We start from the raw sequence: 140,912 nt of genomic DNA, 5'->3' as shown, positions 1-140,912 counted from the left end.
TGACTGATAACTAGACATTGATGGAATAAATACCTAAATTATACAAATTTGTCACTACTCAGTTGTGATAAATGCCTCAGAGCAAAAGGACAGGGAGCTAGGAGAATAGCCCAAGGGGCTAATTTAGATTGGGAGGGAAGTTGGGAATGTCTTCAATACTTTGCATTGGAGCTGAGTGAAGGGGAGGTAGAAGTTAGCTGGTGAAGAACGGAGGGTGTAAGGGCTTCCTTGCTGGCTCAGTGGTAAAGAATCTGCCTGCCAATGCAGGAGACATGGATTTGATCCCTGGTCCAGGAAGATCCCACGTGCTGTGGAGCAACAAGTAAGCCCGTGAGCCACAACTACTGAGCCTGTGCTCTAGAACCTGGGGGCTGCAATTCCTGAGCCCATGTGCTGCGAGAGTAGCCCTCACTCGCTGAAAGTAGAGAAAAAGCCCACGTAGCAAGGAAGATCCAGCACAGCCAAAAATAAATAAATAAATAAAATCATTTTAAAAACACAGAATGGAGGGTGTAGCCTTCAAGGGAGAGACATTGAGTAGAAGGCCTGGAGGTGGGCTAATGTGAAAAGGGCCCGAGACCCGTGAGCAAGGGAGAGTGGCCAGAGCGGAGATGGGAAAGGCCAACAGAGGCCAACAGGCATGCTGGTTTGGACTTTATTCTAAAAGCCCCAGGGAGTCATAAAGGCCTTTGGTTCAATTTACACTTTAAGATGCCTCTTCCACTCGTATCACAGAGATGGTCACCACAGAGCTCATACATTGTTGGGGGAAAGAGACAAATAAATCTCCTCAGCAAAATAAAATACTCAATACAAGTCCCAGAAGAGTTCTTGCTTTGGGTAATTTCTATTTTAAAAAATAAATGATTTATTTATTTGTTTGTTTGTTTTATTTTTGGTTGTGCTGGGTGTTCGTCGCTGCCCAGGCTTTCTCTGGCTGTGGCGAGTGGTGATCTCTCTCTGGTTGCGGTGTGCAGGCTTCCCCCTGTGGCTGCCCCCTTGCTGCAGAACATGGGCTCTAGGGCGCACAGGCTTCAGCAGGCATGGCACGAGGACTCAGTAGTCCAAGGACTCCCCTGGGCTCCAGAGCACAGGCTCAAGAGCTGTGGCACAGGGGCTTAGCTGCTCTGAGGCATGTGGGATCCTCCTGGACCAGGGATCAAACCGGTGACTCCTGGATTGGCAGGCAGACTCTTCATCACTGAGCCACCGGGGACGCCCTGGGTAATTTCTGAGTAGAGTTTTGCAGGATGAATAGGGGTTTACTGTGAGAGTAGGAAGGCAGACCAGGCAGAGGGAACAGCACATATAAAGACTTGGAGTTTTTAAAGGGTATGGCAGGTTTCCGAACTGTAAAATAGGTTTAGTGTAGAGGATGTGAACTGGTCAAAACCAGCCCATGGATGTTCTTTGTTTTAAGAAACACATTGATTGCCAAGATCTAAACATTTAATGATTTTGTATAAAAATCTAGATTCCTGGTTTTTCTACAAAAATCAGAAAATCTGGTAACTCTGGGCCTTCATTCCCACAAGGCGTGATGAAAATGCGTTTTCCAATTTCCCACAGTCCCCACCAGTCCTTTGCCTCCCAACACGGTGGTGAAGGCCCCATTACCATGTTACCATCTTATTCACAGCACTGGCTGCCTTCCCTAGAGCAAGACTAGCCATACTCGTGTCTCCATGTAAAAACGGAGGGCTTCCCTGGTGGTTCAGTGGCTAAGAGTCCGCCTGCCAATGCAGGGGACACAGGTTCGATCCCTTGTCTGGGAAGATTCCACATGCCATGGGGCAACTGAGTACGTGAGCCATGACTAATGAAGCCTGCATGCCTAGAGCCTGTGCTCTGCAACCAGAGAAGCCACTGCAACGCGAAGCCTGCACACAGCAATTAGAGAACGTAACAAAGACCCAGCACAGCCTAAATAAACATACAAATTTAAAAGGGAAGATTTTTTAAAATCCAGGAGAACTACATGTTTCTCAGGAAATGACAACCCACTCCAGTATTCTGGCCCGGAGTATTCCTCGGACAGAGGAGCCTGGAGGGCTACAGTCCCTAGGGTCACAAAGAATCAGACACCACTGAGCAACTAGCACATGTGCTTCTCACCCTCAACTGGCTTTATCCTTTGTCTTTCCTGCCTAGTGGCTTCTGCAGATGTTTGAGTTTGCCATACCTGATGTAGCATTGGGACATAAAGCTGGGTCACAGTGGCTTTATGTGCCAGCTCAGAAGTGTGGATTTTGTCCTTTAGGCTATGGGGAACAATTGAGAAATTTTTATTCAGTTATTCAACTAATAGTTTGTAGCACAAGCTATTGATGCCCAATTCACATCCCTCTGGCCTCACCATTTCGACAGGCTCCTGCTGTGGTCCAGCTGCCGCTGTCGGCAGCAGCTTTTGGCCGGAGGGCTCTCTCCAAAGCTTTTGAAGACTTCTCTGCCCTGAGCACGGCAGGCTGAAAGCGCCAGGCGGGGATCTCCCTACCCCAGGAGTGCCTCTCCATAGGATGGGAGTAGGCGGTCAAATGGACCACCGCGCTCCGCTCCGGGCAGTGTCCTTCACTACCTCCCGGAGGGCTCTGTCACAGCGGTAACTGGCTTGAGGACACACCCATCACCAGCTCCTTCCTTCCTTTCTCCCCGACGGATGTTTCCTGGGGTCACCGCCTAGATAAACTACTTGCCTCTGAACCACTATCTTAGACTCTGCTCTGAGAAATCTGGATTAAAACCTGGTTATTAAGCAGGTGTTCTGTGCTGGAGAACAAAGAGGACAGTTTCTGTTCTTGGGGACCTTACATTGCAGCTGCAGATGAGATAGCCACAAATAAGGAAATGAGTGTTAGCTAGCCAGCTAGCTATCATCTAGCTATCTTTATGTATGTATGTGTATATATAAAATTTTATATATAGGCAAAATTTTAGGTGTCTATATGGAAAGAGAATTAAAATACAATAGGATGTGGTGGGCTTTTTGTATTTTTTTTTTTTAAGGAGTACCATGTGGCTCATGCGATTTTAGTTCCCTGACCTAGATCAAACCTAGGCCATCGGCGGTGAGAGCACAGGGTCCTAATCACTGAACTACCAACAAATTCCTGGGTGTGGGGTTTTGCTTTTTTAAAAAATATTCATTTGTCTCTTTGTCTGCATCAGGCCTCAGTTGCAGTGCTCAGGATCTTTCATTGTGGCGCACAGGCTCTCTAGCTGGGGTGTACCTTCTTAGTACTGTGGAGCACGGGCTTAACTGCTCCGAGGCATGAGGAATCTTAGTTCCCTAACCGGGGATTGAACCCCCATCCCCTGCATTGAAAGACATTCTTAAACACTGGATCACCAGGAAAGTCCTGGTGGGTTTTTTGGAGTTTTTGTATTTTTTTTAATTTATTTGTTTTAATTGAGGGATAATTACAATATTGTGTTGGTTTCTGCCATACATCAACATGAATCAACCATAGACATACATTATGTCCCCTCCCTCTTGAGTCTCCCTCTCACCTCCTACCTCCCACCCCTCTAGGTTGTCACAGAGCCCCAGTTTGAGTTCCCTGAGTCACACAGCAAATTCCTACTGGCGATCTATTTTGCATATGTTAGTGTATATGCTTCCATGCTACTCTCTTCATTCATCCCACTCTTTCCTTCCTACCCTACCCCCTTGTCCAGAAGTCTGTTCTCTACGTCTGTGTCTAAAATATGTCCCCCTACTTCCATTTCACCCATGAGTGAAGGTAGTCAGAGGTATAAACTTCTAGTTATAATATAAATAAGGCCCAAGGATAGAGTGTGCAACGTGGTGACCATAGTCAGCAATCACATACCGTATATCTGCAAGTTGCTGAGAGTAGATTCTAGAAGTTTCCCCTCACACATAAACACAAAATTGTAACTTGTGTGGTAATGGATGTTAACTAAGTTACTGTTGTGATCATTTTGTAGAATATACATATATCAAATCATTAAGTTGTACATATCAGTCAGTTCAGTCACTCGGTCGTGTCCGACCCTTTTCGACCCTATGGACTGCAGCACACCAGGCTTCCCTGTCCATCACCAACTCCCGGGGCTTGCTCAAACTCATGCCATTGAGTCGGTGATGCCACCCAGCCATCTCAACCTCTGTCATCCCCTTCTCCTCCTGTCTTCAGTCTTTCCCAGCATCAGGGTCTTTTCCAATGAGTTGGTTCTTTGAATCAGGTGACCAAAGTATTGGAGTTTCAGCTTCAACATCAGTTCTTCCAATAAATATTCAGGACTGGTTTCCTTTAGGATTGACTGGTTGGATCTCCTTGCAGTCCAAGGGACTCTCAAGAGTCTTCTCCAACACCACAGTTCAAAAGCATCAATTCTTCAGTGCTGAGCTTTCTTTATGGTCCAACTCTCACATCCATACATGGCTACTGGAAAAAAGTTGTATGTACACCCGAAGCTATTATAATGTTATATGTCAATTATATATTAATTAAAAAACAGTTAAAACAAATAAGTAAATAAAATATACCCACAAATTCTCTGATACTCTTCCTTTCAAAAACTGGAGCCCCTGGGAATTCCCTGTTGGGCCAGTGGTTAGGACTTGGCATTTTCACTGCCATGGGCCTGGGTTCAACTTCTGGGAGGAGAACTAAGATTCTTCAAGTCACAGGGAGAAGCCAAAATGACAAAACAACAACAGGACTTCCTTGATGGTCTAGTGGTTAAGAATCTGCATGCCATTGCAGGGGACATGGGTTCAATCCCTGGTCCAGGAAGATCCCATATGCCAATAGGCAACTAAGCCTGTGTGCCACAAATACTGAATGCCTGTGAGCTTAGATCCTGTGCTCAGAAACAAGAGGAGCCACTGCTGTGAGAAGCCCGCTCACCTCAATGAAGAACAGCCACAGCAACTAAAGAGAGCCTGAGCACAGCCATGAAGACTCGGAGCAGTCAAAAATTAACTAATTAATCAAACAAATAAACCAATGAAACCTCATCCAAGCCCTCCAATCCCGTCTTGAGTATTGGCTGGACTGAGTGACCATCTTCTAATGAATAGAGTGACACGTGACAGTTTCAGCCTCTCTCTTGGATCACTAGGGAAAGCCACTGGCCATGCTGTGATGACACTCAAGCAGCCCTTTGGAGATGCCCACATGGTGAGGAACGGAGGCCTCCTACCAACAGCCATGTGGGTGTGCCATCTTGGAAAAGGACCCTCCAACTTCACTCCAGCCTTCAGATGACTAGTCCCCACCACATCCTGACAGCAACCTCATGAGAAACCCGGAGCTAAGTCACTCTCACATCCCTGGTCCTCAGAGACTGTGAGATAATAACTGTTTGTTTTAAGCTGCTATGTTTGGCGGTAATTCATCCCTGTAGTATTAGACAGTGATGTGTGAATTTGATGGAGGGACACATACATACGGTCCAGACCAAAGCACCTGCCTAGAAGCAGATCCTGAATGGGGACTCAGACACCTGTAATTCTGTGGGGGAAGGACTCTCAGGAGAGAGAGAGAGAGGGTGAGAGAGGCAGGAAGGATGTGGTCCAGCTCCATGGGGTGGAGGGACAGCCTGGTGTGAACTGCCCCATAGAGTTGGTTCAACTTGAGGCAAGGGCACTGGCCCTTAGCACCCCTCAGTCAGACAGCCAGTGGTGGTGGTGTGGGTTGCACCGCATCTCTAGAGAAGGGGGCTTTCACAAGCACAAGATAGTCCCCATAAAAGGGCCGGGTGACAGCCATTCGCAGCCAGCACCAAAGCAGGAAGGAGAGGGGTGTGCTGACCCAGAAAAGGGAATCTAGTTTGGGTGGGGACACCAGCAATGTCTCCGGAAATGGCTGTCAGCCATTTATAGCCAGCAGAGGGAGTGAGCAGCTTAGCCCCATCATTTATCTCATTTTCATTTATCAAATACTTATCTCTCATCTTTTAGCATGCCAGGCACCGATCTAAGATCTGTACACATTTAAATCTTCACAGCAACTTACAAAACAAGCACTGTTTTCACCACCACTCAAGACCGCAGTCTCAGGGACCCTCTCCTCACCACCTGGGGCCCACTGAGCCCCCCCACTCCCACCGCTGCCAGTCACCCCCATCCATCTTGCGGCCCAGAGCCCCCAGCTCTCACCACCCACCTCCGCCTGGCAAATCCTCCTTCCCGCTCTTAATTGATTCTTAATCTGCAGCCTTGGGGCAGCGCTGCTGAGAAGGCAGGTGGAAATCATTTCCTTCAGTGCCAGCCGGCGCTAAGGGCATCTGAGGGGGAGCCCCCACCCCCCGTTTCTCGCAGTGCTGGGCCCACAGCCCCTGCCAAGCCGGGTCCTGCTTATTCTCTGTTCACTCACTTACTCTCCTGACCCAGGGGCTTTGAGGGAGGATGTGGCAAGAAGAATCCTGTCCCCCCCAACTTTTCCCCCCTCCCCCCATCCCCACACCAAGCAAGGACCAGAGTTTTCTGGGGGTACTGTGTTTGGGCACCATCCAAGACCCTCCTGTCCCCCCAACCCAGAGGGGCTCACAGGGGTCAATTCTGCCCCTCTGGGGACAACTTGGCCATGTCTGGAGCCCTATTTGGTTGTCACAACTCAAGGAGGAGGGTGTTGCTACCCCACAGCTAGTGGGTGGAGGCCAAGATGCTGCTAAACACGTTCCAGGGCAAGGGATCCCAGCAAAGAATGATCTGGTCCCAACTGTCAGCAGTTCCCAGAGTGAGACTCTACTCCCAGACTCAGGGTGCAGCCTTCCCACTGGGGCACAGCCGGGTGGAGGGCCAACACTACACCAGCGACATTTCAAAAGCCCCCCTGATGCTGCTAATGTGCAGCCAAGAACCACGTGGGGAGGGTTGGTTTTCAGGCCTCTCTCCCTCTTTCCTCTACAGGGCTCTCAAGTCTGTTAGCAAAGGGCCAGGAAGAATCTGTGTGGAGAAACAGCCCCACACAGATGCTGGCCTGGGCCAGGGTCTCCTTCCACCTCCCTGGTCCCCAGACTTCCTTGGGTACAGGGGTCTGGCCTCCTGACCCTCCTGAGGTGCATGGAGGTGGCAGACAGGGGAGACAAACTCTAAGTGTGAAGTGTGGGTGCTGAAATTATAAGACGGGAATAGAGGCTGAGGGGACGGAGGAACTAAGCCCCAAGGAGAAAGGGATGGATGTGATGAGAGAGGGGTGGAAATGGAGTGAGCCCTGTGGGTCTGTCCAGGGAGGCCCAGGCCCAGTGTCCATGTGCGTCCAGGGCAAGCAGATCACCTTGCCCCTCAAACACACACACTCCACCACCACCCAGTCACGTGCTCACACCTTCACACCCCCTCCTTCAAGTTCCCATACAGCCCCACACACTTACACATTGCACCCTCAATGACACACCCTCCCACACCTCAAATTCTCATAAGTCACACATGACCAGTGATACACTCACACACATCCACACACACACACTCACACAGATTCACTCACAGCCACACACATTCACACACACAAACCCTCACACACTCACACAGGTTCATCTCCTCACACCCTCACAAGCTCATAGTCACTCTCACAGTTATTTACTCACATTCACACAGACACATGCTCATGTAAATTCTCACACACATAATCACCCTCTCAAATTCTCATACACTGTCACACGTCCACACACATCTTCACACATACTCACACACATTCCCATACACACTCTCACACCTCGAATTCTCACACAGATTCTTATTTACTCACACACATTCACACACACATACTCTTACACAATCCCACTCACACAGTCCTCTTATGTCAACTTCACACACAGACACACACGCATGCACGCACGCACAATTGTATGGTTCGTGTCTGTCTCCAGGACATCAACCCAATGCAAGCAGAATGTTCACTTATTTATTTTTGGCTGCACTGGTTCTTTGTTGCTGCAAATAGTCTTCCTCTAGTTGTGGCGAGCTGGGGCTACTCTTTGCTGCGGTGTGCAGGCTTCTCGCTGCAGTTATTTCTCTTGTTGCGGGGCACAGGCTCTAGGCATGCAAGCTTCATAGTTGCGGTGCATCGGCTTAGTTGCCACGTAGCATGCGGGATCTTCCCAGATCAGGAATCGAACCTGTTGTCCCCCGCATTGGCAGGTGGACTCCTATCCACTGCGCCACCAGCAAAACCCCAGACAGGGATTTATCTTGTTCAGTCTAGTCCCCAGAACTGGGTCAGATACACAGGAAGTGCTCAGCCAAATATGCAAAAGCTCACACACCCTCAAATTCTCACACCTCCTGTTCATGCAACCACCCGCAGTCACAGCAGTTGCACACACTCACACATCCTCACAGGCTTGTGTGTATACACACACACACACACACACACACACAGGCTCTACAAACACTTGTGGTTTCCCCTGCCTGAGCCCCCCTCCCCTCCACCAAAGCCACCCTAAGACTCTGTAAATGTCACCGGCTGTGATGCTCTGGCCCAGGCAGGCTGGGGGGAGGCCAGGGTGGGAGGCGAATAGTGAGCTGAGTCCTGATGCCCTCAGCTCCCCACCAGACCCCTCTGCTTAAGGACTGGGCAGATTTAGAGAGAGAGAGAGAGCCACCTTTCTGTAACCAGAACTGGCCAATCCCGGTACCTCACGGGCCTCAGGCTATGGCTGGAAGAAGGATCAGCCCCATGGGCTGGAGGGCGTCGGGCCACGAAGAGGACGACTGAGCTCCTTTGTCATTGTTCCTTCCCGGATTCACTTTGCATATTTGATTGAGCGTCTCCTCTGTCTGACCCTGCGCTGTGCTCTGGGGGCACCCGGGTGAACAAGATAAAAATCCCTGCCTGACTGGGGCCGACGTCCCGGAGAGGTAGACACTAAACAAACACGTGTGTGTGTGAGGTCGCGATAAGGCATATTAGAGGAAAATAAAGCTGGAATGGACCGTGGTGGAGGGAAGGCCAGATCTGTAGGCTGAGATTTGAGTGAGGAGGGCCAGGGAGGAGCAGAGGAAGCGGCACAGGCAAAGGCCAAGAGGAGGGGGTCCAAGTGGCCAGCAGGGAAACCCACCTGTCTGGAGCTGAGGAGGCAGAAGGCAGAAGCCACCTGCTTCGGGATGGGTAGGGGACCCACTGCTGGGGGTCAGCGTTTAATTCCAAGCGATCTGGGTCTGTGGAGGGCTTTAGGGTTCTAGCTGGGTTTTTATGGCCTGTGGCTGCTGTAACAAATGACCACAAACTATGTGGTTTACAACAACGGAAATGTATCCTCTCACAGTTCTGAAAGGCGGAAGTCCAAGTTCAAGGTGTGGGCAGGGCCATGCTCCCTCTGAAGGTTCCAGGGGAGGGTCCTTCCTGGCCTCTTTCAGCTTCCAGTGGCTGCAGATGCCTTCGGTTCGTGGCCCCATCCTTCAAGTCCCTGTCTGGGCCTCACACGGCCTCCTCTCTGTGTCTCTCTACGTCCAAATACTCCTCTCATTTCTCTAAATACACCTGTCACTGGAATTAGGGCCCATTGCTCAAGAATGGATCATCTCTAGATCCTTGGCTGATTTTATCTGCAAAAACCCTGTTTCTGGGACTTCCCTGGCAATCCAGTGGTTAAGAATCTGCCTTCCAGGGACTTCCCTGGTGGTCCAGTGGCTAAGACTCCACTCTCCCAATGCAGAGGGCACAGGTTCAATCCCTGGTCAGGGAACTAGATCCCACATGCTGCACAGTTAAGAGTTCCCATGCTACAACTAAAGATCCTGCATGCCAGAACTAAGACCTGGCACAGCCAAATAAATGAATAAAAACATTTTAAATAACAAAACAAAAAAAGAATCTGCCTTTCACTGCAGGGAACGTGGGTTCAATCCCTCGTCAGGGAACTAAGTTCCCCTACGTGGTGGAGCAACTAAGCCTGAGCACAGCAACTACTGAGCCTCCTGGCTGAACGAAGACCAAAGGCAGCCAAAAAAAAAGACCCTATTTCCAAATAAAACCACATTTGTTTCTTTTTTTTTATTTTAAAATTTTATTTATTTATTTTGGGCTGTACTGGATCTTCGTTGCTGTGTGGGCTTTTCTCTAATTGTGGTGAGCAGGGACTACTCTCTAGTTGTGTGCAGGCTTCTCATGGCGGGAGCTTCTTGTTGCAGAGCACAGGTTCTAGGCGCTTGGGCTTCTGTAGCTTCGGCTCCTGGGCTCTAGAGCACAGGTTCAGTAGCTGTGACGTACCGGCTTCGCTGTTCTGCGGCATGTGGGATCTTCCTGGATCAGGGATCGAACCTGAGTCTCTGGCATTGGCAGGTGGATTCTTTACCATTGAGCCAACAAGGAAGCCCCCAAATAAGGTCGCATTCTGAGGTTCCTTTTGGACGGGAATTTGGGCAGGAGAGAAACCAGATTCAATCTGATACCCTGGAGTTTAACAGTGGGGTCCCTCGGCCTCTCAGGCTAGATGCACCCCTGGGTGATCTCCCTCTCTGACAATCTCCTTTCCTTTTGCACCCAATCTGGCCTCCGCCCCACCCTTGGGACTCCTGTCCCCTGAGGCCCCAACTCAAACCACTTCCAGCCTGGTGGGATCCAGCACCTTGATCTTTCTTCCTTTCGGCCCTGATGCCTTCCGAGTGGGTTACACTCCATCCCTTGGCCCCCTGGGCATTTCCACCCCATTCTCCACTCCCAGAGACTTTGCTGGAAAACAGCTAATTATGTCTGTACCCTGAAGCCAGTCTCCTGGGGCTAGGCTGGCACTGGGTGACTGTGCCCTGCGTCCACGGCTGGCGGCCTGCGAGCCAACACATAGAGATTTCTATATGTTTTTAATTCCACAGCAATACTTTGATTAGAGAGCTGATGTGTTGTGTACGACCTCAGGGACCTCATTATTTTTCTAACTCAAATAAATACAGCGTTTGGAAGGCCGGGAGGGGCAGAGTGGGGGGAGGAGGAAAGGAAAGGCGCAGGAAACCTCATCTATAAAAAGAATTCAGGCCTTAATGAGCTTTTAAAACTTGCCAGCACCCCCTCCCCCCTCACTGATCTATAAACAGGAGATCTGGCTTCAGCTGCGAGATTTTGGGGGTTCAGGGTGGGCACAGCCAGAGAAGGGGGCTCAGCTGGGCTTCTAAGATTTTGGAGGATTCCCAGCTGCTGGGAAGATGGGAGCAGTCGGGTCAAAGCTCAGCAGGAATTGCCACCATTTGGGTGCCCAGATTGATAACAGTGGATCTGAGAAAGACCCAGAATTCCCTAATTCAGGAATTCTCTGGTGGTCCAGTGGTTAAGACTCCATGCTCTCACTGCCAAGGGCTGGGGTTCAATCTGTGGTCAGGGAACTAAGATTCTGCAAGTCAAAGGGTATAAGGAAAAAAAAACCCTAAACATACAATTCTCTGATCCCCTAGGCCGTCTTGAGAGGCCCACACTGTCATGAGGAGGAACAGTGGAGAGGTGGTATTGCCTTATCCTTGTGTGTCTGGGAATCCTTCTGCAAAGCCTCCTCCCGGAGAGGCTGGGATGAGCAGATTGGTAACAGGCTGGGAAAGGCAAGGAAGCCAGTATCATAGAGTGTGTACTTGATGCTCTCCCTAAACTACTCTCATTCACAAATCATCCTTGAGTCTGCCCAGTGGTTGTTGGAAAAAGGGGGCTACCACCAGTTTAAGGAGCCCCTTTAGTGGCTATGATGTTGGTGATGGAGTAAGGCAATGACCACGTAGCTTGCAAAAGAGCAGAGTGACCCTCTCATCACTGCCATGTTCGTCCATTCAAATAGGAGCAAAGAGCCTTCCCAGAACAGGCAGCAAAGCCAATTTCGAGTGAAGATGAGTTCTTTGGGCAGAAATGGGCTTGGACCTGACAAATTTCTGTGTGATGAATATTCCAGGGAGCAGGACAGACTCAGGGCATCTGGGTAAGGGCTTTAAGAAGGACCCAGGATGGGGAGAGGGTGGAAGGGCTAAAAGGAAAGATTCAGGGCATGCAAAGTCATGTGTGGTACCCAAGTGGCTGATGGAGGAGGGGTGGGTGCTGGAAGATGCGAGACTGAGAGGTGGGGGAGCTACATAAAGGGCAAAGATAGTGCTTAGTCACTCAATCCTGTCTGACTCTTTGCTACCCCATAGACTGTAGCCCACTAGGCTCCTCTGCCATGAGGATTCTCCAGGCAATAAATACTGGAGTGGGTTGCCATGCCCTCCTCCAGGGGATCTTCCCAACCCAGGGATCCAACCCAGGTATCCCGCACTGCGGGCAGATTTTTACCATCTGAGCCACCGGGGAAGCCCAAGAATACTGGAATGGGTAGCCTATCCCTTCTCCAGGAGATCTTCCCAATCCAGGAATCAAACCAGGGTCTCCTGCATTGCAGGTGGATTCTTTACCAGCTGAGCTACCAGAGAAGCCTAAAGAGGGCAGAGAAGGGTGCCCAATCTAAAACAGCAGCCCCTGGGACCTCCCTGGTGGTCCAATGGTTAAGACTCCAGGCTCCTAACACAGAAGGCACAGGTTCCATCCCTGGTCAGGGGATACGATCCTGCATGCTACATGGGCAGGAAAAAAAACAACAACACAGCAGCTCCTGTCCCTCACTTTCTCTCTACCCATCATAGTTGAATTCATGTCCTTTCTTCTGTCACTCTCTGACATGATACTTATGTGTCATCTGCTCCCTTCACCAGGCTGGCCTCCTACCTTGCCCCACATGAGAGTAAGGGGTTTTGCCTGTCTTGAAAGGTGGGTGGGAAGGTATTAGCTAGGGCAGTTGTCCTCAGGATGTAAGCAATGGTGTACTAGTAAACCAGTTGGGATTTATAATGTTTGCCAATTTCCAGGATGTAGATTTTCCCACCTCTGTCAATTTCAAGCTGTGAAAGTGCTGTCTCTGAGGAGAAGAAGGAGGTGCTATTCACTTCAGTTTAGTCACTCAGTCATGTCCAACTCTTTGTGAACCCATGGACTGCACCATGCCAGGCTTCCCTGTCCATCACCAACTCCCGGAGCTTGCTCAAACTCATGTCCATCGAGTTGGTGATGCCATCCAGCCATCTCATCCTCTGTCGTCTCCTTCTCCTCCCGCCTTCAATTTTTCCCAGCATCAGGATCTTTTCCAATGAGTTGGTTCTTTGCATCAGGTGGCCAACGTATTGGAGCTTCAGCTTCAGCATCAGTCCTTCCAATGAATATTCAGGACTGATTTCTTTTAGGATGAGTAGTTTGATCGCCTTGCAGTCCAGGGGCCTCTCAAGAGTCTTCTCACACCACAGTTCAAAAGCATCAATTCTTTGGCACTCAGCTTTCTGAGTCCAACTCTCACATCCATACATGACTACTGGAAAAACCATAGCTTTGACTAGATGGACCTGACTGTTTATTACCCCCCCAAATTCACATGTTGAGAGATTTCCCTGGCAGTCCAGCGGTTAAGACTTCACCTTTCAATGCAGGGGGTGTGAGTTCAATCCCTGGTTGGGGAATTAAGGTCCCAACAGGATGTGGTCAAAAACTGAAAAAAAAAAACCAACAACAATATTTCACATATTGAAATCTTAATCCCCAAGTTGATCATATTTGGAGGTAAGATCTTTGGGAAGGTATGGGGCCATGAGGGCAGAGTTCCCATGAATGGGATTAGTGCCCTTATCAAAGAGATCCAGAGAGTTATCCCTTCCACCATGTAAGGACACAGTAAGAAAATGCCATTTATGAAACAGAAGAGAGCTCTCACCAGACATGAATCTGCCCGGGTCTTGATCTTGGACTTTCAGCCTCCAGAATTGTAGGAAATCAGTTTTTATTGTTTATAAGCCACCCAGTCTATGGCATTTTGTTATAACAGCCCCAGTGGACTCAGACAGGAAGTATGAGGGGGTCGCTAGGTGGGCATAAGCTACAGTGTGCTTGTAAACCAGCTGGGGGGAAGGCACATGCCTTATAGTGTTTGCCCATGGCCAAACTTGGCAGATTTCAAGCTGTGAATATGATATCCCTGAGCCACGAGCTGGGAAAAGACAGACGCAAATGTCTCTTGTGAGCCAGTTTGATCCAACCGGGCTACATCACTGGGTGTCATCTCCTGCCCTGGAATTAGCCCTTTTGCAATTTTGGCTCAAGGAAAAGGAGGAAGGTGAAGCAGGTACCCTGCCTTCCTTCCATCCCAGGGCCATTGCACTCACTGTTCCCTGGCCTGGCATGATTTTTCTCCAAATAGTAACTGAGTCCTCCCTACCATAACTTCCCCAGAGTCAAAGGTGTGTTTTTCCTGTGATCATGTACAGATGTGAGAGTTGCACCATAATGAAAGCTGAGTGCTTTCGAATTGTGGTGCTAGAGAAGACTCTTGAGAGTCCCTTGGACTGCAAGGAGGTCAAACCAGTCAATGCTAAGGGAAATCAACCCTGAATATTCATTGGAACGACTGATGCTGAAACTGAAACGCCAATACTTTGGCCACCTGATGCAAAGAACTGACTCATTGGAGCAGCCCCTGATGCTGGGAAAGATTGAAGGCAAAAGGAGAAGGAGGCGACAGAAGATGTGATAGTTAGATAGCATCACCAAGAAGGGAATGGCAACCTATTCTAGTATTCTTGCTGGGAAAATCCCATGGATGGAGGAGCCTGGCGGGCTACAGTCAATAGGGTCGCAAAGAGTCAGACACGACTGAGTGACTTCACTTCACTTCACTTCACCAACTCAGCGGACATGAATTTGAGCGATTCCGGGAGATAGTGGAGAACTGAGGAGCCTGGCGTGCTGCAGTCTGTGGGGTCACAAAGAGTTAGACATGACTTAATGACTGAACAACAACTTCACTCTGAGCAAACCCCATCCCATCCTCCTGACAGCCCTGCCCTCTAAGCAGTCCAGTACCTTCTGAGCCCCCTGCGGTGGCTAACCATGCAGATGTCATTACTGCCACATCTGTATTTGATGAGTGGGATCTCTGAGACACTGGGAGGTAAAGCACTGAGCTGGAGGCACAGAACCAGAGAGTAATAGACTGGCTGCTGAATCTGTTCACGCAACCATTGGGCTTTATTACTGCCCAGCTTAATCTCCTCTGCAGTACCTTGTGGGCATGTTTTCCTGCTTTGTCTGCTAGAGGCCAGTGTGAGCACCAGCTCTGCTCTCTGAGCATGGCCAAGTCACTTCCTCTTTCTGAGCCTGATTTCCCTTCTGCAAAATGGGTATATAATAGAACTTACCCCCGACGTGGTCTCATGAACCTTCATGAAGGGAATACTTGAGTGGTTTCCCTGGTAGTCCAGTGGTTAAGAATCCTCCCTGCAATGCACCAGGGGACATCGCTTCAATCCCTGGTCCAGGAAGATCCCACATGAGCAACTAAGATCCCACAGAGCAACTAAGCCCATCCACCACAACCACTAAACCAGCACTCTAGAACCCTCGAGCTGAATCCACTGAAGCCTGCACAGCTAGAGCCTGTGGGCTGCAACCAGAGAAGTCACTGCAGTGAGAAGCCTGCACACCACATTGAAGAATAGCCCCCACGTGCTGCAACTAGAGGAAGCCTGCGTGCAGCAGCAAAGGCCTGTGCACGCATGCGTGCTTAGTCCCTCAGTTGTGTCCGACTCTTTGCAACCCCATGGACTGTAGCCCGCCAGGCTCCTCTGTCCATAGGATTTTCCAGGCAAGAATACTGGAGTGGGTTGCCATTCTCTTCTCCAGGGGATCATCCTGATCCAGGAATTAAATCTAGATCTCCTGCTTTGCAGGCAGATTCTTTACCGTCTGAGCCACCAAAGAAGCCAACGAAGACCCACCACAGTCAATAAATAAATAAACAAATCTTTTTTAAAAAAGAGGAAGAATACTTGGCTCATGGACTTCTAAAGCAGGGTTTCTGGACTTTGGCAATACCGATGTTTAGCAGCATTCCCAACCTCTACCCGCTAGAAGTTGGTAGCACCCACCCCCTAAGTGGGGCTTCCCAGGGGGCACTCATAGTAAAGAAAGAAAGTGAAGTTGCTCAGTTGTGTCCAACGCTTTGCAAACCCCATGGACTGCAGCCCACCAGGCTCCCCCGTTCATGTGATTTTCCAGGCAAGAGTTCTGGAGTGTGTTGCCCTTTCCTTCTCCAAGGGATCTTCCTGACCCAGAGATTAAACCCAGGTCTCCCGCATTGCAAGCAGACGCTTTACTGTCTGAGCCACCAGGGAAGCTGCAGCATAGTAAAGAACCCGCTTCCCAATGCAGGAAATGTAAAAGACGCAGGTTCGATGCCTGGGTCGGGAAGCAGGGCATGACAACCCACTTCAGTATTCCTGCCTGGAGAATCCCGTGGACAGAGTAGACTGGCAGGCTACAGTCCATAGGGTCACACAGAGTCGGACATGACTGAAGCAACTTAGCATGCATACACACACACAGGTACACCCTAAGTGTGACAACCAAAAATGTTTCCAGATATTGCCAAATGCCTCCTGGTGTCAGGCATGGGCAGAATCCCCTCTGGTTGAGAAACTCTGTTCTAGGTCAGCGATTTCTTCACCCTGTCTGCATATTAGATTCACCTAAGAGTCTGAACTCTTGCCTGGAAAATCCCATAGATGGAGCTGGTAGGCTGTAGTCCATGGGGTCGTACAGAGTTGGACACGACTGAAGCGACTTAGCAGCAGCAAGAGTCTGAAAGCTTCCTAAAGCCAGCCGCACCTAATTGCCTTACAGTCTCCGAGGGTGAGGTCACAGGTCAACATTGTTCATTCTGTTTGTTTGGGTTTTTTGTTGATGTTGCTTTAATTATTTTTTTTATTTTTGGCTGCATCAGGTCTCAGTTGTGGCAGGAGGGATATTTTGTGGACTCACTCAGGCTTCTCTCTGGTCTCGGCATGTGGGTTTTGTAGCTGCCAGTTGTGCTGGCTTCGTTGCCCCTCAGCATGTGGGGTCTTAGTTCCACAAGCAGGGATCAAACTTGTGGCCTCTGCATTGGAGGTCAGACACTTAACCAATGGACCACCTGGGGAGTCCCATGAGCATTGTTAAACTCCACAGGTGAACCCAGTGGGCGTCTAAGGTTGAGACCAGCAGCAGGAGACAGGTGATGCACCCAAAATGGGCCATGGAGGAGGTCTCAGTGAAGGTGTGGGCCACATCCAGGGAAATCAACAGGAGGTGGTGATGTACCCAGGGCTGCCAGGAGCTGGGAGCTGTTGTTACCCTGTCTTAGGCTCAGGCTGCTATAACACAGAGCAGATTGCTTAAGTGACAGACATTTATTTTCTCAGTTCTGGAGGCTGAAAGTCCAAGATCAAGGTGCCAGCATGGTTGGTTTCTTTTTCTTTCTTTCTTTTTTTCAATATTTTTTAACTTATTTATCTGGCTGTGTCAGGCTTTCAAACTGTGGTGCTAGAGAAGACTTTTAAGAGTCCCTTGGACTGCGAAGAGATCAAACCAGTCAATCCTAAAGGAAATCAACTCTGAATATTCATTGGAAGAACTGATGCTGAAGCTGAAGCTCCAATACTTTGGCCACCTGATGCGAAGAACTGACTCATTGGAAAAGACCCTGATGCTGGGAAAGATTGAAGGCAGGAGGAGAAGGGGATGAGATGGTAGGATGGCATCACCAACTCAGTGGACATGAGTTTGAGCAAGTTCTGGGAGATAGTGAAGGGCAGGGGAGCCTGGTGGGCTACAGTCCATGGGGTCACAGAGTTAGAAACTGAGTTACTGAACAACAAAGGTCTTGGTTGTGGCTTATGGATCTTCATTTGCAATATGCACAGTCTTTAGTTGCGGCATGGGGATCTTGTTCCCTGACCAGAGGTTGAACCCAGGCCCCCTGCATTGGGCATGCAGAATCTTAGCCACTGGACCACCAGCGAAGTCCCAGGGCTGGTTTCTGATGAGGCCTCTCTTCCTGGCTTGCAGACAGCTGCATTCTCACTGTGTCCTCGTGTGGCCTTTCCTCTGTGTGTGCGTTGAGAGAGAAAGGTCTCTGCAGCCTCTTCTTCTTATAAGGACACCAGTCATATCAGATCATCAGGCTTCACCCTTGTGACCTCGAGTAATCTTGCCTGGAAAATTCCATGGACAGAGGAGGGGGAGGTGCCTGGTGGGCTATATAGTCCATGGTGTCCCAAAGAGTTGAACATGACTGAGTGACTAAACAACAACTATGACCTTATTTAACCTTTTTTTTTTTTTTTGCCACACTGCACAACTTGTGGGATCTGTTTCCTGATCAGGGATTGAACCCAGGGCCTTGGCAGTGAAAGCACCAAATCCTTAGACCACCAGGAAACTCCCTCCTTTAAAATTATGCTGCTGTTGTTGTTTTTAGGTGCCAAGTCATGTCCAACTCTTCACAATCCCATGAACTGTAGCCCGCCAGGCTCCTCTGTCCATGGGATTTCCCAGGTGGAGTGGATAACCATTTCCTTTACCAGGGCTTCTTCCTGACCCAGGGATGAAACCCGCGCTTCCAGCAAGGACAGGCAGATTCTTTACCACTGAGCCACTGGGGAAACCCTTATTTAACTTCAATTACCTCCTTAAAGGCTCTGTCTCCTCATCCAGTCACAGTGGGGGGATAGGGCTCCAACATATTAATTTGGGAGGGACATAATCCAGTCCATAAGAAGATAAATGGAGGAGTATCCAGCATGGAGCCAGACTCTGAGCTCCCAGAGATTTCGGTGCTGGGCTTGCAGCCACTCTGTGAATCTGGGCTGTTGATAAAGAGCAGGAAGACTGAGTGGGGCTCACTGGGCCCTGCAGTGGCTGATGCATCCACAGATGGGGCATGAGGGGAGGCTGTCAAAGCCCCCTCCAAAGTGTGATCCATGCAGGACAGTGTCCCCAGAGCTGATGACCCCACACATGCACACACACACGGGTTCTCAGACCCCTCTGCTCATCAAGGCTGGTCGGAGGCAGCTGCAGAGCGGACAAAACATGGGGCCCAAGCCAAGGTCTCCAGCTTTCCAAGTTCACATTCAGTAGACATAGATGGATGCTTTCTGGTTCTATATTTGGGCAGGAAGGGGATTTCCCATCCCTAAAACATTCCAGAGAACCTGGGAAGACATAAAAGGCATGCAGAGCTGATGGGAGGCAGGAAAGACACACACACTGCTCAGCTCAACAGAGGGAGGAGGGGAGACCCAGGACCCCAACCTGTGACACCTGACTATAAAACTTGAAGCTGGAAACCAAGCCCCACCCCCAGGGGGACAGAATGTATAAGTGTATCTGTGTGTGTGTGTGCACGCTCAGTTGTGTCCAACACTTTGCAACCCCATGGACGCTAGCCCGCCAGGCTCCTCTGTCCATGGAATTTTCCAGGCAAGAATACTGGAGTGGGTTGTCATTTCCTTCTCCAGCAGACCTTCCTGACCCAGGGATTGCACCTGGGTCTCCTGCATCTCCTGCATTGGCAGGCAGGTTGTTTACCCGGCACCACCTGGGAAGCCTGTGTGTATGCGTGTTAAGATACATGTAACATAGCATGTACCAGGTTTTTTGGCCGTGTTGCAAAGCATGTGGGATCTTAGTTCCCCAACCATGGAATCCTCCCACACCCCCTACATTAGAAGCATGGAGTCTTAATCACTGAACCACCAGGGAAGTCCTACACTTCCCATTTTTAATCTTAACTGTTTTTAAGCATACAGTTCAGTGGTATGAAGTACATTCACACTCTGGTACAACCATCACCACCATCCATCCCCATAAGTCTTTTTATCTTGTAAATCTGAAATTGTACACCCATTAAATAATAAATCCCCACTCCCTCTTTCCCAGACCTTGGCAACCAGCACTCTACCGTCTGTCTTTCTGATGTTGACTAATCAAAGATCCTCACCTAAGTGGAATCATACAATATTTGTGTGGCTGGATTATCCCTGAGCATAATGTCCTCAAGTTTTATCCATGTTGTAGCATACTGCAAAGCTTCCTTTTTAAGGCCAAATAAAATCTCATTGTATGAATACATCACATTTGGTATATTTATCCATTCATCACTTGATGGCACTTGGGTTGCTTTCATGGTTTAGCTACTACGGTTTCCCTAGTGGCTCAGATGGTAAAGAATCTGCCTGCAACGTAGGAGACCCAGGTTAGATCCCTGGGTCAGGAAGATCCCCTCATCCCCTGGAGAAAGGAATGGCTGCCCACTCCAGTATTCTTGCCTGATAAATTCCATAGACAGAGAAGCCTGGTGGGCTACAGTCCATGGGGTCACAAAGAGTCAGATATGACTGATGGGTTAACACTTTTACTATGAATAATGCTGCTAGGAACATGTGTACACAAATATCTCTTTGGGCTGCTTTCTATTCTTCTGGGTATACACCCAGAAGTGGGTTTGCTGGGTCAGTAGTAAGTATGTCTTTAGATCCAGCAAGACCTACTATGTGCCCAGCAGTATTCGAGGACTGGAGATGCAGCAATGAACAAAACAAATAGAGGCCCTTGTCCTCCCAGAGTCCATGTTCCAACAGAGAGGGAGGCAATGAATTAGTTAAATAAAATAGAAGGTGATGGGACTTCCCTGGCAGTCCAGTGGCTAAGACTCCATGCTTCCAATTCAGGGAGCCCAGGTTCATTTCCTGGTCAGGGAACTGGATCCCACATGCTGCAACTAAGAACTCATATGTGGAAACTAAAGATCTCGCATGCTGCAACAAAGATCAAAGATCCTGCGTGCCACAACTAAGACTCAGTACAGCCAAATAAGTAAATAAATATTTTTAAAAATACAGAAGGTGATACGTTCTGGAAGGAAAGTAAAGCAGAAAAGAGGAATGAGGAGTGCCAGGAATGGGTTACGATTTTAATCAGGTGGCCAGGGAAGATCTCATGGAGAAGTTGACTTTTGAGCAAAGAGTTGAAGGAGGTGAGAGAGCCATTTAAGTTATATAGTGCTACATAACAAATAGTGGAGGTGATGGAATTCCAGTTGAGCTATTTCAAATCCTGAAAGATGATGCTGTGAAAGTGCTGCACTCAATATGCCAGCAAATTTGGAAAACTCAGCAGTGGCCACAGGACTGGAAAAGGTCAGTTTTCATTCCAATCCCAAAGAAAGGCAATGCCAAAGAATGCTCAAACTACCGCACAACTGTACTCATCTCACACGCTAGTAAAGTAATGCTCAAAATTCTCCAAGCCAGGCTTCAGCAATACGTGAACCGTGAACTTCCAGATATTCAAGCTGGTTTTAGAATAGGCAGAAGAACCAGAGATCAAATTGCCAACATCCGCTGGATCATTGAGAAAGGGAGAGAGTTCCAGAAAAACATCTATTTCTGCTTTATTTACTATGCCAAAGCCTTTGACTGTGTGGATCACAATAAACTGTGGAAAATTCTGAAAGAGATGGGAATACCAGACCACCTGACCTGCCTCTTGAGAAACCTATATGCAGGTCAGGAAGGAACAGTTAGAACTGGACATGGAACAACAGACTTATTCCAAATAGGAAAAGGAGTACATCAAGGCTGTATATTGTCACCCTGCTTATTTAACTTATATGCAGAGTACATCATGAGAAATGTTGTGCTGGATGAAGCACAAGCTAGAATCAAGATTCTAATAACCTCAGATATGCAGATGACACCACCCTTATGGCAGAAAGTGAAGAAGAACTAAAGAGCCTCTTGATGAAAGTGAAAGCGGAGAGTGAAAGAGTTGGCTTAAAGCTCAACATTCAGAAAACTAAGATCATGGCATCTGGTCCCATCACTTCATGGGAAATAGTTGGGGAAACAGTGGAAACAGTGGCTGACTTTATTTTTCTGGGCTCCAAAATCACTGCAGATGGTGACTGCAGCCATGAAATTAAAAAACGCTTACTCCTTGGAAGAAAAGTTATGACCAACCTAGACAACATATTAAAAAGTAGAGACATTACTTGATCATTACAACAAAGGTCAATACAACAAAGGTCCGTCTAGTCAAGGCTACGGTTTTTCCTGTGGTCATGTATGGATGTGAGAGTTGGACTATAAAGAAAGCTGAGTGCCGAAGAATTGATGCTTTTGAACTGTGGTGTTGGAGAAGACTCTTGAGAGTCCCTTGCACTGCAAGGAAATCCAACCAGCCCATCCTAAAGGAGATCAGTCCTGGGTGTTCATTGGAGGGACTGATGTTGAAGCTGAATCTCCAATACTTTGGCTACTTGAAGTGGAGAGCTGACTCATTTGAAAAGACACTGATGGTGGGAAAGATTGAAGGCAGGAGGAAGAGGGGAGGATAGAGGATGAGCTGGCTGGATGGCATCACCCACACAATGGACATGGGTTTGGGTGGACTCTGGGAGTTGGTGATGGACAGGGAGGCCTGGCGTGCTGCGGCTCATGGGGTGGCAAAGTGTCAGACACGACTGAGTGACTGAACTGAACTGATCTGATCTGAACAAATCACTCCAAAATCTAACGGCTCTGGACAACATAGGACTTCCCTCGTGGTCCAGGGGTTACGAATCTGCCTGCCAATGCAGGGGATGTGGTTTCAATCCCTGGGTCAGGAAGATTCCACATCCTGCCAGACAACTAAGCTGAGTGCCACAACTGCTGAGCCCATGGGCCCTAGAGCCCGTGCCCTGCAACAAGAGAAGCCACCACAATGAGAAGTCTGTGCACTGCTACTTAGTAGCCTCCGACCACTGCAGCGAGAGAAAACCTGTATGTAGCGACAAAGACTCAGTGCAACCAAAAAAAAAAAAAAATACTGCATTCAAGCATTTAAAAATAAACAACAACAACAACAACATGGATGACTGTGATTTGGGAGTCGGGAATCTGGGTACCACTTAGATGGTCCTCTGGCTCATGAGGCTGCAGTCAAGGCAGCCACTGATGTTATATGGTCATCTCAAGGTTCAAATGGGGAAAAGCACACACAAGACTGTTGGCAGAGTTCAATTCCTCACCAGTGATTGGTTGAAGGCTACTCTCCATCCAGCAGATCTCTCCATAGGATGGCACACATCCTGGTTATTGGTTTCATCAGAGAGAGAGAAGAGTGCTAGCAAGAGGGGGAGTCAGCCTTAAAACCTAATCATGGATGTAACACTCCGTCACTTTGGCCATCTTCTACTGATTAGAAGTGAGCAGTTCAGTAGACACTAAAGATGAAAAAAATTATGGAAGGGCAGGGACCATGGAAGACCATCTCATTGACACTGCCTACTATAGGATTCATGTGGATATCTGGGAATAATATACAAGGCAGAAGGAACAGCATGTGCAGAAGTCCTGAGGCAGGAACAAGCTTGGACTGTGGTTGGGAGAAAAAGGACAATGTGCCTGGAGCAGGGACTAAGTAAGGGGAAAGGACCCAGCATGAAGGCAGAGAGGCCAGCAGCCATCCTGAGGGCCATGAGAAGAAATCGGAAATTTTTTTCTGAAAGCATTGAGAAACCACCAGCCAATTCCAAGGCAAGACATGGGTCATCTAATTCATAGTTTGAGGCGATTCCTATGATACTTGTGGAAGTAATATGGTACCTGGGATTTGCTTTAAAGTACTCCCTTAATTAGCAGATGCAAATTGGTATACAGAAACTGGATAAACAACAAGGTCTTACTGTGTAGCACAGGGAACTATATTCAATATCCAGTGGTAAACCAAACTGGAAAAGAAAATGAAAAAGAATGTATACATATATGTATAAACTGAATCACTTAGCTATACAGCGGTAATTAACACAACATTGTAAATCAGCTGCACTTCAGTTTTAAAAAAGAGATTTTAAAAGACTCCCTTAAAAACACATTGGGGTGGGGGGTGAGAGATGAAACAAGATGGGCAAAATGTGGATTATCATAAAAGTCAGGGACAGGACCATATGGGCTCTTCATACTCTTCTCTCTACTTTAGCACATGTGTGAAATTTTTCTATAATAAAAAGGGAAATATTAACAACAGACCATGTATCAGGTTTCTGAGGGGTCAACAAACTGTGGGAGGGTGGGGGGAGAAGCAGAGGTTTGAGACAGAGGTGACTGCAATGGTCCAAGCTACAAGCCATCAACACGTTGGCCAATATTAGAGGCTGATGATACCGAGTGTTGATAAGACGGGGAGGAACTGGAACGCTCATCCTCAGCCAGCGTGTCAGAGCAGATGCCAGGTTTGTTTTTGTTTGTTTATAAAGTTACACAGTTACCATCCAGCCCAGAAATTCAATTCTTAGGTATTTACCCAACAGAAGTGAAAACATACGTTGGTGTAAAGATCTGTTGGCAAATGTTCACAGCAGCTTTTTTTGTTATTGCCAAAAAACTGGAAACAACCCAAATGTCTAGGACAAGAGAATGGATAAACAAATTGAGGTCTGGGGACTTTCCTGGTGCTCCAGGGACCAAGACTCTGAGATCCCAGTACAGGGGGTGTGGGTTCCCTGATTGAGGAACTAGATCCCACATGCCACAACTGAGAGTTTGCATGCCACAACTAAAAAGATACTGCATGTTGCAACTAAGAGCTGGTGCAGCCAAATAAATAAATACAAAGTAAAATGTAAGAAAAACAAAACCAAATTGAGGTCCATTCATAGCATGGAATGTCATTGTTGTTTAGTTGTTAAGTTGTGAATGATTCTTTTGGGACCCCATGGACTATAGCCCGCCAGATTCCTCTGTCCATGGGATTTCCCAGGGAAGAATACTGGAGTGCATTGCCACTTCCCCCTCCAGGGGATCTTCCCAACCCAAGAATGGAACCCATGTCTCCTGCATTGCAAGTGGATTCTTTACCACCAAGCCACCTGGGAAGCCCACCATGGAATACCCTGCTGCAATAAAAAGGAACAAACTACTTATAATTTGTAAGGGAAGTGGATAAAGATCTCAGGATGTTAGATACTGAGGAGAAGCAACCAGACAAAAGAGGCCTCCCCGTGTGGTTCCATTTGTATGAAATTCTCCAAAAGGCTAGGTTAACTCATGTTGACAGAAAGGAGAATAGTGATTAGGACTGTGGATGAGGGGGATGTGAAAATTGTGGGACCATCTGGATGAGAATGTTCCATACTTCCATGCAGTGGGGGCCCAGGGGCCAGAGGCACGAGAGATGCAGGTCATCCGACCTTACAGGATGTACATAATCTCTCGATAAAGGGCAGGGGGTAGGAGGGGAGGGAGGGGTGGGTGGGGAATAATTGCAACCCTGGTGTGATAACAATGGGGTGAGAAGCAAATGGGATTTCCTACTCAGTTCCAAGGCAAGGCCTGCAAGCCTTGCTGGTGGGCAGGATCTGGGGCCCTTGAGGAGATGGGGAAGCCCAGGCTTCCCTTCCCCCACCTTACCCCCCCTTCCCGGGTGGGATGCGCTGGCGGGTCTAAAAGCTTCTCTGCAGAGGCCCAGGCGGTCGATAGCAGACACCCCGGCTCCTTCCCGCCTGCCTGGCAGCCCAACCCCTTCCCGCCAGCCCAGCTCCGGGGAAGGGACCTGGGCTGGGGTGGAGCCTGCTCCGCCCAGCCCCACGTCTGACTCAGGTCCCCCTCCTCACACGCCCCTCCTCCTCTAGCCCCAGAAGTCCCAGCCACGGTGACTTGATCTCGTCCAGTTACTGGAGAGGGTCACCCAGGCAGCCACCCTTGCGGGCTGCACTGCAATGAGCCTGCCTGCGCCCCTACGCCTAATCCCCGCTCCACTCACTAGAGGCACAGAGAGCCCGGGTGGCCCCGTGAAAGGTGAAAGGTAAGGTCTTCCTTATGGGAGCCGCCAATCAATCTTGACGTAGACCCACCTATTTTATGTCATTCAGGCTCCTGTTCTTTCCTTCGCGCATGCATGCATTCATTCATTCAACAAGTACTGACTGAGTGTCTAAGAACTCTAAAGATCAAAACCAGCATCACCTCCTCTCCTGGAGCCCACAACGGGAATCAGTTCAGTTGCTCAGTCGTGTCCAACTCTTTGCGACCCGACGGACTGCAGCATGCCAGGCTTCCCCGTCCATCATCAACTCCCGGAGCTTGCCGGAATAGCAAATGATGAAGCCACAAATGAGGAGGACACATAGGTAATTTAAAATTTTCCAGTAGCCACATTCTTTAAAAAGTCAACAAGAAATAGATGAAATGAATTGTCATCATATATCTTATTTAACCCAATACAGCCAAAATATTATTCCAACATATAATCAATATTAAAATCATGAGGTATTTTACATCCTTTCCCCAGTACTAAGTACTTTGAAATCCTGTACGTTTTCAGTTATAGCATACCTCAATTTGAAATGGTTTTGTTTGTTCGTTTGCTTTTGCTGTTCCTCACTGGCATTCTTGGTTCCCCAACCAAAAAGTGAACCCGAGCCCTGGCGGTGAAAGTGCCGAATCCTAACCAGGGACCTCCATGGAATTCCCAGGGACTTTTTTTTTTAAAAATACAATTGATGTACACTATTATATAACTTAAAGGTGTACAGTATAGTGAAGGGCTTCCCTGGTGGCTCAGCTGGTAAAGAATCCACCTGCAATGCAGGAGATCCTGGTTTAATTCCTGGGTCGGGAAGATCCCCTGGAGAAGGCTAGCCACTCCAGGATTCTTACCTGGAGAATCTCATGGAGTATAGTCACAAAGAGTTGGACACGACTGAGCGATTAAGCACAGTAAAGCACAGTATGGTGATTCTCAATTTGTAAAGGTTACACTCCTTTATAGTTATTATAAAATGTTGGCTATATTCCATTTGTTGTACAATATATCCTTGTGAATTATTTCCTGCGTAATAGTTTGTACCTCTTAATCCTTTACCCCTGTATTGCCCCTCCCCTTCCCTTTTCCCACTGATAATTTGTAGTTTGTTCTCTATATCTGTGAATTTTTTTTTTAGGTATATTCACTAGTTTGTTGTATTTTTTGATCCCACGTATAAGTGATATCATACAGTATTTGTCTTTCTCTGACACATTTCACTTAGCCTAATACCCTTCAAGTCCACCCATGTCCAAATAGCAAGATTTCATTCTTTTTATGGCTGAGTAGTATTCCGTGGTGTATAAGGCTCAGTGAAACAATCCTCCTGCCAATGAAGGAGACGCGGGTTTGATCCCTGGGTCAGGAAGATCCCCTGGAGGAGGAAATGGCAACCCACTTCAGTATTGCTGCCTGGGAAATCCCACGAACAGAGGAGCCTGGCAGGCTACAGTCCATGGGGTCACAAAGAGTAAGACACGACTTGGCACCCGAACAACAATGTATGTGTATACCACATCTTCTTTATCCGTTCACCTGTTGATGCGCACTTAGGTTGTATCAGTCATTTTCAAAGGCTGAGGAAGCATATGTGGCTAATGGTGACCATGTGGGCTGATGTAGCACGAGAGGATGGTGGGGACCAGGCGAAAGGGATAAGGGGACCCTGGGAGCACAGGGAGTCGTGCAGGTTTCACTCAAGTGAGACGAGGACCCCAGGAAGATTTTGAACAGGACAGGTACTTGATTTGTTACAAGATCGCTTTGGGTGCTGTGCTAAAATGAATGGGGAGGACGCAGGGTCTTACCTTGAAATGCATTACAAAGTGAGGTAGATAGTCTTCAGTAGATGGATGGGCAAATAAATTATGGTGCATCCACAACATGGAATATTATTCAGTGCTAGAAAGAAATGAGCTAGCAAGCCATGAAGAGACATCGAGAAAACGTAAATGCATATTACTAAGTAACATAAGGCAATATGTGATGACTACAAACATTATAATTCCAACTCTATGACTTTCTGGGAGAAGCAAAACTATGGAGACAGTAAAAAGATGAGGGGCAGGGAGGAACGAGTAGGTGGAGCACGGGGAATTTTTAGGGCAAGGAAACGATTCTGCATGAGACTGTAATGGTGGATTCACATTATTATACATTTGTCCAAACCCACAGAATGTATAGCACCGAGAGGTGGTTCATCAGTTGTAACAATTGCACCATGCTGGTGGGGATGCTGAAAGTAGAGCAGGCTATGCATGCTGGGGACGGGGGCGGGAAGTATATGAGAAACCTCTGTACCTTCCCCACAATGTTGCTGTGAACCTAAAATCCCTCTAAAAAAATAAATTATTAATTAGAAAAAAAAAAATTCACAGAGGTGGTTGAAGTCAGAAAGACAAATAGCGTATGGTATCACTTATATATGGAATCTAAATCATGACGCAAGTGAAATTATTTATAAAAACAGAAACAGACTCCCAGACATAGAAAACAAATTTGTGGTTACCAAAGTGGAAAGGGGGTGGGGGGTAGATGAATTAGGAGTTTGAAATTAACAGATACAAACTACTGTGTACAAAACAGATAAGCAACAATATGTATACCTACTGCATAGCGCAGGGAACTATATTCAATGTTCTGTAACAAACTGAAATGGAAAAGAAAAAAAGGTGGGTGGATAGATGGATAGAAAGACAGACCATGACAAATGGAGCCAGATGTCCCTTGTAGACTCTAGGTGGTGGGTATGTATTCACTGGACAAGTCTTTCAAGTTGTCTTTACATTTGACAACATTTAAGCTAAAATATAGAAAAATTGATGTTATTTGTTTCCTATGGCTGCTATGACAAATGACCACAAACTGGGGCGACTTAAACAACAGGAGTTTGTTCTCTCATAGAACTAGAGTTTGTATCCTGAAACTAAAGATCCCACGTGACCCAACTACGAGCTGGGGCAGCGAAATAAATAGTTTTTAAAAAGAACCCACTGCATAGAGAAAGGACAAACAGTACTTCATAAACTTTTCCTGTCAGTTCTGAATCTGGGTAGATGACATTGCAAAGTGACAAATTAATTCCTTGACCCCTGATCAAAAAAGCCACCTTCCTAGGGGGCGCTAGTATAAAGAACCCTTCTGTCAATGCAGGAGATGTAAGAGAGGTTTAATCCCTGGGTGGGGGAGATTCCCTGGAGAAGGAAATAGCAACCCATTCCGGTATTCTTGCCTGGAGAAGCCCACGGACAGAAGAGTCTGCTGCCAACAGTCCATAGGGTCACACAGAGCTGGACATGACTGAAGTGACTTAGCACAGCACACACAACATGTGATACCTGTTTTCTTGTTCAGTGAATATATTGCAGTGGTCATGTGGTGCCAATAAATATAGGTTTGATCATTTTCATTTTCTACCATGTACTGGGTTGACCAAAAACTTCATTTGGGTTTTCCCATAACATCATCAGTTCAGTTCAGTCACTCAGTCGTGTCCGACTCTTTGCGACCCCATGAATTACAGCATGCCAGGCCTCCCTGTCCATCACCAACTTCCGGAGTTCACTCAGACTCATGTCCATAGAGTCGGTGATGCCATCCAGCCATCTCATCCTCTGTCGTCCCCTTCTCCTCCTGCCCCCAATCCCTCCCAGCATCAATGAGTCAACTCTTCACATGAGGTGGCCAAAGTATTGGAGTTTCAGCTTCAGCATCAGTCCTTCCAATGAACACCCAAGACTGATCTCCTTTAGGATTGACTGTTTTGATCTCCTTGCAGTCCAAAGGACTCTCAAGAGTCTTCTCCAACACCACAGTTCAAAAGCATCAATTCTTTGGTACTCAGCTTTCTTCATAGTCCAACTCTCACATCCATACATGACCTCTGGAAAAACCATAGCCTTGACTAGACGGACCTTTGTTGGCAAAGTAATATCTCTGCTTTTCAAGATACTATCTAGGTTGGTCATAACTTTCCTTCTAAGGAGTAAGCCTCTTTTAATTTCATGGCTGCAATCACCATCTGCAGTGATTTTGGAGCCCAAAAAAATAAAGTCTGACACTGTTTCCACTGTTTTCCCATCTATTTCCCATGAAGTGATGGGACCAGATGCCATGATCTTAGTTTTCTGAATGTTGAGCTTTAAGCCAACTTTTTCACTCTCCTCATTCACTTTTATCAAGAGGCTTTTTAGTTCCTCTTCACTTTCTGCCATAAGGGTGGTGTCATCTGCATATCTGAGGTTATTGATATTTCTCCCAGCAATCTTGATTCCAGCTTGTGCTTCTTCCAGCCCAGCATTTCTCATGATGTATTCTGCATATAAGTTAAATAAGCAGGGTGACAATATACAGCCTTGATGTACTCCTTTTCCTATTTGGAATAAGTCTGTTGTTCCATGTCCAGTTCTAACTGTTCCTTCCTGACCTGCATATAGGTTTCTCAAGAGGCAGGTCAGGTGGTCTGGTATTCCCATCTCTTTCAGAATTTTCCACAGTTTATTGTGATCCACACAGTCAAAGGCTTTGGCATAGTAAATAAAGCAGAAAAAGATGTTTTTCTGGAACTCTCTCCCTTTTTCGATGATCCAGCGGATGTTGGCAATTTGATCTCTGGTTCTTCTGCCTTTTCCAAAACCAGCTTGAATATCTGGAAGTTCACGGTTCACGTATTGCTGAAGCCTGGCTTGGAGAATTTTGAGCATTACTTTACTAGCATGTGAGATGAGTGCAATTGTGTGGTAGTTTGAGCATTTTTTGGCATTGCCTTTCTTTGGGATTGGAATGAAAACTGACCTTTTCCAGTCCTGTGGCCACTGCTGAGTTTTCCAAATTTGCTGGCATATTGAGTGCAGCACTTTCACAGCATCATCTTTCAGGATTTGAAATAGCTCAACTGGAATTCCATCACCTCCACTAGCTTTATTCATAGTGATGCTTTCTAAGGCCCACTTGACCTCACATTCCAGGATGTCTGGCTCTAGGTGAGTGATCATACCATTGTGATTATCTGGGTCGTGAAGCTCTTTTTTGTACAGTTCTTCTGTGTATTCTTGCCACCTCTTCTTAATATCTTCTGCTTCTGTTAAGTCCATACCATTTCTGTCCTTTATCAAGCCTATCTTTGCATGAAATGTCCCCTTGGTATCTCTAATTTTCTTGAAGAGATCTCTAGTCTTTCCCATTCCCATACATTATAGAAAATCTCAAATTTTTTGGCCAACCCAATATGTGGGCAACTTTCTAGGCACAGACTCTTCCACAGTTTAATAGCTTTGCTTAAAGGTTTTGCAATAATGATAATAATAGCAAGCACCTATCATGTGCTTAGTAGGAGAATTTTGCACACATTACCTCATGGAATCTTCATGATATGCTCTGTGACATCAAGTCATTTGCCTGAGGTCACATAGCTTGTAGGTTGAGGAACCAGGAATGGAACAATGGCCATCTGACTCTGGGGCACTTAACCACTCTGCATTCCTCTTTATGGATCTTGGCATATCCCTAGACATGGACTTCCTGGGTCAGAGAGTTTTACAGACTTAAATGTTTACCACAAATATCTGCACTGGCCTCCAGTGTATCACTTTACACTCCCGTGAGAGTGCACCAGTGTGTCTTCTCAAAATTTCACACATGCTGGTAAGCTTGACAAGTAAAAGAGATCCTTTAACTGATAAATGATCAGGTGACACATCTTTACAGAGGTTTATTGAATTTTTTTCATTCCTTTGTGAGCCCTATGCCAATATCATATCTGGGACATTTGTCTTTTTCTTATTGAACCATAAGGATTCTTTATATATTAAGGCTGTTAATGCTTTGTCTGCCATACATGTGGTCAAAAACCTAATTTCCCTTGACCTGGGATGATTTTGAAAAGCCACACAAGTCTGTTTGTATTGCACTTCTGGCCTCAATAAATGTTTCTGTTTTTACTTTATTTATTTTTGGCTGTGCTGGGTCTTCATTGCTACTCGGTCTTTACTTGTGGTAAATAAGGGCTACTCTCTAGTTGCAGTGAGCAGAACCTACTCTCTAGTTGCCATGCAGGGGCTTCTCATTGCGGTGGCCTCTCCTGTTGCAGAGCACAGGCTTCAGGGCTCCCAGACTCCAGAGCACAGGCTCAACAGCTGTGGCGCATGAGGGGCCTAGCTGCTACGTGGCATGTATGAGCCTCTTGGATCAAGGATCGAACCCGTGTCTCCTGCACTGGCAGGGGGATTCTTCACCACTGAGCCACCAGCGAAGCTCCAAGGTTTCTTTCCAACAAGACCTCATAAAAGGCAGTACTCTACTGGTGATGTCTTCAGAAGCAAAAGTGGGGACCAGTGAGATCTTACAAACCTCAGTCTTTATTCAGACCAACATTTGAAAAACCTCTTGGCTTTTTTCGTGGCAAGAAAGTTCAGGCCTCGGAGTCAGGACCCCCAGCTTTTTGTCCAGATTCTACAGTGCAATTTTCAGCTTCTGCTTCTTCCGAGTTTGGAAAGTAGGAACATCAAAGTGTTAGTCCCTGAATCATGTCTGACTCTTTGTGACCCCATGGACTGTAGCCCACCAGTCTCCACTGTCGATGGAATTCTCCAGGCAAATATACTGGAGTGGGTTGCCATTTCCTTCTCCAAGGGATCTTCCCGACCCAGGGATCAAATCCGTGCCTCCTGCATTGCAGGCAAATGGAGAAGGCAACAGCACCCCACTCCAGCACTCTTGACTGGAAAATCCCATGGATGGAGGAGCCTGGTAGGCTGCAGTCCATGGGGTCGCTAAGAGTCAGACACGACTGAGCGACTTCACTTTCACTTTTCACTTTCATGTATTGGAGAAGGAAATGGCAACCCACTCCAGTGTTCTTGCCTGGAGAATCCCAGGGATGCGGGAGCCTGGTGGGCTGCCAGAGTGGGGTCGCACAGAGTCGGACACGACTGAAGTGACGCAGCAGCAGCAGCAGCAGCAGCAGCAGCAGCAGCAGCAGTTTTACCCTCTGGGCTCCCAGTGATTGGTAAATCCAGCCACACCCACCTCTCCACCAAGCCACGCCCATTGAACACAAAGTCTCCCTCTTCAGCCGCGTCCATCTCCTCTAGTAGAGTCGAAGCAGCAGATAAACAGAAATGGGTGCTAGGTCTGCGACCCCATGGAATATAGCCCACCAGGCTCCTCTGTCCATGGGATTCTCCAGGCAAGAATACTGGAGTGGGTGTCCATGCCCTCCTCCAGGGGATCTTCCCCACCCAGGGTTTGAATCCACATCTCTTAAGTCTCCTGTACTGGGAGTCAGCTTCTTTACCACTAGCACCACCTGGGAAGCCCCAAAATAGAAATGGCTGTCCCTCAAACATAGTTACGGAAAAACTGTACAAGGAAGGAGGCAGGCAGGACGGGTCCCTTGACCCTGATGGCAGTCAATCCCTTGGCGCCCCCAGCAAACATCTGGTTAAGGAAGAAAGAATGGCCTTGGCTGCTTGAACCGACCACTCTTCAGTATATTCTTATATGTGCCTCTTTTGTTTTGTTTTGATTTTTTTTAATATTTATTTGGCTGCACCAGGTCTTAGCTGCATCAGGTCTTAGCTGCATCATGCGGGTCTGTCATTGTGGCATACCCTGCGGAGTGTGGGATCCTAGTTACCTGACCAGGGATCAAACCCGCCTCCCCTTCCTTGCAAGACAGGTTCTTAAACACTGGACCACCAGGGAAGTCCCTTTCTGTGCCTCAGTATTGCCATCTGTAAAATGGAGAGAATTTTAAGGATCCTATGAGTCGGCATCTGTAAAGGGATTGGAACGGTGCATGGCACGTAGTAGGTCTTCAATAAACAACATCACTGTTTCTCAGTTCCACTGTGTTACCACTGAGGATAGTGTTAAAGTGTTAGTCGCTCAGTCGTGTCCGACTCTTTGTGACTCCATGGACTGGAGCCCTCCAGGCTCCTCTGTCCGTGGAATTTTCCAGGCAAGAATACTGGAGTGCGTTGCTATTTCCTTCTCCAGAGGATATTCCCGACCCAGGGATCGAACCCTGGTCTCTGGCGCTGCAGGGAGATTCTTTACTGTCTAGCCACCAGGGAAGCCCACCACTGAGGATAAGGGGCTAGATGGAAAAGCAGGGCCCAGGGCACCTGGAACCAGCCCCGGGGGCAGGTAGGGCTCTGCATGGTGTCTTTATCTGGTGTCACCTGGGAGGACCCTCTGGGAGTGGGGATGGGGTCCCAACTACACCCCTCCGCAGCCCCGAGCCCCCTCATCCACATCTCTGTCTTCAGAGGCCCAGAAAGGGCCCCCTGGGAAAGTGGCACCGTGGGGACTACAGTGCTGCCCAGCACAATTACCGTTTTCATCCTCATTAAACCACATTTTCATTCTAATTAGAGTTTCACCGCCTCCCAGAGAGAAGGGCCGATTACTTTTCACATCATTACCAGCCTCTCCCTCCCTCCCTTCCCACCCTGCCCAGGTGCCTATTCCACACCAGCTTCTCTCCCTCACCCTTTCCCCTCTCTCTCCATCTCCACGGACTAGACAGAATCACAGAACATTTATTAGTCACCAATGGGATGCCAGGAGTTGGTGATGGACAAGGAAGCCTGGCATGCTGCAGTCCGTGGGGTTGCAAGAGTCAGACATGACTGAGCGACTGCACTGAACTGATGGGAGGCCGAGCTCGGAGTCAGTAACTTACACCCACAGCATCCTTGACTTCGGTTTGCTCTACCTCATTGCACTCTCCCCCCTTTTAAATTGTAGTTATTTATCTTTGGCTGTGCTGGGTCTTCATTGCTGCGCCTGGGCTTTCTCTGGTTGTGTCGAGTCGGGGCTACTCTCTAATTGCAGTGCAGGCTTCTCATTGCAGTGGCTTCTCTTGTTGCAGAGCATGGGCCCTAGGGCGCAGGCTCGGTAGTTGTGGCGCATGGGTTTAGTGGCTCCATGGCATGTGGAATCTTCCCGGACCAGTGATCAAACCTGTGTCCCCTGCGTTGGCAGGCAAGTTCTTAAACACTGGACCATCAGGGAAGTCCTCATTGCCCCTCTTCTCTCCAGCTCATACCCCTCCAAGCATGCCCTGACATTTACTTGTTCTGTTTATTGTTTCTCTCTGTTCCCTTGGAACATCAGCGCCCATCTGTATCCCCAACGGACTCCACTTCTGGGCACACTGACCCCACAGCTTCCGACAACCCACCCCCGGCTGCTGCACTATTGCCAGGCTGGGCAGAAGGTGATGGAGAGCAAGCACACTGCTGGACCAGTCCCTGCCCAGTGATGGGGGAAGAGTGGGGGGCAAATACCCCAGCTCCCACGGCCCCGGGTGGGGAAACTCTGAGAGGTGTGTTCTACTTGGTGTCTCAGCATTTCCTGGCAGGACTGAGCGGAAGTTGCCCGCAGTGGAGATTCGGTTGCGAAGACACTTTCATCCAATGCCTTCCCTCCCTTATTCGGCCTCTCCCCTAACCTTGGTTCCTGGGGTCACCTTCCAGATCAACCACAACCTGGATCTCCCAGCCTCCTTAGGATCCAGGGAAACCAGATCCCTGAGAGAATCACTTCAGTCCTCAGCACCCAGGGGATGGGTGAAGAAAGCTTCGGCAGCTCTCCCTGACACAGAAGCTCTGTTTCCACTAGAATGTGGCATCACTAGGCTGTTTTAGTTTAGTTTAGTTTGCTTTGGTTTTGTTTTTGGTATGGGCTTCCCTAGTGGCACAGTGGTAGAGAATCCACCTGCCAATGCAGGAGATGCAGGTTCAATCCTTGGGTCGGGAAGATTCCCTGGAGGAGGAAATGACAACCCACTCCAGAATTCTTGCCTGGAAGAATCCCCATGGACAGAGGAGCCTGGTGGGCTACAGTCCATGGGGTCGCAAAAGAGTCAAACATGACTTAGTGACTCAACAACAACTTGGAGCATCTTGGGACGGGCAGCCCTTTCCCACCCCAGACTTAGAGCACCCATACCAGGGACCCAAGTCAACCTCTAGGTGTCTCAGAGCTTGGGCATCCACAGGCACCACCCTCACCCCACAAGGGGTAATTAATTAATGCTAAGTAATATCTGTGTTCACAGAGCCATCCAGGCCTCTGGGCCTGGAGCATCCAAGGAAGAGAAGTATGAGAAAGCTGGCACCTTTTCTAGAAATGGGGATTATTCAGCCTGCCAAGGGCAGGCAGGCAGGGAAGGGTTCATGGTGACCAGCAGGGAAACAGAGACGCAGGTGAAGAGCAAGCAGCCCTGGACAGCTTCAGAAGGGATTTGCCATTTGTTTTGTTTTCTCTTTTATTTTTTGTCTGCATCCCGTGGTACATGGGATCTTAGTTCCCCCACCAGGAATCAAACCCGCACACCCCTGCATTGGAAGGCAGAGTCTTAACCATTGGACCACCGAGGAAGTCCCTTCATTTGAAAGAACACAACCAGCCTTGGCAAGAGGCCAAGAGCCTCTGGCTTCATGTGAGCTCTGGGTCCCATCTCTTGAGCTTCAGTTTTCTCATCTGTGCATGCGTGCTAAGTCACTTCAGTCATGTTCGATTGTTTGTGACCCCATGGACTATAGCCCACCAGGCTTCTCTGTCCATGGGATTCTCCCAGCAAGAACACTGGAGTGGGTTGCCATTTCCTTCTCCATTTATCATCTGTAAATGGGGCCAATAGTCTTTTTTCCTTCTACATGCAAGGAGTATGCATGTTGGACTTCTCTGGTGGTAAAGTGAATGAGAATCTGCCTGCCAATGCAGAGGACACAGGTTCGATCCCTAGTCCAGGAATATTCTACGTGCTCCAGAGCAACGAAGCTCCTGCGAGCCACAACTATTGAAGCCCAACCGCCTACAGCCTGTGCTTTAGACTAAAAGAAGCCACAGTAACAAGAAGCTAACCAAGGGCAAGGAAGAGTAGCCTCCACTTGTTGCAACCAGAGAAAGCCTGTGCCACAGCAAGGAAGACAATGCAGCCAAAAATAAATAAATTAATTTAAAAAAGGAGATTTTATGCCTGTAAAATGGTTTGCCTGCAAACTTCCTTTCCTTGGATGCCTAGGGAGAGGATTTCTGCAGCCACGTGCCTCAGTTTCCCCTCTTCTGCACACAAAGAGCAGGGAAGATTCCCCTCTGCTGCCCCTCCCTTTAGAAGGCTCCCAGGGTAGGGTCCCACTTCACCTAAGACTCAGAAAGATCGCTTCCAATCGGCCTTAAATTAATATCGCCATCACAAACGTGGCGACGATATGGTTCCCTGGCCCCTGATTAAAAACAGAAGTCTCCCCCACGTTCGCGGAGATGGAGCAGAAGGGAAAACAAAGACGTCGCACACTCGCCGCCAGATAAATACAGACGCAAACACATGCACGGCAGATAAACACACACTGGCACACCAAATATACACACAGCCGGCTGCCGAACTCGGGGTGGGCTGGCACAGCCCGGCTCCAGTCAGCCCGCAGCCCACACCCTCCCCCAGGAACGGCCACACGGGAAGGTAAAGAAACCCCACCCCCCACCCCCACGCAGATGCTGCCAAGCCTGGCCCACTTCCAGGCCCCTGACCAGTGCAGTGCTTGTGGCCAGGAGCCAGACGTGCGCCGATGCGCGCCCCCAGCAACCAGGCCTTAGTCCAAGCGGGAAGGGAGCTAGCGGATAAATACCTCTGCTCCCTCTCCTCGCAGCTACATGGTCCATGGGCCTCCAGGCGCCCCTGGAGCATCTGCAAGGCCTGTCTCCCCACCCCTCCGCGCTCTATCCACCCCCTCAAGTTTTTCCCCTCATCTCCTGTCTTCATCTGTTCTGGCTGCTCTAACAAAAATACCTAGACTGGGTGGCTTGTAACAGCAGAAATTTCCTTCTCACAGTTTTCGAAACTGGATGACCGAGATTATGGTGGAGTTCTGGTGAGAGCTCCCTTTGAGGTTCAAACAAGGCCAACTTCATGCTCTGTCCTCCCGTGGCAGAAAGAGGAAGAGGGTCCTCTCTGGGTGCCTTTTAAAAAACTTTTTATTTTGTATTGGTGTCTAGCCGATGAACAATATTTTGATAGTTTCAGGTGGACAGCAAAGGGACTCAGTCATGCATATACATGTCTCCATTCTCCCCCAAACTCCCCTCCCATCCAGGCTGCCCCATAACACTGAGCAGAGTTCCATGTGCTATACGATAGGTCTTTGTTGGTTATCCATTTTAAATATAGCAGTGTGCTCATGTCCATTCTGAGTCCCTTTTATATGATGGCTCCACCCTCATGACTTAATCTCTCCCAAAGGCCACACCTCCTAATACCATCACATTCAGTGTTAGGATTTCAACATAGAAATTTGGCAGAAAGACAAGCATCCATTTTATCTCCCAAACAAGCCCTGTGCCTTCCCCCTCTTGTGTCACAGTCTGCTTTTGAGGGAAGCCAGCCCAAGGCACTCACAGAGAAGCAGAAATGCACATCTGTACACTGACTGGGTGGGTACCTACCAGAAGGGTATACAGCTGTAGGTCTCAATGGGGGTGGTTGCGCCCCTCAGGGGATGTTCAGCAGAGCCTGCAGACATTTTCGGTTGTCACAACTGAGGAGGTGCTACTGGCATCTAGTGGGTCAAGGCACATGAAGCCGCTTACCCTACAGTGCATGGGACAGCCCCTCCCCCACAGCGAAGCAGGATCCAGCCCCTGTGTCAAGAGTGCTGAGATTGAGAAATTCTAGTCCATGGGAACCCAACTGCCTTGCATACCTTAGCATCCACGTAGAACTGACCTCCATGTAGAAGCAGCTGAATGCACACATATCCAATGCAGACAGCACTGGGGTTCACAGGCAGCCTCAGACCACAGAGATGCACTAGGCACCAGGCCCTCATAGTAGGCAAATAGCAGGAACATTCAAGAATGATGAGTTAGGCAACAGGACGCACAGGTCCCCTGTGCATCGCCAAAGGGGACCTGCACAGTCTGGACGCAGCCCACGTGCCAAGCACTGCTCTGAGAGCTTTTCATGGGAATAATCCACTGGACACTCACAGCCATCTGGGGAGATAGGTCAGTGACCATTTAAGCTGGGACTTCCCTGATGTTCAGTGTTTAAGAATCCATCTTCCAGTGCAGGGGACTCAGGTTCAATCCCTGGTCAGGGAACTAAGATCTCACATGCCACAGGGCAACCAAGCTGATGCACTGCGATGAAGACACAGCTCAGCAAAAAAAAAAAAAGAAAGTAAAATAACCCCCCCCCCCGACACACACACAAAAACAACACAAAACCCTGACAATTAAGCCCATTTTACAGGTGAGGATACTGAGGTCCTGAGAGAGGAGTTTATGCCCGGGGCCCCAGCTAGAAATATAGGGGCCCCCGGTGGTATGTGTAGGCACCTGTGAGGACAGAAAACAAGGTGGGAGGGAACCTTCCCCATCACCATCTGGGGCTTGAGATGAGGTTCAGGGAAGATTTCGACTTTCTAAAGGGATTCCTGTATCCCTGTGGGTAACTAACAAATCCATTCTTTAATTTTTTTTTTTTGACCATCTGATGCTGGAGTTTGGACACATGACTGAGCGACTTCACTTTCACTTTTCACTTTCCTGCATTGGAGAAGGAAACAGCAACCGACTCCAGTGTTCTTGCCTGGAGAATCCCAGGGACAGGGGAGCCTGGTGGGTTGCCGTCCGTGGGGTCGCACAGAGTCGGACACGACTAAAGCAACTTAGCAGCAGCAGCAGGGCTCTAACCTCAGCCTCACCATTTTCCAACTCTGTGAACCTGGGCCTCCTGGAGCCTCAGTTTTTCCTTCTGTAAAGTGGGGATCCCTCCATTCAGTATTCAACAAGTAGGCTCTGAGGACCCACCAAGGCCAAGCACGGAACCCAGATCCAGTTTATAAAGGGTTAAGACAGGACATGCGCAGAGCAAGCACTTCCCCTACCCTCAAGGTACCCTTCCTCAGGCATGAGGCTGCTTAACTCGTTATGCGTGAGCAAGAGCAAACGTGGGGCGGAGCCCTCAGCTCCTCTCAGCCCCACCGTCCCCGTGCCTCCGACACCCCCAGAAGTTGAGACCCCTGGTGGCGTCCAAATTGCGGCCAGGGGCTGACCCCAGGAAGATAGGGGCGGGGATTAAATCAGCAGGTGCCTCTTCAGCCACCAAAAGCTCAGGTTTTCCCACCTGTGCTTCCCGCCGCTAAAAGTGCGCGGAGCGAGCGCCACCTGTGGGCCACCGAAGGGAGGTGCGTCCGACTACCCGGAAAGTGGGTCGCCCCTCCCATCTCTCCCCACCCAGGACTTGTGGGGTGGGAGGCCGCTCAACAGTTTTGGATGCAGCCCCTGCCGTCCGTCTACAAAATTCTCCTCCACGTTCCGCTTTTCCCAGCCGCTGTTTCCACATTGTAATCTTGTCGCCCATTTACTTCCCATCACCAGCAGTTATCAGCACTTACCTGTACCGGACTCTGTTCTGGGTTCAGAGGACACAGAAGGAACATAATAGGTAAAACTCCCTGCTATTCTGAAACATTCGGTCTGGGGGAACACAGATGAGGAAGGGGAGAGCCACCCAGGAGCCCATTCCTGGTTGGGATGAGTGTTCTGAAGGTGAAAGTGAACAGAAGGATGTAAGAGGACAGGAAGCTTGCTCTGAACAAGCGGAGTAGCGGGGGCTCTCGGAGGCGGCAACGTTTGCACTGAGGCCTGAGAGGGATATGGGCTTCTCAGGTGGCTGGCGCTAGTGGTAAAGAACCCACCTGCCAACGCGGGAGACATAAGAGACCTGGTTTCAATCCCTGGGTCTTGAAGATCCCCTGGAGGAGGGCATGACAACCCAGTTGAGTATTCTCATGGACAGAGGAGTCTGGCAGGCTACAGCTCATAGGGTCCCAAAGAGTCAGACAGGACCAAAGCAACTAAGCACGCACTGAGAGGGATAAAGCCCCAGCCACCCCAAGACCGGGGCAAGGCATCTGTGGAGGACATAGCTGGTGCAAAGGTCCTGGGGCAGAGAGAAAGGAGCTTGAGGTACTGGACAAGAAAGGATCAGGGTGGCCAGAGCTGAGCAGTGGAGGGAGAGGTCTGGTGGGATGTCAGATACTCTTTTGGAGACAAATCCCACCCTACACTCCCTATCCCATAGGTCTCCCTGCTTCCGTGCCCCTCCTTGAGGTGTCGTCTCCTAAGAGCTGGAGAAGAAAAGAATAAACCTCAGACTGAGCTGAAAGCCCTCTATCACCACTCAGCTCCACGTAGATACCATCCTCCCAACCCACCATGAACACCTGTGAGCAAGTGCCCCTCCACCTCCCCACACACACCAGAGAAAAAACCCCAGACCATGTGACCTGCCTCTCTCTCCCAGGCGTTTGCCTCTGAGGATAATGACTCCAGTTATACCACCAAAGGGCATGTGTAGTGGAGAGGAATGGGACTCTACGCGGGGACCTAGAGTTGGCCTCGGAAAGCTTGCTGAGGGGGACTTCCCTGGTGGTCCAGTGGCTAAGACTCCGTGCTTCCAATGCAGGGGTCCTGAGTTCAATCACTATCAGGGAACCAAGATCCTGCAAGCTGCAATGATCAAAGTTCCTGCATGCCACATCTAAGACCCAAGACAGCTTAAATTCATAATTATTTTTAAAAAGAAGTCTCCTTGGTGGATGCCGGGGGCTAGATAGATGGGGCAGGGGCAAAGCAGGGGGTCTCTGTGGACCTGCGTGTCCCAGGGGTCATTGTGCACCAGTTGCCCCACACCAGGAACTCTGCATCTCTGCTCCTCGTCTCCTGGCCACCTCCCTGGGAGACCCGGAGAGCACACAGTCAGCCTGACTCCTGAGGCCAATGCCTCTTGGCTGTGGTGAGCGGGCATCTCCTGTCCTCACTGAGCCCCCTAAGACTGCCCCCATCCTCCCTGTGGCCAGCCCGTGTCCATGGGGTCCTCACCCACTTTGATTTGGGATCTCTGCTTCGCTCCCCTTGGCCAGAGAGAAAAACCCTTAAGGGTTATTGCCAGCCCCACACCCCAGGCCCCTTGCCCAGCCTTATCTCCCTGACTTCATGCCCCACAAAAGCAAAGTCTCCTTGTGTAGCCTGACAACCCCAAAAGGAAAATGCCTGGGTTCCATGGGCGCTGGTCCCTGCATCCCTGCTTTGGGATGGGATGGGATGGGGTGGTGCTGAGGGAGGCTGGGAGGCTGTGAGTACCCCTCAACCCTGCCAGGGAAAGAGAGCCCTGCCCCCAGTCCCAGCTGGCCTCAGCACTGGGGATTGTCTGCCTCTTGGGGAGGGGAGCGGAGCCTCTTGGAGCTCCTAATTACGGTTTCAGAGGCACAGACTTAATTACTGCCTTGCGAAGGGTTAATTACCCCTAATCGGTTGGGAATCAGGCAATTCTCATGCCTTCGGAGAATCCAAATATTTCCCCTCCCAGAAGCCCCCCCTCTACTTCGAATCTTCTCAATTTCGTTGCATGGAGATGCGGGGCAGGCTGGGCAGATCAGAGCGGTGGGACAGGGAGGGTCTGAAACCACCAGTCTGCTGGCAGAGAATCCACTTTCTGGGCAAAAAAGAGACCCAGTGGGCCCAGAGGGGGCTCCATCAGTGGGGGCTCACTCAGCACCTGGGGCCGCTCTGTTCCTCCCAGAGCCCTCTGCTGGGCTCGGGAGATGAAGAACTGCCCCCCTCCCTGCTTTTCTCCTGATGCCCTCCCAGGCCCCTAGACACACCCACTGCTTCCCACTTCAGGCCCTGGCAGGTCCCTCTACCTGGCTTCCTTTCCCCCGCCCCCCACCATGATGCTGTGTCTGGGAAGTTCTGACCCCAAAATGTCATCTCTTCCAGGAAACCCTCCCTGACCCCTGTCTCCCCAGGCACCGCTCCTTTCCCTGGAGTTCTCCAGGCTAGCATGCTTTACTCCTCTGAGAAACTGCCTTGTTTATACGCAGGCTGGGTGACCCGGGGCTCCGTTTCCTCATCTGTAAAGTAGGGATGACGTCAGCAGTCCCATCAGAGTCTTGGACCATGACTGTGGTGACCCCCAGGGCTCAGGGTGATTTGGGACATCCTTCTGCAGGGTCCCAGGAGATGAAGATTCTGAGCAATGCTCAAGGGTAGTGAGTTGAGGGCAGGCGAAGTGAAGTTCGGGTGAGCAGTTAGAAGAAGTTAGGAAGGAGGCAGACCTGAGAACGATGATCAGGCTGTTTTCACCTGTTTTACAGGTGGGGAAACTGGTGCTTAAGGAGGTGGAAGTTACCCAGGGCACAAAGCCCTCTAGTGGGAGAGCTGGATTTCAGACCCACATTTGGCAGAGTCCCATAGGGATTTCCCTGGTGGTTCAGATGGTAAAGAATCTGCCTGTAATGAGAGAGACCCAGGTTCGATCCCTGGATCAGGAACATCCCCTGGATAAGGGAATAGCTACCCACTCCAGTATTCTTGCCTGGAGAATTCCATTAACCGAGGAGCCTGGTGGAGTACAGACAGTCTGTGGGGTTGCAAAGAACTGGACACGGCTGAGTGACTAACACACAGGCACTGAATTAGGGAGGGGTGAGGCTGGGGAGGCGGTGATGGGAGGAGGGGTGTTAGGAGGGAAGGTAAAAAGTGCAGTTTGACTCAGTTGTGTCAGCTGCGTTGCGGGAGGGGTGGCAAGAATGATGGTTTAGACCAGAATGGGGTAAGGATTAAATTAGGGATAGGAGGGAAGAAGGGAAAAAGGGAAGGAGGGAGAAAGAAAGAGATGGAGGGAGAGAGAGAAAGATGAAGAAGGGAAGGGACAAAAAAGAGAAAAAAGGAAGTGGAGAGGAAAGGAATGGAAAGAGGGAGCAGGGAGAAGGAACTGGTCAGAACTATTTCAGTGGCAAGTGAAAATTCAAACCCAGATTGACTTAAGGACAAAAAATATTAATAATTTAATGGTTCATACAGCTGAAAAGTCTAAGGTATGTTGGCTTCAGGCACAACTGGATCCAGGGGCTTAAGCAAAGTAATGTTCCCCTCTCAAATGTGTGTGTGTGTGTTAGTTGCTCAGTCATGTCCAACTCTTTGCGACCCCATGGACCCTGTCCATGGAATTCTCCAGGCAAGTATACTGGAGTGGGTTGCCGTTGCCTTCTCCAGAGGATCTTCCCAAACCAGGGACTGAACACCGGTCTCCCACATTGCAGGCAGATTCTTAACTGTCTGAGCCACCAGGGAAGCCCTTCTCTCAAATGAGCTGTCCTTTAGTGAGCTTCACACTCAGACAGCCATTTTCCATGGGGTTTAAATGGCCTCACAATCCCTGGTTTATATCTTATCAGCCCTGAAACTCTAGGGAAGACAGCTACTTACAATAGCTCTGGCAAAAGTCCTGGGGCTGCCTGTCCTTGGACAGACTGGGATCCGTGTCATTTAGGAATCAATCACAGTAGCCAGAAAAAAGTGGAGTGTGTCCACGAACCAGGTCTGATCTTGTGCTCGCTCCTGGTGATGGGGGTGGGCCTGGCCCCACCAGGCCTAAGTGGACAAAGCGTGAATAAGAAAGAGACAACGTACTCAATGAATTTATTGAGCACCTACTGTATGCCTGGTTGTGCTTTAGGTGCTGGAAATATACCAGAAACACCCCTCGCGCTCATGGAGTTACTACTCCAGGTAAAGACGTGAATTATAATGACAGTAGAAGGTGTGGTACAGAGGGACTTCCCTGGTGGTCCAGTGGTTAAGAATCCACTTCCAAGGCAGAGGACGTGGGTTTGATCTCTGGTCGGGCAACTAAAATCCCACATGCCACAGCTAGAGAGCCCGTGCACCACAACAAAGACCCAACACAGCCAAAATAATAAATTCCCGAGTCTGGTCAGGTCCCGCCTCTCCTCTGCTCAGAACCCTCTGTGGACCCCATCACACTCAGGCCAAAATCCAAAGTCCTAGTGGCCCACAAGGCCCTGAACAATTGGCCCCAATGCCTCCCACCCTCCTCCTCACGCATTTCCTCCAGCCACACAGGCCTCCTCACTGTTCCTCACCCGACTGGTAGTGCTCCAGGGGCTAAGACTCCCCGTTCCCAATGCAAGGGGCTGGGGTTTGATCCCTGGTCAGGGAGCTAGGTCCCAAGTGCCCCAGCTAAGGATTCACATGCCTCCACTAAAATCTGGTGCAGGCAAATAAATAAATAAATAAATATTAAAAAATAAAAAGAACTCAGTTCCCTTTCCTCAAATGTCTCTATCCTTTCCCCCTGCTTTAATTTTCTCTATACCACACCTTATTTTTCTTTATTAAACTATACACTAATGTATAGTTAGTATACACCAGATTTTATTTGAGGCATGTGAATCCTTAGTTGGGGCACTTGGGACCTAGTTCCCTGGTCAGGGATCAAACCCCAGCCCCTTGCATTGGGAACGGGGAGTCTTAGCCACTGGAGCACCAGAGAAGTCCTAAGGAGCTGAGATCTTTTTAAACAGGAGATGGTATGTGAACAAAGACTTGAAGCAAAAGGAGTAAAAATATTTGGGAAAGGCAGAAGGAACGGCCTGTGCAAAGGCCCTGAGGCTGGACTGTGTCTGGGTGTGTTTGAGGAACGGTGAGGAGGCCTGTGTGGCTGGAGGAAATGTGTGAGGAGGAGGGTAGGAGGCATTGGGGCCAATTGTTCAGGGCCTTGTGGGCCACGAGGACTTTGGATTTTGGCCTGAGTGCGATGGGGTCCACAGAGGGTTCTGAACAGAGGAGAGATGGGACCTGACCAGACTCACGGAAAGAATAGATGGTCAGACCCACAAAGCAGCTGTCATAGACACACACAGAGAGGCTGGGTCTCTACCCACTGTGATCCCCACTAATCTGCCCACTACCATCCTCTCCCCGTGTTTCCCTGAGGTTCTGAAACAGGAGGGAAGAAGGCAAGGCAGAACGCTGAAAAGAACGATGTAGCCCAAGACCTCAACATAAACCGACTGGAACCAAATGGGTCCAAGATGGCAGACAAGTGGACTTCCACTAGACCTTAAACTTCAGTATATGCTCATTGTAACACATCAGCAAGCTAAGTGACACACCCACAGGTGCCATGGCACTTCCAAGGCTGACCTTCAAAGACCCAAGAGTTGGGGGTGGCCCAATTCTTGGAAGTCGCCACCCCTTCCTCAAAATAGATGAATAATCCTCCCGCCAGGTGCCTATAGTAAAGAATCTGCCTGCCGAGAGACTCGGGTTCAATCCCTGAGTCAGGAAGATTCCCTGGGGGAGGAAATGGCAACCCACTCCAGTATTCTTGCCTGGGAAATCTCATGGACAGAGGAGCCTGGCGAGCTAAAGTTCATGGGGTTTAAAAAAGTCAGACATGACTGAACAGCTGAGTGCACAGTCTTCCCACTCATTAGCCTGTGAAATTACCACATTTCGAGGCTGCACTTGCCCTCTGTGACATTCCACATTCTGTGGAGCATGTTTCATTCTAAATAAATCAACTTCTTACCTATCACTTTGTCTCTCACTGAATTCTTTCTACAATGAGACATCAAGAACCTGAGTTCCATTAGGTCCCAAAACCAGCTGTGTGATCTCAACTGAAAGACTGTGGATTTTGGCCAGGTTTGAGCCCCGGCCATGTGGGTTCAGGTCCCAATCAGAGGTGACTGGTTTCAGTTGGGTTTGTGACCTTCTCCCATGACCCACAGGGGGAGGTACGGGTGGGGTGAAGGGCTGGGAGGACAATATAATACCTCGGGCTTCTCATTCCCGGAAGCCCCCAGCCCCACCCTGATCCAGGGCACTTGGGCAAGGCTTCTGGGAAAGTGTTTGCTTTCTGCCTTCTGCAGGTTGGTGGGAACAGGAGTGGCTCGGGGAACAAGGGCACATGACCTAGCTTGACTGGAGCAGGGCAAGAGGGAAGGAAGCTGATCACTGAGAAGCCAACATAACCCAGGAAGTCCTACGGACACAGGGTCTGCCCCCTCGGAGAAGGCACAGGGGTCCGGAGGTTATTTCAGGCTTTGCTGGCACCAGGCTCTGTTTGGATCTCAAGCCAGGGGCTGTAGGAAGGTGGCAAGCCCTGTGGTGTGGCTCGAGTAGAGCTGTTGATGGAAGGGCTGATAAGGACCCTTGAGCTGGATTTCAGCCCTGAGAGGTTGGGCAACATCCTGTTTGGGCATCCTGTCTATGGTTTTCTCTCCTGCAGTCCTGCCCTGACCCTGGTGGGAGAATTACAGACAAGCAAGCAGGAGCCAAGTACCCACTCAACCAGAAACCAAAATAACCCCCATTTGAATTGTCCAAAGAATAGGATATACACATGCAAAAGGAAGAGGAAGGAGAAGAAGAGTGGATGGGGGGAAGCTCTTACACTCTATTTCCTGTTCTACACAAAAAGTCATTCTAAATAGACCAGAGCATGCATGTGCGCTCCGTCATGTCCAACTCTTTGCGACCCCATGGACCGTAGCCCGCCAGGCTCCTCTATGCAGGGGATTTTTCAGGCAAGAATACTGGAATGGGTTGCCATTTCCTCTCTAGGGCATCTTCCCACCCAGGGATCAAACCCAGGTCTCCTGCATCTCCTGCATTGTCAGGCAGGTTCTTTACCACTGAGCCACCTGAGAAGTAAACCATAGACCTAAATATAAAACCTAAAACTCTAGGGAATTCCTTGGAGATCTAGTAGGTTAGGATGTTCAGTGCTTTCACTGCTGGGCCTGATTGGGGAACTAAGATCCCACAAGCCGCACAGTGCAACCAGAACAAACAAACAAAAATTTTAAAAAATCCAAAAGAAAACAAAAACAAAAATTCCCCTTAAACTATAAAAGTTCTGGGAGAAAATAAACGGGGCAATCTTTGTGACCTTGGCTTAGGCAAAAAAATTTTAGCGCTATTTCTCCAAAAGCATGTTTTGTAAAAGAAAATATGAATAACTTGGACCTCATTTAAGTGAAATGTTTGGAAAATGAAAAGACAAGTCACAGACCAGGAGGAAGTATGTGCAAATCACATATGTGATAAAAGACTTGTATCCATAATATGTAAAAAGCTCTCAAAACTCAATAATAAGTCTCAATGTCCATTCATGTTTAAGGCTCTAAACAAGGTAAAAATAAACGAGATTTTCTAAACTCTGATATAAGTTACCTACCAAAACCTCACAGCAAATATCAAACTTGGTTGTGAAATAGTGAAAGATTTCCCTCTGAGATTAGAACAAGAAAAAATGGCCCCTATCACCACTCGTCTTCAACATTGCAATAGGGGACCTAGCCAAGGTAATAAAGAAAGAATATAGAAGATTTAAAGATTGAAAAGTGAAAGTGTCAGTTGTGTGTGATTCTTTGCAAAGCCAGGGACTGTAGCCTGCCAGGCTCCTCTGTCCACGGGATTCTCCAGATAAGAATACCGGAGTGGGTAGCCATTCTGTCCTCCAGGGGATCTTCTTGACCCAGGGATCGAACTTGGGTCTCCTGCATTAGCAGGCAGATTCTTTATCATCTGAGCCACCAGCGAAGTCCATAAAGATTGAAATGCAGTAACTAAAACCTTCACTGTTAGTGAATGACACTATTATGTACATTGCATATATAATAAAATCTACTGCTAGGGACTTCCCTGGTCCAGTTGCTAAGACTCTGCACTCCCAATGCAGGGGGTCCAGGTTCACTCCCTGGTCAGGGAACTAGATCCCACATGTCACCCTGGCACCGTGATTAGAGAAGCCTGCATGCTGCAACAGAGACTCAGCACAGCCCAAAAAAAGTAAAATAAAAATGCCTAAAAAAAAAAAATCTACTGCTAAACTAATAGAACAGTGACTTTAACAAAATCCCTGGATACAAGGTCAATTTTTTTAATAACTAATTTTTATTGGAATAAAGGTCAATACTTTAAAATAAATTCTATTTCTATATATCAGCAACAAGGTATTGAAAAATAACTTTTTAAAAAACTAAATAATAAGATACTGTACAACATGGGGAATAGAGGCAAGATTTTATAATAACTATAATGTAGTATAACCTTAAAATTATAAATCACTACATAGTATACCTCTAACAAATAATATTGTACAGAAACTATACTTCAATAAAAAACAAAAACAGGGAACTTCCCCGTGATCCAGTGATTAGAACTCAGCACTTTCACAGCTGCAGCTTGGGTTCAATCCCTGGTTGGAGAACTAAGATTCCACGAACTGTGGAGCATGGCCAAAAAACAAAAACCACAACAAAACCTCTCCATACACAAAAAAAGCTCAATAAAAGATTTAAAAACTCAATTAAGGAACTTCTCTGGTGGTTCAGTGGTTGGGACTCCAAGCTTCCAATGCAGAAGATGTGGGTTCAATTCCTGGTCAGGGAACTGGGATCCTACATGCGCTGCAGCACAGTCAGAAAAGAAAAAAAAAACAGAAGTTGCAGCTCCGGGAAACTACTGGATGGTGACTAAGAGTAAAAAGGAGAAGAGGGCGACAGAGGATAAGATGGCTGGGTGACATCACTGATGCAATGAACATGAACTTGGGCAAACTCTAGGAGATGGTGAGGGACAGGGAAGCCTGGCGTGCTGCAGTCATGGGCTCATGAAGAGTCAGACACGACTGGGCAACTGAACAACAACAGGTGCTCCAATGGCTAAGACTCCGTGCTCCCAATGCAGAGAGCCCCCGGTCCGATCCTTGGTCAGGGAACTAGATCCCACATCCTGCAACTAAGAGTTCACATGCCTCAACTAAAGATCTCGAGTGCTGCAGCTAAAATATGTTGCACGCCACAATAAAGGTAGAAGATCCTGTGTGCTGTGACCAAGACCTGGTGCAGCCAAATACATAAATGTTTTTTAAAACAATTTTTAATGGTTTTAAACAGACAATTCAGCAAAGAGGATATTTGGATGGCAAATAAAAATAGAAGATACTCAAGATCATTAGTGGTTAGAGAAGTGCAAATTAAAACCACCATGATGAGATACCACCACACACACCATTTGGGAAAGGTAAAATAAAAAAGACTGATAATGCCTAGTATTAGGATATGGAGGTACTGGAACCCTCCATTGCTTCTGGTGTTGAAGTAAAATAGTACCATCGCTTTGGAAAATCATCTGGCAGTGTCTTAAAAAGTTAAACATTTGTGTCCCATATGATCCAGAAATGAAAGCAGACTCTGCACAAAACTTGCATACGAGTCTCCAGAGCAGCCTTATCTGTAATAGCCCAACGGTGGCAATGACCGAAATGTCTATGAGCTTTTGGTAGGCACCTCGTGTCAGGGTTTAGAAGTTCCCGTCTATTTTTTACCTTGCTTAGAGTTTTAAATATGAGTGGATATTGAGACATTATTGAGTTTTGAGAGCTTTTTATATATTATGGATACAAGACTTTTATCAGATATACAGTCTGATAATGAATAAAAAGAATGTGGTAGATCCATACAATGGAATACTACTCGGCAATGAAAAAGAACAAAGAATTGATAAGCACACTGACATGGATGGATCCCCAACAATATTACCCCAAGTGACAGAAGCCAGATACAAAATACTACATTTTGTATGATTCCATTTTTGAGAAATTTCTAGAAGAGGCAAAGCTTAAAAGACTGAACACAGACCAGTGGTTGCCTAAACCAGGGGCAGTGGAGACAAGACTATAAAGGGGAATGAGAGAGGGGCCTTTCCTGGTGGTCCAGTGGCTAAGATTTTGCACTCCCAATGCACGGGGCCCAGGTTCAATCCCTGGTCTGGGAACTAAGATTTCACATGCTGCAACTAAGACCAGGCGTGTGGCCAAATAGATAAAATTTAAGAAAACAAAACAAAACAAACCCAAAAGGGAAGGAGAGAACTTTTGAACTGTCGAAAGTGTTCCCAAACACCAGATTGTGGTGGTGGTTGCATAACACCCTGAACTTACTAAAAATCACCTGACTGCAGATACCAGGTGAATTAAACAAAATATAAATTAGACTTCAAGAAAGTTAGGAAAAAAAATTGCCCCAACCATCTTCAGATGGGATTGTCATCATTCAGTCAGATCAACAAGTAGCTACTCTTCACACTGGGAGCACAGTGGGGAAGAAAACAAACCAAAAAAACAAAACAACCCTGCCTGTGTGAAACTGATGTTCTCACGAGGAGACAGGAAGCAAGATCAGAAATGAAAATCTACAGAGTTGTCAGATGCTGATGTGTTACGAAAAATTATGCGATTTTAAGTGGGGGGTCAGGGAAGGCTCTCTGAGGAGGTGATGTTTGAGGAAAGACCTGAAGGAGGTGAAGAGAAAGTCGTGCAGAAATCTAGGGTAGAAAGGTACTAGGCAGTGGGAATGGCAGGTGCAGAGGCCCTGTGGTGGGAGCATGCCAGGATCAGTGAAGAAACCAGTGGGGGGCAGAAGGAATAGCCAGGGGGAGAGTGGAGGAGGTGAGGGCAGGGAGGGGACAGGGCAGAGTGTGCAGAGCCTGGTGGTCCTGGGGAAGACTTTGGCTTTTGCTCTGAGTGAAGTGGGAGCCAGGCAGAGTTCTTGAGCAGGGGAGGGTGTCCTCTGGCCACTGTTGGGGGAGCAGCCTGTAGAGAGGTGAGAGTCTGAGTTGGAAGATCCAGGCAGAGGTGGTAGCACTGGTCCAAGTGGGAGATGACTGAGGCTGGGAAGGAGGTGAAAGGTGATTGAATTATGCATAATTGGGAGTTGGTGGTCAGCAACCCCTGGACCACTGGGTTTGCTGATGCAGGAGAGAGAGAGAGAAGGGGGAGAAGGGGAAAGGAGGAAGAAGGTGGAGGGGTGGCGGGGGGTGGGGGGGGGGGTGCGGTGCGTGGAGCAAGAAGAAGAAAAAAGAGAAGAAGATGAAAATAGCCCAGAGAGATATGGATGACTTCCAAAATTTTGACCTGAGCCTCTGGGCCACTAAGAAGAAAACTGAGGCTCAGAGAGGTAGGGGATGGGGCAGGTTGCACAAGGGTCCAGGGCGGACCTCATCCCCAGGTGAGGCTGATTTGAGAGCCCTGGGGGTGTGTGTATCACTGCGGGCAGAGCCAGGCACCTTCCCCTGCTTCCTCCCAGGTCCCCATCCTAGCACCCCTTCAGGCTCTACTCTCTTCATTTCAGTCTTCTTTCCAGAATTTCTCCTCCCTGGGGAATCCAGTCCGTGTGCTTCTGATTCCTTTGTCCTGAACTCATATGGTGTGAGCACCCCGCCCCGCCCACCGCCCCCCGAAAGCCTTATGTGGAAGAGTGTAGAGGCAGTGGCAGGGGAGGGGGCACATTCCTCCCGGGGAGTGGGGGATGGTCAGGGCTGTGTCCAGCAGCCCAGAGGCATCTCCCGGGCGTCCAGCAGTAAAGGAGGCATCTTCCCAGGCTGGGCCAGACCGACTGCCGCCCAGCACATGCTTTCTTTGGGGACTGGCCCACAGCCCTGGCTCCAATTGCCCAGATCTTCCCCCCATGCCTCCCACGTATTTCCTCCTAAGAGCCATGACTATGGGATTTGGTTCCCCCACCCTCTCTGTCTCTACGCAGCTCTGCCACTTCCTTATGCTGCCTCCCTGGTGGCCACAGTGGGCCTGGCTCCCCAAGCAGCCCCAAATAGCTGTGGCAGGGCCATTATGTGGCCAGAGCCACAAGGCAGGGATCACACCCTCCCCCATCTTCTGACCTCTGTGTTCTCTTCTCCTCCCCACCACTTGGGGATCTCTGGTCCCCTCCTCCCTCTCCATGTCAAAGGCTTTGGAGAGGTCGCTTTAATTCATTGCCCCTTTGCTGACCACTAAGCCGCCAAACTGAGCTCTTATAATGGGGGAGACAGACTGGCCGACGCTTAGAAGCTAATACTTGTAAAGAGGCCTTTCTGGCCATTATTAGATCAGCCCATCCATCTCCCGACAACTCTAAGAAGGAGCAAGATGGGTTCCTGTTCCCGTTTACATGCAGGGAGGAGATGTTGCTTGCCCAGGGTCACAGTGCCACAAAGTGGCTGAGCTGGGACGATCTCTTGACCACAAATGAGGTCTTGACCTTCCAGGAGCTCTCAGTCCAGGCGAGAGAGACAGGAAATAGCAAGTGAGCAAGAATATCCTTCAGTGACAAGGGTGATGAAGATCTCAAAGAGGACAGCTGGTTGGGGAATGGAGGCTTGGGTTGGAGATTCCCCCAAGACCACCCTCGGGGGAACTTCCCTGGTGGTCAAGTGGTTAAGAATCCACCTCTTGGGCTTCCCTGGTGGCTCAGTGGTAAAGAATCTGCCTGCCAGTTCAGGAGACACTGTTAATTGATTCCTGATCCAGGAGGATCTCATATGCTGCTGAACAACTAAGCCCATGTGCCACCACGATGGAGCTAACACTCTAGAGCCCAGGAGCCTCAACTACTGAGCCCAGGCGTCTTAGAGCCCCTGGAAGTGGAAGTGGAAGTGAAGTCGTTCAGTCGTGTCCCACTCTTTGGGACCCCATGGACTGTAGCCCACCAGGCTCCTCCGTCCATGGGATTCTCCAGGCAAGAATATTGGAGTGGGTTGCCATTTCCTTCTCCAAGGGATCTTCCCGACCCAGGGATCGAACCCAGGTCTCCTTCATTGCAGGCAGACGCTTTAACCTCTGAGCCACCAGGGAAGCCCCCTAGGGCCCCTGTTCCGCAGCAAAAGAAGCCACTGCAGTGAGAAGTCTGTGTGCCACAACTAGAGAAAGCCCGCACAGCAACGAAGACCTAGCACAGCCAAAAAATAAATAAATTTCTTTTCAAAAAGAATCCGCCTTGCAATGCAAGGGATGTGAGTTTGATCCCTGGTCAGGGAACTAAGATCCCACATGCCATGGAGCAACTAAGCCCCCGGGCCTTGACTAGAGAATTCACATGCTTCAACAAAAGATTCCGCATGACACAATGAAGATACTGTGTGTGGTAACTAAAACCCAATGCAGCCGAATAAATAAATATTAAACAAAAACACAAAACAGACCTCTCTTGGAGTAAGTGATTCAGGAGGACTCACAGAGCTCAGAAAAGTTGTTACACTCGAAGTTGCAGTTTATTGCAGGAAAAAAAGATCCAGATTAACATCAGCAAGAAACAGCGGTGCATGGGTCAGTGTCTCGAGAGACTAGACACAAGTTTCCAGTTGTCCCTTCTGGGTCATGCTGACAGCTCTCGGTTCTGCCAGTAAGGATGTGGGACAACATGCATGGAGTATTGCCAACCAGGGAAACTCACCCCAGCCTCGGTGTCAGATTCATTGGAAAAGACCGTGGAGCTGGGAAAGATTGAGGGCAGGAGGAGAAGAGGGTGACAGAGGATGAGATGGTTGGATGGCATCACTGACTCCATGGACATGAGTTTGAGCAAGCTCCGCGAGTTGATGATGAACAGGGAAGCCTGGCATGCTGCAGTCCATGGGTTCGCAAAGAGTCGGACACGACTGAGCAACGGAAAAACAAGCAACTGATTCTGCCAGAAGTTAGGAGGGGAACCAGGAATTATAGTGCTTGCCATGTTGGAAAAAATTATCACTGGCCTCTCCCAGTTGCAGAGCCTGAGACAAAGAGTTGAGTGCAGGTGCTTCGTTAGAAGGGGATCCTGGAGAGCATGAGTGGAGAAAAAGGGAAGTGAGATACGGAGGGGCGGACAGGAAATGCTGAAAGTCTGAATGAGCACATTTTTGCTCTGTACACCTGGGACTCAGTCCCTGTGGGGCATCTCTGACAGAGTGTGTAGAACACACACTTTAGTTATCCCATATGAGGGGTGAGGGAGCTGGTGTACCGATCCACCCAAAGTGATGAAGGATTATTCCCAGGCATGTTAACGTCCTCTCAGTCCAGACCCGTGGTCCATGGAGAAACCTGTGGAGAAAGCTCCCAGGCAGAGCATCCTGGGTGTTTATCAGGGCTGGGACTAGAGTAAGGTGAGTGAGGTGCACAGGTTGATTTTCCCCTCTTCCTCTTCTCTGGTGGCTTGCCTGGTGGCTCAGTGATAAAGAATCCACCTGCCAATGCAGGGGATTCTGGTTTGATCCCTGGGTTGGGAAGATCCCCTGGAGAAGGAAATGGCAACCCACTTCAGTATTCTTGCCTGGGAAATCCCACGGACAGAGGAGCCTGGTGCGCTATAGTCCATGGGATTGCAAAAGATTTAGACATGACTTAACAACTAACCAACAACGATAAGCTTCAATATGTCTTGGCGTATCACTTGGACAGATCCCATCTTCATTTAAAATTTTACCTTTTTATTCATCATAAATGTTTTGCATTCATTTCAATTATTCAGAACATTGCATTGAAGTAATATTCACCTTGGGACTTCCCTGGTGGTCCAGCGGTTAAGACTCCATGGAGAGGGCCTGGGTTTGATCCCTGGTTAATGCATGCTGCATGGTGCAGCCAAAAGAAAAAATGATAATAATAAAAATAAAGTTTTAAAAAATATTCATCTTGACAATAGAGTTCTTTGTCATCCCCTTACATTTTGCTATCTGTGGTGAAAGCCTCACTTCTCACCCTAGTTCCAGCCCTGGGGTTCATGGTCCAAGGCCATCAGCACACAGAGGAGATGACTCAAATGCCAGTCGCTGTGTCAGTCAGGGCAACCTCAGTTCTGCTGCAGTAACATGTGAGCCCCACATCTCAGGGATTTAAGACATCACAGATCTTGCTTCGCACTTGGCCACCATCTGGCACATTGCAGGCTTCCCATTGCAGAAGCAAAGGAAACACAGCAGGGCCAGCCCCAGCTCTTAAAGCTTCCACCATGAAATGACACGTGTCATAACTGCTCACTGTTCATTGGGCAAACCAAGTCATATGACTACATGAGTGGGCAGGGCAGCTCCTTCTTCCCTTCTACCTGGAAGTAGAGAAGCTGGAATGGTAGTGACAGACCCCAGTGGCCACTGTAGCAGCCCCAGGCGAGATTGAGGAGGAGCTGGGTGTTTGAATCTAGGTTGGAAGGTCCACATGGGAACAGAAACACATGAGGCTTCAGGATATAATTGGTATCGACTTCATAGGGGGTCCATCATCTGTCCAACAGCCTCATGGGCTGGCGGGTCCAGTCTTAGTCCCATCTTAACCTCCCACCCTGAGTTTTTAACTAATGTGACAAAATACACATAACAAAATTTACCATTTTAACCATCTTTGGTGACCAGTTCAGTGGCATGACGTACATTCACAGTGTTGTACAACCATGACCACTATCCATCTCCAGAAACCTTTGCCTCATCCCAAACTGATTTGGTCCCCATTAATAACTCCCTATTCTTCACTCCCCGAGCCCCTGGCACCCACCTTTCTTCTTTCTGCAAGATTTTGACTCTTCCATATTGCTATGTGCTTCTAGCTGCTTCAGGGAGTGTGGAATCCTCTTGGACCAGAGAGCGAACCCGTGGAATCATACAGTATTTGTCTTTTTGTGCTAGGCTTATTTCACTTGGCATAATGTCCTCAAGTTTCATCCAAACTGTACTATGTGTTTAAATATATTTCCTTTTTTAAAAAATTTTAAGTGTTAAAAACAAATAACATAAAATTTACCATTGTAACCATTTTGTGTACAGCTCAGCAGTGTTAAGTATTCATTCAGTGAATGTTAAGTAACCCTCACTGGGGTACAATCAGCCACTAGAACTTTTACATCTTGCAAAAGTGACACTCTGTACCCACTAAACAACTCCCCTCCTCCTGCCCTCAGCCCTCAGCAAGCAGTGACGTTCTTCTACAAATCTGACCACTTCATGTGAGTAGAATCATGGGATTTTTGTCCTTTTGTGACTAGCTTATTTCACTTAGTGTTATGTCTTCACCCGTGTATTATAATTTCCTTCCTCTTAAAAGCTGGATCATATTCCATTGCGTGGATGAAGCATGTTTTGTTTAAGCATTCGTCCACTTATAGAAACTGGGTTGCTTCCCCTTTGGGACTATTATGAATAACGCTGTTATGAAAATGGATGTACAGATATCTTTTTGAGACCTTGCTTTCAGTTTGGGGAAGTTATACACCCAGAAGTGGTATGCTAATTCTGTTTAATTTTTAAAGGAACTGCCATACTGTTTTCCACAGCATCTGTGCAATTTTACGTTCCCACTAATGGTACATGAGGGTTCCAATTTCCCCACATCCTTGCTAACACTTGTTATTTTCTGTTTTGATAGTAGTCATCCTAATGGGTGGGAGGTGGTATCTCACTGTGGTTTTGATTCACATTTCCTTGATGATTAGTGATCCTGAGCATCTTTTAATGGTCATTTACCCCACGAGAGATTTTCTTTTTTTTTGGTTGCACTGGGTCTTCATTGCTGTGCTTGGGCTTTCTCTAGTGGAGAGCGGAGGCTGCTCTCTAACTTCAGTGCGCCGGTTTCTCATGGTGGTGGCATCTCTTGTTTTGAAGCACAGGCTCTAGGCGTGGAGGCTTACGCAGCTGCAGCACGTGGGCTCAGTACTAGTAGCATACGGACTTAATTGCTCTGAGGCATGATCCTCCCCGACCAGGGATGGAACTGGTGTGCCCCGCATTGGCAGGTGGATTCTTATCCACTGTGCCACCAGGGAAGTCTCCCACCAGGGATTTTAATGAGTCAGTTTCAAAGAAAGCTCAGGGCATGGGTGCCAGTCTCCTTGTCAATGCCAGAGCTTCCGGGTCTCATGGGCATCAGGCAGCCTGTGGGGTGCCCAGGGCTGGCTCCTTGAGCCAGACAGAAATTAGGGGCAAGAGGCAGACATTGTGGTGGCATAGCCACAAAGGAAGTCCTGCTGAACTTTGTCACTTGGCACCCTGGAAATCCCAGGGACACCCTTGGCCCCAGACACGGGGATGCCAACAGGAAATTATCTCAGAAAAGTCATTTCTCCGACCACTCAGAAAAGTATGTTGTCTGCCCACAGGGGGCCCTCTGCCCCTCTCTCACCCTGTCTCAGAGTTGCATCACCTACAAGACACTTTTGGCCGAGGCAACATCACTCCTGCGCACGGGATCCAGGTCTGCTGCCCTACCCTCACCTCCTGCAGCATGGAGTTGATTGACAGCTCCCAAACACCATTCATTCCTCTCTCCATTGCCCACAGAGTCTTCCTTCAAGCAATTTTTCCTTTTTTTAATCCTTTTTAAAAGATATTTTTCAAATTAATTTTTGTTTGTTTGTTTATTTGGCAGCGTCGGCTCTTAGTTGTGGCGTGTGGGACCCAGTTTCCTGAACAGGGATGGAACCCAGGCCCCCTGCATTGGGAGCTCAGAGTCTTAGCCATTGGACCACCTTTTTTTAATTCTTGAGTGAATTTATCTTGAAAGGAAACTTTTGCTGTATAGAAGAAACTAACACAACATTGTAAGTCAACTATACTCCAATAAAAAATAATTTTAAAGAAAAAGAACCTTGATGCCACTGCCACTAAAGGAAAATAAGGCCATTTTCATAGTGGAGGACAGTAGAAAAAAGAACAACATTGGTAGGGACAGCGGAGAGGCCATATTAAATCAGCTAATGCCACTGCCTTCTTAAGACTCAGAGCTGGGAATAGGGTGAGGAGAGTGAGGCACTCAGGAGCAAAATTTAAAAGGCTGCTGGCTCTCAGAGCTAGGCCTCACTCCCAGGGGCCTGAGAGCCTTGACCTCATCCTACAGTCCAGCCATGAATCAAAGACTGTTTCCTTTCTTTAAAAAAAAAAAAAAAGACAATAAAAGAAAATGGAAAGAGGTTACTGAGGTGTTGAAAGATGTCAAAAACAGCTCATGCATCTCAAAATCAAAGAACCAAACAACTCAATCAAAAAATGGGTAGAAGATCAATAGACATTTCTCCAAAGAAGACGTAGAGACGGCCCACAGACATGAAAGGATGCTCAGCATCACTAATTAGGGAAATGCAAATCAAGACAGCAGTGAGGTACCACCTCATAATAGTCGGAATGGTCATCGCCATCCAAAGCATACAAACAATACATTCTGGAGAGGGTGTGGGGGAAACGGAGCCTTCCTACACTGTTGGTGGGAATGTAGAGTGGAGCAATCACTATAGAGAATAGAACGGAGGTGCCTCAAAAAGCTAAAAATAGAGTTACCATATGATACAGCTATCCCATTTCTGGGCATATACCTGGAGAAAACCATAATTCAAAAGGATACATGCACCCCAGTGTTTACTGCAGCATTATTTACAATAGCCAAGACATGGAACAACTCAAATATCCATTGACAGATGAATGAGTAAAGAAGATGTGGTGTTTAAATACAGACAGTGGACTATTACTTGGCCATAAAAAAAGAAATAGTGCTATTTGCAACAACAGGGATGGACCTAGAGATGATCACATTAAGAGAAATAAGCCAGACAGAGAAAAACAAATATCACGTGATATCACTTAATTAAAAATTATACAAATGAGCTTTTTTACAAAACAAAAACAGATCCACAGACATAGAAAAACAAAATTATAGTTACCTGAGGAGAAAGGGGGAGGCAGAGGGATAAATTAGGAGTTTGGGATTAACATATACACACTGCTGCTGCTGCTACTGCTGCTAAGTCTCGTCAGTCGTGTCCGACTCTGTGCGACCCCATAGATGGCAGCCCACCAGGCTCCCCTGTCCGTGGGATTCTCCAGGCAAGAACACTGGAGTGGGTTGCCATTTCCTTCTCCAATGCATGAAAGTGAAAAGTGAAAGTGAAGTCACTCAGTCGTGTCTGACTCTTTGTGACCCCACAGACTGTAGCCTACCAGGCTCCTCTGTCCATGGGATTTCCCAGGCAAGAGCACTGGAGTGGGGTGCCATTGCCTTCTCCGATATACACACTGCTGCTGCTGCTGCTAAGTCACTTCAGTCATGTCCAATGTTACTATATATAAAACTGGTAAACAACAAGCACCTACTGTATAGCACAGAGAACAATACTCACCATTTTATAAGAACCTACAATGGAAAAAAATCTGAAAAAGAATACATACATACGTATGTATGTATAACTGACTCACTTCACTGTATCCCTGAAACTAACACAATATTGTAAATCAAATACACTTCAATTTTTAAGAAAGAAAGGGGGAAAAGTGTCAAGATACAGCCACAATAAATTCAGACATACACCTTCATCCTGGCAGCCATTACTGAGCACAGCCATGGAGCACGCGCTCTGTGAGATACAGGGACATGGCCTTGACCGCAGCACGTGTGCTGGAGGGACGTGGACAGTGCATGATGGATACAACCCATGGAGGATTCTGGTGCCCCCAGGCCCTCAGAGATAAGGGGAACAGGAGAGCACCCACATGGGGCTAACTCTGTTCTCACTAGCTGGCCTCCACACTTGTTAGGTGTTAAAACGTAGTATTTTAAATGTCACCTCTGACTTTCTAGCGGCTGCACACAATCTCATCCCACGCTTTCTCTCTGGCCTTCTCTCCTGCTTCTCTCCCCACTGTTCACTCGGCTTCAGCCACACAGGCCTCCTTGCTCTTCCACACCAGCCTCAGGGCCTTTGCACAGGCTGTTCCCTCTGCCTGGAAGGTTCTTCCCCAGATCTCCCCATAGTTCCGCCCTCCTCACCTCCTTCAAGTCTCTTCTCAAATAACTTCTCTCAAGGGCCTTCCCTGACTGCCCTGTTCAGTTTAGCAACCTCCCCACCACCCATCTCCCTCTCTTTCATTGTTGTTCACTTGCTAAGTCATGTCAGACTCTTTGTGACCCCATGGACTGCAGCACACCAGGCTTCCCTGTCCTTCACCATCTCCCCAAGTTCCTCAAACTCATACTCACTGAGTCAGTGATGCCATCCAACCATCTCATCCTCTGTCACCCTCTTCTCCTCCCACCTTCAATCTTTCCCAGCATCAGGATCTTTTCCAATGAGTCGGTTCTTCACATCAGTTGGCCAAAGTATTGGAGTTTCAGCTTCAGCATCAGTCCTTCCAATGAATATTCAGGGTTGATTTCCTTTAGGATTGACTGGTTTGATCTCCTTGCTGTCCAAGGGATTCTTAAGAGTCTTCTCCAGTACCTACAGTTTGAAAGCATCAACTCTTTGGTGCTCAGCTTTCTTTATGGTCCAACTCTCACATCCGTACATGACTACTGGAAAAACTATAGCTTTGACTGTATGGACCTTTGTCAGGAAAGTAATGTCTCTGCTTTTTAATATGCTGTCTAGGTTGGTCATAGCCTTTCTTCCCAGGAGCAAGCATCTTTTAATTTCATGGCTGCGGTCACCATCCACAGTGATTTTGGAGCTCAAGAAAATAAAATCTGTCGCTATTTCCATTCCCCCCACCCCATCTATTTGCCATGAAGCGATGGGACCTCTTTCATTAACTTGCTTAATATTCCCATTCTTAACATTCTCTGCAATGTTCTTATTTATCATATTCACAGGGTTCACCTGCCATGAAATATCAGCCTCATAAGACAGACAGTCCAGCTTGTTCACATCTCCACCACCACCACGACCTGGCTCCCCAGTGTTAGAACAGTGACTGGCATGCTGTGTTTTCTTTTTAATTAATTAATTAATTATGTCTCGCCACTCGGCTTATGGAATCTTAGTTCCCTGACCAGGGATTGAACCCAGGCCCTCGGCACTGAAAGCATGGAGTCTTAACCACTGGACCACTGGGGAATTCCTGGCATGCTATGTTTGTTGAGTGAATGTATGACTGTCAAATACATAAAAGGAAGAAGACAATGCCTAACTCATCTCAGGGCAGTGGAAAGATGAAGTAAGGAGAGACCTATGAGCCCCAAAGGAAAGTGAAAGGAGAGATGACCACAGTTGGGTTGGGGGACACTGCTGTGACCCACTCAGAATTTTTTAAAATTGGAGTGAGATTCACATGATATAAAGTTAATTATTTGCAAACGATGCTGAAGCTGAAGCTCCAACACTTTGGCCACATGATGCGAAGAATCGACTCAATGGAAGAGACCCTGATGCTGGGGGAAACTGAGGACAAGTGAAGAAGGGGGCAAGAGAGGATGAGATGGTTGGACGGCATCACAGATTCAATGGACGTGAGTTTGAGCAAGTGAAGATAGTGAAGACAGTGAAGGACTGGGAAGCCTGGCTTGCTGCAGTCCATGGGGTCGCAGAGTCTGACATGACTTAGAGACTGAAGGACAACAACAATTTGCAAATGAATAACCCAGTGTCATGTAGTACATTCAACAATGCTGTTCGATCACCACCTCCAGTCGTGTTGTAGACATCTCAGAAATACATTCTCCTTTATGGCTGAATGATATTCCAGCACGCTGATGGACACTTCGTTTATCCATTCATCTGTCCATGGACACCTGGGTAGTTTCCACCTCTTGGCAGTTTCTAATCACATTGTTATGAATGTGGGTGTCCAAGTGTGTGTTGGAGTTTCTGCTTTCCATTTTTTTGTGTGTATCGACCTAAAAGAAGAATTGTTTGTTCATAACACAGCTCTATACTTAACTTTTTGAGGAACTGCCAGACTATTTTCCACAACTGTGGAAAGCAGACCCATAGGTGATAGAATGGGCTTCCCTGGTGGTTCAGTGGTAAAGAACTCTGCCAATCCTGGAAACGTGGGCTCGATCCCTGGGTTGGAAGATCCCCTGGAGATGGGAATGGCAACCCACTCTAGTACTCTTGCCTGGGAAATCCCATGGACAGAGGAGCCTGGCGGGCTACAGTCCATGGGGTCCCAAAGAGTCAGAGATGACTTAGCGACTAAGTCTGATAGAGTCCTGGAGATGGGTTTGTTTCTCCCAAAGCCCCTGGCCCAGAATACAGCACTTCTTTCTAGCACTGGTCATGATCATCAGCAGCACCATGGCCTGACTACCCAGGACCCTGGAAACCTGTCATGCGGGCGCCCAGATAGGGAAACTGAGGCTGGGGGAGAGATGGACGAGGGCCCTCAGCCTAAACCCCTTTCCTTCCCCTCCCCCGCCCCACATTCTGGGACCCCCTTGCAGAGCCCCTGGAAGGCTGGTGTCCACCCTCACTGGGCATTGTCAGCCCCCAGCTTGGGGCTCCCAGAGCCCTCGCAGAATGGGGAAGAAGCTGAGAGCTGAGAGCAAGAGGCAGAAACACCAGCAGGAGTTAAGCGGTGTTCCCAGCTCTAGACTGCAGAGCTTCCGCTTGGCGGCTACCAGTTCCCCTTCCCCGACCACCACCCCCCACCTCCAGCTGTGCCCCTTTCCCAGTTGGGTCTCCCCACCTCTGGCCACCTCTGGTCGTCTCTCTTTTCTTTGCTTCTTCTAACTGCTTCTCGTGAAATCCTTTAAATATTTTTCAATTTCATAAAACTGTTGATGGGGACGAGTTCACAGAAGTGATGAAATGTCATTCTCATGATCACGGGTCTATCCATGACCGGTTTTACTTTACTTTATTCATTAATTTAAAAAATTTTTTTGCTAGGTATACCCACAAACCCCCAATAAGAAGTAGGAGATGGCCCTGTTCCCTCCCTCCACCATTCCGAATTCTGTTTCTTACTCTCTCACTCCTCCTTTATTTTTTTTGTTTTCTTACACATCTGAAAACTTGTTTCATTTTCTGTCTGAGCTCTATGATGCGAGTGGTTTCTGTATAGGCTTTGGGGACTTCTTTTTTGCTCAAGATTCAGTTCAGCTCAGTTCAGTCGCTCAGTCGTGTCGACTCTTTGCGACCCCATGGACTGCAGCACACCAGGCCTCCCTGTCGATCACCAGCTCCCGGAGTTCACCCAAACCCATGTCCATCGAGTCTGTGATGCCATCCAACCATCTCATCCACTGTCGTCCCCTTCTCCTCCTACCTTCAATCTTCCCCAGCATCAGGGTCTTTTTAATGAGTCAACTCTTCGCATGAGGTGGCCAAAGTATTGGAGTTTCAGCTTCAGCATCAGTCCTTCCAGGGAATATTCAGGACTGATTTCCTTTAGGATTGACTGGTTAGATTTCCTTGCAATCCAAGGGACTCTCAAGAGTCTTCTCCAACACCACGGTTCAAAAGCATCAATTTTTTGGCGCTCAGCTTTCTTTATAGTCCAACTCTCACATCCATACATGACCACTGGAAAAACCATAGCCCTAACTAGACGGACCTTTGTTGGCAAAGTAATGTCTCTGCTTTTTAATATGCATTCGACATTGGTGACAGCTTTTCTTCCGAGCTGAAGATTCGGCTAGGATCAAATCATCCAGTCATAGGCTTTAAATATATTACAGTTTTGTCAGTCATACCTCAATAAAGCTGGGGTGGGGGCAGAGATTAAAGATTCTACTATGAAATCTGCCCAGCTGCAAGTTAAGATCTACACTGCACTCAGATCCCTGGAGAGGGGCATGGCAACCCACTCCAGTATTCTTGCCTGGAGAATCCCCATGGACAGAGGAGCGTGGCGGGATACAGTCCACGGGACAGCAAAGAGTCAGACACGACTGAGCAACTAAGCGCAGCACACACAGCATGGCACACTGCACTCAATTTTTAAGAAGGAAAGAATGTGTTGCCAAGACCCAGCCACTGGCAGCAACCCTTCTGGGGCTCTTTGTCACAGCTGTGTAATATTCCACTGTTTTTCCAGTTGCTGCCGAGTAAGCATTAATGTTCCATTACAGTATTTTATTTCTTTTATTTATTTATTTATTTATTTTGGTCACTCTGCGAGGCATATGGGATTTCAGTTCCCTGATTGGGGATCGAAATGGTGCCTCCTGCTGTGGAATCTCTTAAAAGCCATTGTGATAATGGGCTGCCTTTAACGAACCACTGGCGTTGTTCAAGCAGCTCACCCCTCTGTTCCTTCTTCTTCCCCAAATCTTGGGGATTGCTGGCTGCTGGGGGTAGGGGGGTGACATAGGAGACACTTTGGGGTCTAGCTACCCTGAAGAGCGCTCCTGGATCCATGGCCAACCCCTGCCCTGATGTCCCTGCAGCTGCTTATAAATCAGCTATTTATAGCCCCACCTCCCCCAGCCCACGTCACCAGCCCCTGCCACCCTGGGGCCACCAGTGAGCTCAGTGCTAATGGGGAAGGGGAAGAGGTTGCTAAGCTCTGGGGTTTGTTTGGGGTTTGAATGTGCCCCTGCAGTTTCCTGTAGACATTCATTTCCTAGAAGCTGAGAACACTGAAGCAACAGCTCAACCCACTTTTTGGTTTGGGGTGAGAGAGGAGGTGGAACAGGGCTCTGGGAACCCCATACCCGCTCCTGAGCCCCTGATGGGCCTCTCTGAGGCATCACAGCCCCTCGCTTCACCCCTCTTTGGCTTGGAGCTCCTCCACCACATCTCTCTCTGACCCCCACTCAAATGGGACACAACAGAGACCCCTGAGACCCCGCCCCCATACCCCAGTCCTAGGAGACTGAGAGGCCTGGGCAGTCCTGGGGGTCCAGGCTAAAAAGGCACACGTGCCGTGGCCCCCCCGCCCAACTCTGCCCCAGGGCCGTGGCCCCAAATAGCTCAGCTTCTATATTTAGGGGTTTGCTTAGCAGTGCCAGGGAACTATAAATACAGCCCAGCTCAGCTGCTAGCTCCCAACACCATGGGCTAGGCCGGGTGGGGGCCAGGGGTTAGGAAGATGCCAGCTGGGGCTGGCTAGGGTCTGTGCCAGGAATCCCTGGTCAGGTGGATTCTGGAGGGCTGGCCTCAAGGGAACCCAGGTGTCCAGCCTGCAGGAGGAGACAATGGACCCATCGTTGGGCCTTTCTTTCCCCTGGGTCGAGGGTCAGGGTTGGCCCTCAGCCTTCAGCCTCCCACCCCCTTCCCTTGCTCCCTGGGGTTTCCTGGTGCAGGGACAGCTGTCTGGCCTCACAATAGCTGTGCCGCCCTCCTGGAGCCGGCAGCTGGGCTCATCTGTGTGGGGGCTGGCCCGCCCCTTCCTCTGCCATTGTCTCCCTAACAGGGGGCTTCCTGTTATGCCCCTCTCCGCCCAAAGACCCCATCTGACCCCCTGCCTGAGCCCAGGCTTGCAAGTGTGGCTGGGCATGGGCTGGTGACGCCAAAAGCCAGGGGGCAGGATATTGGGGTCCCCCCTGCCTCCCCACCCCAGACAGTACCAAAGAGAAGGGAATCATCCTAACAGCTCCTGATGTACTCACTAACTGTATAACCTCAGCTGCTGCTGCTGCCTCTGTTTAGCCACTAAGTCGTGTCCGACTCTTTGCAACCCCATGGACTGTAGCTGGCCAGGCTCTTTTGTCCATGGGATTCTCCGGGCAAGAATACTGGAGTGGGTTTCCATACCCTCCCCCAGGGGATCTTCCCAACCCAGGATTGGAACCCTTATCTCCTGCGTTGATAGACAGGTTCTTTACCACTGAGCCACCTGGGAAGTCCCTACTGTCAGCTACATCCCTACAATTCACTCACTCCGTTATGATTCCCATCAGCCCTGCTGCGAGATTCCGACCATTTCATAGATGGGGAAACTGAGGCCCAGAATGGCCACATCACCCACCCGAGACCACACAGTTGAAAAGCGGAAGAGACTGGGTTTGCCCCGGACCTCCGATAGAAGATTGGGGTGCCCTGTGACTGTGCCCATCATTTTCCTCCTCTGTCTGTGGGATTTCCCAGGCAAGAATACTAGAGTAGGTTGTCATTTCCAACCCCAGGGGATCTTCCTGACCTAGGGATAGAACCCGCATCTCCTGCATTGGCAGGCAGGTTCTGTACCACTGAGCCCCACCTGGGAAGCCCAATGACGTGTTTCATGGCAGCTACAATACTAAAAATATAATATATTCAGCTATCATTCTGATTGGTTGACTAGTCCTGGATCAGTTACTTCCTAGCTGAGGAATCGCAGGCCAGTGGCCCGATCACACCCCACCCCACCTCACCCACATGCTGGTTTTCCAGCTGATCAACAGGGACCCATGTTCCCTCCTTGCCCCACACAGTTGTGGACCAGAGGTCATGAGATTGTCCAGGGGCACTGGGGCTGGGACTTCAGGGCAGAGGGTGGGGGAGAAACACCGGGACACCTCAGCAGGGGCCCGATCAGGAAGGCTGCAGGGGACTTCCTTCAGTGGAGCCCTGCTGGGTGCAGGCTCTGCTCTGTATCTTGTTTAGTTGTTAAGTTGACCCCATGGACTGTAACCCACCAGGCTCCTCTATCCATAGGATTTCCCAGGCAAGAATATTGGAGTGGGTTGCCATTTCTTTCTCGAGGGGATCTTCCCCACCCAGGGATCAAACCTGTATCTCCTGCATTGGCAGGTGGATTCTTTACCCTAGAAGCTCTGCTTCTGAAGAAAGGCAAATGAACCAAAGCTCTGCCCTCCAGGCTGACAGTCTAGTGGGGGGTGGGGGTGGAGGTCTGACAGTAGACAAATTAAGAAGGTAGATTTTATGATGGGGGGATGGTGAACTGTGACAGACTCAGAAAGCAGGGAGTATCCAGAGAATTATATTTATGACATGGAGGCCTGGGTGGAGGTTAGATCAGGGAATGTTTGGGCAAGGAGGGAGAGGAGACAGAGGTTATCTGGTTCTCTGGGTAAGAGTGCTCCAGGCAGAGACAACTGCCTGTGTAAAGGCCCTGCAGTCACTCCCAGTGTTTTCCAAAAGAAAAACTGTAGCCAAGTGAGAGTGGGAGGAGGTGAGGGCAGGGAGGTGGCCCAGCAGAGCAGGCAGGGTCTTATGGGCTGAAAGAGGACGTGCAGATTTACTCCGAGGAAAGAGGGAGCCATGGAGTGCTCTTGAGCAGAGGAGAGATGAGACCTGACTCAGGCATCCTTGGGCCTCTCGGAGGGGAAAGGAGTGGGGGTTGGTGGGGCAGAAGCTGGAACACAGACCCAGGAGATAACATGGCTGGACCAGGGTGGGGTCCAATAAGAAGGAGAAGTAGAAAGAGTCTGGGTCTATCTCAAGGCAGAGCTGTAGGACTTGCTGATTATGCCAGATTATGGAGGGGGTGGCGGGGGAGGAGCCAGGGTCGGGGTGGGGAGTGTAATGTCCCCCTTCATGCCTTCCCCAAGCCTTCTCTCTCATATCACTCAATCTGCTCTGTGAAGCCAGTAGACAGGCATTATAGTCCCATTCTCCAGAAAGGAAAATTGAGTCCTGAGCTGGTTACACCTACTCCAAGGGCCCAAGACACAGCCCTGGGTTGGGGGGAGGGCAGTGGCTCCCTAGGCTGCAACCCCCACCCCCACCCACCCCCAGCTTTTGTAAGCACCAGCTGTCAGACCTGTTGGGGAGGGGAGGATGTCCAGCCCTGGCGTTTCCAGTTTTAAGGGAAAAAAGCCAAAAATCCACTTTGGGCCTGGTCTGGCCCTCTCCCCTCCCAGTCTCCTCTCATATCCACTCCCCTCCCCCTGAGGAAACTGAGGTCCAGAAAGGCCCCAGTTTCCCTGATGGGGCCCCCTTCCCATACCCTGTCCAGATCAAAAGGACAGCAAGGGCAGGAATGGGTTAAGTTTACAACTTGGGGCGCTCCACCACCCCTGGGATAATGTTTGTCTGTCTTTGGCCGAGGGTGACCTTTTTTTTCCATGACTACAATCCTACCCTTTTAGACTATTATGCACTTAATGTTTTATTTAATTGTCTATGCTACTGCATTCTTGAATCCATTCCTTTAAAAGAATCTTTTATTTTGATGTCCTAATTAAAAAACCCTTCTCATTGCCTCAGATAGTCTGTAAGCTTAACAAATATATAATAACACAAGGAACATAAAGCTATGGATTCTAGCTGGAAAAACTTCAGGGCTACCAGGGTGTTAAGGACACATTAGCACCCAACTGAGACTTTCTGCTGGAGCTTGGGCTCCTTGCAGACACTTGGGGACCCTGCTGCCTGCCTGTGGATCTCTGTTTAGCTACTTGTAAATTGTGCCTCAACTTTCCTCTTCTGCAAAATGGGGATCATAGCAACATCTGCCTCAAAGGTATTTTGAGGAGTCAGTGAATTAAAATAGATAACTCTAGTTGAATCTTCTAGAGGGCTTCCATGATGGCTCGGACGGTAAAGAACCTTCCTGCAATGCAGGAGACCTGGGTTCAATCCCTGGGTCGGGAAGATCCCCTGGAGAAGGGAATGGGCACTCCAGCATTCTTGCCTGGAGAATTCCATGGACAGAGGAGCCTGGCGGGCTATAGCTACACAACTGAGCGACTAACACTTTCTTTCACTTTCTCTAGGTGAATCTGGCCTGGCTCAGATTAAGTGCTTTACAAATAATAGTGTGGTTTTTTTGTTTGTTTGTTTTAAATGATGAGATGGTTTCAGAGACAAGTCAGTCACATGATTAATTAGAAAAGGAAACAACTCTCCTATGATATGATTTCTCTATTGATTAACGCAGTGTCCATGAATCCCTGAAATATGTTTCCCACCAGGTGAAACGCTGGCCCAGAAAAGGCCAGCTCCTGGACCTCGGACCTCCACGGCCCTGGGGCCCCGCAGTTCCGCTTTCTTGGCGCCAGCCAGCCTGGCTTCCACGAAGGGCTCCTTTGTGCCCCACCCCCCGCACAGCTCTCATGTGGACTCTGGCCTCTCTGGGCCTCAGTTTCCTCATCTGGAAAACAAAAGAGGAAGTTTCTGTTAGCGCGGGAAACTGGCGTTGGAGATTCAGCAAGACAAGGCAGCCAACACAGGGTGGTCCCCGCAACGTGGGAGCCCCGAGTTATTTCTGAACGCGGCCCCTCCCCAGCCTACACGCCTCCGGCCAAACAAGGCAAGCAGGTCCTGGCAAGACTCTTCCCCGTCCCCTAGCCCCTGGGATCCGCCAGCCGTTTTACACAGGGGCCACAAAGTGCAGACACCCAAAGGGCAGGTTGTACCTTAAAGTGTGTGTGTGCGCGCCCGCGGGTGCGGCGCCCCTGGGTCTGTGTTTTCGCTCCACTTTCCTGTTGGTTTCCAGTTGCCCCGCCAGTTCCGGGGAGGGCCCTGGGCCCGCGGCTGCTCCCCCGCCCCCCTTTATAAAGGCCAGGCGGGCCTTGGGAAAGCTTGCACAGCTGCCCAGCTCGGCGGCAGAAACAGCCCTGCCCCATCTTCTGCTTCCCCTGCGGCAGCTCGGACCATGGGAGGCCCCCACGGCGGCCCCTTTCTTCTCTTTCACGGTGAGCGCTCTGGGGCCCTGAGGGGTCGGGGCAAGCGGCCAGGGAGCCCCCGGCAGCACCATGTGGTGCCCCCGCGCCCTCTTTTCCCTGGAGAAATGCGAGGTGCAGCTGGCAGCTATGGGGCCAGCCTGGAAGGGAGTCACATGGCCGGGCGTGGGGGCGGGTGCTGAGGGGGCCTGGGGCCAGGGGCCAGGCACCCCTACACGGTGGCAGGATCCCCCGGCATTTTCTAGAGCCTGTCCCTGTCTCCCAGAGAAATCTCTGAGCTTTCTGAACTGCTCCCAAAGTGGGAGACAGGTTTGGGGAAGGAGGAGGGGCAAAAAGGAGCGCTGAGACCCTCTCTATCTCTGTCTCTCTCTCTCTCACACACACACAGGTGGCGGCTCTTAACACAGGTTGTAGGGAGATCCTAGGGGGCTGGAGGACTGGGGGGCGGGACCTCTTCACTGCCAGGTGGGGGTACCCCCAACATGTCCCACACTGTCTCAGTGGCAAAATCAGCCCCAGAGACCCTCGTTCTCGCTCCCCCGGATCCAGCTGGGATTCAGCTGCAGGTGGGTGGAAAAGGTTTTACCGGCGCTGGTGGCAGGTTTGAACTTTTGCTGTGACTTCCCCAGGGCCTCCCTTCCCGCCCCACCCAGGGTGGCTCTAACGGTTATCTGGGCAGCTGGTTGCCTAAGCAACCAAGCAACAAAGAGAATGAAGAAATGGCCCTTGGGGTACCAACCCGGGCTTCCCAGGTCGCCCTGGGACGGGATTCCCCGTGCTGGCCCAGGTTGGCAGGCATAAGCTCAGTGGCTCCCGGGCGGGGAAGCTAGAAAGAGGAGTCTGTGTGGGGCACACCTGATGGAGGGGAAAGCGGTGTGTCACTGGAGCTGAATCTCACTGCCTCTGAGCCTCACTTTGCACATCTGTAAAATGGGGTAAGACCGATCTTCACCTTATTGGGCTGTGTTAAGTGAGTTCCAAAGCAAACTATTCCTAGTTTACAGAAAGAATTAAGTAAACAATATTTTTATTGGCTCAGCGGTAAAGATTCCACCTGCGATGCAGGAGATGTGGGTTGGATCCCTGGGTCTGGAAGATTCCCTGCAGGAGGGCATGGTAACCCACTCCAGTACTCTTGCCTGGAGAATCCCATGGACAGAGGAGCCCGGTGGGCTGCAGTCTATAGGGTTCAGACACTACTGAAACGACTGAGCACACGCACGTTATTATTTCACTGGCTGGTCTGGGGGGAGACTGGAGGGTCTGAGGAGGAGCAAAGAGAGGCTGCCTGTCCTGCCCCCACCCTAGGAATGTAACCGCTCAGGGCTCGCCAGGGGGAATGCAAACCAGATGGGACTGGGCACAGATGACCAGCAGCGCCTCTCCCAGCTCCTGTTTGGGCGACCTCCAAGGACCCAGATGGAGAAATTGTGGCCTGGGAGCCTCTGTGGTGGGGGAGCAGAGCCCAACCCCGCCCTGGCGGAGGGCACGGGGCTCAGAAGAGCTGTCCCACCCCCATGCAGGGTCTGGGAAACTTGACCCCATTCCACCTTTTCTGTTTAAGTGTTGTCACTTTTTGTTTTTTATTTATTTTTGGCTCTGCTGGGTCCTCACTGCTGCGAGGACTTTTGTCTAGCTGCTGTCAGCCGGGGCTACTCTCTCGTCGCGGTGCACGGGCTTCTCATTGCAGTGGCTGCTCTTCGAGGCACGCGGGCTCAGTAATTGTACCTCCCGGGCTCTAGGGCACAAGCTCAGAGGTTGTGGCGCACTTAGTTGCTCCTCGTCATGTGGGATCTTCCCAGTTCAGGATCAAAACCATGTCTCCTGCACTGGCAGGTGTATTCTTTATCACTGAACCACCAGGAAAGCCCCAGTCCCACCTTTCCCAAGCTCCTCTGTTCACCAGATTCTTCCTGAGCCTTTTCTGGGCTCCAGGCCTCAATCTGTCCATCTGCAGAATGGACACAAACAGGGCAGTTGTGAGCAGGAAGTTGGGAAATGGGGGCAAATCAGCCCAGGCTGCATAATCCTGCTGCGGTGGGGAAGGGGAGGGGCGGTGCGGCAATAATTTTGGGTCTGTCCTGCAAAGAGGAACTGAGTCCCAGCAGAGGGGGGAGCTAGCCAAGCCCTGTGACCTGAGAGGAGGACGAGAGAAATCCTCAAACGAGGAAGGGGAAGGGCATCCCAACCTCAGTTTACCCTTGCTGAGAGGGCTTCTGGGAGGGACTCCATGCCCACCGCCAACCTAAGGGTATCAAGTTTGGACCTAGGGACTGAGTGGCCAGGGGACCCTCCAGTCTGCTGACCCCTCACAGCCCTTCAAGCCGGGCTCACAATGACAGACCCCAGAATTCCCCTGGAAGCTCGCTCCAGGGGCAACGAACTGTGTGTGAGTCATGCTTTCCCTTGGCCCAGGAAGTGACTCATTCCTGCCCTTCCTCCTGCCCTATCCGTCCGCCCACTGCCCTCTTCTGGGTCTCCCTGGATTGTTGGGGTCTGTGTTGCCTCCTACAGCATTCTCAGGTGGGCAGGGACTGGGGTGCCTCCCCCAAGCCCTCCATGCTTCCCCCTGCGGCTGAACTGTCCTCCCCCTCCCTCCCCCTTTGTTTCCATCCCCGCCTCCTAATTGTTTCCCTATCTCCCTCTCAGTCTCCACATCTCTGTGTTTCTTTGTCCAATCTCAGCCACGTCTGTTTCTCTCTTGCGGAGTTCCCTATTTCTCTGTCCATCTCTCTGTTGTTGCACAGTCACTAAGTCGTGTCCCACGCTTTGTGACCCCATGAACTATAGCACGCCAGGCTCCTCTGTCCTCTAGAGTCTCCCGGAGTTTGCTCAAATCTATGTTCATTGAGTTGGTGATGCTATCTTACCATCTCATCCTCTGTCACCCTCTTCTCCTGCACTCAGTCTGTCCCAACATCAGAGTCTTTTCCAATGAGTCGGCTCTTCCCCTCAAGTGGCCAAAGTTCCTGGAGCTTCAGTTTCAGTCCTTCCAATGAGTAGGCAAGGTTGACTTCCTTTAGGATTGACCATCTCTCTCTATCACTGCCTGAACTTCTGCCTTTGTGTTTCTCTCCATTTGTCTCTCCTCTTCTGTCTCCATCTCTCTCTTTCTCCCTCTCTCTCATCTCTATTTTTTCTCCATGTCTTCTTGTCTGTCTCTCTTTGGTGAATCGTAAGGAGATCCCCATCTCTAAAGGCCCTGATGACTTGAAGAGGCCCTGAGAATGGGGTGCCCCTGGGTGGTAAGTACAGCCAGAGAGGACCCCCTTCCAGCAACACCCCCAGTGTGAACCCACAGCATCTTCCTGTGCACTGGGGTGGGGGCAGGGGCAGCCCAGGGTTAAATGTCACCACTGGGTCCCAAGAAAGCCATCAGGACTGACCGACACGGGTGTGGGGTGGGTGAACCTGTGTCCCTGAGGAAGGGTATGGGAGCTGGAGGATCTTAGATTCAGTGTTGGGGGTGGAATCTGAGAAAACTGCCTGATCCAGCCCTCTCCTTACATAAAGAAACGTTATCCAGGGAACTGTACTCAACATTCTGTGATAACCTCTATGGGAAAAGAATCTGAAAAAGAATGAATATATGTACACGTATAACTGAATCACTTTGCTGTTCACCTGCAATTAACCCAACACTATAAATCAACTGTACTCCAATATGACTTAAAGAAAAGAAACGTTGATGACAGTACACTTTGGTGCACCAGGCGATATCTGCAGGCTTAATTCTCACAGTATTCTAGGAAATGGGTCCTGTCATCATCCCCACTCCACAGAAAGGGAAGCTGAGGCTCTGAGAGATGAGGTCGCCTGACCACAGTCTGAGACCTGGGGCTGCCTGGCTCCAGTCTGATTACTGAGCTGCTGCCCACACCGGTCCCCGGGAGCTGGGACCCCCTGGTGCTTGGAACTCTTCCTCATCCCTCAGTTTCTTTCTCTTTGGCTGTGCTTCGTCTGTGTTGCTGGGCACAGGCTTTCCCTAGTGGTGGCTCACGGGAACTGCTCTCTAGCTGTGGTTTGTGGGCTTCTCATGGTGGCGGCTTCTCTTGTGGAGCACAGGCTCTAGAGTTCTCGGGCTTCCGTAGTTGTGGCACATGGGCTCAGTTGCTGCGTGGCATATGGGTTCTTCCCAGACCAGGGATTGAACCCATGTCTCCAGCATTGGCAGGTGGATTCTTTATCACTGAGCTACGAGGGAAGCCTGCCATCCCTCAGTTTCTGAAACCCACCTCCAGGTGACAGGTGGCAGATCCCCTGGCCATGGGTGTTCATTCGCAGGCAGATGCCACGTACCCACTTTCTCCTTGAGCAACAGACAGAGACACAGAGCCCAAGCCTGGGAGGGGCTGAGAGCCCTCTCTTCCTCGTTTGCGTTACTCTGGGGACTGCATCTGCCCTTCCCTGCCGGTGGCCCCTCTGACGCCCCGCCCTCTCTGTTCCAGTGTTGTGCTTCTTGCTGACTCTGTCGGAAGTTGGATCCCAGAACAGCAAGGGTGAGTCTGCTGGGAGCAACGTGGTCCACAGCTGGAGCCTGGGGAAGGGGCCCTAGACTTCCACCCGCACCGCTCAGCCCAAGCAGGAGACAAACCCGTTACAGGGGGAAGGCCAGGGTCACGCCTCCCCAACACCCCGTCTCCTGGAGTTGATCCTGTCCCCGTCCCCAGCCCCTGGCTCTGCCCTCACCTTCTGACCAAGGTCTCCATCCCCACAGCCTGCGCTCTGCCGTGCCCTCCAAACTCCTCATGTGTCAATGGCACTGCCTGCCGCTGCGCTCCAGGATTCATTTCTTTTTCTGGGGAGATCTTCACCGACCCCTTGGAGAGTTGTGACGGTATGGCAGCTTGGGGGTGATGGTGTGACATGCAGAGATTGTGGGGTACAGTCCAGTGTTTCTGGGGGACATGGGTGTTGCTTGGGGGCCTCAGCCTTTGTCCTCAGGTCCATCATCAAGGACAGAAAAAAAGAGAAAGGAAAAGATATGGAGATGGACAGACGAGACATGAATACACATGGCTTCCTAAAGAGAGCACAGCTGGGTCTCCAGGAGTCTGGAGTCTGTGCCTCAGTTTGTCCTTTCAGGACTGAGGAGGGGGACACAGGGCTTCTACCCACACCCCAGTTCAGCACTTCCCACTGTGTCTCAATCCGGGGTGACAGCCAGAGGGCCAAGAAGAACAGAGCTGATTGCACAAGCTTTAGGAATGGCTTGCTCCAGCCACAGCCCAGTCTCAGCAGTATGGCCTAAGAGAGTCTAATTCTTTCTAAAAGTATACTGATTAAACTTGAGGCCCAAAGCTGGGGAGTCAGGTAGGGGTTGGGAATCTCTGCACTGACCAAACTCGTGTCTTTGGGAGGTGACCCCTTGCCCTGTTGTGTTCCAGACATCAACGAGTGTGGCCCACCCTCACCAGTGGACTGTGGAAGTTCAGCAGACTGCCAGAACACGGAAGGGGGCTACTACTGCACATGCAGCCCAGGCTATGAGCCTGTTTCTGGGGCAATGATCTTCCGGAATGAGAGTGAGAACACATGTCGAGGTAAGAATGAGACTGCGCTTCCCGCCTCTCATTCTTGAGGTTTGGGGCCTCAAATGCTGAGTCCTTCCTGCAGCATCCTGGTTACAGGTGTGGCACCCAGGTCTGCGTTAGGAAAGGTGTACCTATGCCTGTGCCACTTGCACGGAGAGGCGGGGTGGCATGATGAACCAGGGGCCCAGGTCCTGGCTTTGCCCCCTGATCGCTCTGTGTGTGACACTAGCCAGGATACTGATTCAGAAATCACTGTTTGGGACTTCCCTGGTGGTTCAGTGGTTAAGAATCCACCTTGCAATACACAGGACGTGGGTTCAATCCTTGGCCAGGGAACTAAGATCCCCTATGCTGCACAGCTCAGCCAAAAAAAAAAAAAAAGAGGAGTCATTAACATGTGAGATGTGATAATGTAATTGTGAGTTTATGCTTTAAACAAACAAACAAAAAGAGTGTCTTTTACAGATAACAACAAAAGTAGCTTTGCCTTTTACTAACTGTGTGATCTTGGACAAGTTACTTCACTGCCCTGTCCCTCAGTTTACCCATCTGTAAAAAGGGGGTGACAGTGGTGTTTACCTCATAGAGTTGCTGGGGTATAAATAATAATAATAAGAATAACAAGGCACAAAACAGTGAGGGCCGTTGGCATTTTAAATTATGGTCATCATGATCTAACTCACCCTCTCCAGGATGGGCATCCCTGGGGGCTGTGCCCCAGGGTGGGTGCTCAGGAGCAGCTGTCCTGTCCACTCCCTCACCAGGGACCCAGGAGGAGCCTGGCCTCCATACATCACTAGGCTTTGCCCCCTTTCCAGTGGGAGAAGATAGGCAGGGGAAGGGGCAGAGGAGACCAGCAGTGGGCAGACAGGACTCCAGAGAGGGCTCCATGAAGATGGTTAGACCTGAATACAGAGGATGGGGAGGGGAGGAAAGGGAAGGTGGGAGGTGAGAAGGGGCTGAGCCCAGGATCCAGAGGACTCTGAGGAGGGTCCTTTGACCCACTCTGCTGCACAGAGAAGAGCCCGCAACCTTGGTCCCAGCCCCTTCCCTCCTGCCCTGCAGATAGAGGGAGGCACAGCCTCACAGGGAAGAGGGGTCCTGCATCTGTGGGGTCTCTGCTGGTTCACAGGGTCCTCTGTGGGTGGATGTTGTGCTTGAAACATGTGGCCTGGCCAGAGCCTTCACACGAATAGGGAAAAGTTCCCTGTCATCCCATTGAACCGTGTGTTTGGGGAATGGAGTGTGAGCTGGTTTTCACCTGCCTCCTTGGCTGGATACCCTTGTGCAGTGACCAGCCTGCACAACAGTACGTGGTGGTCGTGGATCCCACTCAGTATCTGGACTGGGTGTGCCGCCCACCCACTGTTGTGAGTTCCTCTAGAGACAGGCATGAACAAGAGCGAGTTGGGAGAGGGACCTCCAAGGGCCTCAAGGAGGGTGCCAGGCAGAGAGCAGCCTACTGACTGGGACTAAAGCCTGCCGCCTGAAGACCTAGCTCTCTGGTGGGCTCAGCTGGACTGTCTGTGCAACCCCGTCTCAGCATTCCAGCCTTTGCTGCACCTAAGCACGTGTCATCCGTGTCCAGGCCGTGGGGTCTGCTATGGGCAGAAGACCGGGGCTGCTCCCTGGCTTCCTCATCCCACTTTCTCTGGCATCAGAGGGCCATCCTGTGCATCTACCTGGTCTCCCAGCCCTCTATGAACCCCAAGGCTCAGAACCTCTGCAGAGGGGCTCTTCTCAATGTTCAGAACATCCACCCCACTGCCATGGGGGTGACATTCAAGGTACTCAGTGCGGTCACAGCACCATGTGTCCCAGAACCGTATCTGTCCTCTTCGCCATTGTTAATGACTGCTGGAAGGACACCTGCCCCCACTGGGGCCTCTGACCCAGGGTGAGTCCACCCTGGGTTGTGGTGGACTCTGGGGACCTGTCTAGAAATGCTGAAGGAGGAGATTCAAGGAACAGTCCACTGTCCCCGGCTGGCCACGCCCCTGGCCCAGCAACCTGCCTGGAGAAGACGCCTTCTGTCACCCTGACCCTACATCTCAGCTTCTCAGCCTCCATCTATTTCCCCGCCCCACCCAAGGCTCCACCCTGACCCTCCCCAGTAATTGCGGTTCACAGACCTGAGGCAGTTCTGATGACCGAAGCCCGGGAGGATGTTGTGTCAGGGGTGTCCCAGGGTGACATCAACCCCCAACCCACTGCAAGAGTCAGTCGAACAAAGAGGCTTCCATCTGGACCAGATGATGAGACGTCGTCAAAGACCACTGCCCCTGGCCTGACCCTTTACTGAGGAGACCAATCCAGGCCCCACAGTGACCCAGACCATGTCGGGAGAGAAGGTGGAGGCTGAGCCCCACCCAGCAGGATGCACAGGCCTACGTCTCTAGTGGGAGGCCAAGTGCCAAGATAGCAGAAACACCTGCCACCCTTCACCCAAGGGCACCTGCTCCCTGCTCCAGCCATCCAGCCTTTGCTCATTGTGAACTTTGCTCAGATATGGATTCTTACCACTTCCTGCCAGTCTGGGGGAAGCCTTCATGGGAATCAGAAAAAGGTACCTTCGTAGCCCCAAGGCTGCCTGGCCAGACATCAGCCCCACTGTCGAACACGGCCTGGTGCCCACTGCCCGGGTGGCCCTGACCTTTTTCTGTCATCCTCATTTTCCATGCCACTGCCCCAAAACATTGTCATTGAGCAGCCTGACTCAGGGGTGGATCTTGGTCCATCTTCATGGAGCTGGAGCCTCAGAGTTAGCACGGACAGGAGAGTGCTGTCCTGCCGGAGTCAGCAGGATCTAAGGAGAACTCTGATGGCAGCACTCGCCCTGGGGGAGTCAGGACAAAGTCCATCACTAGAAGCCAAGATGGGCCCTGCTGAGGGAACACAGCTGTGCTTGGCTTCCAGGAAGACCCACCCAGTCCTTCGTCCAAATCCTCAGACTGGGACACAGGCAGCTGTGATGTTCCCATCCAAGCTGGGAGCTTCCCAGGGAGCCTAAGGGAGCCAGAGCTGGCAGACGGGTAGGACTTGGGCCACTTCTGGCCACATCTGGACAACAGAACATGTGGGCCACCATGCTCACCATAGGATGCCTCCGTGTGAATGAGGAAAGGCCCCCACTCACCAGGGGAGAGAGAGTGGGCCCTTCTGGATTCTTCTATACCAGAAAACGTGGCCAAACTCCATGCTCGAAGGCTGTCCACAGCAGCAGGTATCCATCACGCTGTCCTTCCCCTTGCAGACGTGGACGAATGTCAGCACAGACCCCGAGTCTGTAAAGGCCGCAGCGTCTGCATCAACACTGAAGGCAGCTACACCTGCCAGTGCCCACCTGGCTTGGAGTTCAGCCCAGAGGACCCGAGGCATTGCACAGGTAGAGACCCCAGGAAGAAAGAGTGAGGCAGGCCTGGAGCTGGGGAAGGAGCCGAGGCAGTTCCCAGAGCCCAAGCAGCAGAGAGAAGAGACTCGGGTTCCTGTGATGACAAGGGTCTGCCAGGGCCCTGCCTGCGGATCGCCTCCCCGAATGGTCCCACCACAGACCAGGGAGACAGCAGAGACTTCGGGCCCCAAACTTGGCTCTGTGAACATCTCCCAGACCTCACCCCTTCCACATCTGCCACATTCGAGCAGAGGAAGCTCTCACTTCCGGTTCCTAGAAGGGGAACCTTGGTCCAGGGCCCCAGAGGCAAGAATCCTTGGTCTGGAAGTCCAGCCCCTGTGACTCAGTTTCACTCCTAGTTTTTCTGCCTATAAACTGAGGACCATGGCCCCTACCACGCCCATCTTACAGGTGTTTTAAGAGTCAAGTTGCAGGTCACCAGGTGCTGACACGTGCAGTCACAGTGGGGTCCTTGGTACTGGGCAGTGAGAAGCGGAAGTGGCGGTGGCGCTGACCTTCTGGCTTTGTCCTCAGATGTGAATGAATGCACCTCAGGGAAAAAGCCATGCCACAGCTCCACCCACTGCCTCAACTCCGTGGGCAGCTATGAATGCCGCTGCCGCCCCGGCTGGAAGCCTATTGCTGGATCCCCCAATGGCCCAAACAACACTGTCTGTGAAGGTTCGGAGCTCAGATGCTACACTCTTGGAGTGTGTGTGCATGCTCAATTCGTCTTGTCCGACTCTTTGCGACCCCATGGACTATAGTCCATGGCATTATCCCAGCAAGAATACTGGAATGGGTTACCATTTGCTCTTCCAGGGGATCTTCCCGACCCAGGGATTAAACCCACATCTCCTGGGGCTCCTGAACTGGCAGACAGAGCCTTTACCACTGAGCCACCTAGGAAGCCCACACTCTTGGAGACCCACACTCAAAACATCCAATCACATATTCAGTGGCACCCGCACAAACCAAACAGAATGAATGCTGGAGGTGTCCTGCTATGCCAGGCACTAATTCTTGTTAATTAAATGTGATTAATGTGTTAATTAAATGTGAGATCTGGGGGGTCCTGGAGAAGGAGCTGGGGTACGAAGGGGAAGGCTCCCAGGGACTCTGGGCAGCAACTAATTGTTGTTCAGTTGCTAAGTCCTGTCGGACTCTTTGCCAACTCATGGACTGCAGCACGCCAGGCTTCTCTGTCCTTCACTATCACCCGGAGTTTGCTCAAACTCATGTCCATTGAGTAGGTGATGTCATCCTCTGTCGTCCGCTTCTCCTCTTGCCAGCATCAGGGTCTTTTCTAATCACGAGAAAAGATACTTCAGTATTTTCACAACTTGCCTATCTGTGGGGCTCATCTGCTGTGTGTCAGAACTCCGCACACTTCCCATAAATAACCTTAGTGTCCACCACTCGATGTGCGGACACCGGGTGGTGTCACCTCCTGGGGGACTAATATGGGAAAAAAGTGGGGCACAAGGAGGACAGGGGCCTCACAGGGCTGGGGCAGAGCCTGACCTCCTCCTTCTTGTCCCCAGATGTGGATGAGTGCAGCTCTGGGCAGCATCAGTGTCACAACTCCACCGTCTGCTTCAACACTGTGGGTTCATACACATGCCACTGCCGCGAAGGCTGGGAGCCTAAACATGGACTCAAGAATAAGCAAAAGGACACCATCTGTAAAGGTACCTGTCCTGCCCTGACCCCAGGCCCCGCCCACAGCAAACACAGACACTGCCACAGCTAATGAACTGCTGTCCTGTCCCCTGCAGAGATCTCCTTCCCCGCCTGGACTGCTCCCCCTGGAATCAAAAGCCGGGTAAGTGGCCCCAGTGGGGACCAGCGACAAAAAATCCCTCCAACCAGCTCACCCTGATCACTCATTTTCCCCGAAGCTCCCCCACCCAGGATGAAACTCTCTGACTTCCCCACCTTTCCCCTCTCTCCAGAGTCTCTCTGCCTTCTTTGAAAGAGTCCAGAAAATGAGCAGAGACTTCAAACCAGCCATGGCCAAGAAATCCATGCAGGTAAGGGCAGGACAGTGTGGGATGGCTGGAGGATGTTTCAGTGTGAATGGAGATGCCCAAGCAGAGGCCTCTGGTCAAACGCATACATCTGTATACAAAAGTCACGGATTGCTATTATTTAGTTGCTCAGTCCCTCTAGGCTCCTCTGTCCATGGAATTCTCTAGGCAAGAAGACTGGAGTTGGTTGCCATTTCCTTCTCCAGGGGATCTTCCTGACCCAAGCTGTGTCTTCTGCATTGGCAGGTGGATTCTTTACCACTGATCCACCAGGGAAGCCCACACACACACACACACACACACACACACACACACACACAAACACACATGTTTGAGAGGAATATAATGTCAATGAAATGGAGCAGTTGAGAATTCACCTTTGGAGCAAGGCCACAGAGTTCAAATACCCCTCATCCCACCCACTGCCAGTTCTTGCTGTGTGACCTCAGGCAAGTGACTCCCCCTCTCTGAACCTCAGTTCAGTTGGGAAAGCTTTAAATGAACTGATAGGAGTGAGTCTCAAAGAAAAGTGCCTGGCATACAATATAAATACTATATGTCATATGTGCTTGGCCTGGTAGAAATATTGAGCCTCTAAAAAGATTATAATAATAAACTTTTTAAAAGAGAAATATGTGAGCCCTTTATGTCATTTGGATTTTTCCAATAGCTGCATTTTTAAAATATAAAGGTTAAGAATAAATTTAAAGAGTAGAAGTATAAATGCTGGAGAGGGTGTGGAGAAAAGGGAACCCTCTTGCACTGTTGGTGGGAATGTAAATTGATCCAGCCACTATGGAAGATGGTATGGAGATTCCTTAAAAAACTAGGAATAAAACCACCATATGACCCAGCAATTCCACCCCTAGACATATACCTTGAGGAAACCAAAACTGAAAAAGACACATGTATCCCATTGTTCACTGCAGCACTATTTACAATAGCTAGAACATGGAAGCAACCTAGATGTCCGTCGGCAGATGAATGGATAAGTTGTGGTACATATACACAATGGAATATTACTCAGCCCTAAGAAGGGGCGCATTTGAGTCAGTTCTAATGAGGTGGATGAAACTAAAGCCTATTATACAGAATAAAGTAAGTCAGAAGGAGAAAGATACATATCACATACTAACCTGCGTGGAATCTAGAAAAACGGTAGGGCAGCAATGGAGAAGCAGACATAGAGAAACTCAAACAGGGGCTCCGTATCAACCTAGAGGGGTGGGATGTGTAGGGAGATAGGAGGGAGGTTCAAAAGTGAGGGGATATATGTATGCCTACAGCTGATTCAGTGTGAGGTTTGCTAGAAAACAACAAAATTCTATAAAGCAATTACCCTTCAATTAAAAAATTAATTTTTTAAAAAAAGAAGTAAGTGAAATTAAGGTGAAAATTGCATTTAACCCCATAGATTAAAACTATTATCATTTCAACGTGGAGCCATATTTCAAGTGACATCTGGGGCTCAGGGCAGCTGTTTCGGGCAGTGCAGACTTAGAAAGTGCCTGCATGCATGCTCAGTCGCTCAGTCATGTCCGACTCTTTGCGACCCGTGGACTGTAGCCTGCCAGGCTCCTCTGTCTGTGGGATTCTCCAGGCAAGAATACTGACGTGGGTAGCCATTGCCTTCTCTGGGGGATCTTCCTGACCCAGGGATTGAACCTGCGTCTCCTGCATTGGCAGGTGGGTTCTTTACCACTGAGCCACCAGAAAAGCCGCAGACTTTCTATGTCAGAACAGGGCCTGACATAATGCCAGTGCGTGATAAATGTTAAGCACTGTTGCTGTTATAATACGTGCACACAGGCACATGCTCAACCCCCTTACTCATCTTCTGGCTACTGCCCTGTCTTGATGATTCCCCTGGTTCTGTCCCCTAGGCAACCCAGGTGGTTCTCCAGTGTGTACCCCAGTTGTGGGGGTGGGGTGAGGGGATGTGAGATAGCAGGGTCCTTCGGGCCGCCCTTGTGGTACAGTAACCCAGGAGCTGTCACTCGTTACCCACAGGACCTTGTCGGGTCAGTGGATGACCTGTTGAAAAACTCAGGAGACCTGGAGTCACTGGATCAGTCTTCCAAGCACGTCACAGTCACTCACCTGCTCTCAGGCCTTGAACAGATCCTGAGGACACTGGCCAAAGCCATGCCTAAAGGCTCCTTCACCTACCGTTCGCTTGACAACACAGGTGAGACCACGTCCTCCCCAGCCCAGCCCCCCAGGACCCCCTCCCACACCCGGAGCCCCCGATCACTGCCCCCTCTCTTCTCAGAGCTGTCCCTGGTGGTCCAGGAGCAGGGGAAAGGAAACGTCACCGTGGGCCAGAGCCACGCACGGATGCTGCTGGACTGGGCCGTGGCAGCTGCAGCTGAGGAGTCGGGTAATGGCAGGCGCCCAGAGCGGGCACTCCAGGGAAAGGGAGGGAGAAGCTAGGATATGGCTAGGATACAGGAAGGATTGAGGGAAAGAGGAAAGGGGGCGACAGAGGATGAGATGGTTGAATGGCATCACTGACTCAATGGGTGTGAGTCTGAGCAAGCTCCGGGGGATGGTGAAAGACGGGGAAGCCTGGCGTGCTGCAGTCCATGGGGTTGCAAAGAGTCGGACAGGACTGAGGGACTGAACAACAGCAACACAGCTTCAGAATGTGCAGCCACAGGAAACCGAGCCTTGGGGCGGGACTCTGGGCATCATGGCAGACTAGCGAGCTTGAAGTAGACATCTTCAGAGGAAGGATGGGGCACGGAAGCAAGCAGAGCAGAAGGTAGCCAGCATGTCTGTCCCCCAGGCCCCACCGTGGTGGGCATCCTCTCCAGTCAGAACATGAAAAAATTGCTGGCCAATGCCTCTTTGAAACTGGACTCCGAGAAGCTGAAAGAGACCTACAAGAGTCCTGTCCGAGGTGCCAAGGTCACGCTTCTCTCAGCGGTCAGCTCTGTCTTTCTGAGCAACACGAACACTGAGAAACTCGACTCCAATGTCTCCTTTGCCTTCGCCCTCCATGTGAGTCCTGGGGTGGGGAGGGCAATCAGCCATACTGCTCACCCCATAGCCAAGGTCCCTGTGGTCTCTTAGCAGCCTTCGTTCCCCCACGCCATCCACTGTGCTGCTTCCTCACACGTGCCTCAGGGCCTTGACACGTGCCCTCTGCCTGGGGCACCTTTCCGCCACGATTCAGTCCTTTACCTGTCAACTTGTTCACATGTCACCTACTTGTCTAGGCCTTCCTGGACCTGCTTGTTTAAATTACAATCTAATCACACCCCACCTTTCCCCTTTGCTCTTTTCTTTCGCATTCAGCACCTGCTAACACACTATCTAGTTTACTTATTAGGTGTATTATTTTCTATCTGTCTCCCCCACTAGAATGTCAGCCCAGAAGGACAGGGATTTCTGTCTCCCCAGTTCACTCCCGGGTCCCCTGGCCTGGCACACACAATCGGTGCTCAGTAGACAAGTGTCAAAGGAGAAGCAGCCCTCTTTGGGGTCCACCCAAGCCCAGTACCCACGAGAGGGTTCCAGGCTAACTTCTATGACCGCCTCTCCCTAGGAACAGCCGGAGCTCAAGCCTCGGCAGGAGCTGATCTGTGCCTTCTGGAAGAAAGACAGCAATGGGAACGGGTCCTGGGCCACCACAGGCTGCTGGAAGATGGGCAGGGGCAATGGAAGCATCACTTGCCAGTGCAGCCACCTAAGCAGCTTTGCTATCCTCATGGCCCACTACGACGTGGAGGTGAGCAGACGGGGCCATCCTCAGAAACCCACTGTGGCATGGCTGGCTCAGGCAGAACAGACAGCTGGTTTCAGTGGAATGGTCCAAGAGGTTCCACATGGTTGCACAGACCAGATGCAGCCCCTTGCTTGGGAGCCCTAGACCTCCACATGACTCAGCAACTGAACAGAGTGGCCTGGCACTGCGGGCCTTACTTCAGCCAGTGCCCCTCTGATGGCCCACCCCTAACAAGTTGTTCAGTCATTAAGTCGTGTCCAACTCTTTCAGGACCCCACAGACTGTAGACCGCCAGGCTCCTCTATCCATGAGATTCTCCTGGCAAGAATACTACCATTTCCTCTTCCAGGGGATCTTCCTGACCCAGAGATAAAATCAGCATCTCCTAGTGGATTGGCAGGTGGAATCTTTACCACTGAGCCACTGGGGAAGCTCCATCAAGTTGTTAAATATCGCTAACAGCTCCTGAGGGATCCATAGATACACTAGGCCATGTGAATACCTGGAATGGGTCAGGCAGAGTAGGGGAGGCTGGTGGTCCAGGCCCAAGGCCCAGGAAGGACACAAATGTGGGTTTTGATGAGCTCATAGTTGTAGCGAGGTGTTGGAGAGGCAAGAGATGAGATGAAGATGAGGGTCAGAGAGGTGGGCTCATCAGTGTAGGGAAAGAAGGTTGCAGCCATTGAGGATACACGGGGGACCTTCTAAGAACTGTCTGGGTGTGTGGTGGGGCACTCATCCAGAAGAATTGGGGATACCTGCTGCACCCATGGGTGCAGGGGTGGTGGTGTTTAGGGTGAGAGAGACATAGTAAGTTTATTCAGATGTTGATGGTAGAGGAGGTGGAGGGAGATGAGCCACCTGATCAGAGTCCTGCAGGCCAGGTCCCAGGTGGGTGTGGGTGGTGGGGCCCACAAGGAGGGCAGGAAGGCCTCAGGGTACTGATGGAGTCCCACCCGCCCCATCCTGCATCTAGGACCCGAAGCTGGCCTTGATCACCAAGGTGGGACTGGCGCTGTCGCTGGCCTGCCTGCTGCTGTGCATCCTCACCTTCCTGCTGGTGCGGCCCATCCAGGGCTCGCGCACCACGGTGCACCTGCACCTCTGCATCTGCCTCTTCGTGGGCTCTGCCATCTTCCTGGCGGGCATCGAGAATGAAGGCGGCGAGGTGAGGCCCCGCCCCGTGGAGCGCCCCACTCTCACCTGGGCGCTAGACCTGCGAGGGCCTGGAGTGGAATAGCTGCGCCTACTCCCAGCTGGGTAGGGTGGTCGGCCTCCCCTCAGCGGAAGCATACGGCCCCGCCCATTCACTGCTTCTGAGTCCAGTCCCGGGCCCGCCCACCGCTGACGTCACCGCCCCGTCCCTCCGCCCTTGCCCCCGCAGGTGGGGACGCGCTGCCGCCTGGTGGCCGTGCTGCTGCACTACTGCTTCCTGGCCGCCTTCTGCTGGATGAGCCTCGAGGGCGTGGAGCTCTACTTCCTCGTGGTGCGCGTGTTCCAGGGCCAAGGCCTGAGAAAGCTCTGGCTCTGCCTGATCGGTTACGGCGTGCCTCTGATCATCGTGGGCATCTCAGCAGGCGCCTACAGCAAGGGCTATGGCCGCGAGAAATTGTGAGCGCGAGGTGGTGGGAGGGCCAGGGCTTGGGGGTTGCATGGAGCCCTTGCTCCCCTCTGGGCTTACTGGGTGCTGACCAGACCCTCCCTTCTTGCCCAGCTGCTGGTTGAATTTCGAGGGTGGCTTCCTCTGGAGTTTTGTGGGACCTGTGACCTTCATCGTTTTGGTAACTGTCTCACCTCGCCCCACCCCACACCCTTGAAAATCTGAAGCACTCGGCTCCACATTGAGCCCCTGTACCAGCTTTCTCCCTGCAAGTTCCAAGGATACCCCCTAATCTGAATTCTGTGCTCCCTGCCCAGGGCAATGCTATCATCTTTGTGATTACTGTCTGGAAACTCACTCAGAAGTTTTCTGAAATCAACCCTGACATAAAGAAATTAAAGAAAGCCAGGTGAGCAGACAGACAGGAGGGCTGACAGAAGAGGTGGGTGTGTGAGGTGGGGCCCCCAGCTGCAACTGGCTGCCTCTCTGCAGGGTGTTGACTATCACGGCCATCGCCCAGCTCTTCGTGTTGGGCTGCACCTGGGTCTTCGGCCTGCTCCTCTTCGACCCGGAGAGCTGGGTGCTGTCCTACATCTTCAGCATCCTCAACTGCCTGCAGGGCTTCTTCCTCTTCGTGCTGTACTGCCTCCTTAACAAGAAGGTGGGCTGCAGGCCAGGCTGCGGGCGGAGCTGGGCCCCTCCTCCTGTCCTGGGGCCTGTCCTCCCCTGACCTGGCCCCTGTGCCCCACAGGTGAGAGAGGAGTACCGCAAGTGGGCCTGCATGGTTGCTGGGAACAAGTACTCCGAGTTTGCCACAACCACCTCTGGGTCTGGCTCTAGCCACAATCAGACTCAGGTAAGGGCTGAGCCTGGGGTCAGGGGTGCAGGACAGAAGGCCCCCAGGTCTCTGGGCTCCGTTCTCACGCTGTGCTCCTTTCTCTCCAGGCCCTCAGGCCCTCAGAGTCTGGCATGTGAAGGCGCAGATCTGGCCAACCAGCATCTCCTGTGGCCTCAGCAGCTTTTGCACACACAGATGACCTCCTCTCCTCCCTCTATGCTCTGCTCCCTCCTGCCTCGGGCCCCACACGCACCACGGAGAGGAGGGTGACAGCCACCGTCTGGTACCGAACCCCTGAACACCCAGCAAGGGTGGAGGGTCGGACCTACTTCCTGCTGCCTCTCAGCTCCACCCCAGTCAGCACCCAGGGTAGGGGCAGCCCCCTCAAGTACACCAGGCCGGGACAGAATGAGGACTCGTGCCCAGCCTGGCCCTTTCCCGTCATCTGTCTTTGCTACAGAACAAGAGGCCAAGGTGCTGAGACTTTGCTTTTAGGTTAAGCTAAGACTGAGGCTGGGTGGGAGAGGGGCAGGGCCCTTCTCAGCTCCTTGCCGAAGAAAGCTCGTGGTACTAAGGCCCATCTGCCCCAGGGCAGAGGGTTCAAAAGATGTGAAGGCTGTGGACATTGCCTGTTTTTTTAAAATCTGTATAAACCTTTCAGTGTTGACACTTCAAGAATTAAATCTCATGTTGACACAGAAGGTGGCATGTCTTGCTGGCCAGAGGCTCACTGACCAGGCCATGGGCCCCTGGTGTCCATGAAATGCAGTGAGCTGACAGAAACAGACACTGTGGGAGCCAGACTTCCATAATACAAACTTATTCTTGCACAAATCTACAGCTTTTAAACAGTAAAATGAAAGGCCCAGTGTCGCCTAGAAAGAGGACTTGAAGCAGCACGTGGGAAGTAGAGTGGCTCTGGTCGTCAGGGCATGCGGTTACCGGCTCTGCTCAACTGTAAGACACACACGGGGGACGGGGGAAGCCAGTGAGGAGGGGGCGTGGGGACAGAAGGCCCCACCACTGTCCCCCACCTCCCCCGGCACCCCAGCCCTGTCTGAGCCACTTACTGTATGTGGAGATGTCAATTTCTTCTGGAAGCTCTGCCACATTCACTTCAAACCGGTCCTGGACATCATTGAGGATTTTGGCATCGTTCTCGTCAGACACGAAAGTAACGGCCAGGCCTTTGGTACCGAAGCGACCCGCACGGGCCACCTGCAGGGAGACAGGAGCAAGGGTCAGGCTGAGAACAGACAGAGGTCCCCATCCAACACCAACCCTGAGAAAGGGGCAGGAGGGGAAGGGACACCCCCATGGGCCACTCACACGGTGGAGGTAAGTGTCCGAGTCCTCAGGCATGTCATAATTGAAGACGATGTTGACGCGCTCAATGTCCATGCCTCGGCCGAACAGATTGGTGGCGACAAGGATCCGCCGCTGGAAGTCCTTGAACTGCTGATAGCGCGACAGGCTAGGTGCGAGAAGAACAAGGGGTGGCCATCAGATACGGGGACCCTGGGTGGCATCCCCTCCACGGGGCCTGCCAGGGGCTGAGGGCGGCCCACACTCACCGCTCTTCCTGGGCCATGCCCCTGTGGATGGCAATAGCTGGGAAGTTCTGTTCTACCAGGAGCTGGGCCAAGGCCATGCAGCGCTGCACTGACTTCACAAAGATCACAACCTGCGAGGGAGGGAGGGGCAGACCTGGGTCAGGGCCAGAGTCCCTCCCCGAGGCGGGGAACCCCAGCACAGGCCACAGGAGTGCAGAAGCATCACCTGGTTAAACTCCAACACATCCAGGAGGTCGAAGAGCTTGCGGTTCTTCTCACTGTCCTTGAGTTTCACATAGTACTGCTGTAGCCCGTGCAGCGTGAGCTTGGTCTCGTCGTCCACAAACACCTCCATGGGCTGTGCAGGGAGGAGAGCAGGAAGAGCCAGGCGGGGCTTACTTCTGGGCCTTCTGCCTGCCCAGAACCTTCCAAAAGTGACTCCGTGGCTGCAATACTTCAAAGAGGCCTCTGTACCCCCAATACTTGTCTCCCAATAGCTGGATCTAAGGTCCGGCCCGGTTCAGGTGTAGACCAAGCTCTCAGCTCCCAGTTTGACAAGAGAGGAAGAGGCTCCGCCGGCCTTCCAGCATGCTTGTGCCATGAGGGCAGCGTGGATGTTGGCGAGCGGCAAGAGCCTGCACCCTCGGAGGCTGAAGCTACCGCACTGAGCTCTCCGCCATTACTCACATCTTGCATGAACTTCCTGCACACAGGTCGGATCTCCTTGCTCAAGGTGGCGCTGAACATCATGCACTGCTTCTCGTGGGGGGTCAGGCGGAAGATTTCCTGCACGTCCCGCCGCATATCTGGCAAGAAATGGGGCGTGAGCGCCTGCCAGACCATGACGCCCACCCAAGACTGGATCCAGTCCCTCCCAACCTGTGCCAGGGAGCCGCTGGCCCCATGACAAGGGCGGTGTGAGTGCAGACTGGCCGGAGGGGGGGAGCCCCAGGTGCCTGAGGGCCCGGACTTAGGGTAATAAGCACAGGCGCGGGAGGAGCGGCAATCCACTTACACGCTGCCAGAGCGGAGCAGCCGTGCCAGCGCACCTCCAGCCACGCTTCAGGGTGGGGAGCCTGAGGCAGAGATAGCCGCTGGAGTGAGAGCTGCAGCCGCTTCCCAGGCACAAGCCCCAGTTCCCACCAGCCCTGTCAGGGCTCCCTGAGCGCAGGCGGGGGCCTAGAGCTAAACCAGCAGGTGGCAAGGCCACAGTCCTCGGCTAACATGGACATGTGCCCAGACACGGCTTATCTTGGGCCATGTGGTCCCACTCCAAGATCTAGCTCTGAAGCCGCAGTTCACTCTGCCAAATGCCAGGATTTGCCCGCAAATCTGTTTCCAGGAGACCTGACTGCTGGCCACCCACACGACCCCACTCTGGGGAAACCTCTGGCCTGCCCTGTCAGGGCCTGGCTCTGAAGTCTGGGGGATGCTGCGAGGGGCCTCCACAGCCCGCAGACCCGGCGCAGACACTCACCCAGCTGCTCCAGCATCTTGTCGCACTCATCCAACACGAAGTGCTTCACATTCCTCAGGTTGAGGCTCCTATTGCGCACAAGTGCCAGGATCCGGCCCGGTGTCCCCACCACCACGTGGGGACAGTTTCTCTTCAACACCTCCTCATCTTTCTTGATGGACAGGCCCCCAAAGAACACAGACACCTATGTGGGCAGAAAGCTGCCGTCAACCATCTGGTGGCCAAAAGCTCACACCCAACTCCAGTGACTGCGGCCACGCAGTTCATGACCCTGCAAAGCCCCCACCGACACGCCAGACCTGGTGCCTGGGGACAGGAGAGGCCTCAGAGCCTGGCCCCAGCTCCACTGAAAAGCAGCCCCAGGACTGAGACTGGCACAGGCCTCTGGGGGCCATTCATAATTCATCAGGCTTTTAAGGAGTGTAAACCACCACAGACCTCAAAGGCAGCCACTGCAGCCAAGCCTGGTTAATGCCGGCTGGGCCAGCACCACGGCCAGCAAGGCTACAGAGGGTCACGTGACGCCCCACTCGGTCTGGGGACTCACCTTGACGCTGGGCATGTATTTGGAGAAGCGCTCATACTCCTTGCTGATCTGGAAGGCCAGCTCTCGAGTGTGGCACATCACTAGGACTGTCACCTGTGGGGCAGGTGGGGCACAGACCCTTAAGGCAATGTCCGAAGTCCTCCCCTGGCCAGAGCCCACCCTGGTGCTGGTCCCCTGGAAGGTCCAGTCCACGTGGCCCCAGCTTCTCCCAGTCTATCAGCTGCTGCTCACTCCCTGTATATTCTTATTTTTTCCCTAGCAGGTAATAAGGCTTACTGTTGTTTTTGTTTAGTCCCTCAGTCATGTCTGACTCTTTGACCCAATGGACTGTAGCCCATCAGGCTCCTCTGTCCATGGTTGCCATTTCCTCCTCTAAGGGATCTTCCTAACCCAGGGACTCAACCTGCATCTCCTGCACTGGAGCCACCAGGAAAGCCCTCCCTACGTCTCCTTATAGCTACTCAGGTGTGTCCCCCTAGGCCAGGGAGACCCCTAGCTGGTGACACCCTCCACGCTAACAGCTTCCCGAGCCTGCCCTCTGGCTGGCCTATGACCACCAGGGGAAGGCTACCACACCTTCCTGGCCCACAATGCCAAGGACTGAGACAACACCATGGCCTCCCATGAAACCTTCCCTCCGAGACCACCCATCCTAAGGTCAGTAACAAGGGCTCATGCACCCACACACCACCCAGGGAGGTGTGCCCCAGCATGTCAAGAACAGAACACCTGCAAGGACCGCAATTATCCCCTCCAAGTAGTGAACTACAACATTCAAGGCATGAGAAGACAATTGTGTTCTGTCGGCAATAAAAGCAGTAACAAAACCGTGTTCGGTGTAAGACCACCTTCCTAAAAAAAAAAAAAAAAAAAAGACCACCTTCCTGTATGTGAACGATCCAGAAAAGCACATTGGAAATAACAGCCATCTTGCCGGGTGGTCAGAATGGGCACTTTTCAGTTTTTCCTCTTGGCTTATCATTTTGGGGGTGATACTGGTAACAACTAAGTGTGTGTGTGCTAAGTTGCTCACTTGCATCTGACTCTTTGTGACGCCATGGACTGTAGCCTGTGAGGTTCCTCTGTTCATGAGATTTTCCAAGCAAGAATACTAGAGTGGGTTGCCATCTCCTACTCCAGTAGAACTAATTACCGTAGTTAATTTTAAAAGTCCACAAAGAGGATGCAGGAACAAGGATTTTTAACAAGACGACCCATGATTCCTGCTGCATCAGGAAGCTGGGGCCTAGCAGGGAGGGTGTCCACCCACCTGTCCGTTGACGGGCTCGATCTGCTGCAGAGTGGCCAACACAAAAACTGCTGTCTTGCCCATCCCTGACTTGGCCTGGCACAAGATGTCCATGCCCAGGATGGCTTGTGGAATACACTCGTGCTGGACTGAGGGAAGAGAGCACATGAGCTATCAGAAACTGGACGGACGTTCCCTCTGTGCAGGCCCCTCACCTGAGGGGACCACGCTGAAGCAGTGAGGAGAGCCGAGGAAGGGAGGACCCAGGGATGCGTACCCTCTGATGGATGCTCAAAGCCACAGTCCACTATGGCCCTCAGGAGCTCCGGCTTCAACAGAAAGTCCCGGAAGCCAGAGCTGTGGATGGAAACATAGGAACCCTTAACGTCTTTCTTGGGGGGAGGTGGAGCGCTCTCTGGAGGTGCCTGGGGCTCTTCATCTTCCTCATAATCCAGAAGCTCGTTTTCCACATCCTGTTCCGCCATGCTGCTGCGAACAGAGGAGGGGGAACAGGGCTCAGAGAAGCAATAATGGTGACTGACGCAGGCGGGAAAATTCCCAGAGTGAGGGGGAAGAGGGAGCCGGCTGCACAGAAGCTGTGAGCTGCAGACACAAGTCCAAGGTGGGTGAGGTCCTGGGGTCAGGTCTGGCCGCCCAGCCACTGAAGCCAAGACTGGACATCATTCTCTGATTTCTCTTTAACTCACCTCCACCACTGACTCCAACAGCAGGTCCCACTACTCTACCTGTGTAGCACTTCCCAGCTTCCACCTGTTGTTCCCACATCTCCACCACCCTCCATCAAGCTGCCTCACCTCTACTGGGACCCTTCAGGCCACAACCACAGGTGCACCAAGTGAAACCCCAATTCCTTTCCAATTGCAACCTCCCTCTCTGGCCCCTGCTCACCCCATTCCATGCCACCCCCAGCCTCATTTGGCTGCTGATACTCACTGAGCCTCTACCCCAGCCCCACAGGCATGGCTCTGCTGCATTACTTCTGGTCTCTGAACAAATAAATGCCTCCTTCTCAGCTTCAAAGTCTCAGCTCTACTGAATAGCCTCAGACCACCTAGTCTCAAGGACTCCCCTCCCCCTTCACTCCCCAAGGACCCCACCCTGAGCCTGGAGATGCAACTGCCAGGATGCTGGAGAGATGGGAGCTTGTGAGCTCGCCAGTGTCTACCCAGCCCCAGCTGCTCCTGCTATTTGTGGTTTGCACAAGGGAATAATTAAGTGCTCTCATGAAAAGACCTCCCATTGGGCCTGGAGCCAGTAAGAATACAGCCAAGATGGTAAAAAGAATTAATACAAAGTGCGATCACTTCCTGGCTTCATTTAATTCCGACACACAGAGCACCTAGTGGGTGCAGGCTACAAGGGACCCAAACATGAGAATACTGTCTTTTGTCCTCCCTGTTGCACCCCAGCCTCCAGTCAAGGGGGTGGTTGTTGCTGTCATTTAGTTGCTAAGTCGTTTCCCTTTGTAACCACATGAACTGTAGCCGGCCAGGTTCCTCTGTCCATGGGATTTCCCAGGCAAGAATACTAGAGTGGGTTGCCAAGCCCTCTACTAGGGGATCTTCCCGACACAGGGACTGAACCCACGTCTCCCGCATTGGGAGGCGGGTTCTTTACCATTCAGCCATAAGGGAAGCCCAGTGTAGGGGGTGGAAGTGCTAAAAACAGTCCCTCTTCCTGAGATGGATTTTGATGGTCCCAGGCCCAGTTTGTGGCCCTTTTGCCACTCATCCTCTGTGAGTATGCAGCCCCAGGGCCTTAACCACCTCTGTGCAGCCTCTCTATGGACAACCTCTCCCCTCAACCCGCATCTGAGAAAAGGCAACTCCATTCTCTGAACTGTTCTGTCTTTTCTCTTTTCCTGTCCCTCCAGCCAATAAAGTCAAGCAGGTCAATCAGGCCACTTCTCACCCCTGCTACGTCACTGGTTCTCAGGCTGTCATCACCTTTCTTTTTAGATTAGAGCAGCTTTATGGACACATTCACATGTCATACAAGGCACTGTTTAAAAGGTACATTTTATTGGTTTCTTGTGCAGTCACAAATACTTTCAACTGCTGCCACAATCATCTTTAGCACACATTTCCTCATGTCAATAAGATTGAATCCTTTAGGCTACCATTCTGTGTCCCCCAACTCCCTTTGGCAATCACTAATCTACTTTCTTTTTATGAATTTGCCTATTTGGAACATTTCATATAATGGAATCATACAACATGTGACAGTCTGACGTCTTTTACTCACGTTATTTTTCAAGGTTCTTCTACATTGTGGCCGTGTATCAGTACACCATTCCTTTTTGTGGCTGATAAATATTCCTTTTTACTGGAATACTACAGTTTGTTTTAGCCATTGTCAACTGATAGGCACTTGGGCACTGTCACCTCTTGCCTGGATTATGTCAAAAGCCACCTTGTTGGGCTCCTTGCTTTCCATCTCCCACTCCCCCTTCAATGCCGCTCAGCTGCTGAAGGGAGCCTAAAAAAGCTAAGTCAGAGAAAGCCACTCCTCTGCTCAACACCGGTCCACAGGATCCCACTGTGTTCAGAGTAAACCAGAGTCCTCACCACAGCCTATCAAGCCCGGCACAACCTGACTCCCTCTACATGCAGTGTGTCACCCCCGTCACCCTCACACACAGGCCTTGCTGCTGAGCCTCAAACATGCCTCAGCACCTTTCAACTTGTTTTCCCCACTTTTTTCAGACCTCTGTTGTTTCAAAAAGGCATTTCCCATTGTTTAGTCACCTTGTCGTTTCCAACTCTTATTGACACCATGGACTGTAGCCCACCAGGCTCCTCTGTCCATGGGATTTTTCAGGCAAAAATACTGGAGTGAATTGCCATTTTCTCCTCCAGGGTATGTTCCTGACCCATGGATCAAACCCCCATCTCTGTGTCTCCTGCACTGCAGGCAGATTCTTTACCCACTGAACATCAGGGAAGCTGTTCTGTTGTTCCAAAAAGGCATATTCTAAAGTTGGGTCCAACTAAAAAAACACCCCCTCCAGTCATGCCAGCCCAGCACCCAGAACAGGACCTAGTACATAACAGGTAAGCACTCAAGAGCAAATGGCTGAATGAATGGAATCAGAATCGGGGCCTCAAGGCAGAGTTTAGGGGCTAAGCAAGTATCCTTATTGGATTCTTGAAAGAGGCAATCCAAGTACTGAGGATTCCTACTGGTGAAAACAAGAAGGCTCACTTCAAGCATCAAAGAGGAAAAAAGGTGCCAGCAAAGGGCAGTCCAGAAACCACTAGTCCAAACCCTTTCAGGGGTTGGAAAGAACTGGCTGCTTGAAGCAAGAGGCAGAAAACCAAGATGGTTAGGCCCAGAGCATTCATACTTAATTCGCTGAACAATAAGAAATCGCTGATTAGGTTTTTAGTTGTGACTCAATCAGGATTTGCTCAAGACCGAGTTACTCCAGAGAAGATGGACTAAGTTAAGGGACCAGCAGCAGGGAAAACCAGACACCAAATGAAAGGGGGTTAACCACGGTGGGAGTGTTGTTAAAGAGAGAAAAGAGGATGGATCACCCTACAGAGGAGGACCAACCCTTGGGGGAGCCTTGGACATAAAAACAGGCAGCGTTGTCTACTCTGGGCTTCAAATCCGGAAAGAGATGTGCATTCCAAAAATTAGGAGAAGAGTTCGAAGAAACTCTTTTTGTTTTAATGGGGAGACAAATTTAATGACAGACTAGGCTTGACACACAAAAATTTCTAGGGACTGGCTAGGGAGAACCTAAAAATCAAAACAAATTAGATCAGGAAAGGATTTGGCGCTGTTTGCTCCACCCAGAGGTGGTGGCAGAGGCCCCAGGAGCTGATCAACTTGAAAGCTTACAGATGACTAAGTAACAACTCAGACCCTTTCGCGTACCCTTTTCACCCTGAAGTGCCCCCAAAGAGAATTTTCATTTAAGACTTTGTTCCTTACTGGAACATCATTTTTTTGCCCTAAATCTCTGGAACTACGAATCCACCCCCTGAAACGCAAAGCAAGAACGGAGGAAGAGTCTTTCGATCTTGAAGATCGTCACGTCTACAAGCTCCGGCTTCGCGCTCCGCGGCCCCAGACCCCCGGGTCGCCTCCTGACCCTTCCCCAAATCGCCTCGGGCTTCCAAGAACAGGCAGACTCTGCCCCAAGGTGGGGTTCAGCCTGCAGGCGGCCATGACAGCCCCTCCCGGAAGCGGACTCGTACCCGCGTTCCAACGGCCGGTCTACCCCTCGCGCATGCGCCCTAACGCCCAACGGCCGCCAACGCGCGCTCGGGACACCCCAACCGCCCCGCCTCCCCTTGTCTCGCGCCCGGACTCCTTCCCTCAACCCCTGGCGTCTCTTATCTCCCGCTCGCCCGCAGATCCGACGTCTCCGCACCGCGGCCCCGCGCCTGGGCCAGCTGCTCACCTGATTCCTCGTTCGCTTCCCCGTGCTGCGAAGAGAGCCACCCGACTCCGGTTACCGTTCTCGAGCCCCGACACGCGCTGTTGCGCTTCCTGTCTCCTGCGTCCGACTGAGGCTCAGCTCACTGGACCGCTCGCTTTTCATTCAAGAGAGGCGGAAGCGATTATTGGATTTTGCGGAAGGTGTCTGGAGGCTATTGGTGGAGAGGGGAAAGGGGCGTGCCTCATACGTCCGATTCATTGGTCAATCTAAAAGTAGGCGCCGGAGTGGGCTGACCGAAGCGGGCGTCTGCGAGCGTACCGTCACGTGGTCGAGGTTGTAACCGGCTCGTGTGCCACCATATTTAGTACGGGCAATCGAAGCCGTGATGTGGGTCTAGGGTGAGTGTCTCGCCCTTATGAAATATGGCCTCTACGCCGAAGAAAGTTTTTGAAGTGGTCCTGCAACGTAGAGGTTCTGAAAAGGCTAGGGAGCTTGGAATGATGCCAGCGTGGAGGGACATTTTGCACCTTCAGTAGAGAAGGGGCCCCTCAGGGCATGGGAGTGAGAGAAATGGTCCTAAGCCACAATTCCTGTTTGCTGAAAGTCGAGTCAGACACGGCGAGTGGCCATGTAGGTTCAGGCCGAAAAAACCAAAACCACGATGTTTTCGTTATAAAACTTTTGTTGTTGTTGTTACTTTTAGTTTTTCTTTGTATGAAAATTTCCTAGCCTTTTTATCCCGCTAGTGCTTTACCGAGTTGAGCGTTCCCATGAGTTCTGATGATTGATACCCGAGTGACAATTGCCTGGTGCAGTTATAGAACATTTCCATCACCACAGAAAGTTCTGTTGTGTCCCTCTCAAGTCAGCCACACCCCTTTCCTCCCTCCTGCCCCAACCAGGCAACCACTATGTTTATTTCTATCACTATAATCTTGTCTGTTCTTGAATTTAATATAAACAGAATCATGCAGTAGATTGTCTTTTGTGTCTGGCTTCTGCTCAACAAAATGTTTTGAGATTTTCCACATTGCTGTACATAGCAATATGTACAGCATATTGCTTTTTTACTCCTGAGTAGTATTCCACTGTGTGGCTATTCCACAATATAGCCAATGTAGTTTCTCCATTCACCTATAGATAGACATTTTTTCTCCAATATTTGGCCATTATTAATAAATCATATACAAGTATTTTTGTGAAAACGAATTTACTTCTCTAGGGCAAATACCTGGGAGTGAAATGGTGAGTGGAAGGTCATGTGAGTGTTCAGCTTTAGTAGATCCTGGCAGTTTTCTAAGTGGTTGTTCCACTTTACATTGTCACTAGCACCCTGTGAAAGTTCCAGTGATTCTTAATTCTTGCCATACCTGGTACTGTCAGTCTTTTCTCAGCTATGGGAGATTTGGGGGGTGGGAAGGAGGAAGGAAAGTAAGTAGGGCAAACTCCATAAGCCTGCTCCAGCTTTCCAGTCTCCCTAAGCCCTTGACACAATTAAATCTTTCTCCACAGTTTTCCAAAGAGGTTCAGGCATTTCAGTTTTCATTTAGTATAAGGCTACCGCAGGGTCCATGTCTGAGACAAATTCAGAGCTAAAGTCATCACAGGTATAACTTCAGTCAAAAAGCCCAATGAAGAGAAACCAGTCAATCCAGAGGGAGGCTTTACATGACATAAGGTAGATATTGTGTGTAATAATTACATCAGAACACTTATAGAGCACTTCCTCTATACCCGGAAGTGGGGAAGCGGGGACAGAATGAGGGTGACGCATGCAAACTTAAAGGGGGGCACCAAACACCAAACCAAACAAAGCAAAAGACTCCTGAGACTTCCCTGGTGGTTCAGTGGTTAAGAATCTGCCTTGCAATATGTACGGGACGTGGGTTCCATCCCTGTTCCGGGAAGATCCCACATTCAGTGCAGCAACTAAGCCCGAGAGCCACAGCTACTGAGGCCAAGTGCTGCAACTACTGAACCCCGTGCACCTGGAGCCTGTGCTCCACAAGAGAAGCCACTGCAATGAGAAACACGCACAACGGTGAGTAGTGCTCTCCGCAACTAGAGAGAGCCCACTCATAGCAACGAAGACCCAGCAGAGCCAAAAATAAAAAAATAATTTTTTTAATCTTAAAAAACTGAGTCATCAAGATAAATAATATTTGAATGCAGTATTTTAAAGAAATTAATGTTTAAAATCTCGCTAAAATATCTGATGAGCAAAATATCAAAATTTTAAGTAAAGACAGGGTCAGTAACAGTGCTGCTGCTGCTGCTGCTAAGTCACTTCAGTCGTGTCCGACTCTGTGCGACCCCATAGATGGCAGTCCACCAGGCTCCCACGTCCTTGGGATTCTCCAGGCAAGAACACTGGAGTGGGTTGCCATAACAGTGCCACGTCAAGCCATATTGGCACCTGCAAAAGGAAACGTTCAGAACTACTGATCCTGTCTTTTTAAAAAAATAATAATGATTTTATTTACTTGTTTATTATTGACTGTGCTGGGTCTACTTTGCTGTGTGGGCAACGTAGTCGTGGCAAGCGGGGACTGCTCTCTAGTAGTGATGAGAGGGCTTCTCATTTCGTTGGATTCTCTTGCTGCAGAGCACAGGCGCTGGGGCTTGCGGGCTTCAGTAGTTGCAGCATGTAGGCTCAGTAGTTGTGGCTCTGGGGCTCCAGAGCACAGGCTCAACAGTCATGGCACTCAGGCTTAGTTGCTCTGAGGTATGCGGGATCTTTGCAGATTAGGGATTGAACCTGTGTCTCCTGCAATGAAAGGTGGATACTTTACCACTGAGCCAGCAGGGAAGCCCTGATCCTGTCTTTATTTGGATTTTTGTTTTTGCATTACTTTTGATTTTTTAAAAATTGCACATGCTGCTGCTGCTGCTAAGTCGCTTCAGTCGTGTCCCACTCTGTGCGACCCCAGAGACAGCAGCCCACCAGGCTCCCCTGTCCCTGGGATTCTCCAGGCAAAAACACTGGAGTGGGTTGCCATTTCCTTCTCCAATGCATGAAAGTGAAAAGTGAAAGGGAAGTCACTCAGTCGTGTCCGACTCTAGCGACCCCATGGACTGCAGCCTACCAGGCTCCTCCGTCCATGGGATTTTCCAGGCAAGAGTACTGGAGTGGGGTGCCATTGCCTTCTCCGAAAATTACACGTAAAAAACACATAAAACATGTTTATATTTAATTTGGGGGCACCCCCTTAAATGCTGTGTTGGAGGCAAGTGCCTCCCCTACTTTTCACCCCATTGTCCTGGTGCTCAGCCTTGTTCTGAGAAATCTAAATATAGCAACAGATTAACTCTCACCTGGAATAGATGAGCTGTGTGTATTAGCACATCCATCGTTCATATCTATTGTCAGGTGGTTGACCTGAGCTCCAGAGAGAGTTAATCTCGGTCCCAAAGTCACACTGCTGGCAGGAATTCAAGACAAAGCCAGCTCTCTTTATTAGCCAAAACCTCTATCTCACAAAGAGTTGGGCACACCTTAGCAATGGAACAACAGAACGTCTATAGGTTGAGATAGAGGCCAAAGCCAGGTAAGTTGGAAAGCTGGAGAAAACCAGTTCCTGGGGAAAGAAGAGGAGCTCCAGGAAAGCAGGTGAAAGGTGACCTTGGAGGAATTAGATTATCTGAGATGATGCCGGAGAAGGAGGAGACTGGAGCCAGTTGAGTCCAGTAAAGAAGTCTTGGAAAACAAGGGGGAAGAAAAGAAAAAAACGGCATTCACCATCTATGCAGCCAGGGGGAGCTTCTACTATTCAAAACAAGCAACAAGAAAGCCACAAGAAACAAACAAAAATCCCACAAACTTTAAATCCAGAAAAGATTAGAGCCAGCTAAAGTATATCCACCACCCAAGATGAAAAAATGTTCACATTTGTCATATTGGCCTGATTCAGTTCAGAATTATTTTAAGATAGGAAAGATTTTTAAACACCCACCCAAATAGCTAAAAAGGAAAAGACTTACAGTACCGAGGTTGGAGGAGGGGCTGTGGAGGAACCAGAAATGAGAAGACCACTTTGGAAAATGATTTGGCAGTTTGTAATAAGGTTAACTAGGGAACCTCAAGCCCAACACTCTTGACATCTGAGCCAGATCCTTCTTTGCAGTGGGAGCCATCCCGTGCCTTGTAGGATGTTTAGGAGCATTCTTGGCCTCTCGATGCCAGTAACACCCATGCCTCAATGTCTCCAAACCAGAAATGCCTCCAGACATTGCTAATGTCCACCCCCACCCCCCGAAGACAGAAAAAATCATTTCCAATCAGACCCATTGCATTGAACAGGCACCTATGTCATGACTAAGCTGTCCTCATACCAATCAATGAAACATTGAAAAAATTTTTTTGACATATACACACTTATTATTTTTTCAATTTTTGGCTGCACAGGATCTTCATTGCTGCACGCAGACTTTCTCTAGTTGCGGCAAGTGGGGGCTACTCTCTAGTTGCTGTGTGCAGGCTTCTCATTGCGGTGGTTTCTCTTGTTTCCGAGCACAGGCTCTAGGTGTTCAGGCTTCAGTAGCTGCAGCACAGGAGCGACTGATTAGTAGATCATTAGTTGTGTCTTGCGGGTCTTAGAGCGTGCAGGTTTCAGTAACTGTGGCTCGTGGGCTCTAGAGCATGGGCTCAGTAGTTAAGGCGCACAGACACAGTTGCTGCTTGACATGTGGAATCTTCCCAGACCAGAGGTTGAACCCGTGTCCCCTGCATTGGCAAGTGAATTCTTATCCATTGCACCACCAGAGAAGTCCAAGGAAACTTTTTTTGTGTCCACAAAAAGATATGAACGGGACTTCCCCGGTGGTTCAGCGCAATCCCTGGTAGCTCAGATGGTAAAGCGTCTGCCTACAATGCCAGAGACCCGGGTTTGATCCCTGAGTCAGGAAGATCCCCTGGAGAAGGAAATGGCACCCCACTCCAATATTCTGGCCTGGAAAATCCCACGGACTGAGGAGCCTGGTAGGTTATAGTCCATGGGGTCCCAAAGAGTTGGACATGACTGAACGACTTCACTTTTACTCTTTCACTTTCCCTAGTGGTTCAGTGGGTAAGACTCCATGCTTCCAATGCAGGGGTGTGGGCTTGATCCCTGGTCCAGGAACTAAGTTCCCACACGCTCCACGGTGTGGTCAAAAAGTTATCTTTATACATAACAGATCCAGACTGGAAACAACCAAATGTCCATCAACAAATGAATGAAGAAAGAAACTGTGGTCCATTCACACCATGGAATACCCCTAGAAATAAAAAGGAATGAATGATTGCTATCCACAACATGACGGATAAATATTAAAAACATCATGTTCTTTGCAAACATACACTGTACAGTGTACAATCTAGTGTATGTTGGATTGTACACTTTAAAAGGGTGAATTTTACATTAATAGAAAACAAAATACATATTAAGGGAAAGAATCCAGACATTTGGGGACTCCCCTGGTGATCCAGTGGTTAAGACTTCACCTTCCAATGCAGGGAGTGTGGGTTCAATCCCTGCTTTGGGAGCTAAGATCCCACATGCTTGTGGCCAAAAAGCCAAAACATAAAACAGAAACAATATTGTAACAAATTCAATAAAGACTTTAAAAATAGTCCGTATTTAAAAAAAAAAAAACTTAAAGAGAAAAGAAGTCTAGCCATTTAAAAAAATCATAAAATGATTCCATGAAGTATGAAGCTCAAGAACAGGTAAAGTTAATTTACGTAGAATCTACATGAGGAGCTTGCCAGGGAAAGAGCACAAGTAAAACTTATGCAACAGGGGAGTGGGGGCCACAGGGGTAGGTGCATATATACACATTCATGTTGCTACACGCCAAAAGATCTGTGTACTTTACCATATGTAAGTTGCACCTCAATCAAAATAATCAATAATTTAAAGTAAAAGACATAACATTATTGTTAAAGTGAAAGTCATTTCTATTTACACCCCCAACTCCATTCCCCTCCCCCACTACAGAAACAGCCTCAGTAAAAATAAGTGAACAATGACTGCAGCCCTATTCCTTGCTTTTGGAGTAGGAAATGACAACCCACTCCAGTATTCTTGCCTGAAAAACCCCATGAACAGAGAAGCCTGGTGGACTACAGTCCATGGAGATGCCAAGAGTTGGACACGACTCAGCAGCTGAGCATGCACACACATGCTAAGCTTTATGAGAATTAATTCATTTAAACTTCCCAGCAACCCTATGAGGGAGATGGCACTATGATCATCCCTTTTTACAGATGAAGAAACTGAGGCACGGAGCAGTGAAGAAACTTTCCCAGGGACTTCCCTGGTGGCTGAGTGGCTAGGACTCCATGCTCCCAAGGCCGGGTGCCTGGGCTCGATCCCTGGTCAGGGAACTAAGATCCCATATGCCACAACTAAGACCTGGTACAGCCAAATAAATTCATTCAATAAATAAAAATAATTAAAAAAAAAAAAAAGAAAGAAACTTGCCCAGGGTCTCACCGTCCCTGTGCAGTGGTGCCAGAATTTGGACCCAGATGGCTTCCCAGGTGGCACCAGTGCTAAAGAATACGCCTGCCAGTGCAGGAGACATGAGAGATGTGAGTTCGTCCTTGGGTAGGGAAGATCCCCTGGAGAAGTGAATAGCAACCCACTCCAGTATTCTGGCCTGGAGAATCCCATGGACAGAGGAGCCTGGCGGGCTACAGTCCACAGGGTCACAAAAACTCGGATGCAACTGAAGCAACTTAGCACGCATGCAGCCTGGCAAACCTCAGCCAGGATGCCAGGCATACTGCCCACTACTCTGAACTGCTCCACAAACTTGATACATAATATCCCTTTCTGGATTTTTTTGTAATTTATATAAATAATAGCAAACTATCATTTTTTAACCTTGCTTCTTTATCCCCTCCTTCCACATGATGTTTTTGAGTTTAGCCTTGTTGATACATGTAGTTCTTCTGGTGGCAAATGAATCTACTCCCATTTCTTTTCTCAGGCCCCATACACTCCCCCGCTGGTGAAGACCTGCTTTGCAAAGAGCCTTATCTTTTGAGAAATAATCCTTATTCAGTTCTTCCCCTGCTAAGAATCTACCAGTGGTTCCCACAGTCCTCAGGGTCAGGTCTGAATTCCACTCCCACTCTGGGCAACATCTGGAGTGTTTTCTCTACTCCAGGTTCATCAGCAAAAAAAAAAAAAAACAAACAACCCAACTCCAGCCATGTTTTCATGATACCTGGTTTGTTCATCTTTTCATCCAGCAGCTGTTTTTTGAGTACCTTCTGTGTGCTAATCCCTGTTCTAGGAGCAAGAGTAGTCATGTACAGATGTGAAAGTTGGACCATAAAGAAGGCTGAGTGCCAAAGAATTGATGCTTTTGAATCGTGGGGCTGGAGAAGACTCTTGAAAGTCCCTTGGACAGCAAGGAGATCAAACCAGTCAATTCTAAAGGAAATCAACCCTGATATTCATTGGAAGGACTGATGCTGAAGCTGAAGCTCCAATACTTTGGCCACCTGATGGGAAGAGCCGTCTCACTGGAAAAGATCCTGATGCTGGGAAAGATGGAAGGCAGGAGGAGAAGGGGACAACAGAGAATGAAATGATTGGATGGCATCAGTAACTCAATGGACATGAGTTTAAACAAACTCCAGGAGATGATGAAGGACAAGGAAGCCTGAGGTGCTGCAGTGCATGGGGTCACAAAGAGTCAGTCACCACTTAGGGACTGAACAACAACAAGGAGCCAGAGACCCAGCAGTGAACAGGACAAAAATCCCTATCCTATTTTGTCGTTGTTTAGTCTCTAGGTTGTGTCCAACTCTTTGTGACTCCGTGGACTGCAGCTGCCAGGCTCCCCTGTTCATGGGATTCTCAAGTCAAGAATACTGGAGTGGGTTGCCATTTCCTCTTCCAGAGGATCTTCCCGACCCAGGGATCGAACCCATGTCTCCTGCTTGGCAGGTGGATTCTTTATCACTGAGCCACTAGGGAAGCCCCTCCTGCCCTCTGGGAACTGACATCTTTCTGGTAAAGTCTGACAAGAAAGAATATAGTCGTCAAATTTATTAAAATTTTTCAAGGATAAAAAAAGTATGTGAGGGTTGGAGTTTGGTAGTGATGGGGTGGGCCTTGTTCTGGGTGGAGATGCAGTCAGGGAAGACTTCCTTAAGAAGGTGACATTTAGACAAAAATGGGCATGAAGTGAGAAAGAGAGAATGCCAAGATGAGAAGGAAAAGCATTGCAGGCAGTGAGAACAGCTAGTGCAAAGGCCCTGAGGTAAGAATCAGCATGGGTGAGGAGGCTATGCAGCCAGAGTGGAATGAGTGATGGGATGTGGGTGGGAGACGAGGGCAGAGGAAGAAGGATATACCAGGTTCTACCTCACCCACCTCTGGGCCTTTTTGCTTCTGCTGTTCCTTCCACCACACACCCTTTTCTTCTCTATCTATTTGGCAATTTCCTAATTTGTCCCTTAGTGCCAGCCCTTCTGCCTCCTCTTGGGCAGCTGTCCTCCCAAGGCATTCACTGGCTGGGTTACCTTTCTCCTGACAGCTCACACTCAGTGCATTTACTCCTTCCACAAAGACTGAGTGAGCTTAGGCCAGTTACTGGAAAATTTCAGAGACAAGTGATATTTAAAAGAAAGAAAACAGGCTTCCCTGGCGGTTCAGCAGTTAAGACTTCATCTTCCAACACAGCAGGTTGTGGGTATGATCCGGCAGCTAACATCCCATATGCCTGGTGGCCAAAAAACAAAACATAAAACGGAAGCAGTATTGTAACAAATTCAACAAAGACTTTAAAAATGGTCCACATTAAAAAAAAAAAAATCTTAAAAAAAAAAAAAATGCAGAGCCATGGGCCAGAGATGACAGGATATGGAGGTGCTCTGGGAAGATTTCTCAGAGGAGATGACATACGAACAGAGACCTAAATGATCAGAAGAGGCCAGCCTTGGGGAGATGTGAGGGAAGGGCATTACAGACTGGGGACAGCCAGTGCAAAGGCCCTGTGGTTGGAAGTAAGGTGAGAATATCTGAGGAACGGAGAGAAGGCCAGTTTTGTTAGATGGGGGTGAGGGAAGTGGAGGGGGCTGTGGCTGGATGGGTGGGCAGAGGCTGGACTGGACTACCTTGCAGGCCAGGCGAGGAGTGGTGTTTTTCCTAAGAGCTCCAGACTGCCAGAAACAGGTTTTCCAGCAGGCAGTGGTGGGTTATGTTGGGGGTGATTTCGGGCTTCTAAGGCCCTGGAGAGGACTGGAAAGAGGCCAGAGGAGGCACAGGGAGGTGTTGGTGCAGTTATCATATTTGGCTGAGTTTATACAATAAGTCCTTGGTGTTTCAAGCCCAGAGTGAAATTTTGTTTCCAGTGCTACCGAAGTCCCCAGTGGGTGCCGATAAATATTCACTGAGTAAATGAATGCCAGGAGGTTGGAGTGAGACTTTGGCAGGGTTCCCCAGCTCTATCCAGGGAAGCAGCCTGGAGACCTGTCAGGCAGCAGAGGGCCCTTCCCTGGATAAGATGGTAGACTGGCTCTCAGCCTTGCTTGGCCCCATCATCCCCATCTGTAAAATGGGTGGGCTGGAGAATTAGAGGAAGACGCAGCAAGGACCATAAATCTTGACTTTATAATTGGTGCTAAGTCGCTTCAGTCATGTCTGATTCTTCATGACCTTGTGGACTGTAGTCCCCTCTCCCAACTCCTCTGTCCCTGGGATTCTCCAGGCAAGGATACCGGAATGGGTGGCCATGCCCTCCTCCAGGGGATCTTTCCGACCCAGGCATGGAGCCTGCGTCTCTTGAGTCTCCTGCATTGACAGTCGGGTTCTTTCCCACTAGCACCACCTGGGAAGCTCATTGAGGGTGAGGGGCCTGAGTTTCCTCATATTTAAATTAAAAGCAAAAGAGCTGGCTCAAAGGTTTCTTTAATTCAATGGATAAATATTTGAGGAACCACCAGGAAACAGGTGTGGCTGCAAAGAGTGAGCAAGGTGAAGAGGTGGGAGAAGAGGAGAGAAGGAAGGTGAAGGGCCTTGTGGGTTTCTGGTAGGACTTTGTCTTTTCCTCTGGGGAAGTTGGGAGTCAAAGAGGGATCTAGGCAGAGGTGGGACATTACCTGACTTAGACATTCCTAGGCATCCCTGGGTTGTTGTGGGGAAAAGAGACTATGGGGTCAAGGGAGGAACCCAGGGACCTGACAGGAGGCGATTGCACTGGTCCAGGTGAACGATGATGAAGATGGACTTGGTGGAGACAGTGGAGGGGAGGGAGAAGTGGGCAGATTGTAGATTGGTATAATTTCTCTTCTTCCTCTTCCTCTTTCTCTGTTCACCACCACCACCACCACTACCCAGCCCCAAAGAGTCGCCCAAAGGGAAAGAGAAAACACCCCGCCCCGATCTCTGGGACCGTGTATACCATGCAAAGCTGCGGGTAACCAAGGTAGCCTCCCGCGCTCTGGAGGGTCCCAGGAGGGCGCCAAGGCGGAGGAGCGCTCTCTGCCCCGCGCCCAAGGGACCGCAGCTTGGTTCAGTCACTGGGTTTGAAAAGTAGTGCCCGGTCTGCCACGAGCCAGGCTGCATGCTCCAGGCACTCCGGAGACCCTGGAGAAGCTCCTCAGATGTCTCCACCTTCTGCCTCCGACCCAGCACGAGTCTGCACCGTGGAGCGCCACCTGCACGCAGCAGCCCCGAAGAAGAGGCGTGTCCCCATCTTACAGAGGCGAAAACTGAGGATTAGACGCTACAGGGCCCACAGCGAGTCCGTGACGGATTTAGGGGTCAAATCTCTTTACATAACGGCAAAAACACTAAAAATCACAGCAGCTAACCTTTGTCCAGCGCTTACTGCGTTCACTGCACTTGGCATGCATTGTCTCATTTCATTTGTCAACACCTCCAAGGGTGGGTAGGTCAATCCTTCTTCTTCTTTTTCTTTTCTTTTTTTTTTTACAAATAAGGGGCTGTTAGGTTTGGGGGACTCCCCCAAGGCATAGGGTGCTGGAATTTGAACACAAGTCTGCTCAGAGCTTGTCTCAAGGTGCCCTTGAATGACAGACTGTTCCAAGAAAGCCTGAACTTGCAAACACAGGGAGAAAATGAGTTGTTTTTGTTTTTTTGAGAGGAGGTCCCGGGAGGTCCAAAGGCCTCCACAGCTCTCCGCTTTAACGTGGCTCCCTCTTTTCCTTTGGATTCCCGCGCGCTCAATCGGGTGACCCGTGGGAAAAGGGAGAAATCCGAAAGAAGGAAAGGCGAGCGAAACAGACCCGGCAGCTTCCGCTCCGGAGCGGGGCGCACGGCGGCCAGGACCCCGCAGCCCCGGGGGCCGTCGGGAGCCCCGCCCCTCGGCCCCGCCCCCTCCCCGGGCGCCGACCTCGGTGGTCACGTGACCGGGCCCGGCGGCCGCTGGGGCCGGAGGGCGCGGCGCGCGGACTCGGCGGCCAGGCCAGGCGCGGCCCGAGCCGAGCAGGCCGGAGCCGGCCCTGCGCCTTGTGGGGGGCGTCGCGCCGCGCCCGCCCCCCGCCCCGCCCCGTGCGGGGCGCACGCGCGCTCCTCTCAGCGCCCCTCCCTCCGCGCGGGGACCCCTGGCGGGCTGCGTGTGGACATGGCCAGCGACGCTGTGCAGGTAGGCGCACCTGCGTTTGCAGCCGCCCAGCGGCCAGCCGGCGCTGGGGACCCCCTCCCGCGCACCGCCGGAGCTCCCGGGATCGGGGCGGCCAGGGCGGGTCCCCACCTCCCCCGAGCGCTAGGCGCCCCCTCCCTGGGCCGGCACTGTGGAGCCAGCGCAGTCTCCTCGGCAGGTGGAGGTACGCGCGGGGGAGGGTGTGGGAGCGAGGAGGGTCCTACAGCATTCCCAGCTCCGCCCTTCTCTGAGAATTAGAGAGGGCTCAGCGAAGGCTCGACTTCGGGTGTCTGTGGCTAGCTGGGCATCCCGGTGCCAGTCGACCCTGCCGCTCGCTCCCTCTCCTCAGCGTTCGGTTCTCCGGCAGGTGCCGCTCCACCTGAGCAGGTGCCTGGCGCGATGCCCCAGGAAGGGCGCAGGCCACTCGCCCCGTTTCCCCCACCCTCCCCCACGCACAACAAAGCTCCGGCGGCACCCCCACCTCCGGACTGAGCTTTACGATGGTCGCGACGCTGCAGATTGGCACCTGTTGGCGGAAGTGCCAGAGTCACCTCTTTAGGTCTGGGGACCAGGGACCCACACAGCCAGCCACTCGGCTGCCAGGTGGAACCTTATCCCAGGATTCCAGATGGGGAGTGTCCATGTCAATGAACTGGGGATTCTCTTTTACCTGGAATCCTGCCTGGACCGGGTCACCCAACAACCCACACATCAACACACACAGAGGCACAGGTGACTGACACCGAAGTGCCACCCACCCAGGTTCTCCTTGTGCCATCTTGTGGACATCACAGCCTGGAACTCACCTTCCCTGCCTGTGGTGAGCAGGGCCGGAGTGACTGCTGAAACCTCTTTGGGTCAGTGACCCAAATCTGAGACATGTCCTGTACCTCCGGTGCCCCCACAGTGCCTCATCAGCTCTCCGTCGTCCTGTGGTTGCTGTGTAACTGGGTTCTCATCTCCTTCTGCACCTGCCCCCACATCCCCTTTGTGTCTCCCCGGTGACCCCCTGTCCCCCGCCCCAGTCCTGCTGATGGCCTGCCAGCCTTGCCGAGGAGCTGGGCGTATCTGGTGTTGCCGATCACATAAGGTCAGACCTTGGGGGCTGGGGAGGGCCTGGGTCCCTGCCTCTACCCCATCAGCCCTGGGAGGACAGTGTAGGACTCCCCTGGCACATGCATGCGTTTGGCATGTAGCAGACATGGCCTGGACGGAGACTGTGATTCCTGGAACGAGGCTGGACCTGCGCCCTGGTCCCCTTTCGCGTCTTCTGCCTGCTCTCTTCTCCCTACCCCACCCCCACCCCCACCCTGTCCTGGTCATTCCTCTCTCGTGGCTGCTTGGATCTGCTACCCCTGTCCCTCTGTCTGTCCCAGTGTGTGTGCCTGTCTGTTCTGTGTCCGGCAAACGGATGTCCTGTCCGGATTCCAGAAACGCCCAACGCATTGAAATCTCCGGACATGGGGTCTAGATCCCTGGTCACTCTAGGAAGAGGGAATTTCTGGGAAGTGGACCCTCTGGACCTGGGGCGGGGGAGGCGTTTTCTGCTTCTTGGAGGGTGTTGGGGATTCCCCAAGGCCAGGCCAGGCTCCTGATTCATGGGTTCATCTTGTTGGCCCTCAGGTGACCTCTGCCCTGGATAACAGTGAGTCACCCAAGGAAGGAGAACCAGGGAGGCCCAGCCTCCCTCTCTCCCTCTGCATATTCTCAGCCCTCAGCTGCTGGAGGAGGTGGGGCTGAGGGATCCTGCTCCTCCCCCCGACCCGGACTCCCCTCATTCGAGCTGGCCCTGCTCCTGGCTGCACCAATGCTCTGCCTGCTGGGGACAGGGTGGGGCTGGGTGGCTGGTGGGACCTGGTTGATAGCAGGTGGTAGGAGGTGACCCTGGGTGTAAATTCCAGAGCTGTCACTTCCTCACGGTGTGTCCTAGGCCCAGCGCCATTCCTTCTTTGAGCCTTGGTTTTTGCCGTCAAAATTGAAAAAAAAAATGTAGCTCAGAGGGTTTTCACGGTGAGGAAGGATGTAGACCAGGTCAGCCCCTTGCAGGTGGGGCTGCTGTGAAATCCTTACCAGTGGTCATGGTCAGCAGTTCAGGGTGTGAGTCTGTGTCCTTTAATCCAGGGTTTCTAAAGCTCAGCACTATTGACATTTGGGGCTGAATCGTTCTTGGAGGTGGAGACTCTCGTGTTTACAGTGGAATGTCAAGCAGTTTCCATGAACTCAACCCCATAGAGCCTAGTAGCAGCCCCAGTTATGACATCCAACCCAGAATGGCTCTGGATATTGCCAACTGCCCCTAGAAGTGAGGTGGGAGTGTTGGCAGTCCCCTCTGCCGTCGAGAACTGCTGCTGCCATCCCTCTGAGCCTCAGTCTCCTCACCTGTAAAGTGGGAGGGGAAATATGGCAGCTGCTCAGGATAAAATTGAGGGGTCAGTAGGATCATGGGAGTGATACTTTAGGCCTGAAGTAAATCTTCCCTGGGGGCAGCTGCCCTTGAAGTTGATCGAGAGCAAACCCTGACTTTCCTCATCTCTAAAATCGGGTCTCACCGTGGCGGCAAATAATATACGTGGGGCTCTTCCTGCCTGGCTGACAACTAGCTCCGATTCTGGGCACTCTTGTAGGAAATCTCAGTTCTGTCTCCTGTTGGCTGTGGGACTTTGGGCAAGTTGGGTCACCGCCCCAGGTCTCGGTTTCCTCATCTGGGAAACGGAGTGATAACAGCACCTCCTGGAATGGCATTAGTTGACCTGGCATGCAGCTTGTAGTAACCACCATGGTTCTTAATAATCATATTTGAGCTTGAGTGGAGACACTCGCACCCCAGCCCTGCAGAGCTGTCTCCTCATGATGTAGGCCTCAGGGAGGTACCGCAGGGCCGGCCGGGCCCCCAGGCCTCCAAGCTGTGGTCAGCAGCAGCAGGTAACGGAGCTGAGAAGAAGCCGGAAGTTGGGACAGGAAGGGGGCTGGGCCGCCCATGTAAGCACTTGTGGGTGTTGGTGTTTATAAGTATATACAGGGGGTGGGGGGTGGGCACACACTGGCCAGCCTGTGATACCTGCACATGCCTGTAGGTGTATAAGAGTGTGTTGTAGGGAAGCTGTATATGTGGGGAAGGGTGCTCTTCATGTCCACACTAGCGGGCCCGTGTGTGTGTGCCTGCTGTGTACACCTTGGGCATCCTCAGGACAGGGAGCAGAGGGGCCACCCCTGGGATGACCCCAGAGAAGCAGGCTCAGCCCTCGAGTCGGGGCTGAGAGGAAGGTCCTCTTGATGCCCCAGAGCCCCAGAGCTGGCCTTCGCAGGGGTTGCTGGGAGCCAGCAGGAAAGAGGAAGTAGCAGGCGAGAGGCCCTGGCAGGGCTGAGGTTCAGGAAGAGGGCGGGGCCCTCAGCCGGGACCCAGGATGGCGGAGGCTGATCCCCCTTTGGACCGGGAGCTGGAGGTGGGGGCTGGGGTCCTTGTGGGGGAGGGGCAGCAGAAGAGGACCCCAAGTGGCACAGGACAGAGGGGCCCTGCCCTTGGGACCTCTCGGTTTTGGACTGAGGGGAGGAGGTGGGGTGCTGGCTTTGGAGTTTTCTGTTTGAAAGATGAAACTGTTTGGGGCCCTTTGGGCTTCCAGATTGGGGAAATAGAGGAGGAAGGGAACAGTGCTCTTTTCTTTAGGGTCCCAGTTGTAGACAACAAAAGGAGGGGAGATGGCGCTTGGCTCCAGGATCTCCAAGTTTGGGGGTATAGCAGGGAATAGACAAAACCTGTCTCCAGGCCCTCCTAGTTTGGGGTTACAGCAGGGAATAGACGAGGCCTGTCCCTGGATCCTCCTAGTTTGGGGTTACAGTAGGGAATAGATGAGACCTGTCTCTGGGTCTTCTTAGTTTGGAGGTACAGCAGGGAATAGACAAAGCTTTTCTCCACACCCTCCTACTTTTGGGGTACAGCAGGGAATAGATGAGGCCTGTCGCTGGGTCCTCCTAGTTTGAGGGTGCAGCAGGAAATAGACAAGGCCTGTCCCTGGGTCCTCCTGGTTCAAGGGTACAGCCATGAGGAGAAGGAACCTGCTCTTGGAACCCCAACCTTGTGGTTTGGGGGGCATCACAGGCCTGCCCTTGATACTTCCTCATTTGGGGAGCAGCAGAAGGAAAGCTGCCCTCAGGCCCTCCTAATGTGGGGCATAAGGGAGCGGAGATGGGGCGTGCCTTTGGGACCTCCTAGTTTAGGGGGGCAGCAGAGGGGAGAGGGGGTCTCCCCTCAGGACCTGGTCATTTGCGGGCAACAAAGGGAGACAAAGCCTGTTCTTGGGCCCCCCTAATTTGGGAGGACAGTGGAAGGAGAGATAGGGCCTGACCTTGGGGACCCCGAGCGGTGGGGACCCAGTGATGGGGCAGTGCAATCTGCCCTGCAGGATCCCACTGCATGAGGACAGGGGGCGAGACTGAACTGTACCTATGGTCTTCTTGTCTGAGGGGACGGCAAGGAGAAGGCCCTGCCCTTGAGACCTCACAGTTTGGAGGTGTCAGGAAGCAGGCACAGGGCCTTGTCTCACCTCCCAGTTTTGGGGGACCGTCGGAGGCCATGGACCAGGCCCTGTGTCAGGAGTGCCCCCCAGGAGGAGGCCGGGCCAGGCCGGCTGAACGTGATCTGCACCCCCAGAGCCGCCCTGGCCCCACTGACCCTGCTTTGTCCCCCGCAGAGTGAGCCGCGCAGCTGGTCCCTGCTGGAGCAGCTGGGCCTGGCGGGTGCCGACCTGGCAGCCCCTGGGGTACAGCAGCAGCTGGAGCTGGAGCGGGAGCGTCTGCGGCGGGAGATCCGCAAGGAGCTGAAGCTGAAAGAGGGTGCAGAGAACCTGCGGCGAGCCACCACCGACCTGGGCCGTAACCTGGGCCCTGTGGAGCTGGTGCTGCGAGGCTCCTCACGCAGGCTTGCCCTGCTGCACCAGCAGCTGCAGGAGCTGCATGCCCACGTGGTGCTGCCCGACCCTGCGGTGGGCGTGCACGGTAAGCCAGGCTTCCCTGGGGTAGGGGGTGGGGGATGCGGGATTGGGGGCCTCCACTGCCCAGGGCTCACCCACTGTGTCCCAGAGTGAGGCCAGCCAGCCCATTGCCACTGACCCTCAGGGAAACACACTCGGTCACGGCAGCTTCCAACCTGAAAATGCAGGCGGCTGCTATTACTGCTGCAAGTGCTCAGTTGTGTCCAACTCTGTGTGACCCCATGGACTGTAGCCGGCCAGGCTCCTCTGTCCAGTGGAATTCCCCAGGCAAGAATACTGGAGTGGATTGCCATTTCCTTCTCCAGGGGATCTTCACGACCCAGGGATTGAACCTGCATCTCTTGCGTCTGCTGCATTGGCAGGCGGATTCTTTACAGTGGTGCCACCTGGGAGGCCCAAATACAGGCAGACCAAAGGCCAAAACCAACACCCAGAGAAGGGTACACATACTCACACCCACACCCGGACAACACCAAAGGGCTTACATGGTATCACACAAATATCCAGACTCACAGTCACACCCACACCCAGACAACACCAAAGGGCTTACATGGTATCACACAAATATCCAGACTCACAGTCACACCCACACCTGGACAACACCTAAAGGCTCCAGCTGATTTAAAAAAATGTTTAATTGTGATTAAAAAACACATAACAGCACCTGAAAGTATAACAGTGTTGTTAGCTGGCTATTGTTATTGCTTCTGTTTAGACCCCATGTTTGTGACCCCATGGACTGCAGCCTGCTAGGCCCCTCTGTCCATGGGATTTTTCAGCAAGAATAGTGGAATAGGTTGCCATTTCTTTCTCCAGTGTATCTTCCCAACCCAGGGATTGAACCTGCATCTCCTGCTTAAGAGGCATATTCTTTACCACTGAGCCATCAGGGAAGTCCCTTAATCACCTATATTCCAATATAAAATAAAATGTTTTGGAAAAAAACATGTTACAGAAAACTTATCATTTTTGAGCATACAGCTCAGTGGTATTGAGTATTTTCACATTTTTGTGCAAGGAATCTGCAGAACTTTTCATCTTACAACTAAAAACAAAGATGTAACACACATCACATCAGTAGCCAGAGACCCTCACACACAGTTGCGCCAGCACCCAGACAACTCTAAGGGCCTACCCTGTGGCTCAGCGGTAAAGAATCTGCCTGCAGTGCAGGAGATGTGGGTTCGATCCCTGAGTTGAGAAGATCCCTTGGAGAAGGGAATGGCAACCCACTCCAGTATTCTTGGCCTGGGAAATCTCATGGACAGAGGAGCCTTGGCCGTCTACACTCCATGGGTTGCTAAAGAGTCAGACATGACTGAGTGACTAAATAGCAGCATTATTCTGTGAATACCCAGAGACTTCCATGCTGCCAACCAGGACCCAGTTAAATGCACACTCCATCACACCAACACATACACAAAACCTAAGGACTTGCACATGCTCACACCAACCCCCAGATATTCAGACACACAGAGCTGCTGTCACAGGTGTTTACCAACCCATAAACAGCCTGAGACTTACACACACAACTGGACAAGACCTGAGACTCAGCACCACTTAGCCCAACACCCACACACCTCTTTGTTGTGTCAATAGCTGGAGGCTAACAGACGGAGAAGGCAATGGCACCCCACTTCAGTACTCTTGCCTGGAAAATCCCATGGACGGAGGAGCCTGGTGGGCTGCAGTCCATGGGGTCTCGAAGAGTTGGACACGACTTCACTTTTCACTTTTCACTTTCTACTTTCATGCATTGGAGAAGGAAATGGCAACCCACTCCAGTGTTCTTGCCTGGAGAATCCCAGGGACAGGGAAGCCTGGTGGGCTGCCATCTGTGGGGTCGCACAGAGTTGGACACGACTGAAGTGACTTAGCAGCAGCAGCAGCAGCAGCAACACTATCAGATCAACACTTGCAGATGATGAAAAAGAGTTCAGCCAATGCTCAAAAACCTCGTCCCGTCACAGCTGTACCTAGAGTCCCTCTGATGGTCATACCACTCTCTGGAGATTCACACAGAGCTGTGCCAACCTCCAGAGACACACATGTCCAGCTGTTCCAACACTCGGACGCTGTCACACCAGTGCCAGGAGATCTGATTGCACAGTTGTGCTGACAGTCGCAAACATGTGCACAGAGTCATCCCCATCACCCAGAATCTCACAAAGTCATTCTAACACCTCACATCTCGCAGTTAAACTAGCACCTGGGGAGACACACACTCAGTTATGCCAACACCCTGAAGGTCACAGACTTAACCACAGCCACACCTGCTGACGCCTACACAACCGTGTACATCGTTGGGGTGTATATACCTTCTCTACAAAGGTATATACGGTCACACCAAGGACTCACATACACCTGTGTTCATTCACACTGGTCCCGCCCCAGCCCTGAAAGGGTTTCCCTATGAGGGCTGGTGGGGAGTGGGCCCTGTGGCCCCTGGCCCCCAGCTCTTCCTCCTCCCAGGCCCAGGGGTGGATCCTCTCAGCTGGCGCAAAAGCACCTGGGCAGTTGGAGAGGAGGGCTGTGGTGACTGTGCCCCATCTACCCCTCCAGATGCCCCCCAGTCCCCTGGCACAGGCGACTCTGCCTGCTCAGCCACCAACCTGAGCCGCGTGGCCGGTCTGGAGAAGCAGCTGGCCATCGAGCTGAAGGTGAAGCAGGGGGCAGAGAACATGATCCAGACATACAGCAACGGCAGCACCAAGGTGGGAGCAGCGTGTGTGCACACCCCCCCGTGTGCATGTACACCTGTGGGCGCATCACAGGCTGGAGCCTGCGGTGGGGCCAGGGTGGTACCTCCATCTGCCTCCCAGGAGGCTGGGGTGCTCTGGGTTGGGGACAGAGGGCTGTTGAGTGACTCTGCAGCAGGATTGGAGTGTGGGCAGCTTGGGTGGGGGCAGAGAGGAAACTGGATGACTGTGGGTGATGTCAGGTCGACACATGGCAGAGATTCCCCCCCATACTCAGTTACCCCCAGAGACGGGGCAACATGCAGCCTCTCACTCCTGGTGGCATCTCTGCCATGTACACACAGATCAACGCCTAGATGCACACGTGACTGTTTAGTGGCTCAGTCGTGTCCGACTCTTTGCACCCCTGTGGACTGTAGCCCACCAGGCTCCTCTGTCCATAGGGTTTTTTAGGCAAGAATACTGGAGTGGGTTGTCATTTCCTCCTCCAGGGGATCTTCCCAACCCAGGGATTGAACTCATGTCTCCTGCATTGATAGGCAGGTTCTTTACCACTGAGCCACCAGAGAAGCCCAGATGTATATAGTATCATCATAATATCTAGAGACACACCCATGGTCATAACAGCATCTAGAGACACACAGTGGCATGTCACCACTGTGACACACACATATACCGTCATAACATCTAGATTCACAGCAGTAACAACTCTCAGAAGCACGTGGACAAAAACACAACAGTCACCTCTAGACACACAGAGACACATACCATCATAGAACACCCAGGACACACAGCTCAGGCCAACAGGACACCTAGACGCACAGACACACACATCATCAGTTTTTCACACCCAGAGATCAGAGTTGTCACACAGACATACCCCCCGTTGTACCAACATCAAGTACACAGTAACACCCAGAGACAGTTATACCCACGGGCAGAGTTAGACCTACAGCTAGAGACCCAGAGAGCATCCATGCCTGTGAGTGCACACACAAACGTGAATATTGCACAGGAGGACACAGACCGTGCAGCATTTTTCTTAACCTTTTATTGAGGTGTAACAGATGGACGTCAAGTGCAGAAAACCTAAGTGTACAGCCAGTGAATCTTTATCTAGGTACCCACCGCCCTTACTGAACCTTTCCTGTCACCCAGAAGTGCCCTCCTGCCCCCTTCAGTCAATACCCAGTCTTCTTTCATCACAGATTGGCAGTGCCTGGCTTTTTAAAAATTTATTTTATTTATTTTTATTTTTGGCTGCTCTGGGATTTCATTGCTGTGCTCAGGCTTTCTGTAGTTGTGGAGTGTAGGGGGCCACTCTCTAGTTGCAGGGCATGGGCTTCTCTTGTCATGGAGCACAGGCTCTAGGGTGCACATGCTCAGTAGTTGTGGCACATGGGCTTAGTTGCCCTGCTGCACGTGGAATCTTCCCGGACCAGGGATCGAACCTGTGTCCCTTGCATTGGCAGGTGGATTCTTAACCACTGGACCACTAGGGAAGTCTGTCAGTGCCTGGTTTTGAACATAGCACCAAGTCAATGGAAAAATCCACTACCAGTTCCTGGCACTTGTACCCACATAGGGTCCTTGGCTATGTCCAGTCAACCCTGTAGCTTGAATTGCACACACCACCATCAGGATCCTGCAACTGTCTACAACTGTCTCACACCCAGTCACCCCTGGACTCACCCATGTGGCTACAGGCAAGGCTATGCCCACCATGGGGAACACACACACATACGCCATTCTAACAGCTGACACAAATAGAGTGCCTGCTGGTGCCAGGTACAGTTGTGAGCCCTACACACAGATTACCTCCTTTAATCCTCAGCCCAGTGGTGGTTGGTGCTGTTAGTACACTCCCCTTCCCTCAGATGAGCAGACAGACCCAGAGCGGTTGAGCAGCTTGTCCAAAGTCACACAGCTGTTAGGTGGCAGCTGTCAGGATTCACATGCCAAGGCTCCGTCTCCCTTCAACACCCAGGAACACAGTCTTTCACACCCACACATGAATGCTCTGTCACCCAGAGCCTGCCTGGGGTAGACACCAGGACGGGTGGTCAGGCCCCCACCTGCCCAGTTTTCCTCTCACGGCCTGTCTCTGCCATCAGGACCGGAAGCTGCTGCTGACAGCCCAGCAGATGCTGCAAGACAGTAAGACCAAGATAGATATCATCCGCATGCAACTGCACCGGGCACTGCAGGCCTGCCAGCTGGAGAGCCAGGCGGCCCCAGACGAGGCTCAAGGTGAGTCCATCACCCTGAGACAGCCTGCCCTGCATTCCACCTTGCAGAGTTCAGCTCCCAGCCCCACAAGGGGTCCCTTTCTAAGGCAGGGAGGTGGGTGCTGTGACTCACCATGCTAGAATGCGTTCCTGACCCTCTCTGGGCCCCAGTTTCCCATTCTGTCCCGCTCGAGATTTGCACGTGATCAGTTATTGGCAAACTACAGCTCTTGGACCAAATCTGCTACTGCCTCTTTTTGTTTGTTTTGGAAATACTGAAGACCCAGCCATGCCTGTTCGTTTACTGTCGCCTACGACTGCTTGTGCACTGTGACAGTGGGGCCAAGTAGTGGCAACAGAGCTTGTGGTCCACAAAGACAAAAATATTTACCCTTTGGCTCTTTAAAAAAATAGGTAATTCAGTTTTGGCTGTGCTGGGTCTTCGTTGTTGTGTGAAGGCCTCTCATTGCAGTGGCTCCTTTTATTGTCGAGCATGGGCTCTTGGGCTTCGGTAGCTGCAGCTCACGGGCTCTGGGTCGCAGGCTCAGTAGTTGTGCAGCAGGCGTGTAGTTTGCCCTGCGGCATATGGATTCTCCCTGGACCAGGGTTGAATCCACGTCCCCTGTATTGGCAGGCAGCCTCTTAACCACTAGACCACCAGGGAGGTCCTACCCTTTGGCTCTTGATGGAGAAAATGTGTGGACCCCTGGGCTCGGCAGTTGCCTTGTTGTGTTGGCCCCTGTAATATGAAACTGTGGGTGTCCACAGTGTGTGTGTGTGTTTCCTATGTATCTCAGTGTCTGAATGCCTGAGGCCGTCTCAACCCAATTGTCATCCTGAATTTGAGACGGACTGTACTGTAGGCATCAGCTCTCCAGGTTTCACCTGCAGGGGTGACTGCACTAGTGACGTTCACCAGTGTTAAGGTGGTATTTGCCCTGGGGACCAGAGTTTGTACACATGCCCCATAACTATGAGAGTTCCTGTATCACCATGAGAGTGTGTCAGCTGTTGGTGGGTGTTAGTGTGTTCGGGCTGCTCCACCACAGTACCACGGACTGGGGATGAGGGGGCATGTAAACAACAGACATTTATCTCTCACTGTGCTGGGGGCTGAAAGTCCAAGATCAAGGCGCTGGCGGATACAGCGTCTGGTGAGAGCCCTCTTCCAGATTCATAGATGGCTGCCTCCTTACTGTGTCCTCGCATTGTAACTTTTGGTGACAGCCTAATCTTGCCCCTGTAAGTGTAAAAGTCTTGACAACCACCTGGGCACATGTGACAAAAGTCTTGGTGGGTGCCGTACAGCTGTGGGCGAGTGTGACTGTAGGAATGCTTGAGTGTGAGTCTAGGTCATCATGTGGGACCGCAAGACTGTCCTTGAAATCTGCAGCCGTGGATAAGCACGACTGTGACCTTGTGCCTGTGGGTGACAGGTTTCCTGCACCTAGGTGACAGTGTGTCCTTGCGCCTACTCCCTGTTCCATTGGGCGACTGTGGCTGTGTCCTCTGTTGGGCTGTGGCTGCATCCCTGGGACTTCATTCTGAGTGTGAAGCCAGCCTGTTTCCCTGTGACATTGGGTCTGTGTGTCTATGATTATTGCTCATGCTGCCCTGACTGTATGACATCATGACAGCATTTCTTTTAAAGATTTGTTTTCAATGTGGACCATTTTTTTTGTTCTTCAAAAAAAAAATATTTTTAATTGGAGGATACTTGCTTTACAATATTGTGTTGGTTTCTGCCATACATCAGCATGAATCAGCCATAAGTATATACATATGTCTTCTCCCTCTTGAACCTTCTCTCCTACCCCATCCCACCCCTCTAGGTTGTCATAGAGCACTGGTTTGAGCTGCCTGCGCCATACAGCAAATTCCCACTGGCTGTCTGTGCTACACGTGCTGGTGTATATATGTCAGTGCTACTCTCTCTATCCGTCCCACCCTTTCTTTCCCCCACTGTGTCCACAAGTCCTCACTGAATTTGCTACCACACTGCCTCCATTCCATGCCTTGATTCCCCGGCTGTGAGGCATGTGGGAACTTCACCCCCCAACCAGGGATCAAATCTGTACTGCCTGCACCGGAAGGCGAAGTCCTAACCACTGGACTGCCAGACAAGTCCCGTGCTGGCATTTCTTTGCCTGTCCCTGTGCCTTATCTGTGTGGCAGTGTGCCTGTATTGCCGTGATCCTCCCTGGGCTGGAGTTAGAGCCCTGGGAGTTTTGCCATTGTGTGACTCTGTCCCGACTCAGTGGACATGAGTTTGGGTGAACTCCAGGAGTTGGTGATGGACAGGGAGGCCTGGCACGCTGCGGTTCATGAGGTCGCAAAGAGTCGGACACGACTGAGTGACTGAACTGACTGATTCTGTCCCATTAGGGTGTTTATGTTTTGTGACTTTCCCTCTGTCCCTGTGACACTGTCCTTTTGCTGGGAGTTGACAAGGTGTATAGGGCTTCCCGGAGAAGGCAGGGGCACCCCACTCCAGTACTCTTGGCTGAAAAATCCCATGGATGGAGGAGCCTGGTAGGCTGCAGTCCATGGGGTCACTAAGAGTCGGACACGACTGAGTGACTTCACTTTTCACTTTCATGCATTGGAGAAGGAAATGGCAACCCACTCAAGTGTTCTTGCCTGGAGAATCCCAGGGACGGGGGAGTCTGGCTGCTGTCTATGGGGTCTCACAGAGTTGGACACAACTGAAGCGACTTAGCAGCAGCAGCAGCAGCATAGGGCTTCCCAGGTGGCGCTAGTGGTAAAGAACCCACCTGCCAGTGCGGGAGACATAAGAACTACAGGTTCGATTCCTAGGTTGGGAAGATCCCCTGGAGAAGGGAATGGCACCCCACTCTAGTATTCTTGCCTGGAGAATCCCATGGACAGAGGAACCTGGTGGGCTACAGTCCATGGGGTTGCAAAGAGTCAGACACGACTGAAATGGTACCACGTAGCACAGCACAGACAAGGTGTATATCTGTGTCTGTAATATCGGTCTTACCCATGTGTGGCAGTGTGATGGCATCTTTGTTAGAGTGTGTGGGTATGTGTGTGCTTAGGCCTACACTAGTGACAAAGTGACAATGCCATTGTCACCCTCTGAGTGACAGTCTGATGACATCTATCTGACACCATTCCTGTTCCTCCAACTACGTTATATTTCACGGTGTGGGTGGTCACCATTCATTTACTCAGACCCCTACTAGAGGAAATGAGGTATCTTCCAATCTTTTGCTCTTAAAAAAAAAGGCTATGAATAACCACGTATAATACATGTATCAAGGGAAATTTCCTGGCAGTCCAGTGGTTAGGATGCTGTACTTCCACTGCAGGGGAGAGAGGGTGCAATTCAATTCCTAGTCAGGGAGCTAAGATCCCACATGCTGCATGGTATGGCCAAACAAAAACAAAAACAACATATATCAAGTGCAAAGTTGTTTCTATGGGATAAAGTACCTGAACTGGGATTGCTAAATCAAAAGGTAGATACATTTATAATTCTGACAGAAATCGCCAAACTGCCTCCATTGGAAAGCAAGTTGTGTTCCCATCAGCAACGTATCTGTTCTTAAGTGTGTGTTTTATTTTTATTTATTTGGCTGCATCGAGTCTTAGTTGTGGCACCCAGGATCTTCATTGCATCATGCGGGATCTTTCCTTGCGGTGCACAGACTCTCCAGTTGTGGTGCGCAGGCTTGGTAGTTGCAGGGACGTGGGCTTAGTTGCTCCGGAGCATGTGGGATCTTAGTTCCCTCACCAGGGATCGAACCTTCATCCACTGCAGTGGAAGGCAGATTCTTAACTGCTGGGCCACCAGGGAAGTTCCCTAAGTATGTGTTAATTGTGTGTCTGTATATAAGTCTGCCTCTGGGTGGCAGCTTAACTACATCCCTGGGACTGGCTCTGTGGGTGATGGTGTCTGGATGAAAGAGTGACAGTATCCGGGTCCATGTGCGGCTGTCTGCCCGTGGGTGACAGTGTGACTGTCCCCATGACCCCCTACCTTGGGAGGGAGTGATGCTTGTTGACGGCTATCTGTCCCTGGCCAGTGCCTGTTTCCTACAGATGGGTGCATGTCTCTAGAACCAGGATGGTTGGAGCCGGGGCTCAAGCTGGCCTCACTGCCTCGTGTCTCACGCCCACAGGGAGTCCGGACTTGGGGGCAGTGGAGCTGCGCATCGAGGAGCTGCGTCACCACTTCCGAGTGGAGCACGCGGTGGCCGAGGGCGCCAAGAATGTGCTGCGCCTGCTCAGCGCCGCTAAGGCTCCGGACCGCAAAGCGGTCAGCGAGGTGAGGGGCGGGGCATCGACCCGGAGAGGTGGGGCTTCAGCATGGGATGGGGACTCATGTGTCAAGTCGGACCCAGATGATTTGAGGGCTCGGGCTTCTGGGGAGGAGCTCCAGGTGGGACTTAGCCAGCCTGGGGGAGGGGCGTGCCGGATCCCGCCCCCAGCCCGGCCAGGCTTCTCCCACCTCAGGCCCAGGAAAAGCTGACCGAGTCCAACCAGAAGCTGGGGCTGCTTCGGGAGGCGCTGGAGCGGCGGCTTGGGGAGCTCCCTGCTGACCACCCGAAGGGGCGGCTGCTGCGCGAAGAGCTCGCCGCGGCTTCGTCCGCAGCCTTTAGCGCCCGCCTGGCCGGGCCGTTCCCCGCCACGCACTACAGCACCCTGAGCAAGCCTGCACCACTCACAGGTGGGTCCCGACACCTCCCCTGTCCTCCCCTGCTTCCGCCCCAAATCAGGACCCCACCCTCCTGGCTCTAGACTCCTGCCCCTCTGAGCCCCCAAGCCCCAAACCTGCAACTGGGATCTTCATTCTCCCCAGTCCTGGACTCCCATCCCACTGTCCTCTCCCTTTTCCATTCACCCCAACCCTGTAGCCCTGCGCCCCATTTCCCCACGCCAGACAGACCCATGGACCCTAGACTTCCCACCCCACCTTGCCCTCCCAGAGACTCGTGCCCTCATCTCCCCATCCTTGATCCCTGGGTGGGGAAGATTCCCTGGAGATGGAAATGGCAACCCACTCTAGTATTCTTGCCTGGGAAATTCCATGGACAGAGGAGCCTGGTAGTCTGTAGTCCATGAGGTCGCAAAAGAGTCAGACACAACTGAGAGACTAAACAACAGCAGCAACAACAGTCCCATCCTCACTTTCCCCACCCCTCCCTGAAGGGCCCTGTCTTCTCTCTCCAGCCAGAGTCCCCGATTTCAGTCTCATAGTCCCTCACTCTCAGAATCCTCAGTCCTGAACCTCTGACCCCCCACCCCTAGACTAGCCAGCCCCTCCCTTCTTAGATTCGTCAGCCACTACCTCCCCAGACCAGTCCTACCATAGACCGCAGCTCCAGTGTCAGACCTCAGACTAGCCTACCGAATCCTACCCTGGACCCCCCCAGTCCTACCTGGCTCACCCCCGCCTGGACCTCCGGCCTGCACTCTGAACTGCTCTTCTGTCACTGAACCTCAGCATCTAGAGCCCTTCCCCAGACTGCCCCACCCTTCCACCTTGTCCCCTGTTTCTCTCTTCTGGGCACAGCCATCTCTGCAGCAGACCCCCTGCCTCACCCCGATTGTCCCTCACCAACTCCCATTTGCACGCTGGCGACTTCTGCACATGCCCACTTCACCTGCAGCCCTTGTCCTGCCCCAGATGTAACCCACCCCATGAGCCTGACCCTCTCTCAGGGACCCTGGAGGTGCGTGTGGTGGGCTGCAGAGACCTTCCAGAGACCATCCCTTGGAACCCTTCACCTTCGGTGGGGGGACCTGGGACCCCTGACAGCCGCACCCCCTTCCTGAGCCGCCCAGCCCGAGGTCTTTACAGCCGAACCGGAAGTCTCAGTGGCAGGAGCAGCCTCAAAGCGGAAGCTGAGAACACCAGTGAGTGGCACTAATGTCCGGGAGGAATGAGGTGGGGTAGGCTGGGGGTGGTCCCTGATTTCCCACATTGGTAACATTCTGAAAAAGTCGTTCATCACACTCATTAGGATGGATACTGTAAAATAGAACAAGATAAACTTAACAGGTGTTAGGGAGGATGTGGAGAAGCTGGAAGGCTTCTGCACTGTTGGTGGGAATGTAAAATTGTGTGGCCACCATGGAAAGCAGCATGGCAGGTCCTCAAATAATGAAACATAGAACTACCATAGATCCAGTGTCCTGCTTCTGGATGAATACTCAAAAGAGTTGGAAGCCGGATCTCAAAGAAATTTTGGTATACACCCATGTTCATAGCAGCGTTATTCACAGTGGTCAAAAGGCAGAAGCAGCCCAGTGTCTGTTGATGGATGAAAGGATTAAAAAATTGTGGTCCATCCACACAGTGGATTCCAGAGAAGTCTATTCTATAGAAATGGATTCTATTCTGTACAAATACATCTATAACGAGGGTAAATTTTATGTTACGAGTTTTACCACAATGTGAAAAGAAGCGAATACACACGTTTAAAAGTATGAGTAGAAGAAGAATAACACTAAAGTAACTGCCTATGTTACCACCACCAAGGTCAAGAAATAGAATTCTCTGGATTTTTCAGCCTTAAAAAAGGACATTCTGAAACATGCTACAACATGGATGAACTTGAGTACCTGAGTGAAATAAACCAGTTGTAAAATGACAGGTGGGCTTCCCTGGTGGCTCAGTGGTAGAGAATCCACCTGCCAGTGCAGGAGACACGAGTTTGATCCCGGAGTCGGGAAGATTCCCCTGAGAAGAAAATGACAACCCACTCCAGTATCCTTGGCTGGGAAATCCCATGGACAGAGAAGCCTGGTGGGCTACAGTCCATGGGGTCACAAAAGAGTCAGATATGACTTAGCAGCTGAACATGAGGAATACTTCTTGTCTTTTTGTTGTTTAGTCACTAAGTTGTGTCCGACTCTTTTGTGACCCCATGAACTGTAACCCTCCAGACTCCTTTCTTCCCAGGCAAGAAAACTGGAGCGAGTTGCCATTTCCTTCTCCGAGGGATCTTCCCCACCCAGGGATTGAATCCCTGTGTTCAACCGATGTGCCTGCGCCTCCTGCATTGGCCGGCAAATCCTTTACCACTGAGCCACCTGGGAAGCCAACAAGTAGTATAGGATTCTACTTATACGAAGTATCTACGTTGGTTACATTCATAGAGATGGAAAGAATAGTGGTTGCTAGTGGTTGGGGGGGCGGATGGAAATGGAGAGTTATTGTTTACCTGGGGGGACAGAGTTTCAGTTGGGAAAGATGAAGAGTTCTGGAGATGATGGTGGTGATGATTACACAACAGTATCAACGTACGTGGTACCACTGAGCTGTATACTTGAAAATTATAATGATGGTAAATTTTATGTGAGTTTTACCACAATGTGAAAAGAAACGAATGCACACGTATAAAAGTATGGATACAAGAAGAATATGACAATAGAGTAACCGCTTATGTTACCACCACCCAGGTCAAGAAATAGAATTCTCTGGAAGCCCTCTCATGCCCCCTCCTCAATTCCAGCCCCTTCCTCTGTCCTAGAGGTAGCTACTCTCCTCACTCTTACCGCTATCATTTCCTTGCTTTTCTTTGTAGTTTTAGCGCCCATGTACCATCTCAAAGCAATGCAGTTTAATTTGCCTGTGTTTGAACTGCACATATGTGGAATCATACAGAATGTATTCCATGGTAACGGCTTCTTTTCTTCAACATTGTGTGGGAGATTTATTCATACCGTTGCATGAAATTATACTTCATTCATTTTTAGCCTGGTTTAATTGTCTTAGACTGAGCCATATCAAATTGCTGTCTTTTTTTTTTTTAGATAAAAAATAGTTGACTATAAGAGATTTCATGGTTTAGCTAATAACCCTATATTACCATGTATATGTTAATTCATAGGCAGATGTTTCTAGTTTCGAGCTGTTACGTAAGCATTATATTTATGCATCTCCCAATGTATACTTTCTGGCATTTTTTTAGATTGAATACTTAGGAATATATTGCTAGAATTTATATATATATAGAATAAAAGTGAATTTGGATCCCTGCCTCACACCACACACCAAAATCAACTGGAGATGGATTGAAGGGCTTAATGTGAAAGGCAGGACTGTAGAGCTTGGTCAGATAGCATAGCAGAATATTATAGGGGAAGAGAAGATTTCTTTATTAATAAGATATAAGAGATTACCCTCCTCCCCAGAATCTCCTGACACCCTCCCTCCACCCCTGTTCCAGATGAGGTGAGCACTGTTCTCAAGCTGGATAACACAGTGGTGGGACAGACATCCTGGAAGCCGTGTGGCCCCAACGCCTGGGACCAGAGCTTTACCCTGGAACTGGAGAGGGTGAGTTAGGTGGGCGAGTGAGAGGGCTGGGAGGAGGAGGGGCCTGGGGCCTCAGGCACCCCAAGTGACAGCCCTCTTCTTCCCTGAGGCACGGGAATTGGAGTTGGCTGTGTTCTGGCGGGACCAGCGGGGCCTGTGTGCCCTCAAATTCCTGAAGTTGGAGGATTTCTTGGACAACGAGAGGCATGAGGTGCAGCTGGACATGGAACCTCAGGGCTGCCTGGTGGCTGAGGTACATACAGCCTGACCCCCACCCTGAGAAAGTGCTTTTTTTTTTTTTGGATGTGCCCGGTCTTCGTTGCTGCTCAGGCTAGTCTTGCGTTGCGGCACGTGTGGATTTCTAATTGCGTTGGCTTTTCTTGTGGAACACGGGTTCTAGGGTGCATGGGCTTCAGTAATTGCAGGATATGGGCTCAATAGTTATAGCTCCTGGGCTCCAGAGCTCAGGCTTAGCAGTTGTGGCACATGGGCTTAGTTGCTCTGCAGCACGTGGGATCTTCCCGGACCAGGGATCAAACAAACACCTGTCTCCTGCCTTGGCAGGAGGATTCTTCACCGCCAAGCCACCAGGAAAGCCCAGAAAAATGCTTTTTGTGTCTCTTTCTCCTGGTTTTCTAGAAGGGGAAGATGTGTTTTCCCCTTAGTCTCTGAACCTTGATAGGAAAGTACATTTAATTAGTCCCATGATGTATGACTAAAGTTGGGATTGGTTTCATTCTAAAACAAGATATTAAAAAAAGAAGAAGAAATAGCAAAATGTTGTCAAGCCAGAAAAGAAAAGCAAAACCAAGCAACATATTATGGGGATTGCTATGAGAGCCACAGTTGAGCAGAGAGATTCCTTCCCCAGTGCTGTCGGGTGAGGGTCCTCATCAGGGGAGCCCACCCACGACCCTCGGCACTATGGACATTTGGGCTGGGCAAGTCTTGGTTGCAGGACTGTTCTATGTACTGTAGGGTGCTGAGTCACATCCCTGGCCCCCACCCACGGGATGCCAGTAGCAACCCCGCACCAGTTATGACAACTAAAAATGCCTCCAGACATGGCCAGCGGCCCCTGATTGAGAGCCCATAGTCTAAATGACATTCCTAGCTGACCCCTTGTCGCATGGCCAAGCCCTGTCCAAAGTGCTCTGCTGGCACTGACTTATAAATCCTCACAAGAACCCATGCAAGAGGGACCGTTACTAGTTACGTTTGACAGAGGAGGAAACTGAGACACAGAGAAAGTCACTGGCCCCCTCGTTTAGCCAGAATTATTCTCAGAAATTCTTTAAATTTGCCCCTAAAATACTAATGTACCCTGTTTTATGTATTGGGCTGAACAGGAAGTTCGTTTGGGTTTTGTCATAAGATCTTATAGAAACTCATAAAAACTTTTTGGCCAATCCAATACACATACACACACACACGTATATAAATTGCTTCCCTGGTAGCTCTGATGGTAAAGAATCCGCCTGCAATGCAGGAGACCTGGGTTCAATCCCTGGGTTGGAAAGATCCCCTGGGGGAAAAAATGGCAACCCATTCCAGTATTCTTGCCTGGAGAGTTCTATGGGCAGAGGAGCCTTGTGGGTTACAGTCCATGGGGTCACAAAGAGTCAGACACAACTGAGTGACTAACAGTTTCATTTCACATGTGTGTGTGTGTATACATATATGTATGTATGTATGTGTAGATATATCTCCCCATGTCCTTAACCCTAGGGGAAAATTCTTTTTTTTCATTTTGCTACTTGCTTAGATTTCTTTTTTTTAATTTATTATTTATTTTGGCTGTGCTGGGTCTTCATTGCAGCTCTCGGGCTTCTCTAGTTGTGACGCCTGGGCTCTAGAGTGCTTGGGTTCAGTTGTAATTTGTAGACTTGATTGCTGTATGTGGGATCTTTGTTTCCTGACCAGGGCTCAAACCTGGGCCCCCTGCATTGAGAGTGTGGAGTCTTATCCACTGACCACCAGGAAAGTCCCCACCACTTGCTTAGATTTTTAAATACCAGTTTTCTTTGCAAAAAGATCAGACCATGTGAAAAAGATCAGAAATGTGAAAAAGAAACAGAATTCCCAGTGTATGCATGCTAAGTCACTTCAATCATATCCTACTCTTTGCAATGCTATGGACTCTAGCCCACCAGACTCCTCTGTCCATTGGATTCTCCAGGCAAGAATATTGGAGTGTATTGCCATGCCCTCCTCCAGAGAATCTTCCTGACCCAGGGATCAAACCTGCATCTCTTATGTCTCTGGCATTGGCAGACGGGTTCTTTACCACTAGCTCAACCTGGGAAACCCTAGTATAAAAAATTCCCAGTGCACAGTATTAAAAAAAAAAACAGCTGTATAATTAACTCTGCTTTCAGGAATGGGATAAATATCAAGAGAGTCATTGGGTTAAAGTGAGTTTAAAGATTAACCTGAAAGAAGCTTTTCCTTGGCCGTGAAAGTTGTTCACTTGTGTCTCTCTGCGACCCCATGGACTATGCAGTCCATGGAATTCTCCAGGCCAGAATACTGGAGTGGGTAGCCTATCCCTTCTCCAGTGAATCTTCCCCACCCAAGGTCTCCTGCATTACAGGTGGATTCTTTAGCAGCTGAGCTACCAGGGAAGCCTATAGAGACCAAAAATCTATATTCCTCTTAAGTTTTCACTAGAAAATGCTTTCAGAATTTCACAACATTAGTCACTTTTCACTAATTTCTAACTAATTTACTAATTCCTAAAAATATCTAGAAAAATTCTTGAAATAGTCAAGGGCTATCTTACTATCTGGGTAAAAATTCTTACATGATCTCGTAATCCAGGACCACAGAAGGAAAGGAGCAGAGAAGAGCTGACTTCACACGGCAGGGCCATGAAATTATTCTTCTGTTAGGAAGACTGTCCAAAACCCAAGTGGACAGTAGTGGTGGGTGGCCAGGGGTGAGAGTACTGAGGCAGTCCTGCTTGTCTTCAAGATTTACTTACTATTTTTTTTTAAGAAAGATTGTTTCTTTTTAAAAAAATGTTACTTATTTTTATTTTTGTCTTGGCTGAGTCTTTGTTGCTGCTGGGGCTCTTCTCTAGTTGTGGTGGGCGGGCTTCTCATTGCTGTGGCTTCTCTAGTGATTGAGCACGGGCTCTGGAGCACAGGCTCAGAAGTTGTGGCTCACGGGCTTAGCTGCTCGGCGGCATGTGGGATCTGCCTGGATCAGCTGTGTCTCCGGCATTGGCAGGCGGACTCTTTACCACCAGAGAAGCCCCCAGGGTTTACTTATAACATTCTATTTTGTTCTCCCCAAAGCACCATCCTGTAGAACCTTCTGCAGTTCTGTTGTCGATGAACCTACAATAGTTGAGTTCTATCGTAGATGGAATTGTTCAGTGTCTGCGTCCTCCTATATAGTAGCCGCTAGCCACTTGAAGTCTGGCTAGTGTGACTGGGGGACTGATGTTTTCAGTCAGCTTACATTTTACTTCATTTCAGTAGCCACACGTGGCTAGAGGTGACCAGATCGGGGACACCCATAAAGTCACACAGTTCTATGACTTCAGCACCTTCCAGAAGATGTGATGCAGTTGGGAGAATTCCACGAAACCAGTGGTTTCCCCACATGAGTGGATACCAGCATCATCACCTGGAAGGCTTGCTGGAACACACACTGCTGGGCTCCACCCCCAGGGTTTCTGATTTAGTGGGTCCGGGGTGGGTGGAGGTGCTGAGAATCTCCCTTTCCAGCAGGTTCCCAGGTGATGCTGGTGATGCTGGTCTGTGAGCACAGGTGGGGAGGCAGGACACCAGAGGAAGGGTAGTTCCCATTTGTTGGAGTCGTCCGTAGGTCTTGTTGGATCAGAGCTGCTCCCCACCCCTAGAAGAGGGCCTGCTTGCCTGCCTGCTTCTTGCTTTTCCAGGGTGGCTTTCAAGAGGTGGTCCTGTCAAAGGATGGATTGGCTTTGTGACCCCTTAATACGCTGCATGGTACTCTGTGGTTGGATGCGATGCCACAGTGACTGGAACCCTGGAAATGTACGGGTGTGCACACTATGACCCTGAGGCTTCCCCCAGCAAGATGCTAGAGGAGGGCCAGGGTCCTCACGCCAGCCCCTCCCCTCAGGTCACCTTCCGCAACCCTGTCATTGAGAGGATCCCCCGGCTCCGACGACAGAAGAAGATCTTCTCCAAGCAGCAAGGTGAGGAGGTGAACCGGGGCAGGGCAGAGACCAGGGGTGCCGCGCGTGTCATGGAGGCTAATGTCCACCCCCTCCCTCGCCCCTCCCCAGGGAAGGCATTTCAGCGCGCTAGGCAGATGAACATCGACGTCGCCACCTGGGTACGGCTGCTCCGCAGGCTCATCCCCAACGCCACAGCCACTGGTACCTTCAGCCCAGGGGCTTCACCAGGACCTGAGGCTCGGTCCACAGGGTAAGCGGGGGGCAGGGCCCTGGGAGGCCCGCTGCCCCTGGCTGCTTTCCCGGGTGCCAGGTCTTAGATGCGCCCTCCTTCCTTGTGCCGCAGTGACATATCTGTGGAGAAGCTGAACCTTGGGACTGAAACAGACAGCTCACCCCAGAAGAGCCCTCTGGGTCCTCCTTCCAGCCCATCCAGTCTGGTGAGCACCCCACCTTGGCCCAGCTCAAGTTCCAAGCTCTCACCAGGAACTTCCTTGGTCACACAGCTCATCTCTGCCAGAGCTGGGGTCTCATTTTCTATCCCAGACAAACACATGAGCTCGGGAGCCAGGCCACTTGGGCCCCACTCCTGCTCTGTTGCCTATCTGTGTGACCCACGCCAAGCCGCTTCACCTCTTGGCGGTTAGCACACCACCCTGTAAAATGATCAAGTTTAAAACTCATGTTGATGACAGGAGTCAAGTTAGTGGTTTCCTCCAGGCAGTTTATTGACAGGAGGGTGGACTCAGGAGAGCCTGCCAGCATGATGAAAATGTTCTGAAGCTTGATCTAGGTCAGAGGGCAAGTACACTTTTTCTGGAAAGGACCATATCGTCAGTATCTTCAGCTTTGTGGGTCAGACGGGTCACAGTGATGTCTCGTCAATACCACTCTCATAGAAAGCAACAAAATGTGATATAGACACGAAGGGGTGTGGCTATGCACTGGGAAAGCCTTACTGAGTATCACATCCCTTTCAGGAATCATAAACTATTTTTCTTCTTTTGATTTTTCTCCTCAACCCTTTAAAAACATAAAAATGATTCTTGGCTTACAGACTGTACAAAATACGGAGTTTACCAACCCCTGGTATAGCTTACAGGCATCTGGGTAGACACATATGTAAGAGCTGGTCCCATTACCCACCCCACTGAATGCATTTTATACCTTATTTTCTAAAAAATGGCAGCAATAATATTATATGCTTCATGGCATTAAATGAGATCATTAAATAGATGAATTTGGCAAAAAAAAAAAAAAAAATCCAGAAGTTGAATAACACTGAATGCTGGAGAGGATGCGGGAGAACAGGCAGGCAGTCAGTGGGAGGCATGTGAATCACTACATCTTCTTGGGAGGGCAAGCTGGTTGAGATAAAAATGGGTGTTATCTTGACCTAGATGTTCCACTCCTGGACATCTGTGATGGCCGTGCACACACACGCACACAAAAATGCTTGAATGAGTATAAAATACATCTAGAAAGGTACTCACGATATCATTAACAGCAGCTGGCTCTGGGGAGAGCAGCTGGGGCAGGAAAAACTGTATTTCCTATTGTTTACCTGTTTGCACTGGTTGAGCTTTTAAAACTATCTCTATAGTGGGAATGATGGACTAGTAGGTAAATTTTCTCCAACTTAAATTTTTAATTTTGATTCTTCATTATATATTCATATGATGTAAAGAATTAGGTTGTTCCATAAGGCTGTTACCAATAAAGGCAATAGGTTAGAAGTATTAGAGCTTCAGCAACAGTCCTCCCAATGACTGTTCAGGGTTGGTTTCCTTTAGGATTGACTGGTTTGATCTCCTTGCTGTCCAAGGGACTCTCAAGAGTCTTTTCTAGCACCACAATTCAAAGGCATCAGTTATTCAGCGCTCAGCCTTCCTTATGGTCCAGCTCTCACATCTGTACATGACTCTTGGAAAACACATAGCTTTGACTTTACGGAGATGAGAGGTCAGACTGGAGATGGGTCATATCCATTGTGGTTATGGGTTATTGTACTCTGACCTCCTGTCTCTGTCACAGAGTTCTCCGATCCAGGCAACTACTACCACTCCCGAGCTGCCTTCGGAGACCCAGGAGACACCAGGCCCCACGCTGTGCAGGTGACACCCCTCCCTTGGCCACCACCCACCACCCCTGCCCACTGTCCCTTCCCCACCAGTCCTGTCTTTCTGCAGCCCTCTGAGGAAGTCACCCCTGACCCTCGAGGATTTCAAGTTCCTGGCAGTGCTGGGCCGGGGTCACTTTGGGAAGGTGAGGTATGGGGTGGGGTAAGGAGTTGGGGGGCTGGGGGTCCACACCTCAGGTCCTTAGACTGGCCACTAAGGCCACCCCTGTGACCACTGTGGTTTCAGGTGCTGCTCTCTGAATTCCGGCCCAGTGGGGAGCTGTTCGCCATCAAGGCTTTGAAGAAAGGGGACATTGTGGCCCGAGACGAGGTGGAGAGGTGGGGAGCCTGCTCATGCCCTCTGAGAACGTCAGTCTTCTCTTCTGGGAAGTGGGAGACAGAGCACCCCCTTCCTGGGAGTTCTGTGAGAATGATTCATAACAATCATTCCTACTTACTAAGCTAGTTGTCATTGAGTTGCTAAGTTGTATCTGACTCTTTTGCAACCCCGTGTAGCCCACCAGGCTCCTCTGTCCATGGGATTTCCCAGGCAAGAATACTGGAGTGGGTTGCCACTTCCTTCTCCAGGGGATCTTCCCGACCCAGGGATCGAACCCGGGTCTCCTGCATTGCAGGTAGTCTCTTGCATTGCAGGCATATTCTTTTACCGACTGAGCCACCAGTATTTAATGACTCTTAGCAAGCACCCATCATGTCCTTTACATTCAGTAACTCCTTCCTCACAACAGCTCTAAGAGGTCAACACTGTTATGGTCCCAGTTCTGATGGCACAGAGAAATTGAGCCAGTTGCCCAAGGTCACATAGCCAGTAAGCAGTAGGTCTGGGATTTGAACTTAGGGACTTGGGTTCTGAAGCCTGTGCTATTAATGGTGCCATGTACTGACTCTGCTTTGGGGTCAGGACCCTGAGCTCAAATCCTGCCTCTGCTACAGATGTGCATAGAAACCTTAGAGTGTTCACTTTACCCTCTGAACCTCAGCCTCCCCATCTATAAAAGGGGAGTAATCCTTTCTTGCAGGGTTGCTGGGTGGATTGAATGGGAGGATGCCTCTAGATCATTCTGCAGAGTGCCTTGCGCCCTGTAAATGCCCAGTAGAGGCACTGAGATAGTCCCAGTCTTCTTGACATCCCTTTATTAACCAGGAATCCAACTTAGACAGGCTTAAGCAAATAGAGGAATTTATTGCTCTGGATCAGAAAAGTCCAGGGGTGGACTACCTTCAGGCATGGCTGTATCCAGGTGCTCAGTTGACGTCTCTCACTTCTGCTTTTATCTGTGTGGGCTTTGCTTGTACTCCCCTCATAGGGTCAGAGATACCTCCTGCTTTAGCACTTTAGGGCTCATCTGCCAGCTTTGGCTCTTCTCCCTTATTCATTCCAGCAGAAATCTTGAGTTTGAACCCATTGGCTTGGCTTGCCCATTCATGAACCAATTCCTGGCCTGGGAGATGGGGTGCTCTGAAGGGAAGTAACAGTTCCCCTGGTGGTTTCCCAAAAGGAAGTTAGGGGACTGTTACTAGGACAATGGATGGATTCTGGGTGCCTCTTGAGCAGGTTCAGACGCATTAAGCAACTTGCCCAAGTGTGCACAGCCATTCAAGGCCCTTGAGCAAACATCTGATGATTGAAGACTAGGGAATGACGGGAGTCAGGGGTAGTGAGCTGCTGTGTTCTCTGACCCCCATCCCCCTCCCTCCTGCCCTGCCCAGCCTGATGTGTGAGAAGCGGATCTTGGCAGCTGTGACCAATGCGGGACACCCCTTTCTGGTGAACCTGTTTGGCTGTTTCCAGACACCAGAGCATGTATGCTTCGTGATGGAGTACTCAGCTGGTGGGGACCTGATGCTGCACATCCACAGTGATGTGTTCTCGGAGCCCCGTGCTGTGTGAGCCTGGCACCCTGCCTCCCCACACCTCCTGGAGTTACGGGGGACTGCGGGGGGCTTTTGACGATGTGGGAGCCTTCTGTGACCCTCCTACCTTGCCTGGAGACCCGGCTCCCTCATACCAGCCTCTCTCTGCAGCTTTTATTCGGCCTGTGTGGTGCTGGGGCTGCAGTTTCTCCACGAACACAAGATTGTCTACAGGTGTGTGTGCGTGTGCAGGTTCACGCCTGTGGGCTCGTGCATACATGCACATACCCGCTTTGCCCACTGGGGGGCCCTCAGGCTTCAGGCAGAACCCACTTCCCCACTCATCCCTCTTTACATTCTTCCACCCCCTCTCACAGGGACCTGAAGTTGGACAATTTGCTTCTGGACACTGAGGGCTATGTCAAGATTGCAGACTTTGGCCTCTGCAAGGAGGGTGAGGGGCGGGGTTTGGATCTGCGGGGCTGACTTCTGGGGTTCAGACAGAGTGGGGAGGTAATGGAGCCCCCCAGCCCCACCTGGCTTACCTTACTGGGTTCCTAGGGCTGGCTGTCTAGACCACCCCATGCTGGGCTGGGCTAGAGCTGTGACCTCCCCCATAACCTCATGTGGCCTTGCCACCCCCCCAGGGATGGGCTATGGAGACCGGACCAGCACTTTCTGTGGGACCCCAGAGTTCCTGGCACCTGAGGTGCTGACGGACACGTCGTACACTCGTGCGGTGGACTGGTGGGGACTGGGCGTGTTGCTCTATGAAATGCTGGTTGGTGAGGTGAGATCCCATGCGCTCCACCCTGCCTGTCCCTGGTAACCTGCGTGTGTGCTGGTGAGGTGGGAGGGTTGTTTAATCACTAAGTCATGCCCAACTCTGTGACACTGTGGACTGTACCCTGCCAAGCTCCTCTGCCCATGGGATTTTCCAGGCAAGAACACCGGAGTGGGTTGCCATTTCCTTCTCCAGGGAATCTTCTGACCTAGAGATCAAAAACTTGCATCTCCTGCATTGGCAGGCGGGTTCTTTGCTGCTGATCCAGCAGGGGGGCCAGTAGGAGGAGGGTGTCAGATTCACCCTCCACTATGGGCTAGCTGATTGAGGACAAGTAGCTCTGCCTCCTTGGCCTCAGTTTCTGCATCCGTAAATTGGGGTCCTTCCCCTCTCAAGTGAGCCATGTCAAAGTACAGCTGGACCCCTGGGTGAATGGAACCAGGTGTGGTATGGTCAGAGGGGCCTAATTCATCCAAGCTCTCCTTGTCCCAGTCCCCATTCCCAGGGGATGATGAGGAGGAGGTATTTGACAGCATCGTCAACGATGAGGTTCGCTACCCCCGCTTCCTGTCAGCTGAAGCCATTGGCATCATGCGCAGGGTAAGGACCCCCGCCCAACTTGGGGTGAGCCAGGGGAAGTGACCCTGGGGCTGGGAAGGGAAACACTGACATGGAACTCCCTCCACCCAGCTCCTGCGGAGGAATCCAGAGCGGAGGTTGGGATCCAGCGAGAGGGATGCTGAGGATGTGAAAAAACAGCCTTTCTTCAGGGTGAAGTCTCCCACCCCCAGGACCCATTCCCCCATGCCCAAGACCTAGTGGCTTCACTTCCAGCCTTGTTACCTCCCCTCAACACCCACCTGCCTTTGCTTCCTCCCATTTACCTCCACTGACCTTCCTACACCCACCCAAGTTAACTGCAGGCTGGCCTGTTGGGAGCACTGCTGTGTAGGAGCCCAGCTGCCGGCCCTCCCCATTCACTCATGCTGTAACCCTTCCTGAGCTCCCAGCATGCCCCCACGCTCCCACCTCTGTCGTGTGACTCTATGTTGATTCTCAAAGACCCAGACTTAGGTCGCAAGGAGCAGACCCTCCTGTGGTCTGCCCCGAGCCTCCCCTGGTGACCTTTCCCCCTCCTCGCCCCGCAGACCCTGGGCTGGGATGCCCTGCTGGCCCGGCGCCTGCCGCCGCCTTTCGTACCCACGCTGGCCGGCCGCACTGATGTCAGCAACTTTGACGAGGAATTCACAGGGGAGGCCCCCACGCTGAGCCCACCCCGCGACGCACGGCCCCTCACAGCCACCGAACAGGCGGCCTTCCGGGACTTCGACTTTGTGGCTGGGAGCTGCTAGCCCCCTCCCCCACCCCTGCCCGCACCGAGCTGTTAGTAGTTTTTAAAAAGGCCTTTGGGGTTTGCCCCATCCATGCATCCTGTTTTTTTTTTTGTGCACAGTGATGATGGGGGCGGGGAGGAATGCTTGGCGGTGGGAAGAGTTGGGAAGGGAAGCAATGGGTGGCTGGCGGTGTAGGGAGTGATGGGGAGATGCACTGGTGGGGGGTCATATGAAGAGGGGTCAAGGGATGGTGGAGATTCAGGCCTGTAACTGGTGGAGAGCCTAGGTGGGCTGCGATGGGAGAAGCTTCAGAGTTGTGTAGAGAGTCCCGTGATGGGGCGTGGCTTGTGGCTAGGGACTTGGGGTTGTGTTGGGGGACCTCAGGGCTACGATGAGCGAATGGTTGTGGGAGTCATTCCTGATGGCGACAGGGGCGACTAGCGTCCCCAGACCCTCTTGCTCTGCTCCCAGCGGAGCTCCCCCCAGGACTGCGACCATGGCGTTTCGCGCATGCTCCCGCGACTCCCGCTCTGCATCTCTATGCCCCCGCGTGGCAAGTTCAAGAACTGCACACCCCGGAGACGTACACAGCGCCTCTGCCGCCTCCGCGCGGCCACCAGGGTGCTGCAGCCCAGACAGGACCCACCGCCCTGGGCTTGTCGGCAAAAAGATTTCATTCCCCGAAGTCTTTGCCCTGCGGACCTGAGACCGGTCCCGGATGGTCTGGCTTAGACGCCGGGTGTGCCTAAAAAGAACTGAGGCCACTGTGCCGAGAACTGCGCAGCGAGCTGGCCTCCCAAGTGCTCTTGTTTAGGCCTAGCCCTCCATGGCTGCCCTTGGCGCCTGCCCTTGAAGGCAGCAGGCGAAGCAGTTGGCGAAGCACTGCTTGGCGCAGCAAGATGTACACCCAGGGGTCCAGAATCTGGTTCCACGAGGCGAGGCGCACGGCCAAAAACAGCGGCCGCTGCAGGGAGCTGGAGCCCCAGCCTGCGACAGCCAGCACCACCACCACCTGCGGGAAAAGGTGGTGTGAGCGGTGGGGCGGTGTAAGAAAAGGGGTCTGGGGAAGGGTAGGGTTGGGATGGGTGGGAGTGTGCCTGGGAAGTAAGGGGGCTGTGAGGAGGGACGCAATGTAAAAGTAAGTGGGAGTCGAATTGGGAAGGAGCTGTGGAGAGCGGGGGTGGGGGCAAGCAGGGCCTTACAGAGCATGGCAGAAGCAAAGGCCTTCATTGGGTGTGCGCTCAGGCGAGAAAGAAGTCCCAGATACCCCAAAGGACAGAGGATGGAAGAAAAGGCTTCCCTGGTGCCTCAGTGGTAAAGAATCTGCTTGCCAATGCAGGAGACACGGGTTCAATCCCTGGTCTGGAAAGATTTCCCACATGCCAGCTGGGAGGCTAAGCCAGAGCACCACAACCCCTGAGCCTGTGCTCTGGAGCCTGGAAGCTGCAACTGTTGAGCCCACATGCCTCTTCTACTGAAGCCCATGCATCCTAGAGCCCGCACCAGGCAATAAGACACTGGGCAAAAGAGAAGCCCGCGCACCACGAGAGAAAAAGCCCGAGAAGCAGCTAACAGCCAGCACGGCCAAAAATAAAATAGGGGAAAAAAAGGAAAGAGGTGGTGATGCTAGAAGGGAGCTAGGGAATGAAGGCACTTAGGAGGGTGGGGTTGGAAGGGGAGGCTTGCCTGGATCTGGTGACCTATACAGACCCCAGGAAGGAGAAAGACAAGGGGCCTGGAAAGAGTGGGACGTCAGAGGGAGAGAGCAAAGGGTGGACTCTGGCAGGTGGGGGCAAAAGGGCAGAGCCCTGGCTGGGTCAGGGAGAAAGGACACAGAATGGAAAAGGGTGGGAGGGGTCACGGAGGGCGTGGGAAGGAGCAGGGTTGGAGTGGACCTGTGCGCCCCTCACCAGCAAGGGACTCCAGCAGATACACGACACCACCATGATGCCTACGAGCTGGCCGACCATTTCCACGTCGTGGGCGCGGGCTTTGCGTGAGGAGCCACGGCTCGGAGAGCCGCCCGGGGCGGCGGAGGCCGAAGCGACGGACGAGGCGGACGAAGCGGAGGCCGAGCGGGGTCCACGCCCTCCCCAGTGACGGCGGCTGTCGGGGCCTCCTCCGGCTGGGAAGTGTCGTCGAGAGCGGCGGCGCCGCCAACGGGCGCGCAGCAGGGCCAGGCCGCTGAGCGTGTTGCACAGGAGCGCGGCGAGCAACGAAGCCAAGCCAAGGCCGGCGAAGAGGCCGGCGAGCAGCGCCTGGCGCCAGCCTCCCGCCGGGCCCAGTCCGATGAAGCACCACGTGCCGGGGTACTGCAGCTCATAGCGGCCTACGCGCGCCAGCGGCAGCAGCGCCACGGCCAAGGCCACGGCGGCCAGCGCTGCCAGAGCCAGCCGCGCACGGGCCACCGAAACGCGGGCTGCGTGCAACAGCGGCCGCGTGACGCCCACGCAGCGCTCCACGGCCATGCCGCAGCCCAGCAGCAGCGGGCACAGGCCGAAGAAGACCATGCAGCCGCCCAGGAAGTGGCAGGCGCCGCCGGCAGGCGCGCGCCCCGCCGCGTACAGGCGCAGCACCAGCGCACCCGGGATCACGTGGCCCGCCAGGTCGGTGGCCAGCAGGCTGGCGACGAACAGCAGGAAGGTGGCTGCTGAGCGGCGGCGCCGCAGACGGCCCGCGGCCTGCGCCAGAAGCCCCAGCGCCAGCACGTTGGACACGGCGCCCAGCGTCATGGAGAAGATGGGCAGCGCGGGCGATGCGCCCGCCAGGCCCAACGGTGGTCCGGCGGACGTGTTGGGGGCCCCGGGTGCCGTGCACGTGGTCGCCTCGCCCGCCAGGCTCAGGTTGAGGGGCCCGCAAGGGCTCATGTCAGGTGCTGGGGGTGGGGCTGGGAAGAGGAGAGGAGAAGGTGAAGTCCTGCCGTTGGCCTGGACCAGCTGGTTTTCCCCTCCCAGATCATCCCGACCCATTTGACTTTATAAGAGTTCTCTTAGGGACCCTGTACCCATGGCAACTCTAAATGACTCTGGCTGCCCCACGCCTGATCCAGTTCTCCTCCGCTGCCCCGAATCGGCCGATCTCTCGCTCCCGGCCCCAGTCGGCCCCCACTGCACCCCTTCTCTGATCATCAGGGCTCACCTGGCTTCAATCCACCTGTCTCCAACCCCACTTCTGAGCCTTACCCACACACCTGACACCCACCTTCCATTCTGACACCACCACAAATTCCTGGGACCCCAGCCCTCTCTGGTAACCATTAACCCATTTCTGAACCCAGGGCCCCACCTGACCTCACTGCCCCATCTCTGACCATCACCCTTTACTCTGGCCCCACCCTACATGCTCACAGCCCACCTCTCCCACCATGGGCACATCACTTCCCCCCACACTTCCCCCCGGGCCAATTCCCTGTCCCTTCAGCCCCCATCTTTGTCCCCATCGCTCCATCTCTGTCCTCAAGGCCCCATCTCTGTGCCCACAGACCTGCCCCTTCGGCACCTCTGGCCTGTCCTCAGAGCCCCAGCCCTGCGCCCCACACTCCCACCTCTGAGCTCCCCTGCTGTCTCCCACCCAGGCCCTACCTCTGACCACTGCTGCCACCCCTTGGCTGCCCAGTTTCCTCCTGCTGGCTCCCCACCCCCTGCCCCAGAGGCCTCAAGGCTGACCCATCACCATCCCTTCCTTGATACCCCCTGGTGAGGGCTGAGAGGGCAGAACTGCTAGGTCTTCTGGAAAGAGAGGCCGGACAGAGGATAAGATCAACTGGGACAGACAGATGGGCTGAGAGTCAAAGAACACAGGAAGCACAGGCTGGGGGTACCCCATCCTTCCATGCCTGCCTCCCCCACTAACAGTCCTCAGGCCCAAGCCTTCTTACCCAGTGCTGCCTCGGACGCAGGGTCCCCATCGCCTGCCGTTTGGCCCCTGCTGCCCCGCTGCTCTGCTGCCCAGCTGCACCCCAGCCTGCTGCGCCCGAGCTCTCCGGCAGGCCGCTCCCTCCCCCCTCCCTCCCTCCTGGGGCGGCTCCTCCGCTCCCTGCCTCCTCCCGCTACCCACTCCAGCCTCCAGGGGCCGTTCCACTCGGTGTATGCCTTCAGGGGACCTGGGTTGGCAGGGACCACCACCCCCCCGCACTCCTGGCAATGGTCAGGGACCACTCCCAGACCTTAGCTCCCCTCCTGAGGAAGTGGGGGCCTCCAGGAAGTTGGCCTGTCCTCCCTGCCCTGTGACCCTCTTCCCCTGGTGGGACGGGAGCAGCCCCCTTCCCCGCCCCCCAGGCGTGGGCCTCTTGCCTGCCTCATTAATAAAGCGGATAAAATCTAAACACTGGAAAATGTGAGTGTCGCCCAGGGCAGGCGGGAGCGGCTTAGAGGGGCTGCCGCTACCCCCAGCAGGGCTGTGAGGTGGGAGAGCGAGCCCTGAGTGGGGCCAGTGGCAGCCCCTTGCCCTGCCAGAGCCTTCCTGGATGCTGGGTGGGTGGTGGTGGGCAGAGCCTTGGGTGGACCAGTTTGGATCAGGTCCAGCCAGCCTAGGAGATCCGCCCATTATTTACACAGGGGCTTAAAGCCCAGGCGTGCAGCCAGTCATCCCCCAGGAAGGGAGAGGGAGGAGGAGGCCAAAGCGGGGCAGGGGGACCAGGAGGTGTGGTGACTGGTAGGCGGTCTCCTAGATCCTGCTCTAGGACGTGGTCCCAAGTCACACACAGCCACACCTGTGGGCACACAGCTGCATCCTCACCTCCTGCCCCAAGAATTAGAATCACATCCTGCAGGGGCATGTGTGTGCATGCATGCGCGCGCGCACACACAATGGTCTCACACTCAAACGTACACAATTGTATCCCTTAACATTCCAAGACCCCGCCACCATCATGGCCTGTTTCCAGCCCAGCAGCAGCCACATTCCTCAGACCCTTGG

At 51.1% G+C, this 140,912-nt stretch overlaps 4 protein-coding genes and 1 long non-coding RNA gene across 13 annotated transcripts; 2 read left to right on the top strand and 3 right to left on the bottom strand.

Moving 5' to 3' along the window:
* Positions 1–68,764: 68,764 nt before the first annotated feature.
* LOC101904822 (uncharacterized) lies at positions 68,765–69,362 on the bottom strand. Its single transcript, XR_235140.5, has 2 exons — positions 69,277–69,362; positions 68,765–69,011 (listed from the first exon to the last, which is right to left on the bottom strand). It is a non-coding gene; the product is annotated as an uncharacterized lncRNA (long non-coding RNA).
* Positions 69,363–69,444: 82 nt separating this feature from the next.
* Positions 69,445–87,367, top strand: ADGRE5 (adhesion G protein-coupled receptor E5). Of its 5 annotated transcripts, XM_059887945.1 has the most exons (21): positions 69,445–69,555; positions 72,724–72,788; positions 73,992–74,042; positions 74,261–74,380; positions 74,931–75,086; positions 78,331–78,462; positions 79,003–79,149; positions 80,013–80,159; positions 80,247–80,293; positions 80,424–80,501; positions 82,509–82,686; positions 82,771–82,878; positions 83,287–83,501; positions 84,049–84,231; positions 85,205–85,396; positions 85,613–85,839; positions 85,943–86,009; positions 86,146–86,237; positions 86,321–86,489; positions 86,580–86,684; positions 86,774–87,367. In XM_059887945.1, the coding sequence occupies exons 5-21, from the start codon at positions 75,050–75,052 to the stop codon at positions 86,801–86,803; spliced, it is 2,154 nt and encodes a 717-aa protein (XP_059743928.1). In that variant the 5' UTR covers positions 69,445–69,555; positions 72,724–72,788; positions 73,992–74,042; positions 74,261–74,380; positions 74,931–75,049; the 3' UTR covers positions 86,804–87,367.
* A 103-nt stretch (positions 87,368–87,470) lies between these two features.
* Positions 87,471–96,035, bottom strand: DDX39A (DExD-box helicase 39A). 3 transcript variants are annotated; one of them, XM_015471952.2, is made up of 11 exons: positions 95,928–96,035; positions 91,770–91,978; positions 91,514–91,641; positions 90,244–90,336; positions 89,697–89,880; positions 88,907–89,025; positions 88,446–88,577; positions 88,241–88,350; positions 87,996–88,140; positions 87,737–87,884; positions 87,471–87,621 (listed from the first exon to the last, which is right to left on the bottom strand). In XM_015471952.2, the coding sequence occupies exons 2-11, from the start codon at positions 91,975–91,977 to the stop codon at positions 87,605–87,607; spliced, it is 1,284 nt and encodes a 427-aa protein (XP_015327438.1). In that variant the 5' UTR covers position 91,978; positions 95,928–96,035; the 3' UTR covers positions 87,471–87,604. The 3 variants fall into 3 exon arrangements, with proteins under 3 accessions (XP_015327438.1, XP_059744358.1, NP_001029924.1); NM_001034752.1 differs by having other exon boundaries at positions 87,473–87,621; positions 91,770–91,981; positions 95,928–96,023; XM_059888375.1 differs by having other exon boundaries at positions 87,737–88,140; positions 91,770–91,981.
* An 11,425-nt stretch (positions 96,036–107,460) lies between these two features.
* PKN1 (protein kinase N1) lies at positions 107,461–136,090 on the top strand. 2 transcript variants are annotated; one of them, NM_001080246.1, is given in 22 exon segments: positions 107,461–107,513; positions 112,199–112,502; positions 115,061–115,212; positions 117,312–117,447; positions 121,574–121,719; positions 121,908–122,121; positions 123,117–123,311; positions 125,630–125,739; positions 125,828–125,971; positions 129,829–129,904; positions 129,995–130,136; positions 130,230–130,323; positions 131,918–131,997; positions 132,073–132,148; positions 132,250–132,341; positions 133,734–133,910; positions 134,049–134,111; positions 134,255–134,331; positions 134,525–134,667; positions 135,154–135,261; positions 135,352–135,432; positions 135,810–136,082. In NM_001080246.1, coding segments are annotated over 22 exon segments (2,835 nt in total). In that variant the 5' UTR covers positions 107,461–107,492; the 3' UTR covers positions 136,014–136,082.
* On the bottom strand, positions 133,187–139,978 carry PTGER1 (prostaglandin E receptor 1). 2 transcript variants are annotated; one of them, XM_005208604.5, is made up of 3 exons: positions 139,873–139,978; positions 137,906–138,882; positions 133,187–137,007 (listed from the first exon to the last, which is right to left on the bottom strand). In XM_005208604.5, exons 2-3 carry the CDS (start codon positions 138,860–138,862, stop codon positions 136,741–136,743), a joined length of 1,224 nt encoding a protein of 407 aa, XP_005208661.1. In that variant the 5' UTR covers positions 138,863–138,882; positions 139,873–139,978; the 3' UTR covers positions 133,187–136,740. The 2 variants fall into 2 exon arrangements, with proteins under 2 accessions (XP_005208661.1, NP_001179077.1); NM_001192148.1 differs by lacking the exon at positions 139,873–139,978 and having other exon boundaries at positions 136,741–137,007; positions 137,906–138,862.
* Positions 139,979–140,912: the final 934 nt, after the last annotated feature.

The sequence above is a fragment of the Bos taurus genome, chromosome 7 (genome assembly GCF_002263795.3).
Source record: "Bos taurus isolate L1 Dominette 01449 registration number 42190680 breed Hereford chromosome 7, ARS-UCD2.0, whole genome shotgun sequence".
NCBI lineage: Eukaryota > Metazoa > Chordata > Mammalia > Artiodactyla > Bovidae > Bos > Bos taurus.
This window is presented reverse-complemented; position numbering and strand designations above follow the sequence as displayed.

Coding starts and splice junctions, on each gene's coding strand:
- PTGER1 (XM_005208604.5), bottom strand. CDS start 138,862: ATGAGCCCTTGCGGGCCCCTCAACCTGAGCCTGGCGGGCGAGGCGACC. Junction 137,008..137,905: donor TCTGCTGGAGTCCCTTGCTG/GTGAGGGGCGCA, acceptor CTTTTCCCGCAG/GTGGTGGTGGTGCTGGCTGT.
- DDX39A (XM_059888375.1), bottom strand. CDS start 91,977: ATGGCGGAACAGGATGTGGAAAACGAGCTTCTGGATTATGAGGAAGAT. Junction 89,881..90,243: donor AATACATGCCCAGCGTCAAG/GTGAGTCCCCAG, acceptor CTGCCCACATAG/GTGTCTGTGTTCTTTGGGGG. Junction 88,578..88,906: donor GCAGGAAGTTCATGCAAGAT/GTGAGTAATGGC, acceptor CTCCCTGCACAG/CCCATGGAGGTGTTTGTGGA.
- ADGRE5 (XM_005208603.5), top strand. CDS start 69,516: ATGGGAGGCCCCCACGGCGGCCCCTTTCTTCTCTTTCACG. Junction 74,043..74,260: donor TGGATCCCAGAACAGCAAGG/GTGAGTCTGCTG, acceptor CCATCCCCACAG/CCTGCGCTCTGCCGTGCCCT. Junction 83,502..84,048: donor CCTTTGCCTTCGCCCTCCAT/GTGAGTCCTGGG, acceptor GCCTCTCCCTAG/GAACAGCCGGAGCTCAAGCC.
- PKN1 (XM_024994058.2), top strand. CDS start 110,915: ATGGCGGAGGCTGATCCCCCTTTGGACCGGGAGCTGGAG. Junction 117,448..121,573: donor GGCCCCAGACGAGGCTCAAG/GTGAGTCCATCA, acceptor TCACGCCCACAG/GGAGTCCGGACTTGGGGGCA. Junction 125,972..129,828: donor AGGGCTGCCTGGTGGCTGAG/GTACATACAGCC, acceptor CCCTCCCCTCAG/GTCACCTTCCGCAACCCTGT.